The sequence below is a fragment of the Megalopta genalis genome, chromosome 12, assembly GCF_051020955.1.
Source record: "Megalopta genalis isolate 19385.01 chromosome 12, iyMegGena1_principal, whole genome shotgun sequence".
Classification (NCBI taxonomy): domain Eukaryota; kingdom Metazoa; phylum Arthropoda; class Insecta; order Hymenoptera; family Halictidae; genus Megalopta; species Megalopta genalis.
In genome coordinates, this window is record NC_135024.1 from 13,829,365 (window position 1) to 13,968,535 (window position 139,171).

At 35.9% G+C, this 139,171-nt stretch overlaps 2 protein-coding genes and 1 pseudogene across 2 annotated transcripts; all 3 read right to left on the bottom strand.

The window, feature by feature from the left end:
* Window positions 1-39,096: 39,096 nt before the first annotated feature.
* On the bottom strand, window positions 39,097-41,826 carry LOC143260423 (uncharacterized). Its single transcript, XM_076525689.1, has 2 exons — window positions 39,693-41,826; window positions 39,097-39,614 (listed from the first exon to the last, which is right to left on the bottom strand). Exons 1-2 carry the CDS (start codon window positions 41,824-41,826, stop codon window positions 39,097-39,099), a joined length of 2,652 nt encoding a protein of 883 aa, XP_076381804.1.
* Window positions 41,827-41,865: 39 nt separating this feature from the next.
* On the bottom strand, window positions 41,866-119,407 carry LOC117222907 (dynein axonemal intermediate chain 2). The gene is made up of 12 exons (XM_076525690.1): window positions 119,225-119,407; window positions 110,649-110,810; window positions 107,368-107,468; window positions 105,236-105,393; window positions 103,607-103,784; window positions 101,074-101,510; window positions 94,595-94,866; window positions 92,696-93,004; window positions 88,552-89,198; window positions 87,675-87,936; window positions 46,214-46,293; window positions 41,866-42,136 (listed from the first exon to the last, which is right to left on the bottom strand). Exons 1-12 carry the CDS (start codon window positions 119,405-119,407, stop codon window positions 41,866-41,868), a joined length of 3,060 nt encoding a protein of 1,019 aa, XP_076381805.1.
* On the bottom strand, window positions 111,600-116,074 carry LOC143260417 (NADH-ubiquinone oxidoreductase chain 1-like; annotated as a pseudogene).
* Window positions 119,408-139,171: the final 19,764 nt, after the last annotated feature.

The following is a 139,171-nucleotide window of genomic DNA, read 5'->3' on the forward strand; positions in this document are numbered from 1 at the left end:
GAAACGGGCGAAAATTGTCGCCTTTGTTTCACCGTTGTGCTGTTTGTGAAAAGTTTCGAGCTTTTTCTGTTTTGTTCTTTTGTCGGCCTGGTGACTTTTACGAGGAAAATAAAGCTTTCGAGGGATATTGTGTTGAGTTAGACGGTTCGATGAGGACTGGCGATCGTCCTTTGTCGAGTAGGTGAATGGTGGACAAGTTTTCAAGTTCAAATAATGATTGGCCATGTGGACGGAACCGTGCATTCCTATTGTATTCGATAATATTAATATCCTGGATTTGAATCGAATGTAGTTAAAATTTTTTTGTACAAAAGCAGATGAAAATTAGTGGCACCACATACTCTCAACATAGTCGCTTTTAAAAAATGTCGTCTCAAAAACGTGGAAGTTCCTTAATTAGTATGAATATAGTCGATTACTATGAATCGTAGTATGAGTCGGTAATTAAAAAAGTGGCGACACTTAGAAATTCGATTATCAACTTTTGCATGTTTTGTTAAACTTCGGAGAAAACAAAAATAGAAAAATAGAAAAAAAATGTTGATAAAATAGGTTTTCAGGTATCATAGACGCCGTTTCGAAAAAACATAGTTTCGAGAAGAATGCTTTTAAAGGACAATTTGGGAAGAGGAGATACGATTATTCGAGCCTTGCGTCTTGTTTTTATAGTTCTTGAACTCGGTAAATATTAAAATGAGCTAAAACGCTGGAATAATCGTATCTCTTTTTCCCAAATTGCCATTTTTGTGCAGAATTTGAGTCCAAATTAAAGAGAATTTACTGTATATCCTTCAGGAATATGGAAAAATAAAAATTGATTTTTTCAAAAGTTCACACTAGAATACCTTCTTAAGCTATTTCACAGTCGACGCATATAACAAATTTTTGTTTTGTTTTTATTATTATAAACATACCTGTAGATACACTGTAGACACGCTGTAGCGATTTCAGTGTACAGTAGCACATGTTAATAAGGCAACAAGAAAGTAATATAGTATTCTCGCCGAATTATCGAGTACAGCAGAAATGGCAACAAAGCGTAACTGGGTTAGTTTGCATACGTGCATCTCTCACAATTAAACTAATTGTTTATTTGCGATGAAAATCTCGCTAATGACGATAGCCATCAGGCTTGGCATGATACCAAACATCGGGCTCCAACAGGTTAAAGTGACACCTAAGAGATCTGGAGCAATTATTACGCTCGTAACTCTCGTAATTGTGTCTGACTCGTGGCGCACTTATACTACTTATTGGATATGACGTTCCTAATGGATGCACCGATCACTTTGCATGATTGCTACATTCGCCTGATGGCTTCTTTGCGTCTTTATTACCATTTGTTTGCATAGTATACGTGTCTTATTAACTTAATTGGTTCACGCTCGTAACTTATTTGTTTCAAGTTCCCAAAAAAAAATCAAGGGAAATGACAAGGACGTGATCAGTGAGAGACAAGTAATTTGCCAAACATTGTGACTTATCCTGTCTAAATAAAGCATAGTGGAGACTCTTTTATCCGAACATTTATTATTACAATATTTTAGTATCCCCCCAAACGTTCTAAAATATTTAAGTATTGTATTATTTAGATATATTATCACCTAATACAGACTTAGAATGATATCTGTTTATAATGGAATGCTTTGGTATCAGGATATTACGAAAATAAATGTTCGGATAAGAAATGCTCTGCTGTACTAATATCTAATTTATTTATTAGGTCTACCGGAAAGTTCTGTCCGATAGTGTCACTTCAAGTTTCAATTCATATGCACATGTTGATTTGAGACATATATGACTATCTCTCTTTATCATTGCATTTACACACATGTACTCTCCTAAATAAACTGAAACAAAGATGTCTCATGTCGTTATTAAGCGAGACGCGATCGTGAAAACATGGCTACCGATGATAATGCCAGACCACATGCTGCTTTGGCGACTCGTCAGAAAATCGCAGAGCTAGGCTGGGAAATTCTGTCACATCTACCATACTCCCCAGACCTAGCACCCTCCGATTATCACTTGTTTCTCTCTTTGCAAAACTTTTTACAGGAAAAAAATTCCAAACTGAAGCTGATGTCAACCAAGCACCAGTTGAGTTCTTCGCCTCTAAAAATAAATCATTTTTTAAAAATGGCATTTACAAGTTGCCATCACGCTGGCAAGAAGTCATAAGTAACGATGGAAAGTATATTCTACAATAATTATTATTAAATGTATGAAAATTGTGTTATATTTCAATTCAAAAACGGACAGAACTTTCCGGTAGACCTAATATATTACTTCTGTTATAAAAGAAAGCAGGGTATTTATTATGACGTACATATTTTGATACATTCATAGTAAGAATGTATGTCAGTAGATGTAATTATTCATACTATGGAGTATTGTGTAGACATTTTGATTACATTTGGCTATGTTTTTATACGAACAATTTAGTGATCCTTTAAGGCTTTGTACTTGTGGAATTTTCTCTGATCACCTAGCAAAATCTCGAACGTATTTATTAGCGAAGTAGCGAATTAACGCTTTAAAAAATATAAAGTAATAGAACGCTGAATCTGTTTCAATAAAACATAAAAGATTGCATTGATACACATATTATCGTTCATATCGAAATTGCCATAAGTATCAGCAATTTTATTGTCTACTCAGGAGGGATATCCAACTGCAAAAGATTAGTTCGATCTTCTTGTTTTATAAAAACAACAAGGATCTCCGAGTAAATAAATTCTTTACAATCTCAATAAATGCATCAAGATACGCATCTTTACGATTTTGGTAAGAAACGCGTCATTGCAATTTGCAGCGAAGAATGCATCGTTACAACCGCATTTAGAAACGCAGCTATACAATTGCATCAAGAAATGCATTATTACAAGTGCATCAAGAAAAGTATCCCACAAATTGCATCAATAAATGCATCCTTACGATCTAAGGAATTACGATTTTCCGCAATTCTATCGTTAATAAGCGAGAAACGAATCCGCTTAGTTTTTGGTTCGCCGAACCGTTCCCGAATTCGCAAATTCGCATAAACATCGGTGCTCATCGCGAGCATGCAAGCACGCAACAGTCGTCAACTTCGTTCCCGGTTTCAGGATGCATAATTACGTCCAACGCATGACGTACCCGTGCTACTTACCGTGAAAGTTTTCGCAAACATCGAACCGCTTAGAAGCCTCCCCCGCTCTGCCTCCCCGCACTTTGATGTCAACTCGCGTATTACGAAGGAAGCCTCGAATAACTATCCTAAATTCTCAGCGACGAAATCCGCATAAATTTCGGGGGAAACGGCGGCGGGCCCGACAGTTGAACGGATCGCGCTGGTTCGACGGAATCTTTGCCACGCGATGGCTATGAACTTTTGCTTTATTTGTCGGCCGAGCTAATAAAGCTTTCAAACGGCTATAGAAATGCCCAGGTAGCCCGAGTGCACTTGCGAATTGCCGGAACGGCGCCATTAGTTTTGCCTTTCCAATCAGGAAAATGGGAATTTTCGAAATATCCTGCGCCCCTCCGCTGAAACCGATACTTGCGACGCACGGGTAATTTCATTTTATTTCATCGAATTGAAAGCCGCTGCGACGTCGTTATTCTCTGATTCGGATTCCCGGATCCGGCGATGTTTATTGTGCTGTGATTTCGCGTTACAATGGTCGGCACTTGTCACCTGGGAGTGAACACCTGGAACCATAAACGCGTCTATGAGACGGTAAATCGACTAGCGAGTGCACGATTATTTAACAACTGAACATACGAATCTTCTGTTGCTTTCTAAGGTGACTGCGGATTATTGTGCAAAATAAAGTACGCTCGTTCTTTGATTTACGCGACACTTGTTTCACACGGGAATTATAACACTATTTACACGGTATCTTTTATAAACGATATTGAATCAGCTAACAAGTTGGAAACATTCGAAGAGCCTCCAAATTTCAAATGTTGCAGCGCGTATCGGTAAATTTATAAAATCTTAGTGGGAGGAGATGTTGAGAAAAATTCACGCGAAAGAATTTACATCAACGATGAAAACGAAGTCGAACTTTTAAATATTTTAAGCGATCAAGATTATACGAGTTTATGTGGCAATTAAAAGGAGAATGTTGATTACGATAGCGACGCCGAAATTAAATCTACTTTTGTTTTCTGAAACGTCGGAATTATTTTTTGTTAAGCTGTGTGAAATTAATATCTCGTAACATGACGACCTTAAATAACTCATAAAATATTTGTTGTACGAAAAAGTGCTTCAGATAGAAGTTGCATGATTTCTAGGGGGGACATGTAGTATTTCAATCAGTTTTATGTTATTTTGTTTTTTTTTATCAAGATGCGAAAGCCACCTTCTATTTCATAAATTGAATAGTTAAAATTTCTTCCCAAATTCATATAAAGCGTGTTGGATTCTGTATAAAAAAGTATTACTCCAAATGGAGTCTAAAATATATATATATAGTTAATGAGATATTAGCATAAAATAAGTTTTATTTTCAGCGATGTTCGAACTGCCATTCGTTGCAATCAATACAATTACGTAATCTTATTATTAGAGAACGACAAACATTTTTCAGAGTTTCTGTTGCTATTGCAGAACATGCCCGACTAATACGTTGTTCCCTACGTTGTTTCCTCACATATGTAGTATCTAGGACTGTGTTTACCAATACTAATCGGTTGCTCGTAAGCAAAGTTCTCTGACTACGTTGTGTTAACAGTCACGTTTCGCTATTATCTCGGTAATTATGTACAGTGACTCGCATTAATATTCGGACACCATATTGTTAGAAGAATTATTGCTCCTTTTTATTGTCTAAGATAGTATTATTGAATCAATTGTTTTCTCGTATAATAAAGCACTTCTTAAAGTAGAAACATAAAGTTTGTTTATTTATTCCACATGGTTTTTTGTATAATAAACGATAAACAAGATTGTGACAAAATTCGACGTCGCAAAAATATTCGGAGAGTGAATGAATTACATTAATTTTATATAAAATGAAAATCTTTTTAAGCATGTTATCATAGTATTAATATTTTTATCGGTTAACCCTTTTGTTTTACTACTTTATGTAATCGCTTGGGCATGTTACAGATGACTTTATTTAAATAATCCGGCGAAATCCGTTTCCATTCGTCTAACAAACGTTGTTTTGTCTTTGTTGTTGTCTTTGTAGGTGTTGTACGAATTTTGCGGTCCAATTGATGCCATAAATTTTCAGTTGGATTTAAATCAGGCGATTGAGAAGGACAATTGTTTAATAAATATTCCTGTACAATTCTGGTCTTGTGTTTAGGATCACTGCCCTGATAAAACTTAAAACTGTACGTATACCCATATTTATAGCACTTGTAATTACATTTTTTTTTAGAAATATCCAAATACTTCATTTTGTCCATAATACCATCAATAAAAACTAGTTCACCTACACCTACAGACGAGATCCCACTATAACTATAACCCCACACTATTACACTCCTACCACCGCGTTTCACTGTCGGTCTTAAATTTGAAATGTTTAATTCTGTATTTACTTTACGCCACACCATTTTTTAACTGTTGGATCTGTAAAGATTAAATTTGTTTTCATCCGAAAATATTACATCTTTCCGCTATCAGTTGTCTTTGTAAAAATATTCTTCTTCAAATTTGCAAAACAAAAAAGGCTCTTCAGGCAAAACAAAAAAAAAGTATCTTAGATCCCGTTTGGTGTAATACTTTCTTATGTAGAATTCAATGCTTTATCCGAATTCAAAAAATTGAATAACCTTCAATCTTCTTTTATCTGAAACATTTTTTTGTACAACAAATGTTTAATATTATAATTATTATATTATAAAAAATATATTGTATATTTCTAAAACTTAATCTAGCTTTTATTTCTAATATTTTTTCGTTTCTACTTACAGACTCTATTTACGCGATTTTCATTCACGTAAAACAAATCCGTGTGGAACGAATACTTCGCATACATTGATGGATTGGTGTACCTTTATCTAATAATAATTTCAATAAATTAGAAAAAAATAACAAAATTCTTGAACTTCTCGCATGACTTTTATATTCTCTGTTTCATTTATCCATTTTTGCTACAAATGCATAAAATTCGCAGTCTATTTACAAGAACGTCGAGATTAAATTTATTCAGATCTCTCCTAATCTCAACAGTCTTAAAATGAAAAATGTGAAATCATACTCGAGAGTGGTAACAAATTAATATAATATTTAATACAGTATTTTTATTTTAAATGCTTAATTTGTCATAAAGCATTAACGAATATTTAAGTCGAATTTGTTCCAATTCGAATTCGCGTTTCAAATGTGTTGAGAAATATATCGTTCGTTAACTGTTCGAACAGCGTTGTGAAGTTTGATTTTTATCATTGGCATAATTGGCAAAAATTTATAATGTAAATTATAATCATAATTATAGAACGGAAACGAAAAAAATTGAACGAAAAATTTATTTATACGTTTGCCGTAAAACGTAAAAGGAAAAGTTGGATCGAAAATATGGTCGACAGAATGTATTACATCGTTCGGTGTGCATATGCTATTATTGCATATTGACTGCATCGCATTTTAACCGATTCACAACTCGTTAACGCGACTCTTTCATCTTTCCAGTTTCTTTCCTACGAGACTAATTGCTCGTAATGTTTCATTTGTTTTCATTTCGACGAAGCAACAATTACGAAACAAATTGTAAAATATATTTGAATTTTTGGCAGCAATTTTCGGGCTATAAAATACGCGACATATATTCATTTTGATTTGACGACCGGTCATAGCGCTTAATACACCATTTCGCGGGTCGCATGTTATCGGCTTTGAAAATTTATTCGACCATTTACGAATCGCGGAGGCGTTTAAAAAATTGTTCATCCGGGGACCTTAATAGGGCCGATACGAGGAATTGAAATCAGCGTGCCGGCATAAATTGAAGCACCGATTACGCTGTTCGATAAATTTAAATTATCGATAGTACTCGTCGCGGTGTTTTACGGGTCCGTAGATATTCGCATTTTTATGAGCCGGCACCGTTCACCGGCGTTACATTACCGTCGCTAATTTCACGGCATCGATTTTAATTCTGCAAATACAACGCCGTGTAACGCGCGCACATCAAAGCAAACCAGCGGAATTACGTTACACCGGAATCGCATCGTGCTTTTCCAATTAATAACCGGAAAAACTCGACGAGACCGATTTCCTCCGAAAATCTGGGGACTAACAGTTACGATTCGGGGATCGGCTTTTTTTTGCATTTCCGATACAAGTTTCCCATTTGAGATTTCACACTTCGACTATCGCGTCGCTCGTATATGGGTTCCGGAATTGTTTACCGAAATTTGTAAATTGTTGGAATATGTTGGATATAAAATATTGTAATTGTTGGATATAAATGTATTGTAATCATAGTGGCGTAAGTCGCATTTCCGTAATTGTGAGAAACAAGAAGCTTGTTAAAGCTAAGTTAATTTATAGTAGCATTATAATTCATTTCGCTTGTCTTTTTAACATTTTGGCATGTATACATATATTACACTTTAAGAGAAGTCAAAATTTTTGAAAATGTCATTTTATATTCTGCAATTTCACGGTATAAACGATACCTGCGTTATCCCTTTCGTATCATACAACGGGCGACGCCCAGCCGTCACGTTATTTATGAGTTGTTTATGACAATTTTTTCTCGTACTAATTTTCATCTGCGCGTAATGAACAGTCTTTGTTATTTATATGTTTTCTCCAAAAATATTGGGAATGGTATTTGGAAGAATTGTGTAGCATACTTACTCATAATGGGGCTTACAGCCAAAAAATGGGAGCATTTTCTTGATCGCATCTAATCACCCTGAAAAAGACGTTCTTCAAGAATATATTATGCGGGTCATAAATTCGAATTTATATTGGCTAATTTTTAATAAGTAATAAATATAAGTAATAAATATAATAAAAAAGTAATAATAATAAATAAGTAATTAAAATCAATGTCCAGGCTGATTACGAAAGGATAAGCTTCCATGTATTTGCTTTACGCGCTGTTTTTAGAATTTATTGAAATAGATCAAACCAGTCAAACATTTTTCTTTTTATAAATTTATTATAAATTTAGTCGTGAAGAAGCAATGACGACAAAAAAATCTACGTGTATACCGACCTTTCCAAACGATGTATTGACAAATTATTTTATATTACATTTCAGAACTCTAATTTCCATTCGTTCGTAATTATTTTGTCTCTGTACTGCAGTATTGACTGTGGATATACATATATACGAACCAAAAACAATTCCATTGTTTAAAAGAAATTAAATATGTTTTAATAAAAACATATTCGGCGGTGAAATTCAACAAAAGTACGTTCCTTTATAATTGATGCAGATATGAATATACGTTTGTTTGAAAATTATTGAATAAAATCACTTGCTCCTTTATATATTACAGTAAAAATTTCTCAATGTTTTAAAAAATGTAATTAATCAACGAAAAAACGTTACATAAATATTACAAAACCAGCTCTGTACTTATATTTTCGAGTAGCTACATAAAGTGGCCACTTTCTAAAATTACGTTGCTTTATAATTATTAAAAATATGCAATAACCTTCGATGAAAATGATTAAATAAAATGATTTATTCCTCCATAGGTTGGGATGAAAACTTCACAAGATTGTAGAAAATGGAATTAAACAATGAAAAGTCGTAAAAATGTCCACACGCTTATTAAAACAATATAACTTTTCTAAAACTGGTCTAAATGAATTGAATTTATTTGGAAATGTTAGAGGGATTCACTGTACAATGCCTAAAATACTTTTTTTTTTAAATTTTGCTATTGGAGTAAAAAAGATGTAGAAAAACTCTCGTTTTTTCACTTTTTTATCTGAGCCTATAATGAATATTTATAAAATGCGTTTTATAATCGGTTGATGCATAGACAATCTACAGTCACTGGAAGTTGTAAAAATTACCTGTCTCTGACTGGAATGCATGAAAAATTGCGATTTTCGCGATCTTTAATTGTTTACAGCACATGTTAAGGTCAACCGGTTACAATGAAATTTTCAGCGTGCATATAAGTTACCGAGATCTAAAAGAATGCTTTCTTCACATTTTCATTATAGGCTCAGATAAAAAAGGTAAAAAAGGTGAGTCCTTTGCATTTTATTTTATCCCAAGTAATAGCAAAGTTAGAGAAAAGTTATTGCACGGTGAACTAGTCGCGCTAACATTTACAGAAAAATACAAGTCGTTCAAACCAGTTTTGAAAAAGTTATACCGTTTTAAAAGGTACATATGTGGACACTTACCGTAACTAATAACCCTTATCACTCCAAGAATTTTACAATTTGTAGCCAATTCCAGACAAATTAAAAATAATAAAATTAAATTTAATAAATTTGAAAATGACAGCAGATATTTCCACAGGTATGCTGGCTTACAGTGATCTAAACGCAATAATCATAAAATTGCGAAATTCTGGCAGTGACACTGCCGGTTTGGAGTAGAACGCTGGCTAAAGCTTGGCAGTACAGTAATTTCTCCCTAATTCGCGCTCAGATTGCGCACAAAAATGGACAATTTGGAAACAGGAGATACGATTATTCGAGCCTTGCGGCTCGTTTTTATAATTATCGATTGTCAACAACTGTAAAAACTAGATGCAAAGCCTCGAATAATCGTATCTCCTCTTCCCAAATTGTCCATTTTTGTGCACAATTTGAGCACGAATTAGGGAGAAATTACTGTATTACTGCCATTTGGAGCGATAAGGGTTAAAAAGTAACTTTCTATTTATATTTTATATTAATCGTTTAAATTAGTCGGTTTTATAAACGTAAGCTTGCGAAATACAAGCAGCAGAAAACTCCGAGGGCAAAAACGAAATTCCACGGTCTTATTCGCCGGCTGATCGAACCTATTACTATTCTTCGGAGGGGGTGCACACTCTCGCTGTCGAGAACAGCGGTCTAATTTCATGGCAAACGTAATACCTTCCGCTAGGTTAACCGTATATTTCGCAGGTCCCCTTCTCTCGTACGATACCCCCGTGACGGGGGAACGACGGCAGGGGGAAACCGTAAAAACCCAGAGCAGGGTAACAACCCCGAAAACGTGACCCTTGATACTTAATCGGGGGTGAATTTCGGCGATGTTACTCTCCCGAAAAGGAACATCTGAACGTCCGCGACAGCTGAGCGCAAAAACTGCTGAGGAATACGTGGAATTCTTGATCGCCTCGCGAACAAAAAGTATGATCTCGGTTCTGAGGGTGTCGGAAAACGTGGTAGCAAGAAACAAGCCGCTAACGAGCATCGTTCCGCATTTATATGGTAGAAAATGTAAAGAATTTGTTGTCGTCAAATTAGTTTTACAAGAGCAAAGAAGGAAAAACGGATGCTCGGTAATCATCTTGGACGCAGAACTTAAATTTAAACTGCGAAACATTTAGACAATTTTCTCAAATGAAATAATTGCTATTAACCCTCTTAGGCACGGCCGGCTGTTACCCTGTTCGGCAGAGTTTGACGCGAATTGCCCGTAAACAATGCAGCACTGCAATGTGTGACGGGTAATGCTGTTCACTGCGCGAACACATTAGAATGAAGTTTTTGATAACCAAATTATCATTTTCCTTCAAGATATAATGCATACGCTTTAGCTGTAAGAATTCACTTTAATAATTCATAATGCAATTATATACTATAATACATAGTAATAGATATATTTTAATAGATCACATTCAATTGTATTATATTAAAATATATCTATTGAATATATCTATTATGAAGTTTTTGATAACAAAATTGTAACTTTTCTTAAAAATATAATGCATACGCTAAAACTTTAATAGTTTACTTATAAATTTTTTATTAGTTTACTAATACAATTAAGTATGCTAGTAATTAGTAATTAATAAGTAAATTATTAAAGTTATAGCGTATGCATTATATTTTTAAGAAAAATTACAATTTTGTTATCAAGAACTTCGTAATAGATATAGTCAATAGATATATTTTAATATAATACAATTAAGTGTGATATATTAAAATATATCTATTATTATGTATTATAATATTAATAATTATTTACTAATTACTAATACAATTAAATATGCTAGTAATTAGTAATTAATAAGTAAATTATTGAAGTTATAGCGTATGCATTATATTTTTAAGAAAAATTATAATTTTGTTATCAAAAACTTCATTCCAATATGCTCGCGTGGAGAAAAGCAACGAAAAGCAACAATTAATACCTGACACTGGCGTATCAAAAACAAAGACTGTCTGACTGAAATTCTGTCTGTATATTGCTAACACTGTTATAAAACGTTGCGAGGGCAAAAAAGTATGAAGCAAGACAAATAAAAAAGATCATTTAGTTCGAACGGTGAGCGAAGGAGTCAGTAGAGTGAGCCACTATAATGAGGAGCAAAAGTGACCAGACACCTTTTAAAACGGTTTAACTTTTTTTAAACTGGTCTAAAAGACTTGACTTTTTTTGTAACTGTTAGAGGACCTAGTTCACTATACAATAATTAAAATAACTTTTTTCTAATTTTGCTATTATGTGGAACAAAAAAATGTAAATAATTTTCGTTTTTTCACTTTTTTATTTCAGCCTATGATGAAAAGTTAAAAAATGCGTTTGATATTTCTCTGTAACTTATGTATATGTTGAAAATTTCATTGAAATCTGTCGTCGCGTAGTCGAGCTACAGCCTCTGAAACGTGCAACATTTACCTGAAATCCATGAAAGACTGAGATTTTCGTGATATTTAATTATTCACAGCTTATGTTTCGATTAACGGATTGCAATGAAATTTTTGGCACGAATATAAGTTACTGAGACGTGCAGTAAATTTTCATTTTTTAAATTTTCATTATAGGTTCAGATAAAAATGTGAAAAAACGAGAATTTTTCTTACACTGTTTTTAATTCGAAATAATAGCAAAATTAGAGAAAAAGGTATTGTAGTCATTATAGAGTTAACTAGTTCCCCTATCACTTACAAAAGAAGTCAAGTCATTTAGATCAGTTTTGAAAAAGTTACAGTTTTAAAAGGTGTGTGGTCACTTCTGCTTCTCACTGTATAGTGGCGCGTCGTAATATTAGATGACATCCGTAAAAGCCACTATAGTGGCACTTCGTACCTAAGAGGTTAAAAGAGCCCTAGAACCTATCAACAGCTCAACTCACAAATAATTTGCCATTTTCTCGGATTCAGAAAGTGCTTTAGTTGGATACCATCACGGAATTCCAAAAAGGAAAGACAAAAGGCTGAACGAATTGCCAAACAAGCAGTACATACAAATACACAAAACCTCTTAGAAATACAGTAAATTCTCTAGAATTATTCCTCAGCTTGTAAACAAAAATGGACAATTTGGGAAGAGGCGACACGATTATTCCAGGTTTTTTTTTATAGTCGTTGGCAATCGACGACTATAAAAACGAGTCGCGAGGCTCGAATAATCGTATCTCCTCTTCCCAAATCGTCCATTTTTGTTTCCAAGCTGAGGATCAATTACAGAGAATTTACTATAATTTTCCGTATCAAGACCGCAACAGTGAAATTAAGGAAAACTTAACACATATTCGTCCGCATGACGAAAATTCGTCATTTCGCAAACAATCACCAATAGCCAAATGACGAAAATTCGTCATTTGTATATTACAGGAAATAATTGATTCTTGTTCTTTTAATTCTAAATAAATTAAATTCTAATTTTTACCAAACAGAGATAATTCCAATACAGAACTGATTTCAGCTTCAGTTGCATCGCATAACGCTGAAGAAATATTAATTATTTATAAAATTAAATATTCGAAAATAATTTACTTCGTCTAATAAAAAAGAGGGTAATAACTTACTGTATCCAGTAATTCGTTTCAACTCTTTTGTGGATTTAATTTTTTTTTAACTTCAGAAAGCAAAAAAAAGTTACAAAATTAATATATAAAGACAAATTTGTTTTATATCATTTTCCAAAGATTTCACTGAAAGATATATGATTTTTAACAAGTTACGTTGTTTTTATATAGACCATATCATTTCTACAGATAGTGTTAGAAAATGCCGGCATTTTGTGAATGACGGTGCAAAAACATACCAGACGAATATGTGTTAAGAAACAATTGGAACCATAAACTGGCTTCAGTAATGCCCACAATATACAAATCAGATTTAACCGAATTCAGCATATACGACCAAGTGAAAATTTCCCGCATATTAATATTGGGTTGGCAACTAAGTAATTGCCGATTTGTTCAATGAAATAAAAAATTTGTTTAACTAGGAATGAAGTTTAATCTGTAATGTATTTTCCATTTTGTTCGATGACCTTTTGCCATCTCTCTGACAACTTGAAAATTCCACGCTCGTAGAAAGTCTGATCCTTTTCGGCCAAAAACTGAGTTAAGTGAGATTTTACAGCGTCATCATCATTAAAAGTTTGACCACGAAGGGAGTTATCCAGCGATCGAAACAAGTGGTAATCCGATGGCGCGAGATCAGGGCTATATGGTGGGTGTAACATCAATTCCCAAACAAATATCCATCAATTTTTGCCGAGTGGACAAAGACGTGTGCGGCCTAGCATTGTCCTGGTGGAAAATGACACCTTTACGATTGACCAATTCTGGTCGCTTTTCCTTGACCGCTGCATTCAATTTGTCCAGTTGCTAACATTCACGGATAATAAAAAATAACATAATAATAATACTAATAATTTTATAATATAACATTTACGGATATCATAAAAATGGGAGTGAGAGATATCTATAACTGAAATCGGCAATTACTTAGTTGCCAACCCAATAGATTATAGTAAAGAAACCCATTCATACCTAATAGCTGGAAACAATACACTAAAACTGCAATGAAAACCTCAGTATAAAACAAATTATTTTGGATTGTAATGACTTGCAACATAGCACGGATATATACAAAGTTAAGAATAATATCAATTACATAATGAACTCAAATGATGACATAAAGAATCTAATCTTATTTTTGAAAGACATTAATATAGAACTTAAAATTAAAAAAAAAAAAGAGGAAAACCGATCGATAGTCGTTCATAACCCGAGGTGTTAATGCGACTTTAAGCACGAAAAGAAAAGTTTTACTTCCCTTCTTGTAGAACATTGATTGCTGTCCGCCACAGGTGGCAAGTACTGGGGCGTCGTTAATTCATAATGTAAAAGTATTATTTAGTATAGCAAATTATTCAAAATGTAGCGTACGGGTTTCTAAAATTTTTATTAATTGTAGAAATAGCCGCAGATTGAAAAAAATAATCGTTTTTATCCAGAAAAATCAACTTCAAATGTGTATAAAAGATTAAATAATTGACATAATATTCTATTCAGAAGATCTCCATGATATTCAAAGTAAATCTGATGCATAGGTTCGGAGATTTCGTGGCGGCCAGGTTGAAAAATGTAGTTTCGAGAAAAACGTCGAAGAAGTTTCAAGATAACTTTTCTTTCCGGCGAAGGAAGATATTTTTAACTTTAGCTTCGGTCGCTAACTATTTCAAACTACATATTGCTTTGATATAACGTTAACACACTTGAAACTTTAAGAAAATAAGGAAAAGGTAATCGATTTTTTTTAATCGTTAGGGTGATGTCCCTCCTTAAATAATAACGATCAGAATTTGAAGTCTTTAAAAAAAAGTTACTTTGTTGTATCGATAAAATCATTTCGAAAAATTTGAAACGACAGCTGGGTTATTGGAGCTGGTTACTGTGGAATGACCAATTGCTGTGTCTTTGGTTTGTTCTCTAACATAATTAATTTTACTGAATTATTAAATTTTTTTTATGTCAAAATTATATTTAATTTTTGTTATATGTATATTAAATTTTAAATTAATATTTTCTATTAAGATAATATATATCATTAAATATTTTATAAAATATATTTCAATACATATATTTAATATATATAAATATATATTTTGTTAATATTTTATAAATAGAATTATATTAAATTTTTCTATTAAAAGATAAACAAACTGAAACAATTTAATAATTGACTTTATATTTATCGAATAAGACGTGTTAAATCTTTTTTATTCCTTCTTGTTGTTTATTCGTGAATGAAAAAAATCTAATACGTCTCATTCGATAAATATAAGAATTAATTATGTTCGAAAACAAACTAAAGGCACAGAATTTAGTTAGGCCACAGTAACCGGCTCCACTACCTTTCGATAAACTCGGAAAATATAAAGACGAGGCGAGGACGCAGCAATCTTTTCGGGTTCAACCGCGCGCTGTTAAAAGGGCGGAAATCGATTAACCGAGGCCATTAGGCAGCTAATTAAAAAAGCCTGCGCGCATTTAATAAAGAATAGATAAAGAGGCAATTTCCGGATCCCGGCGGTGCTGTTGATATTTCGAAGCGGCGGATGCACCTCGTGGGAGTATTGGAAGTACTATATTACCGAAACGCATCGCGCTGCCAATAATCCGCGTCGCTAATCAAAGCGATCTCCCGGAATAACCACGTGAAACGTCAGTCGACGGATGGGGAGAAATGGGCTTGCGCACCTGTTCGTACAGAGAAAACCGGCGCAACGCGGGGGTGGAAATTTCAGTGAGCCGAGATTCGAGACGCTTTTAAGGGGTCGGATCGGGCAATTTTCGGAGAAGGGAGAGAATTCGCGGGCGTCGACGCGCCAAGTAGAAACGTAATAGAAAGTTCCGCAATTAGAGGTTATAATTAAAGAGACTGGGGCGGAAGGGAGCGGTTTTCATCCGGCGAAGGAATCGGTGCGGGAAAAAATGGCCGGCGCGAAATTTTCTCGGGCTTTTTCATTGTACAGGAGCCGCGTTGTTTGGCTTTTATTAGCGCGGTCGTGGTTTAACTTCGTTTTAATCCGCCGCCTTTCCTGTCCGGGGCTCGTCATCCACCCTGGGAACACACTATCCAGATCCTCAACGATTGTTTCTCCAAATTAATCGGCTCAATTCGCCGCGGTCGATAACCGCGGCCTTGTAATCCGATGTAATTTTGCCGGGTATTATGCTGAACACTGTTGAAAATTGAGGGCTCGCGGTAATTAATGCTGATCCGAAAATTAACTCCTTCGCCGCGCTGTTTAATACAGTGACTCTCAAAACTGTTGCGCTGAATGGCATTATGAACGAGAGGGCAATTGAAATTACATGAACACTGTTGCGGAGAAATGAACATTACTGCAAATTAAAGTAATATTATCGAGCTTTTAAAATCACAAAAACAAAAAAAATAAATATATAATCTTGTGTACTCAAAACTAAGTATTGTATTTTAAATATTGTATTTAAATATTGTATTTTAACACTGGATTTCAACATTTTTTCACATCAACGAAAATTGATGTTCTTAGGTTCTTGCATAACTACCTCCGAATTTCTGTACGTGCGTGAATGGAAAGTTCGGTAACTTTGAACCTCAGCATCCGTCATTTTGGGTGTGAGTACTTAAAATGTTACTTGATAGTGGTGATTTTTGAAATGAATATACAGGATGTTCCAAAATTATAGTACTTCCAGAAAATGAAGGGTTCCTGAGGACATTTGAAATAACTTTTTCCTTAGCGAAAATGCAAACCGCGGCTTTGTTTGCGAGTTATTAACGAGTAATAGTCACCAATGAGAGGCGAGTTCGGCTGGCGCGAGGCGATCTAGCCAATGAGGAGCGGAACTGAGCTCCGTCCACTCGTTGGCTCGGCCGCCCCGCGCCACCCGGGCTCGCCTCTTATTGGTCAGTGTTTTTCTTTAATAACTCGTAAACAAAGCCGCGGCTTGTATTTTCGCTAAGGAAAAAGTTACCTGAAATGATCTCAAGAACCCCCCATTTCCAGATTACGAGACATTTTTGGGACACCCTGAATACAGATTGATGGTTGTGCAAAGCTCGCTTGTCTGCCGTGCCATCTCGAAGACTTGCTTAAAACTCGGGTTGATTTTGACGGTGGAGGTGATAAGTAAAGTAGAAGGAGAAAATATGGGTAGATAGAGTGAATGGTATTTGGGACTTTAGAGATAATTGTGGAAGAGCGGAAACATTAAAACAGTTAGAAAAATTCTGGGCCTTCAAGGATGCGTGAGGGAGGATCTCGGGCCTGCTTTCTCTTGGGTTGGTCGAGGACCTGAGTTCGATACCATAATATACTTAAAATACGTTTAAACACTTTTATAAATAATCGTATGGAATCACTATTCTCTAAATTGATCAAAAATCCTCAGGGATATCATTCTGCATACGTTGAACCTGCTGAAAAATTTCATAAACACAATTTGGCGTATTTAGATAATTAACCTGGTTGCTATATTTTATTAAATATTAACCCTTTGCACTCGAATGGTGACTCAGAGGCACCACTAAAATTTGTTACACCACGTTTTAAGATAATTTTTATATTAACAAAGTTTAGATTTAAAGAATTGTTAAGAGTGTAACTGTTGTGTGAGTCCCAAAAATCAATTTCATATGCATAAAATGCATTTTATCATATAAAATAAAAAATACTATAAGTGAGAAAAATGATTTTATATTTACAGTTAAAATAGCTTCGAGTGCAAAGGGTTAATATTGGGCGACCGAGAAGGCCAATCTACTAGCAACAAACCATGAATGGTGAACCATTTCATCTTTTTTTAGCTTTGTGCTTAGGATAGTTGTCTTGCTGGAAAACGATCTCTTGAGTACGAGCATAAAAAATCCTTACCCCTTGCGCTACGATTCCTTTCACAGTTACGTATATTAGCGCTTTTTCCTTCTTAATCATTTCGCTAATAGAACGAGACAATTTTTGTTTCTTGTATGTCTTCGTTTACTTTCATTTCTAGACTTCGATAACATAAGAATCGAATTTCGTTTCGACGTTGAAGAAGCGAATAATATTCATATTCTGTAAATTACGTATGAAATCTTCCATTTGGCTCGTTGTTAGAGTGCAAGGGGTTAAAGTGGGCAAAAGCGATGTTTCCAAAATGCGAATACAGCCTTTAGCATACATTCTTCCTACAGCGTTGCCTTTGATACAACTCTGAACCATAATATTACCGTCGCCAAACTTTACGGTTGGTGCAACATGGCCGTTGGTTAGTTCAGATGTTGGCATTTTCCATATCCACCGGCGACCATCTGGTTCAAACCTGTTAATTTTACTTTCATCGAACCATACAACCCTTTCCCAGTCGTCAACAGTCCAGCTTATGTACTTCTCAGCGAACTGTAATCTCAGTTTTCGATGTCTTGCGGTAAGAAGTGGTTTATTCGCTTTTACACGTGCTTCGTAAGTTCTCTGATTTGAAGCTCTATGAACGGTATATGCACTCGCATTCACTCCAAAACTGTTACGAAGAGATGTCCGAACTTGTATCACATTATCAGCTTTTCCAATTCTTATTAATCTAACTAAACTTCTACGGTTGCCTTCATTTAATTCTCGAGGGCGACCATCATTTAATACAACTTGTATTACTAGAATTTTATCGTTGGAAATCGGCCTCGTGATTTTCATAGGAAACTTGTTTTGTACGAAAATATTTTCAATTTGATCAGCTACCTATGCACGCGCGCGCGTATAATTCAGTATAATTCAAAATTAATTTACTCAATGGAAATTTTCAAAATATGTCAAGGAGAATTATGGAGTGCAACACTATTACGATTGCCGGATAAACGCTGTCTGAAATAATTTTGCCTGAAATCGGTCTTACAATTGGTACGCATTTGGATCAGTTAGTAAAAATTGAAACCTTCTTTTTAACACTTTGCACTCGAGTGGCGACTCTAAGGCGTCATTAAAAATTGTTATATCACGTTTCAAAATAATTTTAACATTGTCAAATTCGTTTATATTTAAAAAGCTTTTAAAAGTATAACTGTTACATGAGTCGCAAATTTCAATTTGATATGTATAAAACACGCTAAGTTATATAAAATAAATAAACTGTAGGTCAGAAAAACTATTTTGCATTTCGAGTTCAAATGACCCCGACTGCAAAGGGTTAATAAGATAACAGCAGTTGCTGTTATCTTAATGCAAACCATTGCAACAGTTTTAAGAGTCACTGTATGCTAATAAAAAATTCGATTTTTGCGGTTTTAATATTGCGCAAGAGGAAACCTGTTTCACGAACTTTTGCAGGGAAGTCGGTGTGAACGCTTCGAGTTTGTCATTGGTCTTGAAATTTATGGATAAAGAATTTTAGAAAATCTTTTGTTTTTGTAAAACCAAACGAATACTGTATTTTGCAGAATTCAACGTATCGCTTCGGCAGAAGTAGCTGAAATTTTAATCCCACTGAAATGTTACAGTAATTATTAATCTTAATGCGTTCCACACTCGTTTCGCAGAGCCGATAAGAATTAAATTTTTCGCAGCGCAAGAATTTGTATAGTTTTTAACAGTGTAAGAGATGAAACAAATATTTTGGGAAAGTAACGTCAAATTACTAGACACTGCGACCATCGCCAGTGTCGATGCTAGTAATTTTAAAGCGTGCAGGATTTTCAAACGCTCCCGCGCTTGTTGCGCACAGCCGAATAGGGATCAAATTTTGCGGAACAAAATGGAAGTTGATTGAAACGGAAGCGGTAGAATTTTTCGTACGGCAAATCCTTTTTAAATCCTTCCGCTTTGCGATCCAAGCGACGCGGAGTTTTTGTTCGAAACAGTGACGTTCATTACCGGGCATGTTTGCGGTGTGCATTTCGTAATTGAAACGCGTATTAGTTGAACTTGTTACGACTTCGCATTCATTTCGCCGGCGATTTTCTGGAAAATTTTTCTATAGATTGCTGACAGTTTTTGCGTCCATTGGCCTATTATAAGGCTCATTCAAAACTAGTTGCAACGTGAGCCTTAATTGAGCATTTATTGGTTTTTTGGCACCGTATAACCATTCTTCGATTTACACAAAAGTTATTCATAGAATTTTCGGGGCAGGCAGGGTGTTGGTTTATACACGGCGACGATCTATTTTCACATATTAGATTTATATTATACAAAGCCTTCCTAAAATTTCCTTTTAAATCTACCAATATATTAGGTTGGCAACTAAGTAATTGCCGATTTCAGTTATAGATGTCTTTCACTCCCATTTTTATGATATCCGTAAATGTTATATTATAAAATTATTATTATTATTATTATGTTATTTTTTATTATCCGTGAATGTTAGCAACTGGACAAATTGAATGCAGCGGTCAAGGAAAAGCGACCAGAATTGGTCAATCGTAAAGGTGTCATTTTCCACCAGGACAATGCTAGGCCGCACACGTCTTTGTCCACTCGGCAAAAATTGATGGATATTGATTGGGAATTGATGTTACACCCACCATATAGCCCTGATCTCGCGCCATCGGATTACCACTTATTTCGATCGCTGGACAACTCCCTTCGTGGTCAAACTTTTAATGACGGTGACGCTGTAAAATCTCACTTAACTCAGTTTTTGGCCGAAAAGGATCAGATTTTCTACGAGCGTGGAATTTTCAAGTTGTCAGAGAGATGGCAAAAGGTCATCGAACATAATGGAAAATACATTACAGATTAAACTTCGTTCCAAGTAAAAAAAAAATTTTTATTTCATTGAACAAATCGGCAATTACTTAGTTGCCAACCCAATAAAAGTGTGGAGAACGTATATAAATTGTAAAAATTATATTGCAAATTCGAAATTTGATTTGTAAATATTGCAATAAGTAGGCGATCGGAAAATATTATAATAATTTTGAGATAGCCAGAAGATTTTCTTATTTTCTAAAGAAACTTAGAGAAAGCTTCGCTTTATGAACATCATTAAATTGTGTATTTCACATTTGACTCGGCGCGTTCCGATGTATTTGTTCAAGATATTTATTTCGCGAACACGTTAACGATATTAACGTGTAAAACGTGATAATAACAGAGCAGAATATTCTCGTCTAATTTCGACTGGAACAACAAGGAATTTCATACGCGTATTATCATTGTAGGATACCGTAATACTCTTGTGTTTACGGTGACGCAAATGGCCGGGTATTTTGTAAGCAGCAGCTTTTTTAATTAGTAAAGTTAACAATGCGCAGTCGACGGGAATATTAAAGCATCGATCTCAGCTGCCTCCGGCAAAGCATAAAACAGAATATGAAGTGAAATATGAATACAATCGATGACAACACAACAGTTAACCCGTAACAAATGGTTCCGCGGTGTCGTAACACGCGTGCGAGCATTAATGACCCTTCGTTGCATCCGGCGTCATTCTATAAACACATTTGCCGTCTGACCGAGTCACACTCGCACAGAAAGCAAACAGAACGTGCAATTTGCCACCGGCGAGAATCATTTATGCCTAAAGAAGTCTCGTTTTAAGCTGTTCTTTCGCTCGAATCGGTGAAATTTGCTAACATCGATCGGTATTCCTTGTAGCTTCTATAAAATCTTCGCTGCAAAAAGCTTGGACACACACAGAAAAATGTGTGCTTGCACGTGTCGATGCTTATTTGCAAAAATATTTTTTCGGGAAACAATTTCGATCTTTTATTTTTCAACTATTTCGTTTCAAGTTTTGAGTAATTTGATCTTTTTTACAAAACACAGTATATTTGTTGTATGTATGTTGTTTTTATTAAATACATTGATATGTTTGTTGTATTTATGTCATTTACTAAATACGTTAGTACATTTATTGTATTTATGTTCTTTATTAAATACATTATACAGGGTGTCTTGTTTAAAGCAGGGTATCTGGACACGTAGGATACAAAATTATTCCATTAGTAAGTGAAAATTACAATCGATAATTCGTGGCATCAGCAATAATCCTCAATCCTTTTTTATAGTATCATAACTGCAGTAACTTGATAAAAAAGCAAATGACGCTGCTTACCAGTGGATGCTGGATGTTGGTCGTCGACCAATGGAGAACGTAAACATAAGCTAACGATTTATCTTCATCGAACTCAGAATAATATCGTATAGCACTTCTTTGGATTTCTCTCAGTGCCTGCTGTTACTTTCTGAAGAAAAAAATATAGCCTTTCATTTAAGAAAATTAAATAACTAATATTACATAACGTAGCCTGTCCTACCAAACAACTTTTATAGAAACATTTTTTTTTAATAACTATTACTCCTTCCAAGATATTCTCCTGAACTCACTCAAACAAGACACCCTGTATAATGTATTGTATTTATATAATATTTTTACTAAATACATTAATATATTCATTATATTTATATTTCTACTATATACATTAGCATACTTGTTGTGTTTATATTTTACCTCATTATGTACCTTATTATATACTTTTTAATACGTTACACAATATTTAAATAACACGTGCTAATACACGTCATGTATTATACATAGATCGTAATTGAAATTTGTATCCAGTTTGAGCATCGAAAAATATTCAGCCCTAAAATTCGTTTTATAGCTGTCCGTTTTCAGGCTTATGGGGGGTGAAAATATCCCCCAATGTTAGGGATGGAGAAGGGCGGTGTAGTCGATAAATCTTTGTAAAGGGATTGCGAGGTATAAAAAGTACTATGAGTCGAAATTGGCTGCTTCACCTCGGAACTATTAATTACAGCGAGAGAACAACATTTTTCAAACTTTATCCCTATGACTAATGTATCTTTCTGTCAAAAAATCGCGATCTAACTTCGCGATCTTAATTCGCTACGAAGAGTATAATTTTTATCGATGTCGTATATATGCTTTTACGAAATGCGCTGTTCGAAATTCTAACATGGAATACTAAATATACACGAACATTAAAAGTGTGTATATTATCTAGTGCCGTGTCTAAAAAATGTTCTATTATCTGAACGTTCATATTTTTATGACTTTTGATGCTAGTAATTTTAAAGCGTGCAGGATTTTCGAAATCGTCTGCATCAATTGTACAGAGCAAGTACAAAACGAAGATATATTTCATCTTTTCATAGTTTCGGTAAATATTATAGAAAATAGTATTGTTAAGGCGACTTGTCCAAATCAAGTCGCTGTAATGTGAAACTGCCCTGTTGCGAACAACTGTTTAAAGAATAATAGAAGATAGGGGTTGCCATGGAAGTGTGTTACCAACGGACAATCGAAGAGTCGAGATCGGACCGTCGAACGAGCAATATTTCAAATTGAAAGATCTAAGATATAATTGTATCGAGTTGTGTTATCGTTAATATTCTTTATTGTAAATAAAATGCCGTGACGCGAGGGAAACGGAATAATTCGCAACCGTATCATGAGATTCTTAAGAATTTAAGAATTAAGAATTAAGAATTTAAGAATTTAAGAATTTAAGAATTTCCGATGTCTTCGTTCATCTCTACTTCACTTACCTAGTTTTGCCATAAATGCATGAAATTCATAATCTAATTAGAACTATCTATTTTTGTTATCTTACTTTCGATTTATTAAGCATCCTGCCAATGTGCATAAAAAAATCATTTAAACGAATTGTTGTAAAAGACTAGTGTAAACGAGTTCATGTGTTTGTACTGTTAGCTCATTAGCGAGGTTTTTATTATCTTCGTTTGTAACTAATAAGCTGCAACAGTGAGCTACAAAAAGGATTGAAATTTAAGCACCTAAGCGTTTTTTATTTAATCAGCTCTCAAGCGAACGTAGGCACGCAATAAAAACAAATTGCCTCAAAAAAATTATTACAATCGAAAAAGTTTAAATCATTGCAACTGCGGAGATAATAGTGTGGCAAGATTTTCGCTCCAGATTATCAAGATAAGCAAGAAAAAAAGTTTGTCTTTCGCACGGAGATTTGCAGTCTACAATCAACGGTCTCAATAATGACGCGATAAATATCAATTCATTTCTATAACGAAATGTTTAAAAAAAATAATTTTAATAAAGACATCTTTAATTTAACTCTTAACATTCGGAAGGTTTTTCTGATACATGTACGAGCAACTCGGAGCAAATTTGGCAAAAATTGTGATTTTGTTATGGAAAGTTGAATCGAAACAAAAATCATTACACCGTTGTAGAAATTTATAAAAATTAATAAACAGAAGATTTTCTTTTGGACAAAAAAAGTCATCTAGCAGTCGGTTAACAATAAATTGTGTTAATGAAAATTTGCATAAAAGGTTTTATTCAATAAATAATTTTTGTATGCAAATCGATGCATCTTTCTATTTTCTTTGACAAATTATTGAGGCATTTTGGCCGAAAATTGATTAGCTTAGAAGTTATAATTTTTGTTCTGGACGCTCATATAAACGCGGCACAGTGCGACGGATTAATAACACCTGGTTAGTGCAGGTGAAAAAGAAGCAACGAGCGGCGCGACAATTTGTAAAACTTTCTTCGAACATTGAAAAAGTGATAACAAATGAGAGGTGCTTTCATGAGTCGTTCGAAACGAAATAAAATAAAATAAACTTTCAACGCATGACACTGGTTTCAGAGCGGTCTAAAAACAACGAGATGGTACATACATTTTTGCTCGTATATTTTACTATCTTGAGAAACAACGATTTTTTTTGGATTACGCAAAATTTTTGAAATTCGAGTTTGACCGTCTTCTCGTACCATGTCGCACAGTGGGCTAAACGGCCGATCTAAATGGACAAAAATGAAAAAAACAATTATCTAAAACTGCAGTAAAACGGTTGCTAATCGTTTATAGGGGTAAAATTTTACCCACAAATTTCTCCATTAGGTTAGTATTCATGCTGATAAGATGTATATTAGGCAAATCCAGACGCTCCTGTGTTCTTACGTAGTGACTCTTCGTTAACCAGTGTGAACAATTCTTTCTGATTAAATCTTACAAATTTTACTTCGCCCAATCATAGACATATCTGTGCAAGGTATATTTACTATTATTCAGCTACATTTTTTAAAATACAAATACGTAATAAGAGCAACAAACTTATCTGTTACAATTCTTTCACTCGATATCCTTTAAGTTTTTCTTATTTTCTTCATCTTTGCCCACCATGTGCCTTACGAGAATAGTTAGATATATCTATTAGCTACTTGGAAATCTAATACAGTAGAGACTCCCGTATCTGCACCCCCAATATCCGAATACCCTAATTACGGACGTTCTATTATCCGCACAACATTTCACAGCGATGTTTACATCGCATTGCTGCACTTCTTCGTGCGAATGCTACCGGATGTCATCAACTTCCAGTTCTGATCATTGGAAAAAGTAAACATCCACGTTGTTTGAAACATGTCAATGTGAGTGCAATGTCAGTTGTTTATAAAAATCAGACAAATGCTTGGATGGAGAGTGACATTTTTGTTGAATGATTTGAAAATATTTTTAAACCAATGGTTAAAGAACGCCAATTGAAAAATGGTCATAGAAAGAAAACTCTTTTGCTGATAGACAATGCTAGATCGCACTCTACATGTGACATTCTTAATGTCAGAGGGACGAATTTACAAAGATTATGTTTTTGCCTCCTAATGTAACTTCACTCATACAGACACTAGGTCAAGGGGTAATTGAGAGCTTTAAACGACTATACAGAAAAAATTTGCTTAAAAAACTTCTGTTTTAATTGAGTGAAAAGAGTGTGATACAACAATATAAGAAAATTAATCCAAAAGAGACTGCTTTTACATGATAGCAAATGCGTGGACTAGCATTAAAAATGCAACGTTGAAAAGAGCATGGAGAAAACTTTTATTGCATGGAATCGAAGAAATTAGCAAACAATAAAAAATTTGTGTGACTTCGCGGCTAAAAAGATATGGGACCCTTAAATATTAAAACAAAATATAAATTTTGTTAATTTCTACTTGAATAAATGACGTTTAATGCAAAAGAAGATGATTGTTCTATTATCCGAAACTTCTAGTATCTGGCCACTTTTGTCTCCCTATTAGTTCAAATACGGAAGTCTCTACTGTAGTAATATCCATAAATTTCCACATAAAACCGTGTAATTAAATTTTCAGTGAGACCTTACCGCATCAGCCGGAGCGTATTATTTGATATTTGGCGTCAACGGAGCAGTAAAGAAAATAAGATGTCTGCTTTAATTGATTACATTACTCAAAATTGAAGTACTCAAAGTACCGAATGTATTATTTGCTCCGAATAAAGGAGAAAAAAGATAAACGAAAAAAATCAGGAAAATAAATGTTTACAACGTGAAAAGGTCTTCTCGCGTATAATCATCGGCATTACGATCTTCTCGGATAATAAAACATTTTTGTCTACCTAGATCGGCCGTTTCGCCCACTGTCCGTCGCTTCGAACCGTGAAACGTTCGAGCCCGGAAAGCTTTTCAGGGTGTCACGGCGACGTGTCCCAAGAATAAAAGCGGTGAATAAAAATTTGAAACGCGGTCATGCTAAATCATCGCCGCGCACGAAACAAGGAAAGGTAGAAAGAAAGAAAGACAGGCAGAAATAAAGAAAGTAGAAGCGGAAGAAGAAGGGAAAGCCGTGCGCGGATCGTTCGTTGCCCGGGCGAGAGAGACCGGTGCCAATGGCCCCGGCAACACTTGGGAACTACATAGTCATCCCCCGGTCGCTTCTTTCGGCCGTTCGCGTCGCGAGATTCCATTTCGAGGAACTAATGGCAGACGGTGAAAAGGGAGAGGCTGCGGGCGCGGGGGCGCGGAGGGCACGGAATGCGCCCGAGGGGGGCCGCGGACCACCCTCCTCGCAGTTTTATTGCGTCCACGGACCCGCATTAACGCACCCCGGTTATCATTACGCGTTTCAGATCTCCGCACCCCTGGCTACATTCGTTTCACGACGGCTCCACGCGAAACATAAAGGTTACAGTAAAGCCGACTGTTAAGGAAAGCCCATTCGCGGCGGTCTTATTGGCACCGGGACATTTTCGTTTCTCCCTGCCTCCACCCCCGCGCGCCCTTCTAACAATATGCTGTAACATTGCCGTAGAAAATTGGTCCGGACCTCGCCCCCTTTTATTTCTTTCTCCGCGACAGTTTTCCTACGACGACGTTTTTCTGTTGATTGCCTCGAATCTTTGCTATTATCGTCCCGAATCTTTGCTCTTATCGTCTCGAATCTGTGCTCATAACCTGTTAGCCGGGTATGACGAAATATTTCGTCGTACCAAGGAGACAACTCCAATTGGCAAGAGTTTTTTCGTCGTGGAAAATGTTGAACGTAATACATACAGGATGTTACATTTAAGTTGAGATTGTAAACAATCTCGTTGACACGTGATTTAAAGAAAAACAATACACTGACACGTGACCTTTAATATTTCGAGTGCCGAGTCAAACGGCTGTGTGTGTGTGTGTGTGTGTGTGTGTGTGTGTGTGTGTGTGTGTACTAGTTTTTTAATGCGTAGACGTTTTGAAGGATATTTCAAGGTCGTTTTGCTTTTGTTATCATAAACCTGTACTTTTTGTTTCGAACTCAAGGACACGTGAAGGTCATGCTATTACATGTCGACCTTAGCTATCATAATATAATGATAGAAATATGTAATCCCATTTAAAAAGAAAACATCGATGACCTTGAAATCTCGAAAAATGTAGCATATGTCCTTTCGAACCATACAATCTGTTCCTTTAGAATTTTTGAGTGTCGCTAACGATGATGGAGATATTACTAACCTTCTCTTGAAAGCACCAAAAACCCACACAGTACCTTCAATATCACATACATTCCCTACTAGAGTATTATAAAAATTTCGAAAATCAATATGAATTCCCAAAATCGAAGCAATCATCTTTACTCGTAAAGGAAAAAAACCCACTAAACTCCCAGAAATCATCAAGCAAGAGAAAGCAAAACCAAGCAAGATATCTTGGTGTTATACTAGAGAAGGGATTAACCTGGGACCCAGCGATAAAGCAGAGTTAGAACAGCATAGTCACTGAAACGACTATACTCGCTCATCGTCCCTATCAGCAAACTAAACACAAGTTTAAAAATAAATCTCTACAAAATTTGCGTAGGAAAAACAAACGTTAAAGTAGCCTTACGACACTCCCACCAAAGAACTACACAGGATAGCAAAACCATAAAGAGAGACATATGTAAAATACTCGATTCAAAAAGCATTTAATTATGATCACAGTAATCCACTCATTAACAGTAAAGGACAGTATGACATCAAAGATATAGCTCTCAAAATAATTACGGTTTAATTAATTAAGGTTTCTTGAAGTCTTTTCTATAATCCCACATACATGAGACGTCCAAATGTCACTCCACAAGACGGTAATACATTTTTATGCTACGTAGGATATCCAGCTAAACGAGGAAAAGACCAACCCTAGGTACTGGAAAATATTACTCATGGGGAACCCCGAAAGAAAAAGAGAAACCGACACTTAATTAGTGCCAGATAATTGAAAAAAAATTTGTTTGCTCATTAAAGCTACGCGAATAAAATATCGTATAAATGAAAGCAATTTGCATGGCCGTGTATCATGAAAAAGGCCATATATTTCGAAAGACGATGCTGCGAAGCGTTTAAGATTTGCTCAGGAATATTATAAAAAGCCAATTTCATTCTGGGAAACAGTTATTTCGAGCGATAAATCGAAATTTGAGATGAAGTCAAATAAAAGAAGAAAATATGCGTGAAGGAACGTGAATGCGTTTATGCATGTATGCGTTTAAACCAACTTTTGTAATTCCAACCGTGAAACGTAGAGATTGCTTCATTACGATATGGGGCTGTTTTAATAACGATCGAATTAGCAATAATTTAGCAATAATTAAAGGGAAACTGACCGGCTCCAAATATGTTGAATTATTGCAAGAGAATTTGTTTTCTTCGATTCATAAATTTGAAAGAAATAGGTCGTTCGTCTTTCGGCAAAACAACGACTCAGAGCACACCTCAAAGATTGCAAAAGAATTTTTTGAAACGAACAATATAAATTTGCTTCCATGGCCATCTTAGAGCCCCGATCTGAACCCGATCGAGCATTTGTGGAAGGAATTAGATCGTCGAATAACTGTGATTAAATGGTGCACAAAACCAAAATTTATAGAAGCATTGAAGAAAAAATGGAATGAACTTAAGATCCACTGCGCTGAAAAAATTGGTTAAAAGTATACCAAGTCGCCTTTTAGAAGTAATAAGAGTCAAAGGATATCCAACTTCATACTAAGAAAATTACAATAATGTAAGATCTGCATTTAATTATAATGTCAACATACTTTCTGTCTTCAGTTATATTAAACATTTTGCTTTTTTACATAATTTTATATCTGTACAGGATTACATGGTTTGCATTTCATGTACTTTCATCTGTTTGTTGAACTTGCATAAACACATCTACACAATAAATAAGCTCTTACACTTATATGGTTAAAGTAATTTTCGATCATTCATAATAAAACCTTTTACGTATCAACATAAATGCCGACGCGAGTGTGAGTCGCGCCTAGTGAAGTAATTCTACGAAGTACGGTACAATTAGCCTACTCTACGGATAGACTAATTGTCCTTACGGTTGCTTTCCACGGGATAGTATTTAGTTTAGACAATGCGACTATACTATAGTTTCTCTCTGCTACTATGGTCAGGGCGAGTCAGTTGGACAGTACTACATTTAACTTGTTCGGCTCGCAGTCCCGTGACACCCGAGTGCAGACAGTCGCTCACTTTATACAGCCCACTTCAACCATCAATGAGTTTGCAAGTTAAATAAACTTATTCGTAACACACAAACCAGTGCTACAATTTCGTTCGCAACCGCGATCCAGAAATCGGCGGTACGCACGTCCGGCGGACTTTGACGCAATAGCACGTATGTAAACATTGTCAGCGAAACTCGGTACCAATGAAAACATTTGTCGGCGGATGAAATGATTTGATCGTGGATGAAATAACGGTCGGTGATCTCAAATTGTTAGCGAGTTAATATAATGTCGGCGAAGTTAATCATTTAGGCACGACGCGCCACTATAGTGGCTTCCGCGGATATCATCTTTTAGAACGACGCGCCACTATAGTGGCTTGCTCTAGTAGTTCACTCGCTCATCGTTTGAACCAAATAATCGTCTTCATATGCATTGTTTCACACTTCTTTGGTCTTCACATCGATTTACAACAGTCTACAGGATGTCCCAAAAATGTCTCGCAATCCGGAAATGGCGGATTCCTCGGATCATTTGAAGCAACTTTTTCCTTTACAAAAATTTTCTCCGAAGCACCGTTAACGAGTTATTAACGAAAAACAGTGACCAATAAGAATCGAGTACGGCTGACACAAGGCGGCCCAGCCAACCAGCGCACGAAGCCCAGTTCCGCTCATTGGTTCGATCGCCTCGCGCCATCTGAGCTCGCCTCTCATTGGTCACTGTTTTTCGTTAATAACTCGTTAACGGTGCCTCGGAGAAAATTTTTGTAAAGGAAAAAGTTGCTTCAAATGGCCTGAGGAACCCGCCACTTTCAGATTGCGAGACATTTTTGGGACATCCTGTATATACAGTATCAGACTCTGCCGTCCAGACAAATAACCTCGCACAGAATTCAGCCGTACCTAAAAGGTTAAGTGTCGATGAAAACGTCGGTGACGCGATTATCGATGAAATAATTTGTCGATGAGTCAAGGGTAACTGAAGGAAAAGAGGAGCAAATCAGTCCGCGAACCAGCCCGTACATTCCATTCAATTACGTCGCAAACATTCGCTTTTGTGAGCCGATGGTTCCACAATCATTAGGTCGCCGGCAATTCCGGGCTGAATGAGAATGAACGTTAAAGCAGGTGGCGGGTCGCTGTCGCTCGTTTGATAGCAGCCGGAAGAAGAACCGGCATAAAAGAAACTAATCTAAATCACATGGCCGGCGTGGATCGCCACTGCCGCCGCTGGGATTGCCATAGACGGCTAAACCCGTGCACCCATGTCTCTCTTGCTCTCTCTCTCTCTCTCTCTCTCTCTCGCTCTCTCTCTCCCCTCCTCGTCTATTATTTCGACTATCGTAAAAGAACCCGTACGGCCGTCGCGCGGCCATGTTTACGGCGAGCGGGGGATCCGAAAGACGTAAAAGGGCACCGGACTGAAATTACATGGGACGGCCCGCGAAATGATACCGCGCTGGGACACGTTAATTTCGCCCGACGAAATTTCACGAGAGCTCGGACTCCGAACTAACTTTGACGGGGGACGGCCATTTCGTTGACTCCGCGATTGCAGCGGCGCGCAGTGTGGTGAGGTGACGAAGTTGTGGTAGAATCAAAGAACTTTTGATAAAAATATGATTATGCGATGCTATTTGTTTTACGTTTAAGTTGAAATGTTGGTAGAATACAGGAGAAATAGACAGATTGTAATATAAACGGTTTTTAACCTTGATGAGATTGATGTTAAACTTGATTATGTTAAAAGCAAAAAAATATTATGTTAATAGTAAACTAATTTACGTTTAAAGTATTCCAACAAAATTGCGATTTAATTGGTTCCATCATGTACAGTTGGATTTTTTAAGGGCGCGTTATACATCATTTCCCGTAAATTTTGACACGCTGATTTCAAATCCGATGGCAAAATTTATCTAACATTTCAGGATTCTGGAAAAAGAACGATTCGAATGAAAAAACAAACGAAATCATGATTTTCTCGTTGATATGATTTGATAAACCGCTGATTTGTTTCTTCAAAATCCTGAAACGAAGATAAATTTTGTGACGGAATTTGAAATCAGCGTGTCAATATTTTCGGGAAATGGTGTATACCATGTCATTGAAAAAAGTCCAACTTTACGTGGTATCGGATAAATCACAATCTTGTTGAACTATTTCAAGTTTAACATAAACTTTCAAGGTTAAAAAATGTACGCGCTACATACTGTTTATTTTCCCCTTATTCTATTGGATTGACAACTAAGTAATTGTCGATTTCAGATATAGATGTCTCCCACTCCCATTTTTATGATATCCGTACATGTTATATCATGAAATTATTATTATTATTATTTTTATTATTATTATTATGTTATTTTTTATTATCCGTGACTGTTAGCAACTGGACAAATTGAATGCAGCGGTCAAGGAAAAGCGACCAGAATTGGTCAATCGTAAGGGTGTCATTTTCCAGCAGGACAATGCTAGGCCGCACACGTCTTTGTCCACTCGGCAAAAAGTGATGGATATTGGTTGGAAATTGATGTTACACCCACCATATAGCCCTGATCTCGTGCCATCGGATTACCACTTATTTCGATCCCTGGACAACTCCATCCGTGGTAAAACTTTTAATGACGATGACGCTGTAAAATCTCACTTAACTCAGTTTTTGGCCGAAAAGGATCAGACTTTTTATGAGCGTGGAATTTTCAAGTTGTCAGAGGGATGGCAAAAGGTCATCAAACAAAATGGGAAATACATTACAGATTAAACTTCATTCCAAGTAAAAAAAATTTTTTATTTCATTGAACAAATCGGCAATTACTTAGTTGCCAACCCAATATAATATTTAAACTTAATTGTACAACGAATAAGCATCCTTTAATCTCATTTCTATCAAAAGTTCTTTGTTTTTGACACAACGTTGTCATTTCATCCCATTGTGCGGCACAGTCGGATTCTCGTATGCGTTCCGCTGACAAACTTCCGCCTGAATATTCGGATACTACACGAACGCCTCTATTCGAGACCGACGGTTTTCCAAGCGAGCGCTGCATTTCGGGAATTGCGCGGCAATTCGGGAAAGTGCGCGGCTAATGATTCGTTTCTTCGAAATGTCCGAGATTGCTCATAGCTGAGGTTTTCGACGTTTCTGCGGAATTTTTGTGAGGCATCTACTTTTTCTTCATGGAGTTCTAGTAGAACGCAATTGTACGAAGTATGTAGAGTGAATTCTCTCAAATTGTCCCACAGCTCGTAAACTTAAATGAACAATTTCGGAAGAGCAGATACGATTATTCGAACCTCGTGACTCGTTTCTATAGTTGTCGTCGATTACCCACAACTATAAAAACGATCCGCATGGCTCGAATAATACTATCTCCTCTTTCCAAATTGTCCATTTTTGTTTACATGACATTTCACAAATTGCTATGTTTTTTATCATTTTCATACAGTCTATACTATTTAGAGACACGCGCAATCCTGATTTTCCCGCAAATTTCGCGAAATCGGTTCATAAAATGCCCAGGGGAAATCGGGGCTTGGAAGTACACACCTGGGGTAAGTTGTCCCGATGGTAATATATTTCAAATAACAAAGAATCGCATTATGCTTTCAATTGTTTTGAAAGCGTGGATCACGCCACGCCGTCACCGGTTTAGTAGCGGCCGTGACAGCGAATTGTATAGTTTTAGACAAAATAATAGTCACATACTAGGTAAATATTTCGCATATTTAATGTCAATATCGTCTATTGGTCTGTTCTTATAAATCAAATAACATTTAAGAACATATTGTAATAACATTTATTAGAATATTTTAACCCTTTGCAGTCGAAGCTATTTTAATTGGAAATCCAAAACATGTTTTCTTATCTACAGTATTTCCATTTTATACGATTTAGTACGATTTATTTATATGAAATTTAGCCTGTTGACAAGTAGAATACTTGCAATTTTAACAGTTTTTTAAAATATAAACGAATTTGATACCGTTACATTTATTTAGAAAAATAGTACAGCAATTTTTAGTGACGCCTGAGTCGCCACTCGAGTACGAAGAGTTAATACAGGGTGTTCCAAAAAATGCCTCGCAATCCGGAAGTGGCGGGTTCCTCAGATCATTTGAAACAACTTCTTCCTTTACAAAAATGTTCTCCGAGGCACCGTTAACGAGTTATTAACGAAAAACAGTGACCAATAAGAATCGAGTACGGCTGACGCGAGGCGGCCTATCCAACCAGCGCACGAAGCCCAGTTCCGCTCATTGGCTCAGTCGCCTCGCGCCAGCTGAGCTCGTCTCTCATTGTTCTCATTTGAAGTTGCTTCAAATGACCCGAGAAATCCGCCACTTTCGAATTGTGATACATTTCTGGGACAACCTGTATATAAAGAAAATATTTTTATGCATTTCCACACATGTCAATTAGGGCTAGTTGTTTCCGTGACTCAGGGAAGAATGGATTTAGTATATCTGATGCAAGAACTGGGCTCATACTAAATGTATAAAGAAAGTAAATGCTGTATCATAATATTTGTCCAAACTGTGATTCTAACGAGTCGTGTGTCGATATTCAATTTTTTTAGTTTAGAAGATTATTTCTATTAGGTTTTTAAGTAAAGTTGTTCCTAAATTCTCATGACATTAGATCATTATTTTTATTTTCCTACATTAATGTTTGTGCTAAAGATAGTATCTTTCTTTCTTTCAAAAATATATATGTATTTCTGTTAATAATAAATAAACTTCATTAATAAAATTGTGTTTTATTTCATCAGAGAATGAAATATCTCATTAAAAAGTATCATTTATTTGTTAATAACAACTTACTTCAGAACGTTAACAACTTGCCCCAGAATATTAAATTCGAGTTGACAATCTTAAAGCAGAATAAATTTAATAATAAATTAATCAGAAACGATAAAAATAATTGCATTATTTCTTAATCAATTTTTATGTTTTCTCAAAATTGGAACTTCTAGCCCCGGTATCGAGTACCTGCTTTTTTCATAAATTTGTTTGTTATGCCGATGTAAAAGAGGTGGTCGATTCGAGTAGTAAGTGAGTTTTTTTATTCATAAGAATAACAAAATTATTTGTAAATACATAGATTTTTTTCAACATGGCACGAGGTTACTTTCACATTTTGTATGCGTGACACGCACTAGCACATTTTAATATATCGTTGGATAAAATTTGAATCTTATTATTATGCATTATCATATGCATTATCATTAACAGATGCAGGACAGTATTTTAAAAAACAATGCCTCCTCATGAATGTCATGATAAGGGCACGATAATAAAATAACATGATAAAGGAAATGAGAAGTGTCGTGTAGGTGTGTTCAAGAATTAAGGTATTCGTTTGTAACGAAGGACTTGTATTTGTTAACAATGAATATGCATGATGAGGTCGGACTTGCCTTCGAAATCGCTTCAATTGTTTTGCAATGCCTTTGTAATCCTATCCTTCCATTATTCTGTTCCGAAACGCATCAACAAGAATAACAATTCATATTTTCATTGAAACATTAAGGTTTAGAACAATCTTTTCGTCGAAAAATACGTAGTATAAGTACATACATATATAAACACTTATGTTTGTTGTATCTGTGGTTGCGAAAGAAAACGCCGTATGTGACAATTTCAAAAAATTTCAATTTATACATCGATTCAGCTATGGGATTTACGTATTTATCAGAAAACGAGTCGTGGAAACAAATTCAATAGACTCCAAAAGAAAACTAACTCTGCACTCGAAATCTTGGCACCAATCAAATTTATCATACTGTAATTTCATACAATTGTTGCACTACTAAATTTATTTCTGCTTAATAAACTGCTAATTGTTGACAATGCGGCATAATTAAATGCTCAATTTTACGTGCAGAAATGGAGAGAATCTTGTAGCTCGGAAGATATGTTTAGAGTTCTGGAATTCAATTCTTATCAATTAGCAATTAAAAATACATCTTCTGCAATTCCTCTTTCTAAGTTGTCCATTTTTGTTCGCAAGTTGAGGGACAATTGGGGAGAACTTACTGTAATCGTATCTCCTCTTCCTAAATTGTCCATTTTTGTTTATAAGCTGAAGAACAATCGAGGAGGATTTATAGGATTCTATACAAAATAGATGATTTGGGAAAAAGAGATATGATTATTCCAGCCTTGCGGCTCGTTTTTATAATTGTTGACAATTCGAAACTATAAAAGCAAATCGCAGAATTTGGGAAGGGGAGATATGATTATTCCAGCCTTGCGGTTCGTTTTTATAATTGTTGACAATTCGAAACTATAAAAGCAAATCGCAGAATTTGGGAAGGGGAGATATGATTATTCCAGCCTTGCGGTTCGTTTTTATAATTGTTGACAATTCGAAACTATAAAAGCAAATCGCAGAATTTAGGAAGGGGAGATATGATTATTCCAGCCTTGCGGCTCGTTTTTATAATTGTTGACAATTCGAAACTATAAAAGCAAATCGCAGAATTTGGGAAGAGGAGATACGATTATTTGAGCCTTGCGGCTCGTTTTTATAATTACCGATCGTCAACAACGATAAAAACGAGCCGCAAGGCTCGAATAATCGTATCTCCTCTTTCCAAATTGTCGATTTTTGCGTATAGCCTGAGGATCAATTAGGAAGAATTTACTGTATTCCACAGCACGCGCTTTAGAAATGACGTAAGGGACACAAACACGACACCGCGAACCGCAAGTCGATCGAGGTATCGATCGACCGTTATTCAGACGGTAACATCGATCATCTCTAATTAGCGGCATAGTCAAATTAGATCGCAGCGTCGCGTCGCGACGTGCGTTACGATCGTAATTAGTTCAAGCTCATTTTCATGATTACGGAAGATGGGAGAACGTCGTCGGGAACTGTCCTTTCAGCGAGGATTATCGTCGAATCAATATACACGCACGTTTCGCAACGACGTACACCGAGTCAGCCACGTCTTCGCCGGAAGTTCGCCTAGTTGCTTCTCCGAAATATTTGCCGCGAATAACGCGGGCTTAACGTAGGCGAATTAATTAAACTGCGAGTTCGCGTGTAAAAACAGGCGATGCTCGGCCCCTGCTGGTTTTAATTAAGGTGGTCGCCTCTCGCGGCAAACATAAATTCGAAAAATAACACGGAGGACGTAAATTCAATTTCCGCGCCCCGCGGAAATGCACACCTTCGCCGCGAAGCAACATGTCGTTCTCAGCTGAAACTGGTCTAAACTAGCTTTCGGGTCATGCGGGAACGTTTAGACTATTTCGAATTGGTTGAATTTCCTTTCCGCAGATGCAAAGATACTTCTTCTGAAAATTTTTTCTTGACAGTGACAGAGATTTTAGCCGTTTATTTAAAAAGTGGCCTAAGTCCATTTATACTTAAATTGAGATATTTAAGGGTTTGTGTTTCAATGCGATTAAAAATATACGTACAGGATACTAATGAGTCATACTTCTTAAGTGTATCTAAAGGAGTTAAATTTATAGTTCCTATTAAAATATATAGTTATATATATATATTAAATATATATGTAAATATAATATATAATAATAATATAATATAAATATATATATTAAAATATATAGTAGTTCCTATTAAGTAAATAATATGCGTTTTCTTACCAAGAATGGAGTTAGGCCACTTTCGAAATTAATAACCAGATTCGTTATAAAAATTGAAGGAGCCCAAATCCATTCAACATAATTTAAGATGCTTCAAATTGAAAAATACAATACTCAATTTATTTTATATATCTTTACAACACTTCAAAAACATAATTTATGCGATTCAAAACATTTTTTAATTACATAAATCACAAAAAATTTTACTGCTCATCTACATTTTGTTTTGAGAAACTTTTGAAGGTACAATATTTCCGGTTTGAATACAATATCTTTTTCCTGAATTCCGTTTAATCTGTCGCACTTTTTGGGTGTATGTATCATCAATCTTTAATATTGTTCTATAATTCTCTTTCTTTTTCGATTTTCCTTGAAATCATTAGTTACTAATTCTTCTTCACTATCTGAACTAAAAGGTCTTGTCGTTTTGCTCTTCCCCATGGGTGAAATAATTCCTAAAATTTAATATTAAATTTTAAGTTTTATATTTAACAGTAAGTATCCATATTGCGTACATTTTTTTTAATTGCATTAATTAAACGTATTGATTATTCAACTAAATTCAATTGTCCAAAAACTGAGGTTAACTTGTTAAATACTAATTAATTAAAATTACCTTCATCACTGCCTTAGGACATTGTCAATAATAAATATCTCAATTTAAGTATAAATGGACTTAGGCCACTTTCAAAATAAACGGGTCATTTATTTGTTTACGTATGTATGGATTTTAGACTATACGGTGTGCCAAAAGTATTGAAAATTATGCAACGATTATAGAAAAATTATACATTGTACGAAAATTATACAGAAGCATTGTAGGATCATAATTGTTTCTAAAGCATTACATTTATATTCTGAAAGTGTACAAGAAATGTTGAGCGATTCGCGTAACTTATTTACTGCAATGAAAATTTTATTCAAGCGATTGAACTCTCCATAATTAATTCTACGTACTTGTTGCCTCAACAAAGAATGGCTTAAGGTAACCTAAGGAAAGTATTCAAGCTGAATTAGAATAAGATGTCTGTACGTTCACTGTATCTGTTGAGGACTCATCAGATGGATGACGGAGATCCTCTGAATATTGCACTTGGTGCCGACTACCTCGAAGGACCACCCACTGTAGTGGGACTATTTGTAACGCGCAACCTAACCGTTACGCGATCTCACTATGTCTGTACTTTCTAAGAATGTTCTGTCTATACTTCTGAGGCTGTTCTGTCTATCTGCTGAGAATGTTCTGTCTGTCTGTACTCTCTGTCTGTTCTGTCTATCGCTCTAAGACTGTTCTGTCTGTCTGTACTCTCTGTATGTTCTGAAGTTGTTCTGTCTATCGCTCTAAGACTGTTCTGTTCTTCTTTTGAGAATGATCTGTGCTCTAGAGGACCGGAGTCATGTCTCATATCACCTCGGTCCTCCCTACTTCTCTTAACCTAGGGTGGGCGGCAAGGAATTACGGTCCAATCACTGCAATCCCAAATCCAGCGAGACTGCCCCAAAACGGTGGGCCGGGAGTTAGGAGGGAGAGTGACAAAATCTGCTCCTGCGAGACATCCCGCGCTGATGGGCCTACGTGCCCGAACAATGCCAGACCCAACCGTCATTGACTGGACCGTAATCAAGGACCAGGAGACGTTATGACGGTGCCACATGTGCCCGGGAACGGCCCGGGACAGACCCATACCGTCCGGGTACCCAAGCACATGGCCCCTGCCATAAATCCTGGCCACTTGGCCCTAACATACCGCCCACCTTGAACATGCATCGCATGTTCAACTATGTCTATATTTGATAACCATATAAGTGTAAGCTTATGATATGATTACAATCTACGTATTCTGTGCGAATATTACAATATTTACAATGATCGAGATTTACACTATACATAGTTGCGCTACACCTCGTGTGACATTTCTAAGTGATCTAACGGTATTATACACAATTTTGTCACGGGTCGTTTAATTGTTCCGGTTGACGTTCTGACTGTTGCGACACGAATCACTCCATCTGTACCAGGGTGTACCTGAACGATTCTTCCCATGCTCCACTGTAACGGGGGTAGATTGTCCTCCTTGATGATGACCAAGGAATCCACGGCTAATTTCGACGTGGTGGAATGCTGCCATTTGTGTCGTTGCTGCAACTGTTGAATACATTCCCGCTGCCACCTTTGCCAGAAATGCTGGACCATTTGCTGGATTAGCTGGTATCTGTTAAGTCGAGTGACCTTGATATCTCGTAGGTCATGAGATGGCAGTGTTGTAAGGGCAGTACCAATTAAAAAATGCCCAGGAGTCAAAGGGTTTAGGTCTGTGGGATCTGAGGATAATGGTGAAAGTGGACGTGAATTTAAACAGGATTCTATTTGCGTCAGTAACGTATATAGCTCTTCGAACGTGAGCCTCTGATCTCCTATAACGCGTGTGAGGTGGTATTTAGTAGGCGGATTGCTCGTGTGTACCTTCTACAATGCGCGACATATGCCCTAACGTCTCATATTCTGACATGAATTCTGTATACTGCTGTCTTTTGGTCGTAGTCTATGGGTGCGTTGGATAGTCTTCCGCCCACCCTGAGTAGTCCGCCATTGTCCAGAAATACATTTAGGGACCGTAGCGCACTGGAATTTGGAAGTGCTTGTTGCGTTTGTACTAATCTGATCTCTGTCGAAAATGCCTCCTTTTGCGCAAGTAATTCCAAACGTGTTCTCGCTGCATTGATTTCTATTGTTTGGGGTTAGTTCCTCTATGTCCCAAAACCTCTCTAATTGAGATTGCAGGTCATTGAGTGTGGCTAAACAACACATATTGTTTTGTGGTAATTTCTTATCTGCCCAGGTAGGAGTGCCTCCCAAAACCCAACCGAGTTGGGTCCTTTGCAAGAGCAGGTTGGGAGTTGATTTGTGTTGACCGACACATAGCAATGTCCAAAATAGACCTGCTCCAATGAGCATATCTATTGGCCGTTGTAAATGGAATTCTGGATCGGCTAGCTCTATGTGACTTGGAATTTCTATTTTTTCTCTATGTATCTGAAAATTGGGCATGTCTGACGTGATGGTTTCTATTGATAGGCATTGTACCGTGTGTTGAGATTTATTATATCGCGAATGAATTGTTAATGTTGCTCTACCTTCTATGGAATTTACTGCCCTTCCTAATCCTGTCACTGTTGAACTTATTGCAGTCGGTTTGATGCCGAGTCGTTGGCAAAATGCCGTGGTTATAAAATTTGCTTGAGATCCCGAATCTAATAGTACCCTGCATTTATGTGACTGACCACCCTTGTCCTTGACATAAACTATTGCTGTCGATAATACGGCATGCCCTATTGTATTTGCTACGTTAGCTGTGAGTACTGGGGGTTCTCGCGAATCTGATTCTCCTGTATCCGCGTAGCCTTCTTCTGCGCGTTTGACTTCGGGATTATGTAATAAGGAATGATGCTTCCTTCCACACTGTTTGCAATGACTCCGTGTACACGCCCGTACCCGATGTCCCGATGACAAACAATTGAAGCACAGCCGGGCTTCTTGCACTATCTTTGTTTTTGTATTTAAATCGCTGTTCTTAAATTTGTCACAGTTATATATCGCGTGATTGGCCTTACATGCGGGGCACCCGGCTGAGTTAACTACATGCGAAGCTATGTAGTTGTAACGAGGGGTATTGTTTGTTCCTCGAGGTCGCTGGTCGACCCTGGGTGCAGCTACCTGAACACTGACCGCGATATTTGCTAAATATTTGGAACGTTCTTCTATAAACGCAGAGAATTGACCAAATGTAGGCATTTCCGACTGAGATATTATTCTCCTTTCCCATTCTCTCATGGACACTTGACCTAACTTTCTGGACAATAATGGAACTAACATGGTATCCCAAGTTTCAACCGATTCACCCAAAGACATTAACGCTATTCTATGATTTGTAGCTTCGTCCAGAAATTCCCGCAATGTGATGTCTGATTCCCTTTGAATGGATTTTAAATCAAGTAATGAATTTACATGGTGCCGCTTGAGACTTGTGGAATCTTCATATCGCGACTTGAGTAATTCCCATGCATGTCTGTAATTTGTTCCGGACACGCCTAACGCTTGAATCACACGAGCCGCTACCCCCTTGAGTGAGGTGTTTAAATAATGGAACCGTTGTATGTCTGTTAATGAATTATTCTCGTGAATCACTGATGTAAATGTGTCTTTAAATTTCACCCAATCACTGTAATTGCCATCAAAGGAAGGCAGTTGCAGTGTCGGTAATCTAATGTTTATTGCGGTATCTGCAGTCTGCGCGGATATCGGGCTGTTCGTGGTTATCCTACTCTGTTCCGGAGTGGCACGGGCAATGACTATTTCAACTTGATCTATCAGATCAAAATACGCCGTCTCGAATTCTTCGCGCTCGATCGCGTGCGCTGCTTCGGCGTCCGTTCCAGCTACGAGTATTTCGATTCTAGTTTGAACTCTATTAAAATTGTCAAGGAGACATACATTTGCATCTAACCGTTTCTTAAGAGAACCCACCGAAGTCGTGGTCGCGAATTTGCAAATAAATGTCTTAAACCGCGTGAGTGCAGCCTTGACCGTTCCGCGCTCGATCATCAACGGTTTGAGATCTTCCGCCATAGTGATTTACTGACGCAAATGGGACTATAAAGGTACTTATCACTTGGGCTGGGATACTTGGTACTGCTGTCGATGCCTGTTGGCTGCACTGGGATGCTGCGTTGTTCTGCAATGATGTTGAGCTGCTGCGTGATTGTCCTGCTGTGGTGCTGGACTTCTGTGGTGTTGCACTGCTCTGAAGCTATATGCACTGCCTTCTCTGGATGCTGTAGCCTCCGGAAGAAACTTCTCGTCACTGAGCTCCTGAGATTCCTGATTGAAGCCCGGTGTTGGTGTTCTCGTGATACACTGTGCTGCGTGGCTGTAGCCTCTGATGATCTTTCACTTCGTCTGTGCGTTCTTATATCCGGCTCGAAGGACCAAATGTTGCGTGGCTGTAGCCTCCGATGATCTGTCACTTCGTCTGTGCGTTCTTGAATCCGGCTCGAAGGACCAAATGCTGCGTGGCTGTAGCCTCCGATGATCTGTCAATCTTCGTTTGTGCGTTCTTATATCCGGCTCGAAGGACCAAATGTTGCGTGGCTGTAGCCTCCGATGATCTGTCACTTCGTCTGTGCGTTCTTGAATCCGGCTCGAAGGACCAAATGCTGCGTGGCTGTAGCCTCCGATGATCTGTCACTTCGTCTGTGCGTTCTTAGATCCGGCTCGAAGGACCAAATGTTGAGGACTCATCAGATGGATGACGGAGATCCTCTGAATATTGCACTTGGTGCCGACTACCTCGAAGGACCACCCACTGTAGTGGGACTATTTGTAACGCGCAACCTAACCGTTACGCGATCTCACTATGTCTGTACTTTCTAAGAATGTTCTGTCTATACTTCTGAGGCTGTTCTGTCTATCTGCTGAGAATGTTCTGTCTGTCTGTACTCTCTGTCTGTTCTGTCTATCGCTCTAAGACTGTTCTGTCTGTCTGTACTCTCTGTATGTTCTGAAGTTGTTCTGTCTATCGCTCTAAGACTGTTCTGTTCTTCTTTTGAGAATGATCTGTGCTCTAGAGGACCGGAGTCATGTCTCATATCACCTCGGTCCTCCCTACTTCTCTTAACCTAGGGTGGGCGGCAAGGAATTACGGTCCAATCACTGCAATCCCAAATCCAGCGAGACTGCCCCAAAACGGTGGGCCGGGAGTTAGGAGGGAGAGTGACAAAATCTGCTCCTGCGAGACATCCCGCGCTGATGGGCCTACGTGCCCGAACAATGCCAGACCCAACCGTCATTGACTGGACCGTAATCAAGGACCAGGAGACGTTATGACGGTGCCACATGTGCCCGGGAACGGCCCGGGACAGACCCATACCGTCCGGGTACCCAAGCACATGGCCCCTGCCATAAATCCTGGCCACTTGGCCCTAACAGTATCTTCTAGTAGGTTGCAAAACAATACATATCTTATCGTCATTACGTGAGTCAAATTTTATTGACTGACTCAGTCGAGATTAATGATTCTGTCTAGAATTGTGTCTCATATCAGGAAACTTGCCGCGAAATGACAACATTGTATGCGTGGATTTTCTATAATCAGGTTTTTTAAACATAATGGGATGGAAATAATACTACAATATTCGTCGAAATTATTCATCGTCCGAAGCAGAGACAAAAACTTCAGACGTTCCTTTTCTCGCAGTAACAGAGATAAATTAAAATATTTTGCATCTAATACGATACTTGAGCACAGAGAGTTTTACCAAACGTAGAATTAAAGACCTTGTAACCTTATAACCTTGACATAATCGAACTTAGGGCCGATCTTGTCGCTTTTTCTGAAAATGTAGAACTCGCATGGCGATCTATTGATTAAAATTATTTCATTTATCTTCTCGTATTTAGTTACTTTAGTTTATTTTATTTACTCTTCTCGTAGTATTTTATTTATCTCGATTTAAAGTATCTCATTTCAATCTTGCGAGATTGTTTTATTGTAAATATAGTTTGAATGTTAACCCTTTGCAGCCGATGCCGCCACAGTGGCGGCATTCGCAAGTCGTCGTAAAAATCGGTGCCGCCAGTCTGGCGACAAGATGTATGTAATTAAAAAGGACTCTATATATCATGAAATTTGTATTCAAAATTTAGATTTATTTTCATCAGTGCACACTTAATGCATAAAATACCAAGCCAACAGAAGAACGAAAAGCCACTAACACACTTAAATTTTGTGAAATGTTTAGTCGATGAGTTAGTAGGAAATTTCCGGCACCAAACATCATCTACAGCGCAACCTTCAACATCATTCGTAGACATTAAATAGAATAATTAGCTTCATGTAATTCGTTCAGGAACCAAAAAAGACTGTGCAGTATGTTCCGACAGGAAAACTCCAGGTAAAAGACGAGAAACGTACTGTGATACCTGTACTCGGAAGCCAGGACATCATATCGGTGATTGTTTTGCCAAATACCACACTTTGGAAAATTACAGAAATTCAGAATTTATGTTTTTATGTATTATAAGTACTATTATAAAGGCAACAAATCAGTTTCAAAGAATTCTGCGTTTTTTAATACCCGTATATTTGCTTTAAATCACTAAGGGAAAAATAACGCCGAAAAGCTAAATTTGCTCCGACTAGCTGGTACAATAATGTCTCTCTTACTGACGCTCAGATTGTCCACTAAAATGGATAATTTGGGAAGAGGAGATACGATTATGCGAGCCTTGCGGCTCATTTTTATAATTGTGGACAATTTATAACTATAAAAATAAACTGCAAGGCTCGAATAATCGTATCTCCCCAAATCATATCTTCCCAAATTGTCCATTTTTGTGGTCAATCTGGGCGTCAATTAGAGAGACATTACTGTATTACTCCTATCAGAGAAATTTGCCGATCGCAAAGGGTTAATCAGAGAATGTGAAAGAATGTATGAAAAGAAAGAACGATCCAGTATTATGTCAATATAATGCTAGTCGACTTAAGACTAAATTAAATTGGAACGGTACGGATTAAAATAGCAAATTTTTTGGCTCTACTATACATCGTCGACAGCGTTCCAGTCTGAATGTTTTTGCGCATCGACACGCCTATGAACGACCCCACGATCCATTTTCACCTCACCTTGTACAGATTACAGGAGAACACCGAGGGATTTCTCGGGGAAAAATATTTCGCAGCCGAGGCGACGCGTTGCACAACAGGGGACGCTTGTTCCCGTCACGATCACCCGTGAAAAATTCCGCGGATCACCGGCTGACGGAATTTTTTTACAAGCTACCCGATAATGGAAAATCAATAGAGCATCGATACGAACACGAGTCGGCCGCCGCTAATGCGAAATCGACGGCAAATCGATCGGCAGCCAGCGCCGTTCGCGACGCTCGCTCACCGAAATCCGTCGTGTCGACGAGAATCACGTCGAAGAACAACTACCGGGGGCACGCCGGTCATTGTAGATCATCGGGAACAATGCTCTCGGTTCTGTTAAAACATTTTTTGCCCCCGTCTGATTTAGCACCACGCCGAATTTACGGTATTCGAAGGGCGGAAGGGCACCCGGGCGTCATTTATTGTCCAACGAAAATGTTATCTTATGAATTGGAAAAGAATAATTCTTTCAGAACTACGCGAAAGTATGCCATGGGGTCGTATTTTTTTTTACATGGATGCGAACTTTCCGTTTGTTGCACGCGATATTTTCATGCGACGTATTGTTTGCATTTCATTGCAACTTGTTTTAATTGTTCAGCGATGCTATCGATGTTCTGTGTCAGGAATTTTGCTGCAAGATATAAAGTCAATGACGAATATTAATGGCAATTGTAACAAAAAGATACAGTGGCCCACAAAAGTTTTCGTACCACTTTTAGAACGCAATAACTTTTTTAAGACTGGACCAAGTGACTCGAATTTGTTTAGACGATGGCAGGACTCGTCTACCAGACGATGACCAAAATGCTTTTCTTTAAATTTTGCTATTACTTGGAATGACGACAAAAATAAAATCTCTCATTTTTTAACTTTTTTATCTGAGCTTATAACGGAAATTTCAAAAATGAATTTCTTTTTCAAATTTTGCTATTACTTGGAATGACGACAAAAATAAAATCTCTCATTTTTTAACATTTTTATTTGAGCTTTTAATGGAAACTTCAAAAATACCTATCGATGATCTCGGTAACTTATATGCACGCTGAAAATTGTATCGAAATCAGTTGACGTTGTTCTGAGTTATAACAAATTAGAGATGGTAAAAGTCACAGTTTTATCACGATTTTGACCAAAAACTGGATGAAATCTGCAGTTCTTTGAATCTTTCAACGCTTGTAGCTCGACTCTGGATTAACCGATTTCGATCAAATTTTCAGCACGCATACGAGTTACCGAGATTTACGAGAGGCATTTTTGACACTTTTGTTATAGGCTCGGATAAAAAAGCTAATTAATTACCTTTTTTTGTCATCCCATGTAATAGCAAAATGAAAAGAAGGCATTTTAGTGATCATCCAGTAGACTAGTCCCTCTATCACCTAAAAAAAATTCAAGCCATTTAGTTGAGTTTTAAAAAAGTTATTACGTTTCAGAAGATATACGAACACTTCGGCGACCCACTGTATTTATAATATGCGATCATTTATAACGCACATCGATGTACGGTGTAACAAATTTTACATAATATGTTCGTTAAAGGAACCTGCTGTAATAAAATAATGAATTTGCAATATCGCAGTGAAATAAAGTAAAACATATCGATCGGTCGTGGACGTTACACGTTCGTCGCAAGAAAGGGCGACCGAAAGCGTTAAACTAATTAAAACGTCTATGAATATGAACGTAACTGATTGAAACGACTACAAGCAAAACGAAAATTAAGTCCTCTGCGTTACACAGACAATCTCTTTTGCACGAGGATCTACGGTCCAATTATAAATACAAATATGGTTAGCACGTGCAAATAGAATTCTGTTTACCGGCAGAAGCTCGCAGCCGAGCTCTTTAGAGTCAATGAATTCTCTCGGAGGATTTGCTCGACAATTTTCCTAAATAAAATCGGCGTCTCCTTTCCGTGTCCATTAACCGGCGGGGCTTGCTTAATATTCCCGGCGCATTGTTCCGCGGGAAAAGCATCGTGAAGCTGTTGCTAACATTCTTCGGCCGAAGTTGTTGATAATAAGACCCGACTCCCGACCGAAATGCTTGACTGGTTGGTTGCTCGATTTTAATCCGGGTTTTGTGCCCGTCGAACAGTCGCGTAGCCGACAATGAGCGGAAGCTGAAGATTTCTCGGGGAACAGGAAGTTTCGGCCGCGAGGAACGGGGCACAATAAACCATGAAAGACTGCGCGGGTCTATGTAACCTGCTTTTACGGGGCTCCGCGGGCAAATGAACCGGCGCGACGGTGACGTCGTTTGGGAATGTGTCTGGTAAACGTGATATTATGTCGAATATTATAGGAATGCGGGAGAACGTTACGGGCGAAACACGTGCGCATATAGGACACGTGTACACGGAAACTGCATGTACAGAGCTACACATTATCATGAGCATAGTTATCATGCGCGGGCATTAGACTCGAGGGTTCCCAGAGCGATAGGCTTTCACCGCTAACACAATATGTCTAAGCAGTGTGATCTTCTGATTGGACGGCACTGTGAGACTCGAATTATTGCCCTAACGCGGTTAGCGAACCGTGATCTTATGCGAATTTTATCAAATTAACATTGAAATCAAATGTTTTGCCCCACTTTAAACTGTATCGATGAATATTTTGAGATGGTATATCGTCGTTCTTTTACGTTGATCGCACGTTTAAGAACGCTTTTCAAGACATCAAAGGTTGCTCCATGTCGCATGTACACAACCGACGAAGTATAAACAAATTAGGATTTTCGAATCTTCTAATAATTGTCTCTCGAGCAAATTGTTATTTCGAAAGACATTTTAAGACTGTTATTTTTATTATATGAATTCTGTTATTGATTAATGTCACATTTGAACGCGTATACGGATAATTAATAAGATAAACGAATAGAATTATGAAAATAGATAATATAAATTGAAATTTTGACTTTGTTTGATTACATTCGACAAAGTTACGATCTGACTGTTCCTACTTGCGACATGTAGACTGACACAGTTGGTAGAAATGTGTGAACTAAAATTGCTCTATAAGTTTACAAATTCCGTAATTTTCTAATTTAAAAATTTGCTATTCTTTTTACAATTCACTGTCATAAATATTTTCGAATATTTCGATATCATATGGACGCTTGTTTTTTAGTCACTCTGTTAGATAACATATGATGCAGCAGAGTATAGTATGTTTCTTAAATATAAGCTTGTACACTATGAAAAAATCAATAGATAGTCACCTGATTATCTATAAATAGTTTTAATTAATCAGTTCAAATTAACTGTCATTATTAACTATCTCTATTAAGTTTGACAAGGAGATTAACATTTAACGATTATTATACATTAAATGATTTGTCTCCCCAAATAATCCAACACTGCAAATCATAAACAAACCTAATGAAGCAATCATAATTAAAACGCTAATCCTTATACAATTAACACCTCACAAAAATGTCCTAACAACGTTAAAACATAAAGTTCTTATTTGTTAGTGATCTACACAGGCAATACCATTGAAAATATGAATCAGTATGATTCTGCATTTCCAAAACTTCTCCAGATGATCACTAAATTGGGGCTATTTATGTATTTGGCATAGATTTATAAACTACAAGAAAATATAGAAATGAACAATTTCTAATAGCACTTTTATTTTATTTTTACAATGAGTAATCCTCTAATTGACTAAAGAAACTTTTCTCTAATTCTAAATTCTATAAAATGACGTACAGCAGCGGTTATTGATTTAAGACAATGAATTTTAATTTCGTCGTCGTTCTGGAGAAGTTTTGCAACCACAGAACATTTTACCAATTTCTGCCTTCCTTTTCGTCTTGATCTTTTGTTCGTTACCGTTCTTCAGAAAGTGAATTTTCAGAGAGATTCGCAATCTATTAGGTTAGTGGTGTCAGTTACCGTGGGGTAGCCAATTACTGTGCCTTACTTTACTTCCCAGCATAATTGATTTGATATTTATCGAATAAGACACATTAAACTTTTTTATTTAAAATTAATTAATCATTTATTTGTTAAAATTGAACGTATAAAAGACTGAAGTTCTTAAAATACCAGAAAGATTATCCCAATTTTTCGCGAAATTTTCTGTAAATCTTATAAAAAAGCTTAAGAGAAAATAGTGAACGAATGATATTCATTAAAATAATTCGTTCTATACTGTGTTCAACGAAACATGGCATAAAATATAAACAGCCGCACGCGAGAGATGCGTGATCGGGTCAGGGCCGAATCAGAATTTTCGGGCCCTTCTACATGAAGCTACTCTGCATGCAAGGGCCCTCGATGAGGGTCCTCTAAAATTCGTCCCTGAGCATCGACGTCTAACAACCACTCGGTTGCAACCGCAGCACCGATCGCGTGAACGTTCTGTTTACATTTTGTGCCAATTCTCATCGAATAAAGCGTGTACAGGTAAGATATCACAATGTTAATTGTATTTAGCAAAACAGTGATTATTTATTTGGATTTTTGTTCCTTTAATTCTTTTAATTTTAGTAGTGCATTTACTGTGCACGGTAATTGAATCAGTTTCTCGCTCGATGCGTTGCGTGTTGTTCTGTTATGCACTATGTCGCTTACCACAGCATAGGCCTACATAACCTCAAATCATCTCTGCTATATTTTTAACGAGAAGAAATGTAAATATGAATTTTTATTAAGGTAGTCACCTCCGATGTAAATTTTTAAATGATTTATTACGATGTTATATTTGTTCTCATAAAAATTAAAATTCATTAAAGTACATATGTTAAATATTATACAATAGCTCGTGTAAACTATCTTAAATTTGTACAAGTTATACGTACAATTCACCTAACATACAAATTATCTACATTTATATAAACAGTAAGAGAAAAAGAAAACGCGCAAGATTTTAATTTCATTATAAAATCGATTTGATTAAAAATATTTTGTAAATCTTTTTTTACGAACATAGTATAATCATGTTTTCTAGAAACAAAGTATAAGAGTATTGTAAAAACGTAGGATTAAATTATATTCTGGCAAAGATTTCAATTTCATTATAAAATCGATTTCATTAAAAATATTTGGCAAATCTTTTTTTACGAACATAGCATAATCATGTTTTCCAGAAATAAAATATAAGAGTATTGTAAAAGCTTCGATGTACAATTGAAGTAATATGTACATGCGTAAATGTAAAGTAGCTCTGTTTCGAGTACTATAACGAGAAATATTCTTTAGAATATTTTAGAGCATTTTGATAAATGTATATTTGTATATATTTATATACATTTATCAAAATACTAAACAAAACTCGGAGATAAATAACTGCAATCAATGAAAGAGCATAATATAGTAATCAAGATTTCGAATTTGTTTCGATCTCAATACCTAACAAAAACAAAGTAATTTTTCAATCTATATTCTTCGTAGCAATAAAGTAGATATGTACTAAGCTGGATATATCTATGCAGTCGTATCTCTGCCATATACCTACTGTGTTCTTATGGCAACCAGATTTTCTTTAGCATGTATAAATCTGTCACGTGTTCCAAAGCTTAAAAATGCTGCCCATAAAATGTATATAACATTTACTTCGTCTCGTTAACATACATTTTTCTTGTGCACAGTTATTAAGGCTGAGCATTCGGAGAGGGAGCACAGTAACTGGCTCCAGAACATTTTTTTCTAATATTCAAAGATTTGATATTTGTCTCATGGATCGATTGCTGATGTTTATGCAAACGCATATGTTTATAGGAAAGGGATAAATTTATAGGTCTTGGACGGAAATTTGTTTTATCATTAGAGGATCCCAAAAATATAAGCACATTCTACATTAATTTTGCAGATATTTCACATGTTTTTACATATGAATTTTGCATAAACATCATTCGCAGTCTACTCATGGAAAAAATGATATCGACGAAAGAAATTTGGAAATTTACCGATGAGTTCTTAAGAAGTATCAATGAAATTGCTAACGTTGTTTTTAGTAGCGAAAACTCCTGAAGCCCGCCAGCAGTACCCATTAATTGGCTCCTTTGCCCTAATCACAACGCTCGCCGTTAATCGCGGGCGGTTCGACGTGGATTCGGTTTCAGAACGACGAAAATTGGAAGATTCGATCGCGAGCTGTAGACACCGTCGACTGTTAATTTGTCAGGGACGCGGTGTATAATTGACTTGCGCTGTTGACGGGCCCACAGGGTCAATTAAGTCGCACAGGTAACGGCCTGGCTTTGAAGGTGCACGCACATCATCCGAAGACACGTTGGAAATTCGCTGACGCCCGCGAATGTTCTCCGGCCGTGTACCTGCTCGCACAGAAGACACATGCTGACACGTCTGGGGATACGTTTATGTACGCAGACAAAATTTATGGACGGTGTGCACTGGCTGGCGAATATTATGCCCCCTAATGGCTTCTGTAACGGTGCCACGTCTACGCTTAAGGGAAACGGGAAAGCGATCTGCCTAAATTCGCTTACTCGGCCGGCCGGCTCTGGATGCAACCAAATGAAACTTGCAAGAATTCCCTCCGTCCCGCATATTTCGTATCTTTCATTTTATTGCCCCCCTTCCCCCTCCACCGAAACCGCCTCGGCATGCAAAATCTATAAGGTGACCCTGCAGGAACGTTTTCACATTTTTTTCTGCAGCGAGTGCGATGGATTTGCACAGCAATGAGCGGATGATACGCGAAACGGTGAAAACAGAAGAGTTTATTTGCAGAACGCTGTTATTATCAATTTATTAATGCGTCACGATCCGCGATATTGCGATGAATTTGTTTTTAACGCAATAGCAGAATTCTATAATTATAGCGTACTGAGTTTGTTTTCTATTTTAACGATCAAGATGTTAACCAAGCTGTATTTTTTAATCTGACAACGATCAAGATCGTGGAAACGAAAATTCGTGAGTCGAGCATAGTTCAGTATTTATCTGTTGGATTTTGTTACAAGAATTGTTGGTTTATAGTAACCAGAACGATTCGATAACTTAATTCGTAATTTGGACGGTATTAATTTAAACGGTAATTGATTTAAACGTAATTTAAACGGTATTATTAGTTGTGTGGAGTTCAAAGGCTGTTTATACAGTTCTCTGGAGTATGCATCAATTGCGTAGCACAATATTATTCAACGCCTGTATGTCCTTTATCATATGAATATATTGGTGTATTTGTACGTGTATTTATTTTTGTGAGATTTATTGTATATATAGTATATATATAAATTTATTTTTATTATGTAAAAACTATATACATATATAAATTATTATATAAATGTACTATACTAAATTTACTATATAATATAGTAAATTTACTGTATAGTATAGTAAATTTACTATTTAGTATAGTAAATTTATCTACAGTATGTATCTTTTATGCATTATTGTGTAAAAGTATTGATCAAAAATATAAAGACTTAACATCTAAAAAATGTGTGTCACTTATTTGATAATCACGTATTCAGTGAAATTTACATATCACTTTTCAATTTCAGTTCAATTTTCATTTGATTGCGTGGAATATATCTGAAAAATGTCAGAAACGCAGCTGTCATATTTAACTGCAGAAACGTGGTATAATAACTAGATAAGGGATTGCAGTGTGATCTGTATACGGAACGGTTACAGAGGAACTTGCAGTTCCTTTTTTGCGTTTGGAAACATAGTGTAATGCTTGTATAAAAATTAGGCTCGATTACGAAATCGATGTATTACTTATCTGTTTAAATTGTTCGTCCAGTTATTAAATAATTCTTTTCTCGTTTGTTACAGGTGAGTTGATATGCTTTCCAGAACACTAATGAAACGAAATTGCGACTGGCTGAACTTCAGTGACCATCAGTAAGTTAAACGAATGAAACTAGACCAAATATAGTTCGAATTATGTTCCCTACTTTCATAACTGCCACGAGAATAGCCGCGAGGCTCCATTAAATTGAAAGTTAATTTTAAAAGCATCAAGCAAATATTTAATTTTTTACCTGGTACACCGTGGAAGATGATTTTTCAACAAAATCCAGCTCGAAATTGGAGTTCGCTTGACGAATATTCGACTGGGCGCGACTTAATTTTATGCCACAAAATAATGAAAACTGAAGGAGATGAAACGCGGAGGTAGAATGATGGTTAATAGGGGAAAGATAATAGGTTCCTTCGCTTAATTAGGCCTTCCATTAAAACTGCATCTCCTATACTTGGAAAATTGCTGTATCAGACGAGGGAAATTGCGAGTAGCGATAAAACCTGTTGTGTCGCGAAGCCTTTGACACAATCACTCCGGTGGCAACGATGTACGATGTGTTTAGTATAAGGTGAGCCATCTGTTGGTTTCTTTCTAAAATTGCTACAAAAAAAGCGTTAAATATTTCTCAAAGTTTTGTGCTTTAATAAAAAGAGTAAATTTATCGATTAATTATGAAAAATAATTTCATTATTTGGTCGGCTGCCGCGACCAGAGACCTGGTCATGTTTTATTTGAAGTAAATATGATATCGATTATTCAAAATAATAATGAACGAAAAGGTTTTATATTATGAAATATTCACAGCAATTCGTTTAAAGCAGTTCTCTTTTAACAAATAAATAATGCACGAAATAATAATCAACGAAAAGATTTTATTTTATATATAAAAAAGGTGTAAACCAGACCCAAGCATTAAATTTAACTCAACAATTATTTCAAATCGTATAAGAAAATATCTTAGTTGAAATAATATTTCAAATAATGTTATTTTAAAAGGAGTAAGAAGTAATAATATTTTAAAGGGATATATAAGATAACTCGTTATATTTTTATATATATTCAAAAAGAAACCAATAGATGAACCATCGTCAAACGAGTTGACAAAATGATCAAACCTAGCAAGCAATCTTCCCATTCCAGAAATTATTTTCTCCTCGTTGGTATAATCATAATACATGCATACAATTTTATGCACTTATGACAGAAATGAATATTGAAAAAAGCAAATTTTAACTCTGCTCTGCTGCTTCTCCCAGCGAATACAGACAATTTTTATTTTGCATAAAGATTCTAGAAGATTCTATATTGTTATAAAATAAAAATCTTCGCATTTTTTTTGGTAATGACTTCTGCAATGTCTCATTCATCAAGGTTAAATTAGTCGATTTATATAAAGTGGTAAACTGTATGTAGATTTTTGGAAATGAATCACGTATAGTAAATTATGGGCATCGGAAACATTCCGGCTGATACAGCAAGTGTATGGCGATGCTTGTTTAAATCAATCAAATGTTTTCGTGTGGCATAAACGATTTCTGGATGGTAGAGAATCGCTGGAAGATGACCAACATACGGAAAGGCCAATCTCAACTCGAAAACCTGAAACGATCGAAAAATGCGTGATTTTATTGCAAATGACCGCAATGCTTCACTGAGAATAATGGAAGCGGCTATGAACATCAACCAAGAGACGATTCGGACCATTCTTCGCGTCGTATCCGTCCCGACTATCCCCAGACGGTTCGACACCGTTGCACGATAACGCGTCATCACACAAATCTCTCATTGTTCGTCAAATTTTGGCCAGAAATCAAGTCTCTGTGCTCAATCATCCGCAATATTCACCTGATTCGGCTCCGTGTGACTTCTCTTTTAACCTTTTAGGCACGACGCGCCACTATAGTGGTTTGCTCTAGTAGCTCACTCGCTCATCGTTTGAATCAAATAATCGTCTTCATATGCATTGTTTCACACTTCTTTTGTCTTCACATCGATTTATAACAGCCTACAGGGTGTCCCAAAAATGTCTCGCAATCCGGAAATGGCGGGTTCCTCGGATCATTTGAAGCAACTTCTTCCTTTACAAAAATTTTCCCCGAGGCACCGTTAACGAGTTATTAAAGAAAAACAGTGACCAATAAGAATCGAGTACGGCTGACGCGAGGCGGCCCAACCAACCAGCGCACGAAGCCCAGTTCTGCTCATTGGCTCGGTCACCTCGCGCCAGCTGAGCTCGCATCTCATTGGTCACTGTTTTTCGTTAATAACTCGTTAACGGTGCCTCGGAGAAAATTTTTCTAAAGGAAAAAGTTGCTTCAAATGGTCTAAGCAACCCGCCACTTTCGGATTGTGAGACATTTTTGGGACACCCTGTATATACAGTATCAGACTCTGTACAGTACACATCAGACTCTGCCGTCCAGAGAAATAGCCTCGCGCAGAATTCAGCCGTACCTAAAAGGTTAAATTGAAATTGACGTTAAAAAGATGCTTTTACGAAGATATTTCGATCAACCAAACAGCTTCAACACGGGATGATCTAGAAGCAATACCACAAAATCAACTGAATCATGGCATTTGTATCCCTTTCGAATCGCTGTCACAATTGTATCGAAGCAAGAGAAGGTTATTTTAATGAAAACAACATGAGATTTTGTGTATTTTGTTCCTATCGTGTTTGATTGGTCCAGTCTTTAAAATTAATTGTCGCACTGTGTATTTCCGGACGATCGCATATGAATGCTTATTGTTAATCAAATAACGTCGATCAAATGGCCCCATTCGATCCCCATTCACCGGTCGTCCACATTTCCCACAGGAACGTACGCCTAAAGCACGGCATGCGTAAATTTCGAGATGCTACTTTGAATAACTGCCGAGAATGAGGTGCTCGAAGCTGTGAGCCAGTTTTATCGGGGAAGGGTCGGCCACCCTATCCCTTAATTAGCCTGCTTGAAATTACCTCGAGCAGAAGCGGCGGGAGAAAGAGGGTATCTGTTCAAAGAGGGTCGTAACGCAACGCGCGCCGTTGCTAAACGTCTCGAAGGGGTTGATTCGCGAGAGACGCTGCGCTGACGCCGTTGCCAGTCGGTCCGAGATTGTTTCTGACCGTGCATCAATGCGCGATACCAGTCGCCTAATCGTCGACGAAACGCCGCTGAAAGGAACCTTTGCGCGGGTAGCGGCGATTATTATTACGTCCATTTAGCCACTCGCTTCTTCATTCGAACGATAACGGCCCTCTTTGCGCCTGCTGTCGGAAGATAAATAGCGCCGCTTCTTCTTTAATCAGTCCGCTTATCCGCGGTCCGTGTGTGCCTGCGCTATCGATCGCGTGCTTGCGTCGCGACGGTGCTTCAAGAAAGTAAGGGATTTATGTTTCACGATCTTGAAGCGGGGTATAATGAACGGTGATCAATTTTATATCGGACGCGCTCGACAGAGAATCTATCAAGCGCTACGAGCGAATATTTGTTCCCTTGAACAGAAGAGTAGAATTGGATTCGTTTAGATTTTGTGTGATTTTTATGCGTAAGCAATTGTATAGATATTGTAATTAATTCGACTTTTGTCGAAGGAAACATTTTTATAATTTCAATAATTATGAGGTAACGTATCAGGCATTTGACTGTGACAATTTTTCAACTATTCTTTAATGTCTCAAGGTTAACGCTGATACTGCAGAGGATAACATTTTGTACACACTAATATCTTTGCTCTCAATATCGCATGTTTCTGACAATTGCAAGTTGATGTCTTGTGTAGGGGAAATCAAATTAATCTTTTATACGTACAGTGGGCTACAAAAGTATTCGCTCACCTTTCAAAACGCAATAACTTGTTGAGAACTGAACTAAATGACTTGCATTTTTTTTAGATGACGGAGGGACTACTCTATTAGACGATGGCTAAGAAGCTTTTTTTAAATTTTGCCATTACTTTTTAATTTTGAAAAGAAAAAATTAAAAACCCTCGTTTTTTAACTTTTTTATCTGAGCCTATAAAGATAAAAATTTGCTGAAAATTTGATCGAAATCGGTTAAACCAGAGCCGAGATACAGGCGTTGAAGGATTTTAAAAGCTGCAGATTTCTTAGAGTTTTGGGTCAAAATCGCAGATATTTCCGATCTTTAATTTGTTGTAACTCGTAACAGCGTGAACCGATTTTGATAAAATTTTCAAAATGCGTATAAAAGTTACCGAGATCTACGGAAGACATTTTTTAAATTTTCGTTATAGGCTCAGATAAAAAAGTTAAAAAACGAAAGATTTTTTTGCTATTACAATGACTTCCATTTTTTTGCATAGAATACTTTTGTGGCCCACTGTATGTCGTTATTCGGAATTATTTAGAACTAACTGTATAGTAACAATGTTTATGTTTATATCTCATGTTGTCAATACGTTGTTCTTAGCAAAACAGGCACAGCAGATAGCGAACGCGTTAAATTGTTTTTACTCTTGTTTCAAAAATACGCTGCTCGATAATGGGACGGAAGAAAACATCTCCTTTACGCTGTCTACAGTTTTGATTTCCTTGACGAGGGAATTTTTAATGTTCGTTATTCACTTTACAACATCTTCTGCTTCTCTTGCATTTGCCTGTTTCTCAGCATGAAAATATCTAGCCAGCGACGCTGCGTTCAGGTACCATAATTAATTTCAAAACATGTCCAGCTGCGAATGAAACAGACTACGCCACGTCACGCCACCAAGACGTGTATCCCGTAAATTCATTAAAAATTTCTAATATCGTTAGCGAACAGCAAAATTATTAGAGCTTCCCGCTTTCTTAGATATTTATTATGAACCGATCTCGGCGCGGAGTCAAAATCCAACCAGTCCACTGTAAATTGAGCCGCAGACAGTTTTGAATATCGCCACGGGTGTAAAATACCTTCATCTTAACGGAAATGGGCAGAAAACTAATTGTTATATCGGCGAGATCGTTGCGAGGACGTCCCGCGCCGCTGAAGTGCGACGAACATTTCCCGAAGTGCACAATATCTGTTACTCAATATGGCGCGCGGGCGTTTGTTTCCCAAGTGGGACCGAAACTTGGCCTCTTTCTTGCTGAGAACGGTATAGTAATAGGGCACGGTGGAGGAGCGTGGAGCTCGAAGTAGCCGAAAACTTTGGAGAGAAGTGAAAGTTTCGATTAACAGCGTCGAAATAACGGCAGAAGCGATGGCAAGACGCGGTCTCGCCGGCACGCCGGCCGAGAAAGCTAATGCAACCGGTGCATCCGGCGCATCCGAGCGCCGCGTCGCGCGTCGCGTCGCGTCGCGCCGCGTCGCAACGGGCTCCCCGTGGAACAGCTGAATCGTGTTCGGCTTGTTTCTTCGCTTTTATGCAAATGCGACCCGGTTCGGGGGCGGATTGAAGCACCGCGATGCCGCGCCGGCACGTCGCCGAACGTTCAACGGAACTTGGACACGATTGCTTTCAGCCTGGCTCACTTCATGGCGCAGACATCGCTTCAGAAAGTGACGAACGCTGTTACAGGGCCTTGACGCTTCGCTTTTTCTTCGACGAAGATTAATCTTACCGGCACGTGACGTTTACTAGGCTTGCTAGCCGGCATTTTCCCGCTTACTTTTGCTATTTTCTTTCGATGCGAGGCCTTTGATACCATAGCTGGCTGCCTTACCTCGTCCAATGTGTGTGATATTAATTTTTCTTCAATTTAATATACAATATCAATTAAAATTAAATAGGATATGTCAAGGTATTAAATAGGAATTAAATAGGTAATTTACAATATCAACACCGATAAGGAATATTCAACATAAAAATTGAATTGATAAGGTGCAACGTGAAAATCAATAGTTAATGTACTGTATTAACCCTTTGCACTCCGCTGTCCCCTTTAGTGGGACATCGTAATTCTAGCATATCACTCGAATGTCCCCTCTCGTGGGACATTAAAGTTTATTAGCGATTACGGGGAATTGAGTTATTTCAGCGCAACTTTTTGAGACATGCATGTTTCCCTGAAGTTTTCTCTTGAAATGGCACAAGAAATCAAATCAAAATATAGTAAAATTACTAAGATATATACAAGAAATGTCAGCGGGTTTTGACGAGAACGTGAGGGGCGTGCCCACGACGGTCCGAGCACTTCAAAGGCGCCACTTGAAAAGAGTGATAAGGCAAGTTTGTAGAAGAAAGATCGGTATGCGAACATAGCACGCACTATATAGTGAGATTTATCATCATAAAATCTGGAGGAAAAGATTTTCAAAGCTGAACTCAGTCTGGTTTGAAGCGTCGAGCGGTATAGATAGATCTAACGAGTGAGAAAATCGGAAAAGTGATACTTCTCTTGGTAAATAAATTGTTTGGTAAAAGTTTTTTTGATAAATATCATCTTGTGAGTTAGTAATAACAATTAGAAATTTTCAACCTATGTATTTATTCATATTTTTTATTAGAACAATGGCAAAACATTCAAACACGAATGAGTCTCATGACACAAGTAGTAGTGAAGATGAGCTCCAGATAGACGTTTATACAGATATGTTAAAAAGACTAACTGTAGAAGGTTTTCTTCTACAGTTAGTCTATCGGTTTGATAGCAGTGATAGTGATATCGTCCAAGCAACAAGGCGACGAGAGAATGAGTTCGCATAGATAGCGATTACAACAAGAAAACAAAATTATAAAAAATAAAATATTGATTTTTTTGGAAATTTCTCGATTTCAGCCAATTCATATAAGTCCAATATCATTATAATATGTTAGTTAGTTCCAAAACCATTCTAAATAATACGAGGGTCTGTAAATGCCCGTTTCTGCCGAAAAGTGGCGCTGAGTAGCTGGTAGCCAACGTCCAGAATGGTTCGGAGTGCTAAGAGTTAAAATCGTTAAGCAATGCGCGTAATCGAAAGGTACAACGTCAGAATCAATAAGTAATATACAACGTGAAAAGTCGAACAAGGCGCAACGTCGAGATCAATAAGTAACGTATGAATTATGAATTGTTTACGGATAGAGGATAGTATAAAACGTGATTTGAAGGATAGAAAATAGCGGGGGGGGGGCGAGGGCTGTAACAGTTTACGATTCACATGTCGATTACGTGTGTGTCAACAAGCTCCAGCCGACAGACTTTTCCTCCCTTATTTGGCTCGCGTGCTTGTTAACCCCTTTACAAGCTACCGCTGTTTCGCGTTGATCGCGTCCCGGAAACCTGCGGGTTCCGTATCGGGAAATGGGAGCGCGGCAGCCGCTTCGGAGGGAAGTCGCTTCGAAACTGATGGAATTCGATTTACGGCTTGCAGAATCAGGCGGTTTGCGAGATTGCCTCTTTTGACCGAAGCTCCGGCTGAATTAAAAGAAACTGACGAGCCCGGGCCGAGGGCAGGAAGTCTTTGCCGGCGGAGAAGGTTCAAACGGGTGGAAAGGAATTAGCGGGGTTCTGTATTAGGGCTGCTGCCGGGTCCAAAGGATCCGCCCGGTCAATTATATTTAATAGCCGGGCTTCCACTCGCCATTCGAAATTATTTTAAATCGTCGACGTATCGACAGTCTTTCATTTCACTCGCTAATCTTCGTTGCACCTTGTTATATATAGCATTCGTTAATCTTTCGATAACATCATTTTGTCCCTTCAGTTCTGAACGTATTTCGAATGACATTATTTGAAATATTATTTCGAAATTTTATCTTATTTCATAATTATTTCCATGTCTGTGATCGCTTTTGAAATTGCATTATTTGAAATATTATTTATATTACTTATCAATTTTGAGGTTACACCTTGTTTAATCTATTTTAACGTTATGCATTACTTATTGATTTTGACGTTGCACCTTACTTATTCAATTTTTAAATTAAACTTATTGATTTTGATGTTTCACATTTCTTTTTGATTTTTATGTTGTACATTTCTTCTTAATATTTGAACCTAGACAGACATTTCTAAAAGATGAACTTTTTGAAAAGTTGCGTTAGAAGCAAATTGCTGTAAACATTTCTTAAAATCAAATCCTTTTGTTATTATATTATATTTTTACAAAGAGAAAGTTTTATTTAACGCAGATTGATGCAAAGATTTCTTAGGATAAAATCATTTTATTTTATATTGATAAGAGAATTATTTATTTTCTCATATTTGAGATAAAAAATAACGATTAATTTATTATATGAAATTACGATTATTTCCAATGGCTCGATATTATTTTTATTTTCAAATAATAGCATTGAAAATGGCGATTCGAAATGGATTACATCAAACAGTTATTTCTTATTTTCATTTAAAGTAAATGATTTTATCGGCTATCTTTTGTTACTTTGTTGAAACTAGAGAACTGCTTTAATTTCGAACAATTTTTTGTTACATTGACTCGAATAAAAGTTGAAAATAAATTAATAAACATTTTATGTTAAAGAAGGAATATTGCACTTATCCTTCAAGAATGTCCAGCTATCGTCCATATTAGAAACAAATACAAAATTGCAAAGGAATTAAAAAATGCACTCAATGATAAAGTCTCTAATTTGTAACTATTTCGTTTATTAACCGTTTGAGTCGCAGGGGACATTGAAAAAATAGGGTGGAATTAATTAAATAGTAAAAGAGTTCGGATGATTTGTAACTACGTAATTGTAAATTGAAAATTCACATATTTGTGACTCCGGTAATTTTTAATTGAAAATTCACATAGTTGTGACTTGGGTACTTTTAAATTGAAAATTCACATCTTTAGGATGTCAATAATTGTAAAATAGAAAATTTTTTATTGTTTTGATCCGCCTCTGTGTTAAAAGTTCGAAAACTAGCTTTCGAACGTAGTAGAACCACGATTACCCATACAATATTTACGTACAAATACCTCAATAAATATCGACGCATATATTCTCCCTATTTTTTGGCTGGTTCTCAAATCTATACGTAATAAATAAATAAATTTCAGCTTTCTAGTTTCAGTTTCATTAATGAAATTACTTTGCTGTATAGACGAATTTTAGGGATTAATTATCGGCACCCGGTGTGTTAATTTAGATAATCGGGACTCCGCGTGAAGAATTTCTCAAATAACGAAGCAGGAATGATTTCAGAAATAGAATTGGTATACGCCGGTACGTTACTTCTCCCAATTTATTCGGTCAATTTAATTGAATTCGATAAAGATACGCGCTCGTAAAAAGATTTAGCACGTTCAGCTAGCTAACACCTGCGGCCTCAGCAGGATTAGCGGAAAAAGCGTCGATTGGAATTCAGAGTGCGCGCAACCGGGGCAAAAGGTATCTAAATTATTCCAATAAAAAGGCTTTTCCCGCGCTGAGAAACAAAGCGTATTTATCCGCTTGTTTTCGGCTAAAACCGTGTAAAACCATTGTCGGAATAATTACCGGCGCTGCGCTGCAGAGCGTTAACAAGTAAGATACGAGAGCCGATCCGAACGGAAGGATCCCCATCGCTCTTGTTGAAAGCGTTGCCCGATCGCATCACTGTTTCCAGCTCGGCCGACGAATCCCCATCGGCGGGGCCGCATTTTCATTGAAAACGAAACAATCTGCGCGGGACAGGGAACGCGATCGAGGCGGGATTGCGGAGAGCAAATCGAATCCGCTGTGTGCGAAGTAAGCGCTTTAGGAAGTGGCCGCCGGTGTACTACGCCGCGCCGCGCCTCGCCGTGCTGGGGCCGGACATGCACTCGATGTCGGTGCATCTATTGCAGCCCCTGTTCGAGCACCGCCAACGTACGAACGCGCTCGTGTCAAAACGACGCCCCTTGCCCTCTTCGGCCGGCCGAGTATGTGCTTACAACGGATCACGAGGAAATTATCGATAATTACTGCTGGTAATGCCGGTGACGAGACGTCGATCCCAGATACCGGCTCCTAATCATCTACTTGCACGGCGAAAGTATTCCACGGGCTAATTATCATTGAGAATGTTAAGATTTTCCTTAATCCTTGTACTGTGTATTAGCCTTATATAGGGTGTTTCGTATTGCGTGATTGCGGTAGACTAAAGGATACCAAAGAAACTGAACCATGGATAACAAGAATATACAGTAAATTCTCCCTAATTGACCCTCAGCTTCGAAACAAAAATGGACAATTTGGGTAGAGTTAAAGAGAGGGGGTTGAGTTTTTTTATAGTTGTTGATAATCGGTAACTATAAAAACGAGCAGCAAGGCTCGAATAATCGTATCTCCTCTCCTCAAATTGTCCATTTTTGTGTACATGCTGAGGGTCAATCAGGGAGAATTTACTGTACATTTTTCATACATGTTTCTATAATGTGTTCTACAGGTAAAAATGAGACTAAAATATTATACGTAACTATTTATAATAACTATTATACGTATCATAATTAAAATATTATGTATAACAAAAAGTCCATGAATGCTTTAAGAAGTTTATGACAAAAATGGGAAATGTGAAAGATATGATAACGCTAACGTACAAGAGAGGAATCAATTACAACAATTAACGTCGTCTGTCAAGTGATCAGACGAAATCGTAATCAACTGAAATCGACAATAAATTCAATAACTCGTCGATGTCAAATTTGTGTCAACAAAGGCGGGCATCAATTTGAAATGGAGAGGTAGCTACAGTGACTCGCATTAATATTCGAACATCTTTTAAAGCAGAATAACTTTTTTAAAAGGGGACGAAGTGATTTGTATTTTTTTGAGATGTTAGAGAGACTATTTTATAAATATCTATAATATATTTTTTAATCGCAGTTAGGCGGAATTAAAAAAAGAATAAGTAACTCTTGTTTTTAACTTTTTTATCTGAGATGATAGCGAAAGTTTAAAAAATGCGTTTTGTAGATCTCGATAATTTATACGCATACTGAAAATTTGATCGAAATCACTTAACGCTGAGTCAAGCTACAGGCGATAAAACATGTAAAAATCTTTAGATTTCTGACATGATTTTGTCAAAAGATCGTGGGGAATTACAATTTTCGCTATCTTTAATTGTTTGTAACTCGTAACAACGTCAACCGATTTCAATAAAATTTTCAGTATGCATATAAGTTACCGAGTTCTACAAAACTCATTTTTTTTTATTTTCGTTGTAGGCTCAGATAAAAAAGTATTGGAATATGATTGAAGAGTACAGTAAACGTAAGCTAATAAAATAATCAGTGAATTTTTCATTGAATTTAGTTCATTATCTTCAGTCAGAATATTGTTCAAAATATACATCGACTAATATTTAAATTTAATTTTCTTGAAAGCAAAGCCTGCCATGCAATTTTGTTATCATTTGCATCATGAATTATGAAACATCCTTTTTTTATCTCTGGCGACCAACAATTCGTGGTTTGCATAATGACTGAAGTCGTAACTGCGTTCCTTTGTACAAGGTATTTTTGAAAGAGCAATTTGATTATATACATTAGTGGTTTAAACTCGTTAGAAATTATTCGTATTTTTATAAAATTATAATAGTTATACTCGGTTTTGCCATAAATGCATACAATGTGTAACCTACTATACATACTTGTGTAACTTTCAATTTTTAGCAACTTTGTTTCATATTTGTACAATTCAAATTTTCTTTTAATTGTATGTGTAATAGTTGAAAATAGTACAATAATATTTTTGAACTTTTTAAATGATTTTGTCGGTTTGCATTTTGATCTACATATTTTTGTCGTAACTATATAACATCCGCAATCTACTGATGAATTCCATTTGTAGTCATGCTAATTTGTATTTTTAACCATTTCATTTCATTTCATATTGCATACATGTATGATCTCAATTTGTTCAAAATAATGCAAGAAGGCGTGCACATCTGTTGAAACGTCAATTAGGTTTTTGTCTTCAGAGACTACAGACAATGTATAAGTATAGACCTCAAGTGACAAAAAGGCATCTTTGGTTCACATTTCCCCTCTTACTAGCTACGACAATGCAGCAGCTAGTAAGAGAGGACATATAAACACAAAGGTGCCTTCTTGTCGCGTGAGAAATATACTTGCAATATTGTAACTGCATTGTGGATCTTCGTGAACCTGCAAAGCTTTGTAAAATTTAGAAGTCAAATATCATTCAATTTCATTCAAGTTTTGCTAAACCATACAAAACACGAATTTGCATAAACTTTCATGCAAGCTCCGTACACAAAATGTAATTCTACATTTTGGACTTATTTTTTCATGTAGATTCACCCTCTTTTCGCTTGTACCACCAGCTCGGTAATTCCCTGTATATAAATTATCAGATCAAAATACATTTCTATATAGCTCATGTCTTGAAATCAACGTAAACAATTTTTATTTTGCATAAAAATCCGTAGTCTTTTCGTAAGAATATATGTATAAAGTTTTATAGTCGTAGTAAATTTATATGAAGTTTTTTATAATTACTCATTTAGATTAATATTGATAAGTTATATTCTATATAAAACAAATTTTACTTCTTTGACGAAGCGTCATAAATAAATGGTTACACCTAATTATATAAATCTTCGAGTTTAAAAATATTCCAAAAATTACCAGAAATCTGCAAGTGTTCTAAATGAATTATATTGTGAACACAAATTCGCTATCACTGTATTGTTAGAATACGGAAGAACACAATTTGTAACACTTATAATATTTCAACAGTCGTTAAAAAGAATCGTTAAAAATTAGAAGAAATCGTAAAAATCTAATTTTTCCGGGCGATTAAAGAATCTCTAAATGATCAGTTCGCACCAAAATAACCAAAGTCCATAATGCAATACCGGCTTTAAATAACCAAGTTTCCATCACCTTTCGTCCCGTGCGTTTGATTATAGTCTTCCACCGGATGGGTTTGCTATTTTTTTTCGGAAAAAGGATCGACTACGCGATTCAATAGCCGTTGCGACACGTGAGAAATACATCTGCTTGAAAATCCGCGTAACGAGGTGTCCATTAAAAGCGAACACCAAATCGCCGAAGCATCCAGCGAAAATTTTAATGCCTCTCGACGATCCCAGGAATGCGAAACACGCGCCTTTCAAAATATTTTAAACGCATATGCATATTTGGTTTACTTGCCCGTCTGTTCGTTTCAATAGACCGGCCATCTGGCAGCCATCGCGCATTATTAAAGCTGCGATCACTATGCGTCGTGCCCGTCAACTCTGCCGTGCCTGGCGAAATTTTCAATGAAGTTTACTAATTGCGTTAAACAACCGCGCCGCGATTCGCGTTTACCGATATGGTACGCGCCCGATGTCGCATGTCGACTGCGGATTTTCGAGCGGTTATGACATCTGTTGGTACGCGAAACACGAGAAATTACACGATTTTACTGCAACCCGTGACAAAAAGTATTCGATCGTCTTTTAAAACGCAATAACTTTTGTCAAACTGGTTTAATTGACATGAATCTTTTTTTATGTGTTAAAGGAACTAGTTTACGGTACACAACGACCAGCATACTTCTTGTTAATTTTGCTGTTACATAAAAAGACAACAGAAGAAAGAAATCACTCGTTTTTTAACTTTTTTAACTGAACCTGGAACGAGAATTTAAAAAATGTGTTTGGTACATGTCGATAACTTACATGCAAACTGAAAATTTCATTGAAATCGATTGCCGCACAGTCAAGCCACAGCCACTCAAAGATGGAAAAATTACATATTTTTGATTGAAATTCGTAAAAAACTGTGATTTTCACGATCTTCGATTGCTTGTAGCTCATAAGAACGTCAACCAATTTCGATGGAATTTTCAGTATGCATATAATTTACTTAAGTCTACGAAATGTTAAAGGTACTAGTTTGGTATATAATAACTAACTAATTTTGCTATTACTTGGAATGAGACAAAAAATAAGGAACACTTGTTCTTGAACCTTTTTATTTGAACCTCGAACGAAAATTTGAAAAATGCAAATGTTTCTTTTTTTTTATCTCATTCCAAGTAATAGCAAAATTATCAAGAAGCATTTTAGTCATGGCACAGCAAACTAGTACCTTTAAGATTTAAAAGAAATTCAAGTCATTTAGTGGAGATTTAAAGAAGTTATTGCATTTTAAAAGGTGGACGAATACTTTTTGCCAGGTATTGTAAACGCTTTTATTCCCACAATTGATCGATTACACAAAGACTTACCCTACATTTTTGTAAACTATTTTGGAGAAACTGTTTTATAAAAAAATTATTTTTTATAAAATTTATTGAGACTTTCTTAATTGCTATTCCCATAGTAAAATCTTTCTTGCGTAAAGCACTGTATTTATTTTGACACACATTTAGACGTATTTATATTTTTGTCCTGTAACAAGAGAGACTCATAAACAAATGAAAAAAATTTAGGACTCGTTTGAAAGAACAGAAGTGAGACTATAAATTGGTATAAAACGTTCCATTAAAGATGACCACTAAAAATAATAAAACAACATTAAAGAGCCAATACAGAATAATAGTATTTTGATCAACAGTTTCATTTAGTATTATTATTAGTTTCATGCAGTATCAACGGTTTTATTCTTTTACATAAGAATTGATTAAGCTAACGCTACCCTGAAATTAACAACAAAATAAATGCTATCTAAAGAACACGTCGTGCACCGTTCATCCTGTTAATAATTCGAACGCATAAAATGGAGATCAGGTGCAAGCTTCTCCGTTGATTAATGCGCAATAAAGATTTCAAGTTTATTTTTCCGTGTCACTGATACACCAATAACTTTTCAATAATTTATAGTTGGTGGCAACGCAAGCCTCGAAGCACATAGTCATAAATAACTCTCCGACCCTATCATTTAATGACTTAATTCACGGCTTCGCAAGGGTCCAGGATCTAAAGCATTTGCGAGATTATTCCTTCAAGATCCTGTCCGATCGTTTTGCTTCTCTATACTCTCACGACACCCAGAGGATTGCCACAGGTGCCGCTGGTCGACCTTAAATCGTCGTCATTCGTCATTCCCCATTTTAATGGCGTGTCCTACACTCCGGAAATTTGCATAATACCTGGTACGGTGCTTTTCTTTATTTTTTCATTTTTTATTTCGCTGCGGTAGCTAGCGAAAAATGCGATTCTGCTTAATGGATCAGACTGCTCGCGGACGAAGAAAAATGCATAATACGAACGAGGAATTACGGTACACTAATCATCGTTATACGCGATTTTTTAGTCATGTTTGAATAGCGTTTCATAAAGTATTTAAAAGATTTGTTGCAGGAAGTCCCAACGATTTCTACGATTAATAGTTTTTAACACGTCGAGTGCTGAAAATCTACAAAATTGAAGAATTTTGATTGATCAAACTGGAGCTAGAAAATTAGAATTCATCGCAGTGGATGGTGTTTTAATTCTTCTGCATAGGCACGAGCTCAGAAAAGTGTCAAGGAAGGTGAAATTCAAGAATGAAAGTAGAAGTTTGTAAATAATAATGTTGTAAATGAATAATAAATCTGCAACCATGTGACATTGATTGAAGGTCGACAGTCAGAATTTATTTATCTAATTTAATTTATCGAGTTTTTTTACATACGAGATGGCAGATTTTTAACATGTGTACTTTTTGTCCAAGTTTAATCAGACGTCAGGTATAATCGCCACATTTTGTCAACGAATTACAACTGTTTCGGTTTCATTGTTAATATATAAAGTTGCTGTCACCACGATATAAAAGTCATTTAATGAACGAAACAGGAACTAGATAATTAAAATTGATCGTTCACACTAGTTAGTTACAGGTGTCATTGGTCAAGAGTGAATTACTAAAATTCTCTGAACAGTATAAATGAGCTGTCTTGGAAACCTGTCGATTCAGTTTTACAACTTCTGTTGTAAGATAAAATAAAATCATCTGTAGCGATACGGTTATAATAATTACAATTATATATATATATGTATAATAATTACAGTTGTGTCCGCGAATTAAATACTTGGAATGGAAAGGGAAGAGTCCACAGAATACGAAGATATTTTCTTAAATTTTTAGAAACATGACCGCGGATGAAATTTGTAAAACAAAAGTATTTTTATATTTTATAAAAAATAAAACTGTGGAAACAGTTTTTACAAAAATCGTGAAAGCAGTTTTCGTGAAAATTAGTAAAAACTGGAAACGTTGAAGGCTTGTGTCTCTTAAGAAATTTCGAAATTGGAAGAATTATGAGTTAACTCCCCTTCCCCCCCTTCCCCCCTTCCCAATTGCATACAACATATTTTAATATTATCAAAATCCCTGACATCAAGGTAGAAAAGTGAACCGCTTGGCATGAAATGGCCCATACGTAAGTAATGGGCCATTAATTGTATATAAATATATAGAAGATGAGCCATTTAACCCTTTCACTTTAATTTTTCTTGCAAATTACATGTTGTGTAAGAAAATTCTAACTAAATTTCAAACGAAATTTTTTTGTTCTATTTTCCATTTTTATCAAGATATGAGAGTCACCTGTTCAGGAATTAATGTTTATCGAGATATTCTTTAGCTGATTTTTAATAAATAATTTATTTTATTTTATTATTAATTATTAAATAATTTTTATTCTGTATTTAATAAACTTTCGAATAGCATCGTTAAATGTTTTGCACGTTACAGTTAAAAAAATTCAAGATGACTGATAAAGGAGAAAAGTAGCAAAAAATTGATTGTTGCCGTGTATTCTCGTCTTTAAACCAAAAAACTCCCGCTGGAAACGTTTTTATACAACACGCAGTTCACAAGATGACTTAAAACAGGAAGAGTGAAACAGTTAAATGACTCACCCTGTATACAGGGTGTATTTATAAGTACGTTGGTACATAAAAAACAACATATACAAATACAGAAGTACATACAAAATATAAATATGTAATAAAGTATGTAAGTATTTATATACAAGACGACATACAGGCTGTCCCAGGTTTTAATGTTCAAACTTTGTCAGTATATTCTATGGCACAAAGTAAGAAAAAAATGTTATGTAAACATAGGTCATATGGAGCTTTATTAAGAAGTTATAACAAAAATTCGTTCAATGAAATAACAGAGAATAGAAACGAAATTCGCACGGTCATAAATTCGATCTTCCATCGATGTCAATCATGTATTGTCAACGACGGTAGACATTTCGAAGTGTATTAATAAACACAGCTTACATAAACACACGGCATGTGCTGATCTATTCAAGCCAATGCTCGCAGTAACAGCAAGTTGATTACTATTCCTATTCTGAATTTTTGTTATAACATCTTAATAAAGCTCTGTATGACCTATGTTTACATAACATTTTTTTCTTACTTTATGCCATAGAATACACTGACAAAGTTTGAACATTAAAACCTGGGACACCCTGTATATGTATAAAACTTGTAAACGAAAACAGCTACAATGAAATAATCATTAATGAAACATGTAAACGTAAACATGAATAAAAATACCAATTAAAATCAATTTTATTTGAAAAACATCGAAGATCTTATTCCTTAGAAATAAATTCCACCTATTTTATGAAACCGATCTACGCGTGCGACGCAATAATAATAATAGCAAATCTCGCGAATTCTCCCAAGGAGCAGAATGTTTAAAACAATGCGGCCTCGTCCCGAACCGCGAGCACTTTAAATCAGCCGTCGCCGACTTCACTTTTTCGTCGTGAATGCCGCTAATTTCGTTCCCAGTTTTTCTATCAAACTGCCTCGATAACTTAGACAAACTTTGGTCGGACCGAATGGGAAGAGAAATCTCCGCTGATGTAGTCTCGTCTCATTAAGAATTTAAACCAACTTCCTCGACGCCCCGCTACCGAAAATTAGTCCGGCTTCTCCGGCTTAAAACCGCCGGCGAAATTCTATGAAACGCGGATAATCGGATTGTCGCCGAAAGAGCTTACACAATTTTTTGATATCTCCGGTGCTCGGCCGGGATTCCGCGCGGAAATCGCGAGAATCCCACGATCGAAATAAGGCTGACCCGATCCGGGACCGCAGTTTCCTTGTGAAAAATCGAGCAGACGATTCAGAGCCGCAGGGAATCCCTGATTTCTCCGCTTCTTGGGGGAACAATTCGCTTCTACCACGGGATAACACGTGGATCATAAGTCTTCCAGTAATGTTGATCTTCTCGATCGGCCGCGAGCGTTCCCCGATCGTGCTTGAACCGATCAAATCGATCTCTTCGCAGACTCTTCTTGCGCGCTCGACTTCGGTATTGTTTACATTGTTTACATTGTTCGAAATTTAAAGTTGGAATAACAAATTTGCACTCCTTATGCGCAATTTTTATATAACCGAATGGAAAAAATTACGTATTACCTTGTATTATTATGGAAATTTAAATTTTGAATAAACGTATTTAATGCATCTGTGATTTCACTTTGTCGCGAATAATCTGTGGATTTTTATGCAGAATAAAAATTGTTCAAGGAAATTGTATGAAACGTAAAACAGATGAAAATGTCTGTCCAGTTTTAATTATTTTAATAAGCTGTAAGCGGGTTGTCTAAAAAAAAATATTCTCAAATTCTTATGAAGTTTTTTACGTTCTTGTTTCTAACTTAGTAATTTTAGTAAAATAACATAAAATCCGCAGCCCGGTTATAAATCATATGCACGATGGTTGATAATAATGGTCGAGTATTTCTGGATTTTTTGAATGCATCGAATCTGCGGTATGTCGGCTCTTAAACTCTCGTAAATTTACATCTTCCGAGATTTATTCGAAAAGGTGTATGTATCTTTAAGAATTTTGTTCCAGATTTGCACTCTGAATGTGCAACTTTTATACTATTGGATGGAAAACGCTATTCAGTGGTTTTCAAACATTCACAGTGTATAAAAATATTTGAAAACGAAGCTTTCAGAAGCTATGGAAATTTAACAATTTCATTTTATTTTTTTCTTCCATGGATTGGTGAACCAACACGAAGTTTTACAATTTAGTAATTCTATGAAAAAGTAATATCAAAATTGTTTCTTTAAAGAAAAGTCGAAAATGAAAATGTCGAAATATTATTACAGAATTTTCATTTTATTTCTAATGCTAATAATCAAGTAATTAAATTTTGGATTATACTTAATAATCAACAGCTTGCGGATTTTGTCTGCGGTAATTACATGGTAGGGGAGCTACCTAGATGTTTAATTTGTTTTTCAATTATTTTAATAAATTCAAAATAGCGTAACAGTATTTTCAAATGTGTTTATTGTTTTGCATTTTATCAACTCATCGTTGTCATAAGTGCATAAAACTCGCAATCTAGTGATCAATTTCGACCACGAAGATCTTGTATGTAACGATCTTTTTGTGTAGACACTACAAACGATTTAGATTGTTTCACATCTTGCAATTCAAGCAGATTGCTTACTAATTTAATAAATTAGAACTTGTGTTTACACAAAATTATTGTTACATTGAAGATCTTCGTGATTAGACCGTGGATCTTCTGCAAAATAAAAATTGCAAGAAATATAAGTTAGATGAAAATGTTCCTCTTTTAATAATTGTAATAAGTTGTATCTGATGTAACAATAACCTTAAGTTATTCTCGTGTTTTTATAGTTTTGTATTTGTACCTTTCATTCTTGTCATAAATGCATAAAATCCGCGGTTCACTAATTACACATTGCAAATAAAATTCACATCGATCAGGAATTATCCGGACACTGTATAATAGTTGAGATAATCTATTAAAAAAAAAAATCTTCAAATACTTGCAATGTTAATTTCTGTCTGCAACATTATGCAACATTTTTGGAGTACTAGCGCAAAGGTAATGTCAGACATCCTCGTCAAAATATTCCTTTCCACCTTAGATTGTGAGTTTTAAAATCCTACCGCGATTCCCTGAATAATCGTGCTAACGATTCCGATCGATCATTTTCTGCCAGGATTATCGCGTCAACCACGCGCTCTGATTTCCACTTCATTCCTTACGGAAGAAATAGTGCCTGCCAGCGAGACGTCAGCATTGCACGTTGGTAACATCGAGTGAAAAGCAGTCGGCGAAGAGGACAAAAGGACGACAGGCGGCTGACCCGGTGACTAGTCGCGAGTTAACGCATTATCCCTGGTTATAATGAATTTCTCTGGACAGCATTCGACTTTGCTCGGCCTTTGATCCAAACTGGCTGGCTTCCATTAGTAAGGAGATTAGACCGAAGGAGTGACAGTAACGTATCAAAGCGTATCGCCACGGGGTATCGCATAATCCTGGAAGTAAAGCGAGTCAGTTCTTTGCAGACCGTTTTTCTGCCTATAATTCCTCTCTCTCTTTCTTTCTCTATCCACCTATCTGCCTCTTTTCTCGAGTCGCGAACGATAACGAAAGTCGGCCGATTCACATTCGCATTTGATCCGAGAGAGCAGCCGCTTTTTTCATCTGCGCGGATTCTTTTGTGCGCGTTGAATTTCCGGGTCGATTTCGCGGTTTAAGCATCGCGGCAGCCTTTGGACTCGGATATAACGTTCCCGGAAAATGCACACTCGAAGAGGACTGTCGCGTTGACGAACAGCGTTTCAAAGACCGGCGAACTTTCAAACTTGTTTCGCTGGCTGTCGGCTTCGCGGGCTTCTTTCTGGCAAGCGAAAAATCTTGCGCTCGTGCCGCAGGATTTTAGCCATTTTTGGAGGCAAGTTGACATTGGGAGGCTTAGAGGACGTTGCGGAGGCAAACAAGTTTCACTTTATATGCAAATCCCTGTCTTGAAGGAGGTCACGCTCGCAATTGAGGCTGCTAATCGGGTCTGTACTTGGGGAAGATGATTTCATGGCGAAAAGTTTTCGCAGCGTTGTACTTGAACCGTGATGCTTTAGAATGGAGTTCTCTAATTGTTGTGTACACATTGATGACGTTGCGTTGCTTTTTAATTGATTTGTTTAATCCTTATGCTAATAATCCGGCACCCGACTATCCTTTTGCATATTCTCGTCAAGCTATTTGTTGTTTCTGGTAAAATATTTCAATATCCGGATAGATCTTAGATGTTTGACACATTATTACCATCGATATCTGCTTCGAGTTACGTTTTCGAGTATCTTGTTATCAAAAAACGATAAAGTTTGATATGCGTTTGTTCAATAACCAAGGTACGCAGGTTCTTTTATAAGAAAAAAGAGAGTGTAGGAGGAAGTAGAATAAAAATAATATTTTCTTATGGTAGTAAATATAAAATTAATAAAAATAAATGTTTACATAATAATATAAAAATTATATAAAACACTAACGTAATGTAGGAGTCCATCACAAGGATACCCGGATACCCCGGTTGTAAAACAATGTCGACAATCTTGGTTATTGACGTAAGGTTTGAAGACAGCCATGGACGGAATTGAGACTATTTATTATACCTAAAGAGACGCTTTCCTGTTGAATTAATTTTTCTTCGTTTTGCACTATTTCTATTTTTCGGTTTACTTGTACTTCTTTTATTCTACTTTTAATTCTTCCACCTTCCTTTTAAAACAATTCTAGTTCTTCGATTCTTCGACATACATTGTTGATCATATATGGCTTTTTAGCTGATACATTTAAAGACAAACGTGTGTAGAATTAACACTGTTGGTTAGTTGTAGATTTAGTTCACTTTCCCGTCGGATCAGTTTTAGTTCAGTCAGTTCTTCTTTCTGTTCATATACATCAACTGTTTTGTTCTATTCGTTCTACTTTCACTTCTTCGACCTTCGTTTCGAGTCAATTCAAGTTCAATCGGTTCTACTTCTCTGATCGTTGAATACGCATCGTTGTGTTATTTGTTTATTTATTTAAAGTCATACGTATGCACAGTTGAGACCGCAAGCTAATCCTAGGGGTACAATGACCCGTCGAATCGGTTCTTTTTCTTCTTTCTGTTCTATTTTTATTTAATTCTGTTGTCCCACTTTTACTACCTTTTGCAAAGAAACATTATAAATATATAGCTTAAACGAACAGAAGAAAAATGATCATTATTAATTGCAAGATGTATGAATCACGTAGATGATTCACCATTCTTCACCGTTCTAACGAGTTGACAGGAATACAATAATACTTTAAAATTGTTTAAGTATTTCCGCTAGTTTGCATTTGATGTACCCACTTTTATCATAAATGCACAAAATTTGCGGCCCACTCATAAATCTCCATTTTAATATAACATGTGACTTTAATCAAAACAAATCAATCGCTACCGGCCATCTAATGGAAAAAGAAATTACTTAAATTACGTCAAAATAAAAAGAGATAATACAAACAATGGCTGATTTGCTATTAAATTATCATTAGAAAGACTATTGTATTACTTAACCAACTATATTATTACAGTTAGTTTATTATAGTTAGTTTATCATAGTTGGCCATAATCTAGCCCATTCCATATTGCAATTTAATGTCGTATCGACTAGTTGCATATGATTTCGGTCTCCATGGCCGACGACAAGAGAATTTTCTGTGGCCGAAACGCAGGCAGTGTTTAGAGTGATATACTACGTGTGATTCAGTCGGTCCCAGTGCTAAAGACAAGGGCCGAGTTTGTAGATGTCCGAAACGCTCGATCTCACTTCAAATCACGACTCCGCTAATCGTGAAACACCACCGCGACATTAATACAATCGGTGTCAGCTGCACCGGCCGTCTATTGTACCAGATAGTCGTGGATTACAATGGCCAATTTACCATTTAATCCTAGAAGTTGATAGAACGTGGCCCGGCCACGTATTCGTTCACCCCCGCTTCGGATACTCTCATTATTTATTAGACGCCATTGAATTACCCTGGACAGCCGTAAATTGATTCGGAATCAGGGAACGATCTAGAACCCATGGTTTATGTGATCCTATACTGAATGATCATTCAAGAAAATTACTCCTACCGTGCAGCTTCTCTGTTGCATTTCTGCGTCACTGCAGGAACGTTTCGGACGGTACTTGAATTTAACTGCAACGTAACTGCAAACTTTTATAATTATAAGTTGTTTAGTAAACTTTAAATGTCGGAATTATTTGTTTTTCTGTTTTAGGTCAACTTTTACATTAACGCTTTAATTCTGTTATAAAAGTTAAATTTTCACAGTTATTTTCCATTTGACAGATAAAAATTTTCCAACAAAATATTAAAGATTATGCTATTTTGCAATTGACTTCGCATCATTCGAGGAACTGGAGACAGGATAAATATAGATGGGTGAGCAGGTCGCGATTTTTATGTAGGCACTTATTTGATCGTACCCTTCAATAGAAAGGAAAATTGGGCAATTTCAGCTCTCTTTGTAAGAACTGCCTTTAATACTGAACGCTACATTTGCGTGAAAGTACTTTAACTTTTTCGAAGCAGAATAACTGTTACCGTCCAGCTAGAAGTTCTTCCCAATTCCGAAGTTACGCAAAGTAAACATTTTCTGTTTATGGATAAATATATGCAACAAAAGTTTCAGTGGATTTATAACTGTGTTTTGTTAAAACAGAAAAAGAAGTTAAAAATAAGAGAATAACTGTTGCATCAGAACCAATTGAAAATTTGAACGGTATCGTTCAAGCCCTGATTTCGAAAAACATACAATAATGTTGTCTAAAATCGTACAACAATTTTTGAGAAAACTTCTTAAATATCGGTAACTAGAACCACAAAATTTAAGACGTTGATTATCTTTATTTTTAAAATTCCCTCAAAATTACGAAAGCTAATTCGATTTGTTGCGTTAAAGATGTACCGCTATCCTCAAATAATGTTTTAAAAAAATCTATCCTGTAAATTAAATATTATTGCATCTCGGAAAGTCTGCAGAATCATTCTATGTTACATTCGTTACTTTCTTAAAAATTGTATGACTATAAAAAAAAACTTCATGATACATTAATGTGTCAAATAGAGACTGTCTGATCGTATTAGAAATGTTCGGTTGCGGTTTGGATGAATCTCGAATATATTTTTGATCACTGTTAATAACAATATAGTATACACGGTGTCCCAAAAGTTACTCAAAATCAGGAAATTTGTGGTTTCTCAGATCATTTGAAGTAACTATTTCCTAAGCGCTTCCATCAGCGGCTTTGTTTACGAACTATTAACTATTAACTATTAACCAATGAGACGCGAGATCAGTTGGAACCAATTAGCGGAACTGAGCTTCATCCGCTCGTTGGCTCAGCCGCCTTGCACCGGCCGAGCTCGTCTCTCATTGGTCAGTGTTTTTCGTTTATAACTCGTAAACAAAGACGCGGATTATATTTGCGCTAAGGAAAAACTTACTTCAAATGATCTCGGGAACCTCTCATTTCCCGAATTTGAATAACTTTCGGGACACCCTGTATTTCACGATATACAATACTTCTTCGCTAATGCGCAGACGGACGATTACTTTTAGGCGTACAAGACACAAATGCCGGAATGGCACGCGACACGGCGTAGTTTACACTCATACACATCCACTGCAATATGCTTATTAATAAACACTCTAATTGTATCAGCAATATCGCAATTATCATCGATAATTATCATCGACACACAGTGTCGACAAGTCAGACCCATCAACACGTTAATGTAAAAGGTGTCGAAATTAAGATCATTATGTTAAATTTCATATTCCAATTATACATATAGCGTGAGTTATATGTATTACTCTTTCACCTTAATATTTCTTATTGTATAAGAAAATGTTTCGAACGAAAATAGTTTCGTTCACTTAATTCAACAGCCAATATGCTGTTATTTTCCTGTTTTATCAAAGAATGAAGGTCATTTGATAAAATATGAAATAATTATACATCTATCACTAGTATTGATTGAGTATATACACGCTTAAAACATTTCTCACCTTAAAAATCAACTAATAAACATCTCGATAAACATTAATTTCTGAACATTTGCACCTTAATAATTATTTTATTCCCTATTTAATACTAGACTTTCGAACGGCGCGATTAAATGTTGCACATTGTAGTTAAAAAGCCAGATGTCACCTTCGTATTTTAACAAACAAGGAAAATAGCAAAAAATTTATTTGTTTTCATATACGCTGCTCTTTATATTAAACAATTTTCGTTCGAAACATCTTTTCCTACAACATATATTGGGTTGGCAACTAAGTAATTGACGATTTCAGTTATATTTTAGATGTCTCTCACTCCCATTTTTATGATATCCGTAAATGTTATATTATAAAATTATTATTATTATTATTATTATGTTATTTTTTATTATCCGTGAATGTTAGCAACTGGGCAAATTGAATGCAGCGGTCAAGGAAAAGCGACCAGAATTGGTCAATCGTAAAGGTGTCATTTTCCACCAGGACAATGCTAGACCGCACACGTCTTTGTCCACTCGGCAAAAATTGATGGATATTGGTTTGGGAATTGATGTTACACCCACCATATAGCCCTAATCTCGCGCCATCGGATTACCACTTATTTCGACCCCTGGACAACTCCCTTCGTGGTAAAACTTTTAACGATGACGACGCTGTAAAATCTCACTTAACTCAGTTTTTGGCCGGAAAGGATCAGACTTTCTACGAGCGTGGAATTTTCAAGTTGTCAGAGAGATGGCAAAAGGTCATCGAACGAAATGGAAAATACATTACAGATTAAACTTCATTCCAAGTAAAAAAAAATTTTTTATTTCATTGAACAAATCGGCAATTACTTAGTTGCCAACCTAATAGTTTACACAAAAATTTAAGATGAAAAAGTTAAATGTCTCACCCTGTATAGTTAAAGCAAAATGTCGGGAAATGATTGATTTTCACAAAAGTTAAGTTAAAAACAACGCTTATGTTAGTGCCGTTTGATTGTCCATATTCAGTGCTACATTTTTTCCAAAAATATAAGATTCTTATACGAAATCGTTACAAGGTTATGAATTTCGGTGGTCTTTCGGGAAAAGGACCATCCGTGCGGCGCAACTACAAGCGTGCACGGGTCTTTTCGGATGGAGTTGGTACGTTCGCGGAATTTTCGAGCGCGATTTATCGAGTCCCCGATGCAGCAGCGTCGAAAGAATCGCGCGATCGGATCCGGTGTCCCGGGGAATCGGCGATTACGATGACACGGAACACCGTCGCGTCGGAACGTGCACGAATCCGTCGCGGAATTTGGATTTCCGCCAGACGGTACGCGAGAGTCTCGTATTTTATACGACTTTCTTCCGTGTGCTTGGTCGCGTTTCTTCTCGTGGCCCGGCGCGGCGCGACTCGGCGCCGTTGACTCCTCGGCTCCCTCTTCGCGTTCCCTCGCTCGTAATTTCGAAAATTTTCCTCGTGCCTACGCGACGACGCTCGCGACTCCTCTTCCTCTTTCCTTTCGGCTCGGCTCGACTCGGCTCGGCTCGGCTCGAGAGAAACTGTCTCGCCGGGCAATTCCCTTTGAATTTAATCGCGCACGAGTTCGCACAACGAAACTACAGCTGAAGAGCTCGAGGACCGCTTTCCCGGGAAAGCAGTTTGTTCAAGCTCGAAGGGAAACCGAGCTTGTTCCGAGCAGTCCACTGATGAGCTTAGCGGATCCCGGGCTCCTTCTTCCGATAGAATAACGTGGACCAAAGTGGATTTGTCGTCCCGTATAGGGTCGAGGCTTCTTCCCATTCTGCGCCGTTTTCTGCTGTAACCGCGACGAAAATATTTGTTTCGCGGACTCGCCTCAATTCCGAATCTTTCGATACATGTTCCCGCTAAATCGAGAGAACCATGCTTGTCCGACAGCGATCTAAAGGGATTTTGGTGTAGTGTAACGGATAGGTAACTAATTTGACAGTTTTCTCACCTTTCAGCTGTGGTTCATTATTGTTTGCCATATCATTTTCTTATTTTCTTTCGAAGTTACGACGATTCGATATTTTCTGGTCGTATAATCTTCTCTTAGAAGATAAAGAAAATTTATAATTATTGTCAGTTTAAATTTACTTGAATGCTTAACACTCGAGGGCTATTCGGATTTCTCAGTTCGCAGATGATACAGCCATCTACTGTCCAGTCTCAGTTCCTAGCATAGGTAAGAGAACCTTTGAGAAACCCGTTGTCACCGTAAGTGCTAATATCAGTCATCTCGGGTTATCCTTAGCACCCGAAAAAAACTGTACTCATCTACTCTACCAAAAAAAAACACTCGACCAAGTACCTGCTACGTTAAAATAAAATATTATTCTACCAAATCTAGCGATCATGTTCAATTCCTAGGAATCTTTTTTGATCATCAGCTTATGTTCAACGTACACATCGATTACATTCCTAATAAATGCTCCAAAAGACTAAACATCCTTCAATTTATTAATGATATCAAGCGGGGTGCTAAGCTTTCCAGAAAGCTTTACATTATACAAGTTTCATCCGCTCTCACATTGATTATAGCTTTTTTATTTTTACTCCTAAAACTAAAAATCTTATGCTAAGCCTTGAGAGAATACAGTTTATAGCTTTGCGATTCGCTCTAGGATACCGAAACAACAATCCCACTGACATTATGTTGGAAGAATTCAGAATATGCATGCTATGACACAGCATGCTATAACACAGAGCCAATTATTATATCTATGTAACAGATTTCGAATGAATAACCTCTCTAACAAAGGAACAACTCTGTACTATATTGGGTTGATAGACTCCACGACTTTTCTGTATGCCGCAATTTAGTGCTTGGATCACGCACCATACTTCCTGGTCAAATCGGCGCTCTTCTTCAATATAAATGAGTACTCAGAACAGAAAAAAACTGCCCCCTCCCCCAGTCTAATTGAAAATAGTTTACTTCATTTTACAATATCGATCAACACGGAACTGTGTTTTCTCCTTAATGTCTCTCTAATTGACGCTCAAATTGTCCACAGAAATGGACGATTTGGAAAGAGGAGATACGATTATTCGAGCCTTGCGACTTGTTTTTATAATTAGGAATTGTCAACAATTATAAAAACGAGTCGCAAGGCTCGATTAATCGTATCTCCTCTTCCCAAATTGTCCATTTTTGTGTACAATCTGAGCGTCAGTTAGGGAGACATTACTGTACTGCGAATCCTAATTCAGTCTTCCTTGATCACCTATGTCAGATCTGAGCGAGTCGCGGCTCGTGAGTCAAATGTGGCTCCTTTTTCCCTCTTACGTGCTCCGTGGCTTGTCCCTACTATGCACCTTCAATATAATAGTGTTTACGGAACCTAAATAGTGGGGAAAGCTTGTGGCTAGTTGTCGAAATGACTCGCTCAGACCTGATCTAGAATATACAATTGACGACTAACAACTCAACAGTGGTAGCCTAAAGTTCTAGTTATAAATACAAATACATGTACCGTATTGTATTAGGTCTACCGGAAAGTTCTGTCCGTTTAAGAAATGAAAGGAAATAATAGATTTTTCATAAATTTAGTAATATTTATATTGTATAATATAATTTCCGTCGTTACTTATGACCTCTTGCCAGCGTGATGGCAATTTGTGAGTAACATTTTTCAAAAATATATGTCTCAAATGAACATGTGCATACCTATCGAAATTTGCAATGACATTATCGGTCAGAACTTTCCGGTAGACCTAATATATTATTGTATACCATATACACAGTAATGTCTCTCTAATTGACGCTCAGATTGTGCACAAAAATGTACAATTTGGAAAGAGGAGATACGATTATTCGAGCCTTGCAGCTCGTTTTTATAATTGTTGACAATTGGTAACTATAAAAACGAGTTGCAAGGCTCGAATAATGGTATCTCCTTTTTCCAAATTGTACATTTTTGTGCACAATCTGAGCGTCAATCAGGAAGACATTACTATAATTGCATGATCCATGTAATGTGCACCGCGTCGGTCAAATATTGGTGACACTAATTTTCGACCAATTTTAAAAATTCATTTTCGTTGTAATATATTCGAACAAACTGAATTTGACTGGGATGTTTCGGATGCGAAAAAGTTCTAACGTCAAACACTATAATAAAATTTAACTTTCTAGTTTCGGTTTGGTTAATTAAATTGCATTGACTTGATGGTAATTTTAGTGGTCGATTGCCGGCGCTAAATGTGTTAAGACAGGACTATGGCAATTTATTTTTCTGCATTGTTAGTATGCACAGCAATGTGCATGCTGTTAATAAGTCAGTGGCGGGTTTTATAGTGTAATAACAATATAAAAAAAACACTTAAGGATTAACGCAAGTGGTTTCGTGGGGCAAATTCCTACCCCATTCCATTCGAAAACTACAAATATCTGTGCAGGCTTTAGAAAAAATTGTTTTAGGGAAAATGAAAGACTGATATATTTTCAAACACGATAAAATATAATATAATATTTATCATATACACCCAATTACGTATGCTATTTATTTACCCGAATGACAAAGTCGAAACGATCGATTTCACATTATTTATTTGTCTATTTCATCGAAAACGTTAGAATAGATTTCTTAATTCGAGCATAAATTATAATAAGAAATGACGAAAAATCTAAATAAATTCAATTTTTTAATCCTGATGGAGCCAATTAATTACTGACTTTTAATGGTCACTAGATTCAGTGTTAAATATTGATGACAAAATAACAGAATTTGATTTCAACTTAAAAGGAAGGTATAACATTCGTGCTTAACACGTTATTACTAGAAATCAAAGTCAAAATACGGCGGGGGGTCAAAATTGAACAATGCTGCTAAAAATGACCAGTCTCACGTTATTCATTTTCGAATTGTTGAAATTACGGAGACTCTAAATAAATTCAGTCTTCTCATTCTGATAAAGCAGCACACGATGGTCCTTTTCAAAGCTCGGTAGTTAATGTTAATTAAACTTTTTGTGAAACGTGTTCGTCATCTGCAGACATTCTGGAGTGATTTTAGAAGAGTTTGTTCAAAGAAACTGCACGGCAGAATTTAGTTCTCCGAGTAACTTTTTATTAAAATTCATGAATTCACTGTAGTAACGTAAAGTTTAAACCATCGTTTTGTTGGTTTCGAATGGCTGTAATTTTATGTAATTTTGTCCATTTTCAAGAAATACTGTGTCTATGAATATTTAGTCGGAAATTGTAGAACTTCTTTAATTTCTCCTTTGTCTCAACTGTAGAACAGAGGACCCGGATTGAATGTTCAACCAGAATTCTGTTTGCATAGTAATAGGAAATTATTGTGGTCTCATTTTCGCGGTTGATCTTTTGATTACATCAGCACTGTAGCACGTCTGCTACAGTTTTCCCGCAAGTATCTTAGATTATGTAACTTTAGTTTGTTAGACGGCGTTGCTGGTCTTCTTTCAAGAGACGCAACTTTATGGATCCGGGCTTCTCTCTATGAGGAAATTTCATTCTGAACAATACGCAGGAAGATTTTGAAAGATTTCGGAAATTCGTACAGGTAAGATAATTGCTAACAAAAATGTATATCTACGTGCAGCATTTATTACCGTTTATCACAATAATTGTGTAAAAATTTCGCACCGAGAAAGGAATTCGAGCTAAGCGAAATTATCAGTTTCCATTTCCGGTCTCAAAAACGAATAAATTTCGGCGTCCGCAGAACAAATTATCTTTCTACGCGAATATCTCTGCTCTTCGGTTGAATGTTAGCCTAGACTACCGGAAGTCAGTCTGGACGTTGTCGGCAAACGACTTTAGGAAATGTCTTCTTGCACCGCTGCCCGGAACCAACCCCTGATCGTCAGCCTTTCCTACTCTGATTTATCATACTGTGGTTCTGGGAACGTTTTGCAGCTTTATCAGAATCTCCCTTTTCAATGAAGACTCGCAGAATAAAATTCAAGCTTAATTCTAAATGATTTAATTTCCTTTTAATGTATTTTTAGTTAACATTTTCAGAAGATTAGAGTACTTTACTCGACTAAATTCAAATAGCAAAGCGAACTCATATGGCATCGATTACTTCTCCAACGTTCGTACCTCTTGGAAATCTTAATAAAATTAAAAAATTATGATGTTGATTAGCGTGAGAATTAATTTTTAGAATTTGTATTTTACACAATACTGTCACCCGTATTTGGCTGACGCGGCAGTCAAAGTGTTAACAGAGTTTAATTAAAGCCGTGTTTTCTAAAGCAAGAAAAAGTATTCATTGAATTGCAAAAAACTCCGGGTCAAGAACGATCGATAAGAACAAAAAAAAAGAATGAGGGCCACGCGTTGCTAAGGTAAAAGTGGAAGATTTCCCCAATAGGTCATCATGCGATTTGATTTAAAACGGGGAGATTTCCCCATTTGGTTGGTTAAATATCAACAGATTTGCTGATTTTGTTTCTCTGAATATTCTTTTTAAATCCAGACTATGTTCTCGAATTTTACATTTTTCTGCAACTCATTTTATGCACTACAACTAAAACCTGACTTCAAAATTCGTGTGACTGGGAACGAGGTTTAATTTTACAAAATTCTTCTTCCATTGCATTTTACTTCGTAAACATTAAAAATTCACGGTCTAACAGCATACACATGACGGAGTCTTGTAAAAAAGCCTTATAACTTTACTCAATGTAAAACTTACAGAAAACTGAAACTCTTGTTACACCTTACACGTTTAAACTTAACATACTGTATATAGAACATTACAATAACAACGGTCCTAACGAAGCTTCGCAAAGCATCGATCCATCCATCCAACGTTGATGTAATGGAACTTGCGTACCAAAAGGAACGTCTTCACAAAGCTCGGCCGTGTCTCTTTCGGTACGTGGTTCCATCTGCAGCCATCTCGTTTCGCAACCATAAATATTCCACCTCGTGCATCAATGCTTTGAAAAGAACTTCCAAGGGAACGCAACAATTCGTACAAGCAAAACATCACCCATTCTTCCGGAGCCGAAAACGTTGCATTAATCCACGGAAGCTTCCCAATACTCCCGAAAGCCACCCCCGAAACCGCAATTCCGAGATACTCGAATGCAAGAAACAGCAACCGTGTTCTATCCAGGATCCTGGTCGCTCGTAACAACGGAAGAGAGAATCGCGACGGGAAAAATTTAATTTGGATCTCCGGGACGGGGGGGGGAGAGGTGGGGAGACCGGTGCGCAACCGTGTTGCACGGTTTAACGAGAAAATGCCGGCGCAACTTGGCGTCTTTCCACCTTGTCCCGCGAACCGGACTCAAGAAACGTAATCCCGACTGCATCGTTTATTAACTAAACCGTGATCCACGTAACCGGACTAACTGCCCAACAATTGGTCCAAATTGCGCGCTCTTAAAACTGCGACTCGGAATTGAATTGAATCGGAAGTCCGAGCGTCGACGGTGCTCGACGAAATTACAAGTAGTCGACGGATTTTACGTGTCTGACAGAAACGAATAGACGAAGTTTCGAAAGATCAAAGGAGCCGAGAAACGTCGATGTTTCGACTTGTTATAATTATCGAAGGAAGAAGAAAACTCTGTCTCTTGCTGTTTGAAGATATTTGATCGGAATCGAAGCTTAACGAACGGCGTCTTTTACAACTGTCGCAAATTTGTAGTATGTAGTTGTGTAATGTAGTGTCGCAAATTAAATGACTGACACATGAAATGTTCATCAGTCTGTAACATAAATAAATATGTAATAAAACAAAATAAAATGTACTGTAATATCGTGTCAGTGTGTATCGTTACGAAGTTTTCGAACATAATCCATTAAATCTCGATGTTATGTACTTCTGTTAGATCGAAATCAAATTCGACTCTCCAATGATTAATGTACAGGGTGAACCACGCAACATGATCAGCTTAATTTATTCTTTGATTCGATTGGAAATTTTTTCAGCTAAAATAACATGGTTTAAGGAGGGCTTTAAGATGATTGCACCAAATTTTTTGTCAACATTTTTTTCCAGAGTTATTAAGGTTTTTTTATAGATAAACCTATAATTTTGTTTAAATTCTGAAAAGACTATATGTTACGATGCTTGCCGAATTCGTCTCTGCATCCCATAAGAAGTGGGTACACAAAAATTGTAGGTTTTGAAGATGATCTTGATAACTCCAGGATAAAAAGGTTGACCAAAAAGTTGGCACGATCATCTGAAAGCTCTCCTTAAACAATGTTATTTTAGATCAAAAAATTTCCAATCGAACCACCGCCAGCAGAACAAATTAAGCTGATCACGTTTCATGGTTCACTCTGTATAGTGTGCGTCACCTAACGATTGCACTTTAAATATCTTTACTGTTTTTAAAGGCACGTCAAATATTTTCAGGGAAAAGATGGATGGTTCAATGGTGCTCGCACGATGTCATTAAAATATTTGTGTTCACATTATTTTCTTAGTCTCTAATTTATATAATCTTAATTTATATCTCTGGAAAAGCTAACATGAAAAGAAATAAAATCATACAATTTTAAAAACAACGAAATTATTTGAGGTGCAAACGTTAGGTGACTCGCCCCCTATAAACATTAAAGTAAACGTTAGCATGCAATAAGTGTAGATTTTCTATCTCGGATGAGAATATGGAGGATGTGGCACGTAACAGCCACGATTATTCAGGTATAGTCCTCACGTGACAAGAAGGCACTTTTGCGTTTACCCCCACTACCGCAGCTAGTAAGAGGGGGAATGTAAATGTAGGTGCCTTCTTGTCGCGTGAAGACTGTACGTTCAACAATCTCACAAAGGAATGTCTCCAACGAAAGTTAATTAATATTTATTCGGCTACACATTGAAATATAAACAATTCTAGACACTATTTTTTTTTGTAAGAAATCAAGATCACCTTGACTTTTTTTAACACTAGATCACTGAAGCGAGCCAATTTGACTTATTTACGATAAAATAGGTCGTAATATGGCATACGTAAATGAGTCAAATTGACTCGCTCCGGCAATCTAGTGTTAAATTGCACCATGAATTCAGCGACTTACTTTACTATCACCTTCGTTTTGACTTTAAATTCAGAAATTCTGATTTGATAAACAGAGATTGGTTCTCTGAATCAATGGGGACTATCTCTAGACCAAAAGTTACAGTTTTAACGATTAATTACGCTATTGACAAGTTATATTGATACTTTTTCGTATACGTTTTCTTGTGTGCGCCTGGAGGAACAACATTCATTGTACTAATTTATGACGGCCGTTCATTCTACTAAGTCCGTTCTGATATTCAATCTTAGCTTGTCATTACAAAATTAAACAAGTATTCCAACAGTGAAAAGTTTGACATGCTTGATATTGATGCTTATACTCGGTAAATGTGATTGAAATGCACGTAGAGCTTGTGTACGCTGCCAAATATCTAGAGAAGCACCACCTTTGTCCGAATCTGTTTTACGCTTTCGTTAATCAAGTTTAAATTTCTGAAGTCAAGTTCATCCAAAGATCATAGTATAATAGATCGTTGAATTCGTTTTTTACATTAGCATCGATCCTACCAAGTCCAAAATACAGAGTGCCATTTAAAGAAATCAAGCTGACTTTGATATTTAATCGGAAAAGAATAAGTTTTGGAATTCTTTCGTTGGAAACTTCTTTTTTGTCAGACTGTCGGAAGTAACTGAATAACCTCGGCGACTGTTACGTGTCACACCCTGTATTAGCAACATCGAACTACTAATCAACGTAAGTGTGAAAGAAATCATAGTGCAAGAGAGGAATCATAATTCGGCAAAACGTCAAGAATAACTGTGTCCCATGATCTGGAATAGTGAATCTGGTTACTGTGGGGTGACCAATCACAGTGCCCTTGGTTTGTTTTCGGGCATTGTTAACTGTATATTTATCGAAGAAGACATATTGAATTTTGTATCCAAAACAAAAAATAGAATAAATTTCGAATAGTAAACAAAACGAAGAAATAAACTTCGAAAAAGACAAAACAAAAGAATAAGAAAATATAATATGTTGCAGAAGTTAATGATGCCCGAAAAAAAACCAAAGGCGCAGCAATTGATCGGTCCACGATCCATCTATCCGGCTCCGCTACCCTATTCAGCTCCAATTCCGAAAAATTTTCCGACCGCCCGATAATTCTCTCCACGAGCGTACATCCGGAGGCATTGCCAACAGGAATTGTGCTCATTATCGAAATCGAGGTACCGTGGAAAACGTGCGGACCCGGCGATCGGTTGTCCGGTCCCGATCGGACGAGTCGTGACAGGAACTTCGTGGAATGGTGTCGTCAGACCGTCACATCTTCACGTGAAACTCCGAAATTCGTGGATAAGTTCTGTCTTTTTTCGATTCCATCTCCTTTACGAGATCCTTTACCTCAACGATCGCCCGCTCGACCGAATGCGGCATCGGGGCATTTAACATCGCCGCGAACTGCTTCGAGATGCTCGGATATTTTGGAAGGTCGCATGGATCCCGCTTGACTCTTGTCCTCCGCTCTTCTCCAGCCGACGAATCTTCCTCTGCGGGCTTCTCTGCATCCTCCGAAATCTCCTTCTTCTCGTCGTCGGCGTCATTCTCCTGATGCGTCTCCGATTCGATCGTTTTACGCGATCGCACGCTCTCGCTGATTTTTATCCTGTTTTCAACGAAAAATGGAGACAATGTGGGTTATGTTATGACTAGACTGCGCAAGGCGGCCGAGCAAATAGGCGGACAAAACCCAGTTTCGGCCATTGGCTTGACCGTCTCGTGCCAGCTGATCTCGCGTCACATTGGTCACTCTTTTCGTTAATAACTCGTAAACAAAACCGCGAATTGCATTTGCGCTAAGGAAAAAATTACTTCAAATGACCTCAGGAACCGCTCATTTCCCGATTGCGGCTTTTGGGACATCCTATATGTAAGGAATACATGTAAAAGTGGGATTTTCTGCACGCGTCTAACAACGATGATCGCGTCTGTGCGACGCAATGCGTCCCGATGCGCCAATAAAAAGACATATTCGATACCCATCGACGCAACATCGCTTATGGAAAACCAGAACAATAATTTCCATTATTTTAGTGCTAATGCGTCAGAAGCGCAACCGCTCGCGTCTGACGCGTGCAAGAAATTCTACCTGAACAGAGAATTATGGATCATTATTAACAGCGTTCAGAATTTTGCACTCCAAGATCGGTAATTTCCGATTGATTAATCTCTAATATATTAATAATTAATCTCTAGTAAGTAACTTTTTTCACATTCTCACCGGCTTTCCTCTTTCGCGATCTCGTCCCTAGGCGTACTCCTGGAGACTTTTCTGAAAGGTGACTCTCTGAGCTCCCTCCTGGCTCTCTTCGCCTCCTGGACCAGCTCCGTAGGCAAGTTCGTCATTTTCCAGCGAATTAATGCTTGCATGGCCTTCTTCTTGCGAGTAGACTTCATCGACGTTGATATCGAGGCTTCGTCCAACTTTGCGGAGGTCGAGTCTGAAAGCCTCGCCTTCGGCTTCGTCTGCTGCTCCTTCTTCTTCCTCGGCCCTCTTTTATCTCTGAAGCAACAGACTTGTGGTTTGCATACTTCTTTCTTGCAGGGTACCGGCAGCCGGAATTTGACCATTTGTTTCTTCGTTTTCTTTTCTCGACGGTCTATCTTCGCGGAGACCAGGGAGTCTACTTGTTCCACCTTCTGCAGAGAGGGCGCTGGTATGCTTGAACTTCTTTTTCGTGCTGATGATTTTGTACGAGTTGATCGTTTCCGTTTGTGGATCGGTCCAACGGATGCCCTTGCCGCGCCCTTCTTCGCGCTATGGTCTTCGTGCTGTGGCTTCGGTTTGCGATCCGGTTTCTTCCCTATTAATGTCGGGCCCGTTGGACGCAGTTCCGGTTCACTCACGTTCGCGTACCGCAGCAGTTCCTTTGATAATCGTAAATCGTTTAATACTATTTCTACCGGTCTTTTGTATACGCCTATTTTTACCGGTTATTTTTATAATGTTTATAGGAGAAGTTGGACAATCGATTAAACTAAAATCTGGCTGAACTTAGGAAACAATTAAAAAATAAAATTTCATAAGATCTTTTGATCTCTTCGGTAAAAATAATGTCAAATTAAAACCTTTAAAGGGGTCCTTCGACCCCTTCGGTTAAAATATTGTTAAAATTATTATGATGGCAGCGCTGATAACGTAGATGTGTCACTTACGGTGAACCTACTGAATTATTTTTAAACTTTATTTTAATTATATTTAATAATATATATTAATATATTAATAATATATTTAGTAATATATTTAGTAATGCTTTAAAAAATTGAAACTTAATAGTTTTTTTCAACAAAATACATTTTTTGGGTTATGTATTATGACTAACATAATTTATTTACAGTCATAAAATGTGAGAAGCAGCGTTTGAAAATAGTATTCGGTATAGTCTACAGTGTTATATAGGCTGTCACTTGCAATCGGGACATGAGGGGTTCCGCTCATTGGCTCGGCCGCCTCGCGTCAGCTGATCTCGCCTTTCATTGATCACTATGTTTCGTTAATAACTCGTAAATAAAGCCACGGATTGCATTTGCGATAACGATTGCATTTTCCTCTGGACCTCCTCATTTCCCGATTACGAGTGACTTTTGGGACACCCTATAGACTCTACACTAACTTATAACTAACTAACTTATACACTTATATTTCATGGGGTGTATTAATATTTCAAATTAATTTCAATATTTTAATTTAATAAAAATGTTAAATAACTAGGAGAACGACCTAAAAGCATAAAGAAATGTAAAAGAAGTTAAAGTGATTGCTTTAATTAACAAAACTTGCAAAAGGTTAGTTTAAGGGCACAATAATCGGACACTTCAAGGATAGTGGAGCCGGTTACTGTGGGGCGACCAATTGCTGTGCCTTCGGTTTGTTTTCGGGCACGATTAACTTTCTATTTGTCGAATAAGGTATATTAAACTGTTTTATATTTTTATCCTGTTTATTTTTTAATAAAACAATATAATATGACTTATTCGATAATTATAAAGTTAATTATGCCGAAAACAAACCGAAGGTACAGCAATTGATCGCACCATAGTAACGAGCTCCACTATCTTACCCTAGACTGTTTTATGCAAACTTTAACTTTTGTACCGAATTTTTTGGAATTTTAAACATTCTTATAATTCGTTTAACTTTAACAATGTAAAAAAAATTATTATTTATACTTATTTTTTTTAATGAACTGGTATACTTTTTATACCAGAATCTGACTCTACGTAAAAAAAGGAGCAACATTTGTCTAAAGCACATTTTTATAGGAGTATTAGTTTGTAAGATATCGAGGGATGCAGATATAAAATCGTCGATGTTTGATAATGTTTTTGGTTTTCTTTGTTCTTTTGGCTCTGTTAATGAAGATGTTCAAGTTTTAATCTGTATCTGGGTTAGGTATATATTTTACCAGTATATATTTTACTATATTTACTATATTTTACTATATTACTATATTTTACTGCAGTTATAAGAAAATGCAATTTATAAGAAGATCAGGTCATATAAAGTATAGATGATTATTTAGTTGATTAATTGATGTCTATTGAAAAATTCTAAGGGAAGTGGGCATAGAGCGGAAAGAATAATAATTTATTGAAAAGAACCGGTATAACCTGTTGCCTGGAGAATTAACACGTCCAGATTAAAATATAAGTTTTGATGTAATTAGTATTTATGAGATACGGGACGCGTTAAAAAGAGTAATCGCTGTGATAAATTCTACCCTTTCGGGTTGAGTTTCATTAAATAAATTGCTCCAATTATGTGGCATATTCTGATTCGACAAAGGACGTGTAAAATACCATTTATCAATTAGCATTCCACCTTTTCGTTTGGACACTGTTGCACAAAATTGTTGAAATTCAGCGAATGATTTTATCACGATTCCGCTGATATTTCCATTTCTGCTATATATAATTCCTTTATTTCATTATTCGATATAATAATTAAGAAACTAAAATACGTGAGATTTCAACCATTGTGAATCACGAAAAGAAGATTCTAATATTAGAATGATATTCTAGCTAAAGTAAAAATCTAGAACATTTGAGCTCATCTTTAAAAACACAGAGAAAGTATAAAATCTGTATCGGTCGAACAATTTCGAAAATACTAGATTTTTATGAGACTGTCCATTTTCTCAAGTTGTTTTAAAAATCTAAATTAGTAGAAAAATTAATTTCGCCGACAGGGAATGTAGAATGTATGGTGAAAGTAAAGTACAAATACTATTCATTTTAATAATTTTGAATAAACTGAGGACTCTTATGCAACTGTGCAAGTACTTGGATTATTTTATATAAATCAAAACTAGTAGAACAATTATATTTTGCCTATAAAGAAATTGATCGTGATAAAAATAAAATATAAAGAAATATAAAATATAAGTTCAATAACTCTGAATGAACTGTACAATTACCCGGAATATTTTATAAAAATAAAAGATAGTAACACACTTATATTTTGTCTGATATTGTGGCAGAATGACAATATAGATGTTACTATTAATACTGACTAAAATAGATTCATAAGTATCTTACTAATATCCATGTGAAACAAACATATGGAACAATGTAACCTGATTCTATTCTATTATGTCGTCCTATATACTGGGTGTCCGATTTTAATATACAAATGAAAATAACACGGTAATTACACACTACACAAAAGATGATTCTCACAGAAATTAAGTAGTTTCGCGGGGGACAGATGACATAATCCACTTTTCTGTAAGTGGACGCGTACAGGCCAAATAAAGGTTAACTTTGTTCTTTTTTTTAAACACAATCATATCATTTTGAATATACTAATCGATTCAGTTCGTCATTTTAAACAAGAAAATATTAAAGCACACATGGAACAAAATTATTAGATTAAGAGATATTTAAGTGCAAATATTGCAAGGCCGTATCAACATCCTTATCTACATCTTACAAATTGGCAAATGACTTGAAGCGTTAAGTAGCAATCGATCAAAGTACGACTACCACTTTGCAATACTTGCACACAAATATCTCGTAAAATAATAATTTCTTGCCATGCTTCTATAAGTCGATAAGTGTATACAAAATTATATGATTCCGTTTAAACAAAAACAAAGTTGACCTTCGTTTGCCCTGTACGCGTCCACTTAATGAAAAATAAATTATATCCTCTCGTAGCCCCCTCGTAATCCTTTAATTTCTGTGAGAAACATAGTGTACAATTAACGAGTTATTTTTTGTATAGATTAAGGTCGGACACCGTGTGTAATGCGGTGGTGTTTCTTTTCTACCGTCGAGGAAAAAGCACGTTACTTCTGGGACGATCTAATACATTGAATCCCCATGAATTTTAATCGTGATACAAGATTGAATCGTATCTGTACCTGTCCTACGAGTTCGAAGTATTTATTTTCCGCCTCCGTGAGCTGCGCCGTGATCATGAAGTTTTTAAGTTTTCTCTTCAATTCTTTGCCCTGTTTCGAGTCCCTGTCTTTCTCCCTATCTTTCTTCGATTCTGCGTGATGTTCTTTATCATCCTTCTTCGATTTCTTCTTCTCCTTGACCTTGAGAGCAGAGGCAGCAGTATGCAAGGCCACTTCCTCTTCCTCCTCGGCCGTAAGTTTCTGCATTAATTTGATCTCCCTCAGCCGCACGTCCACGGCTTTCGTTAATTTCGTGCATCTTTCTAGGTACTGCAACAAGAACCGAGACAATATTTTCGGAGAATTTGCTGCTTACCGAGAAAACAACTAGTGTTTGTCGGATTTCGGACGTTCACGCGAACTCGCAATTCGATCGATGTTTCGTTTCAACGAAGATCGTTTGACTAATTTTCAGTCAATGAAAAAGAACGCGGAATTTCTGTGTGCCACAGAGTCGACTGAATGCAGAGTGTCACATTTAAGTTGAGATTGTAGAAAAATCTCGCAGATACGTGATGTAAAAAGAACGAACTAACACATGTGCTTTAGTATTTTGAGTGAGACATCAAATGACACTACTGGTTTTTTAATGCGTGGACATTAATCAAGATTATTTCAAGGTCATCTTCTTTTCTTTTATGATAAACCTATACTTTTTACTTCGGAATCGTGTTCTACTTAAAAAAATGCACAATTTTTGTTTGAAACATTTTTGGTAAGTTCAATATTTTTTAAGATATTTAGCTGATTTTTCACGTTTATGTCAAGGAAAATTTTGTTTTTCTGTTAAAGTAACAACAGTACTTTCTTTTGGAATTCATTTAAAATCATCATATTACAAAAAAATGTTTCAAACAAAAGTTGTGCATTTTTAGTACATAGAATATGATTCTAAAATATTAGATATAGATTTATGATAAAAAAAGAAAGGTAACCTTGAAATAACCTTGAAAACACCCGCGCATTAAAAAGCTAGTAGTGCAGTTTGATTTTTCACTCGGAAATAGTATAGGACATGTGTCAGTTCGTTTTTTTTTTAAATCACGTGTCTACGAGATTTTTTACAATCTCATCTTAAATGGGACATCTTGTATAGTTCCCTAATTATCCGGACGAAGGATTAATCGTATTTTGAGGGATTTATTCAGGAATTTTTTAAGGATTAATCGTTTTTAATTTCGTTTGAATTTTATTGCGCCGAAAGTAATTAATTCGTTAACTGGAATGAGTACTACAGCGTCTCTTCCAATTTAGTTTCTTAAGTAGAATCTAACAATCGTTTAGAATGAAAAAAATCATTTGTAAAATATTATTGCAGTATTCGGATGAATATTTCAACTTGACAACACTTGAAATTGTTTTACACTTATAATCGCAGTTTTGCTACGAATTTGTGGGTAAGAAATTGAAATAGAATTTAATCCTTGACAATACGTTTCACAATTTTTAATTCCTGAACCGTATACTCGTGAATGACCAGTTCCGTTTTATTTCTAATTTATGAAAAGCATTACCCAGGTTCCATTTAATTCCAATTTCTGTAACGATAAATTCTCGTGCATTTCTAGGGCGCAGTAATAAAAGGTAAATGTTTATTGTTAAATTTCCCGTGGAATCACTGATTCACCGTAGCGGTCCTGATTAAACGACGCCACGGCCGATTAAACCTTCGCAGTCCGGCAATCATTAACGGGTTTTAAACACGCGGTGAATTATTTATTTCGGTGGACTGCAGTTGCACGGTTCCAGGGAAACTTTTTGTTTTCCACGGTCGCAAGAAAAACTGCTGGTAGAGAGCCGGGCTGCGTCAAAATTTACGGGTGAAAACAGGGGCGGGACGTTAATTTTACGGTCATCTACCTCCGACAGCGCTGCCCTGTCCTTTCGGCAGAAGCGTTGAAGAAATTTCGTCGATTCGACGAGGAACGAGGTCCCGTTGTAGTTGCCGAGGGCGATGAACGTCCCTTCCTCGTACGGCGCTATTGCCGTGATCCTCGAATCGCACAATTGCAACCTAAAAATTGGCTTCCCGAGTTTCTGAAGAAGGTCCAAGGCGATCAGAGTTCCGGCGTCCGTCGCCACGTAAAAAACCGAGTTTCTTATCTTGTCCCAGCATCCGGTTGTTGGATTATCTTTCAAGTACCTGGTCGAACCAGTTTTCAAGAAACTATCGTGTTATCAATTATTTCCTTACAGCTATTCAACAGTTCGAAAAAGATGTAGATACTGCGACGGATTAAAGTATTCGTACACCTTTTAAAACGTAATAACTTTTTTAAGTCTGGACTGAATGAGTTGATTTGTTTTTTAAATGTTAGTGCGACTTGGTTACTGTACCGTAAGGATTTTAGGAAATTCTATGAGGCTTCGTGGTAAAATGAAACAACATACATAACTTAAATAGCAGTAACAATAACAGTTTATTAACAAAAATATCAACCAGTTTATATGAAGCAACAACTTTGTATGAATAAGAACAACGACGACAACAATAACAACAACGACTTGGTCGACGTACGACTTTACTCGCTCACAGCTCTGCTCTCAATGCCTCAATTTTTCTATTTGACTCTTTCATTCTTATCAATATTTCCTTCGTTACTTCCTTCTCTTTCCTTCATTATCTTACCATTTTCTCTCTCCCTCTCTCTCTCTCTCTCTCTCTCTCCCTCTCTCTTGCATACACTCTGTCTCATATTTACTCATTTTCTCTGTCTGTCTGTCTCTCTCTCTCTCTCTCTTGCATACACTCAGTCTCACATTTACTCATTCTCTCTCTCTCTCTCTCTCTCTCTCTCTCTCTCTCACTCACTCACTCACTCACTCACTCATGCTCTCTTTCGGCTACGCAGGACTTCGAGGGCCCTAAGCAATAAACTCAGATCACTCGAAGCTGCCCAAACACTCTGCAACCATCAGTCCCATTCAATCAGTATTTTACGATACTCACTCTTGATCGTTCTGCCTTTTATACCCGCAAAAACCCTACAGTACAATAACTGAAACATTTTTTTTAAATTCTGCTATTACTTGAAATGACAAAAAAAATAAAATACTCCAGTTTTTAAACTCTTTCATCGGAACCTGTATAACGAAAATTTAAAACATACGTTTCGTATTTAGGTTGACGGGTTTGTGTGGAATAACGTGTAGTCGGATTGTCGCGGTAACGAATATTTTGTTATAAAATAAATAACAAAAATAAACGTAACAAAAAACAATCAACACGGTAACAAAATATATAACAAGAACGGAAAAATAACGGAAAAATAACGGAAAACAGCCATGTAGCACGGACCAACTCGAACGGTTCGTAAAGACAAAAGGACATTACTGTACGGATGTACATAAACCTACGGTAAAACACTTTCTGGCGCTTGTTTTTTTTCGACAGCGTCTGCGTCCTAAACAGAAGACGCGCAAACTCAGTGCTGTTGCTACTGGAGACCCTAGGATCCTTCACACGTGGATCTCGGTAACTTAAATGCAAAAATGAACATTTTATCAAAACGCATTTTTTCAATTTTCGTTCCAGGTTCACATGAAAAAGTTAAAAAACGATTTTTTTTTCATTTCTTTTTGCCATTCCAGGTAATTTAAAAATTAAAAAAAGAACAAGTATTGCAGTCATTGTACAGTAAACTAATTACTAAAAAATTCAAGTTATTTGGATCAATTTGATAAAACTTCTTGTGTTTTTTAAAAGATGTACGAATACAGATTGGAAGATACCTAACAATCTGAAAAGAGATTTTTAGACATTTTTTTGGATGCTGTTAGTGAATCATTTTTTGAAATGAGTAGCTCGTTTGAAAGTGCATAAATTTTTGAGCTTGTAGTAATTTTCTGTAGTAGAATGTTAACAAATGCCTGAGTGACAGGCAAGGACAGTAACAAAAGATTTACTGTTTTTGAAGTTACCAATTCACTCGATTCAGTTTGTTAATACATAGTAGCAGAAGTAAGTGAGAAATTAAAAGTATAACTATGTTTACTTAAATTTCATTAGAAATTTTGCAAATTGCATTGCAAAGTACTAATTATGCAGTAAATATTAACATTGCAGCTAATAGTTGTATTGTAACTTTGAAACTTTCTTAAAACTGGTCTAAACGACTTGAATTTTTTGGAAATATTGGAGACACCAATTCACTCTACAATGACTAAAATACTTTTTTTTAAGTTCGCTATTAGTTGAAATTAAACAAAAATGTAAAAATCTCTCATTTTTTCACTTTTTTATCTGGGCCTATAATGAAAATTTAAAAAATGCATTTGGTACTTCTCAGTAACTTATATGTGTGTGTGAATATTTCATCGAAATCGGTTGACCTTGACGTGTGCTGCAAATGATTAAAGATCACGAAAATCGCAGTCTTTCATGAATTTCAACCATAATCTAGTAATTTTTACGTGTTTCAATGACTATAGCTTGACTATGCGTCAACCGATTTCAATGAAATTTTCAGCATGTACATAAGTTACCGAAATCTACAAAACCTAGTTCTTAGATTTTCATTACAGGCTCAGATAAAAAAATGAAAAAGAGAGTTTTTTTACATTTTCTTTTTATTCCAAGTAATAGCAAAATTTAAAAAACAAGTATTTTAGTCACTGTAGAGTGAATTAGTCCCTCTAACACTGACAAAATAATTCAAGTCATTTAGACCAGTTTTAAGAAAGTTACACCTCCTCACTGTACATTATGTACTCGTACAAAAATAGTACTTGACAAAATAGCAAGATTATCTTCGAAAGTATGATCCGAAATATTTCACGACAGATTGTCTCAAAAGAAGCGATCCAAATTAAATAAAATTTGGTGTTAGATCGAGCAGACAGTCAATTTAACTATATAATCCGAGCGAATCAGGTCCAGGAGGTCCAACACCGAAATCCGAAATTGATTCGAAAGATTACAATCCGGCATTCGTGTGATTCGCCGAAGATCAACAGCAGGTAAAAGATAGAGTACACAGGGATTTAGATTGCCGATTGCCGATTGACGAGGCCAACCAAATATGACCCTTTCAAACAACAGTATGGTTTGTTCGCAGCCTATCACTCCAGCCGATGATGCGCCAGACTTTCTCTAAATATTTGCATCAGACACTCGATTGCTAATAACCAATATTGTGATTCGAAAGAACAATGTGGGTCAGTTTCAGCCTCAACCTATCGGTTAGGGATGCCCGACCAGATTTCCTCTAAATATTTAGCTCTACTAGGCAACCGCTGACAACCAATATGACAGTTTGGAAAGAATATAGGTCACCGGACCCACCCTATCAGCCGAGAGTCGCCGAAAATTCCCTCTGGATATATGGGTCATTTTCGTTTGAGTTCATTCAACTTTTCATTTTGGCCAGCTTTATCTTTGCCTGCAAAGCGGCGCACCATCGGGCAATCGCACGTCAAACACGGTAAAACGTCATTTTATAAAAAGATGCCTATAGTAAAGGAAATTTGCATAAATAGTTACATATGGTCGATATTGTATTATGTCTATTCTTCATATTTGTCTGTTTTCAACAGGACTACATGACTTTGAAGTACCAATCTCAAAATCACCTAAAATTAAAATTATCGATTATAAGCACTTTGTTGATAGAAATACGATTACCTAGTGTATACACTCTCTTCCAAAAGTATTAGGGCATTCATAGAAAATTAAATAAATTTGAGAAACCGATGGGAAATTATTATAATTTCTTCGATTTAATTCAAAGTTGATTGTATTAAACTGTAACAAGTATATATACATATATCTATTTATATTATATCTATATTATATCTATTATTATATTATTATATCTATATATTATTTATATTATATCTTTATATTATTTATAAAAAAAATAAATTTTCTTCTCGACGATATATCGACCGCGTTTTATAATTACTTTTTGGACTAACTTCGGCATCCCTTTTATCAGTTCGTTTATTATTTCTAATCCTCTATAGTTCCACCCATGTTGGTAGTATGTTCCACATATTTCGGAAACATATCGTACGAAATGAATTCAGCATATACATATGTTGTTAATGAACAAAATGCAATAAACGAGTAAACTAATTGCATCAGTAACAGACACTTCTAACTTAATATGTATTTTCGACAATACAATGCCATAAAATGTAATATTAGACATAAAACATTACGCAAACTGAATAAAAAATTACTAAATCAGCAGATGTCCTAATAGCTTTGCAGGGAGGTGTACTTAAATTATACCAAATTACGAAATTAAAAGCATGATTCTACGAATTTATTAATTATTTTTTACTGACTACAAACAGTACCTAATTTTTGGTTAAATTTTAAATATCTTAATGGATTATAAGGGTATTTGAGAAATGAAATGTAAGATTTGATATTTAAAAATAGACTAAAAGTAAAATAATAACATATAAAAATAATAATTGCATAAGTGGTACAGCATCAGGAAAGACTGAAAGATAAATCAGATATATATTTGAATCGTATAAAATAAAGAAATAAGTTAGACACACACGACTTCGAACATAAAATATTTTTTGCCGCGTTTGGCATGCGTTTTCCCCACGGTGCGGTGTTTTTATACCGTGGTCAAGTTTCAACGCTGAATTCTATCCTTTCTGCAAGTTCCTTCACATTTCAGCAAACTTTTAATATTTTAATATAATTAATTCAGTTTTGAAATATTGCTTCTACGCGATTCGGTTAAAGAATTTTCGAAAGAATTGAAAAGTAGGATAGTTTTAAGTACTTAATGTTATTATTTAGGAGTTGAAAATGTTAGTAAGAAGTTAGAAAAAGGTTGTAGTATCAAATCATTTGGTAGTAGTCCAAATCGTTTAATTCGTCTCGTCAATTTCTCGAATTTCTGCTCTGAACATCCTCTAGAATGCGTAACGTACGCAGTTTTTCCACCCTAACATTTTTTAGCCTTTTTGTGGGAGTCATGTTCGTTCTATGGAGAGTTTCCCAGAGCCGCGTGTTTAGGACCAAGTAAGGGCCACTTGACGGTCCCCTGGATCGCGTAAACAGGGGTTCCAAGGAACTAGAATCCGGGTCACGTACGCATATCCCCCACCATCAGTTTTAATCGAATTTATACGATTTTGTGGTATGAAAAGGCCACAAATTCGACAATCATCGGAGGCAGCATCTTAGAGTCAATATCCGCGCGTATATTGTGTCATAATTGTAAAATCGTAATATTTTTGGTTCATTTTGACGCTCAGATTGTCCACAAAAACGGACAATTTGGGAAGAGGAGATACGATTATTCGAGCCTTGCGGTTCGTTCTTATAGTTTCGAATTGTCAACAAGTATAAAAACGAGCTACAGGGTTCGAATAATCGTATCTCCTCTTCCCAAATTGTCCATTTTTGGGCACAATCTGAGTGTCAGTTAAGGAGACATTACTGTATACTACTGTAAGCATCCAGGTCACCTCAAGAACAACGTGCACGGAGATTGGGAAATTAGGCGAGTTCCGTAGATGTGTGACCTAGTCGATCGGTTACAAAACGGAGGACCTGCGCTCGATTGCTCGATCGGTCCCTTGTTTTTCCCCCAAGATCCTACAATATACTGTAGTTAATACTACAGATATACCAAACGATATACTAATATATGTATATCGAGTCTAATTAATTTATCCAGTCACCTCCTCTTCGATTCCAGTAGCTAGCACAACCCATAGAGATACATCTTTACCACTCGAGATATATCTTCATTTCTCGTCTTAAAAAGTTACGAGGCAACCAAACTTTAATCCCTATCCTTCTACTACTAGTGACGCCTCAATGATGAAACAGGCATCGGCCAGTGCACGAATCTCTTACTTCATTTAACCTTTGACAAAATAGTCATCGTCCTAGCGACGTTCCTTTGACGAAACCGACATTGGCTAATCCACGAACCTCCTATCCTACATAACGGCGCTCCTTCGACGAAACAGCCGTCGGCTAGTCCACGACTTTCTCCTAGTGATGCCCCGATGACGAAACAGACTAGCTCACGAATTATTGAAGTTATAGTGGCGCCCCTTTGGCGAACCATGCATTGGCTAGTCCACGATGCCCTAACTTAGTAACTTACCTAAACATCGGCTAGTTCGCGAAAACCTATCTTACAACCTAGTTGCGCCCCTTTGAAGAAACAAATCTGCTAGTTCACGTATTATCCTACCTAGTGGCGTCCCTTTGACGAAACAGGCATTGGTGCTAGTCCACGCATTTCCTTACCAAACCATCGGCTCGTAACAAATTTGTTCAAAACATCGATAGAGGCGATACAAAGAAAATACATAAGACGATTACGTGTATTAAAATTACAACCTAGGTAAACTAACATACAGAGTGGAGATTAAGTTCCCTTCTCTAGTGCTTTCATCCCACACCTTCACCGTCCAGTCGCCAATAGATAAGAACACAGAGGGGTTGAACACGTTTCGATCAACAGCAACCACCGGTCCAGTATGGGCTTGGAACTTCGTAGCCAGTTTCTCGACGTTCGTTTTCGCCTTTCTTGAGCCAGTCACTACGATACCATTGTTCATGCCGAACATAAACTTCGTTCCTACCATTGCTCCGAAGTTCAGACTGGAGACACCAATTGCTTTGTGCATGCTGGGCTCGTTCGGTTTCTCCAGGTCGAATATCAGAGTTTCGGTTGGTCGTCGAAGCCGTCGCGTGTCCCACCACATTGCGCAACCGTCCAATGAGGTGGAGAAGAACTCTGCGTTGCTCTTCGATGGCACCCACGTCACTCCGTTCGCGTAAGCCCTTCGACAAGAATCGTTTCGTTAGTTTCAGGTATTTCGATTAGCTAGGTTTTGCTTTCAATTATTTATTTCCATTATTTCTCGGTTCATTTTGAAATTGCATTTCTGGAACAGAAAGGTGTAAATCATAGCGTTAATTAGAATTGGTCCTTTTCTCCGCCTCCGCTTTTCAGAAGTATCTTCATCTGTTCTATCGGGCTGAAGGTCTATGTACAAAATAAATATTTCAAAGCCTGCCTTTTCATGGACAGTTTTACATGTTGAACTAGATTTAAGATCTTCGCGTAAAATAAACATTTTCGAGTGTCCATTATCACAAACATTTTTACGTGTTATTTCAGACTGATGACCTTGAAGCAACATCAAAATTCTCCGCTATCATAGACATTTTTATGTGTTACAATAGATTGAATATCTTTGAAAATATCATGCGATGCATTTTCAATTTTTTCTTTTTATAAACATTCTTATCTGTTGCATCGAGATGAAGATGTTTATGCAAGATAAAAATTTTCGAGACTCCATTATCGCAGACATTTTTATGCGTTATATTAGACTGAAGATATGTGTGCAAAATAATAATATTAAGTCTCCCTTTTCATTTGTTATGTTAGATTGAAGTTCTTACAGCAACATGAAAGTGTCAAGTTTTCATTTTCATTGATATTTTCTTCTGTCAATTTAGGCTGAAGATCTTCGTGCGAAATAAAAGTTTTCAAGTATTCTTTTTTATAGACATTTGAGCCGTTTATTTTGAAAGTGGCATAAGTCACTTTGTTTTTAAGTCGATATATTTAAGGGTTTGCGTTTTAACACGTTTAAAAATATGGATGCTAACTTTCGAGAAGATTTACTTGTATTTGTTATCTCAGGATACTGATATTTTTCTCAGTATAAATAATTTCGTATAAGCATTAAAAAATCACCGCTTTTCATTACGGTAAAGTGACTTAAGCCACTTTCAAAATAAATAGTTTAGAAAAATGACTGACATATATTAATTTTGTCCGACGTATTTTACTGAAGTGATGTTTTGAAAGGACAGTGATTTACTAAAATTGTTGAATAAATTACATATATAATAATAATTTATACCATGAACATATTTAATATAAAGATTTGATTTAAGTATTTTTTATTTTAATATATAATAAATAATTAGGTATATAAGTAATTAAGTATAAGTAAGTTATATGAAAATACATCAGTTCAATTTAATTTTCGTCATCAATAGGAGTGATTAAGTCCTCGGAAATCGTGTTTTGTTTCAAATTTATTAAATAACTGTGGTATATTGGGGGTATATAATTAAGCAAGTCCATCATGTCTTTGTATTTTGCTGAAGAAACAGGACGAGATCCAGCGTATAACGGATCCATTTCTATTTGCGAATAACGCCTAGGTCTTCCTCTTTTTGGTGACAAATCCAAAATTAGAAATTCATCTTTTTCATCTAAAGTTAGTTTATAAAACATTTTATAGCCATCTGCTGGCGGGTCTGGAGGTAGCCGCCACATCACTATAATATAATTTACAAAACTGTACTATTCTTTCGCACTTATAAAACTAAGTCCAGTGATCACAACATTTTTAAAAATACTGAAAATAATTCAAAACAATATTTCACACACACTTATCACACGTTTCTATTTCTTTTACACTAAGCCCCGCAATTAATTTCCTGAGTACAGCGACTTACGCCACTTTCAAAATAAACATGTTTGTTATACCGTTAATTAGCAAAACTTCTCTCGAACAAATCTCAATAGTTCTCAACTTATTGATTGCAAATTTTTTTAAAATGAAAAGATACCGTTCAATTGTAATTAGTGTTACCATTAACTCGATTTTGTTGAAAAAGTGACTTATGCCACTTTCAAAATAAACGGCTCATTTGTACGTTTCATATTAGATTGAATATTTTCGCGCAAGACGAAGATCGGGTCTTCTCTTTCGTGAATATTTTTATAGAAATTACACCTCTCTTAAAAAATGAGAAACAAGATTATAATTGATCCTAGACGTACTGATTGCGAGTGAACGCGCGTACCAGCGCGGCGGGAAAAAGTGAATCAAATACACCTTCGTATCGCTTACCTGTGACTGAATAGCGGATCAGAGTACTGAACAGGTTTCGTGCTCGCTCTGGTATCCCAGTAGCAGACCTGGCCCGTCATAAGAGCGCTGATGAGGATGGCAGGATCCCGGGGATTAAATTCGCATGCCACGCATGGACAGAAAGGCTCCAGCGCCATGTAAGGCTCGTTCGGATTGTCTGCGCGCAAAATAACGACAGTGCCTCTTAATCCGGATTAAAGAGATCACGAGAGCCGTCATCATTTTCATCGTCCCGTTTACATTTGATCATCGCTCTTCGCGTTTCACCGAGCAGGTCGTCGCCAGTCATCGATCAGTTCGATGTGTCGGTTGAAAATCAATTACTCTTTCGAGATTCGCTGTCGCTTCGACTCATGCTGTCTGCGAGCGCCCGGTTGGCTTCGGTTATAGAAAACAAACAGTTTTAGACCATCAACTTCGTGCTCCGTTCCGCGGATTATTAGCAATCGAGCGAGTTTGGCAACTATCGGGTAATTAAATAAGCTTCCGTTCGCGTACTTTAAATTTGTAGTTATGAATCGGGTAAAAGTTGAGTGTTGATTAAAGTGTGTCCAATATACTGACAACGTTACGCTATTTTTAGAAGGTCACATGTTCGAAATGAATTATGAAAGTACATGATAATAGACCTCTGATAAAGTTCTGCGATTTTCAGAAATTATTTGAATAATTGTTACAGCCGAGTTTAAAGCAACTCGTTGGAAAATTATGTGATCGCAAGTAAACAGAAAATTAAATATCAATGTTTATCGTTACAGGATTATTTCGTCTGTATATAAATAATTTACGGAAAATAATATAATCGGAAACAAACGAACATAGGATACAATCACGAATAAAGAGAACGAATGAGTCGAAAATAAATTTCAATCGAACATTTCAAAACGTGTCTAAACCATTTCGGAAATTTCCGAAATAAAATATCAATTTCAAACGTTACAGGATTATTTCGATCAAATGCGAATAATGTACAGAAAGTAGTATCATCGGAATGAAACTAGAAAAGGACGTAATCACGGATAAACGGAACACGATACGATCGCATATGAACGAAGTACAAATTGCAGCAGAATATTTGAAAACGAGTGTAGACCATTTCCCGAATTTCCAAAGTAAAATACAAATTGTGCACGGTTCGCGGCGATTTTACAGCGTAAAACGAAGCGTACCGCTCGTTACGCGAAGCAATAATTTGCCCATCGCTCCGCAGGGGTTAATGAAGGTTGTCAGCCGGATATCAAATTTTCTTCGGTAGCGTATGCGTGGGGAAAGCTTAGCGTGACAACCGCATTGAGTAAGACGTTGCGCAGGATTAATTCAGTCTCCTGCGCGCGGAAAATTAATTTTCATCGTTCGCCCGACGGTATCACGTAAACATGAATATCTTTCCAGCGTGTATAGTGTAGTGAGAAGCGGACAATTTCTCGGCGAAAGGGAAACGCGAAGCCATCCGGAGTTTCAATCTCGGTCATTTCCAATGGGACGTCCTTTTCCCCGGAAGATATGCAAACGGATGCAAAGCGATGCAAATACTTGGGCGAATTTAGGTAATGCGATGAAAATCGGGGCTCGCGGTTAGAAGAACCGGAAGCTTTTTCTGCTACCTACCGACCTGCCAGATGTACACCGTGTTGCTGTAGTCTGCTCGTCTACCGAACTCCAAGAAACTGTAGGAAACCGCTATCCTTCTGCCGTCATCCGGGGACACAGAGATATCGGTCACCGGTCTCTTCAGGTGTTCTGGGTCCGTGAACGACGCCACTGCTCTGAAAGTAAGATTGGGCATTAGGGGAACTGGGGGTTATTCAAGCAAAAATCAACAACCATTTTCCAAATAAAATTTTCAAAATATTCATTTTGAGCAACATATTTTTTCTATGAAAAGAAAATCGGATTGGAAAGTTCGTATCCAATTCTCTCGTAATTCTCTGTAAAAATTTCAGCTCGAAAATTTAGCGATAATTATTCTCGAATAATTAGTGTGTATATAGTGAATATTATTCTCGTATAATTAGTGTGTATATAGTGAATATTATTCTCGAATAATTAGTGTGTATATAGCGAATATTATTCGCGAATAATTAGTGTGTATATAGTGAATATTATTCTCGAATAATTAGTGTGTATATAGCGAATATTATTCGCGAATAATTAGTGTGTATATAGTGAATATTATTCTCGAATAATTAGTGTGTATATAATGAATATTATTCTCGAATTTTTAGTGATAATTATTGGCAGCACGACCGTTCATTATTCGTCGTAAATTATTTTATTTATTTATTCCACTTTATTCGCATAATTCTTTATTCGAATATGTTATCCGAATAAAATCTTATTCGCATATATTTTTATTCGAATATGTTATCCGAATAAAATCTTATTCGCATATATTTTTATTCGAATATGTTACCCGAATAAAATCTTATTCGCATATATTTTTATTCGATTGCATGTTTATTCGATAGCGACGAATAAAATTTTATTCGTTAAATCTTTATTTCTCATCAGTCTACCGAATAAAATTTTGACAAAATCTAATAGGTACATAAACACGACCGTAGTGCCAATAATTATTAGGAAAATTGAAATAATTCGAAGAATAATAAATTTTTTTAATTGAAATTTTTACTGTAGTCTCTGTGTATATGATGTTGAAGAGAACTGGGAACAGATTTTTTAAACTGATCTCTTTTTCTAAAAGAATTTTTTTTTATTATCAAACGAATTGGCAAAATAATTTGTACATAATTCGAATCAGCGAACAAAATGCTATCAAAATGCACATTTTCCAAATATTATTTGGAAAATCTCTGGTTGCTGATTTTTGCTTGAATTCCTTTACTTAATCGATTAAAATTTTCAGTTTAATTGATTGGTCAATGCTTACAATTAAAAAGATTGATCATCATAAAATTGACGACTGATATAATCGATTGATGACGTTAATCGTCTATCGTGGATTTCAAAATAATTAATCGTTGAAAAATCGCCGGTTGGTTTAATCAATTGATCAATCCTTTTGTCAACCGCTGATCCAACAAAATTAATTGTCGAAAAATCGATGTTTGATTTATTCGACTGAAGAAATGAATCGTCTGTCGCTTATTATAGAAAATTAATCGTCTGAAAATCGGCGACTATATAAATTAGATTCATAAAATATACCATTGTAGGCTATAATCTAATTTATATAATTTATACAATTTTTAGACGATTACTTTTCTAGAATGAGTGATCGACGATTCGTTTCTTTAGTCGTCGAAGACGTATTTCGTGTACGATGTTTCGTGATTTTTAAAATTTTCCGGATCTGTAAGTTCTACTGGAAAATTGAGTTGAACGTAATTATAGAAAATTGTAAATTTTAATTAAATAACTAATTAATGTAGTGTGATATACAATTTTTAATATTCCTAGGTTCCTACGAATCGATCGACACAACTACGTTGGACTCTGTATTTTATTGTACTACTGACTTTACCTTTGGTGTTCATAGAAGATTTCGTTTTTGCTTTGATTCATGATGCTTCGATTCACTTAGATCCACCGTTTAATCGAGAATGTTTCGATTCGAGCAGACATTGTTACAAAAGGGAATTGTTACCGCAGTGAAACGAGTATGCAGAATGTTACTCACGAATGGAACCCTAATCCCGTAACGCCGTGGCTTTGAATTACACGCAAGGCTAATGAGGTGACGGAAAATTCAATGAAATTGAAGCTTCGCACTTGCTCACCTGAGACTGACTGGTCGCACCAGCTTCGTCGGCACCATGTCGTCGAAATAGTGCTGGTATATGTCGATCGCGCCATTTTGAAGAACACCTCCTTCCATTACCTGTAACAAAGCTTCACCTAGCGTGTCTAATTCGAATTACTCGATCGCAGGTGAACTGTTCTGTTATTTTACTACTAGTTTAAGCACATGGGGCAGACCGACCTCGGTTGTAATACCGGGACGGTAATTAAAACGTTAAATACAAGATGACATAATTCATTTTTCTATAAGTGGACACGTACAGAACAAACAGAGGTCAACTTTGATTTTTAACGGAATCATATAATTTTGAATACACTTATCGATTCAGTTCATCGTTTCGAACAAAAAAATATTAGACCTTACATGTTAAAAAATGATTAGTTTACAGGATATTTGAGTACAAACAGTGCAAAGTCGTGTAGAAAATTATTCGTTAAAGTTAGTGTCACATTAAAGGAATCGATATCTTAGTCGATACTAATAATTTTTTGACATGTGGGATCTAATATGGTATTTTTTTCTTCGGAACGATAAACTGAACGGATAAGTGTATTCAAAATTATATGATTCCACACAACTCTGTAAGGAAGTGTAAGGAAAAAAATATTGGGTTGCCAACTAATTGCCGATTTCAGTTATAGATGTCTCTCACTCCCATTTTTATGATATCCGTAAATGTTATAGTATGAAATTATTATTATTATTATTATATTATTTTTTATTATCCGTGAATGTTAGCAACTGGACAAATTGAATGCAGCGGTCAAAGAAAAGCGACCAGAATTGGTCAATCGTAAAGGTGTCATTTTCCAGCAGGACAATGCTAGGCCGCACACGTCTTTGTCCACTCGGCAAAAATTGATGGATATTGGTTGGGAATTGATGTTACACCCACCATATAGCCCTGATCTCGCGCCATCGGATTACCACTTATTTCGATCCCTGGACAACTCCCTTCGTGATAAAACTTTTAATGACGATGACGCTGTAAAATCTCACTTAACTCAGTTTTTGGCCGAAAAGGATCAGACTTTCTACGAGCCTGGAATTTTCAAGTTGTCAGAGAGATGGCAAAAGGTCATCGAACAAAATGGAAAATACATTACAGATTAAACTTCATTCCAAGTAAAAAAAAATTTTTTATTTCATTGAACAAATCGGCAATTACTTAGTTGCCAACCCAATAATATTGTCGTAGCTGAAAGTTAAGTTTTTTGCAGCTTTAAAATTGTGATATAACTGCTTCTTTAGTAAGCATATCTTTCCTTTTTGTTTTAAATCTCTAATTGGAACTTTCTTCAAGAAATATTGGTTGTTAGAATTGTAACAACAGCAGAGGAAAAATAATAAAAAATGTGCAAAGATCGTGAGGAAAAGGGAGAGAAAGTAAAGAATATTATTGTCTTGTATGCCAGGGACCTTACAGCAGAAGCGAACTAAAGGAGAAATGAATCCAATGCTATCACTACAAAGACTGTACATATGTGGTGTGCACCGATCAAAATAATTATTATGTTTACCACAATTGCGACACTGAATAATGAAGAAGAGACGTTGTAATTTTTCATACTGTATTTCTAATTTTGCCTTTTTCTACGTGTTATTATAATTTAATAATCGTCTCGATTTCTTAAATATTGTTAATAAAGTTACTGTCGGCCCCAAGCTGTGTTACATTTTTTCCGCTTCCGATTTTTTATTTCTAACTTAGACGTTCCGAGATATATAACAAAAAAGCTGTATTTCTTAATAAGTACTTATCTTTGATAAGTAAGCAACATGTTCATACTAGAATCGTCGTCGAAAATGCAATAGCTTTCGTGTAATCGTTATATTATTACACGAAAATATTACAACCCCAATCGGTCTCCCTTACCTATATTTTTTTTTAGCGCCTACATTAACTCGATTCCTGAATTTATTTTCCAGTATTGTAGTTCATTTGAAAGTTAGAGGAAAAATTCTAGTGCTGGATAAATTGTTTTAATACGAGTAGAACTTTCTCAGCCTTTTTTGGATACAACTCACCACTGTAGCAAAATTCTATTTCGATCATTTTGCACGGTAGATTACATACGAAATATTAGTCATGCAAATCCAATCAATAGTTATCTATTTCATGTGAAATTCTTCATGCGCAAATGCAAATCTCACGCACGATAAAATCTTCTATCTACCAGCCTGCTTCCCTTTTTCAATCATTTTTGGACTTTCCAGTTGAAAATCTGTCTTTTGAATTTAAGTTTTGAATCCTTTGATATCAAAGGTTGCGCGGCTTTTTTCTATCAATTCAATAGCAAACGCTTCCAGATAGCAAACGATAATCCTGTTTTGACGTTTTATCAATGTTCTGATCTTTCATAAATGCTTTTCTAGTTCAGTGAGGCAGCTTAGTAATCGTTAAATAAATTCTACAATGAAACAAGTTTTTATGAACGTAAACTAATTTTCAGTCGATAAGCTATACATATGTATATGTATGTGTGCTCAGCAGAGTTTGGCTAAAACTTAATCAACGACTAACGATTGAATTGCTTCTGTTAATCGTTAGTCGCAATTAACGATCGAAGTATTACTTTTAATCGTTAATCGCAATTAATAAATCTTAATTTAGTGGGAATGTAAAAAATATAATAAAGTAATAAGCATGGTGAAGAATATTCGTTACAGAATTCCAGTCGAAAATCAACAATTATTAATTGTCTCTTTCAATAGACGATTAAAGATTAATTTCATCAATCGATCAATGCGATCGTTGATTTTTCGACGATTAATGCCTTTAATCAACGACTGGTGATTACATTCATAAATCGATTAATTCAATCGTTTTCATCGATCATTTAATCAAATAAAAAATTGCAATCATTTGATGCCCACACTAATGCACCGTACGATAGTAAAACGTAGACAATGTAAAGTTTCTTGGTTGCATTGTTCGTTAAAAAGTTGCTTGATATATGACAAACATCTTCACTAGGCAGAAAGGAGGCATTGTGATCGATAGACTGTAGATTTTATGCGTACATCGGAAGAATGAGTAGCCAAAATATAAAATCGTGAAAGGATAAGATGAATTTAATAATATTGTCAAACTAGTTTCTATCGATAGAAACGATTAATTTTCATTTAATTTCGGTTCCTTACAATTGTCTTGGAAAGCTGTTTTGCGTAAAGAAAGAGATCGGGATCGGAAACGCCCAAGGAAGAATTATTTAGAAAATTTCCCAGTCATCAAGTTCCAATCAAGCAACAACTTACACCGAACAATTTATTTAATCTCGGTGCCCACATGTCTTCTTTCTCTACCCTTCTGCGGAACCTCGATGTGCTCTCTTCATCCAACGGATTGATGTCCTTGGGCCATCCGCCTTCGAAGTGAAACATTCCGGTGTCTTGTGTTGGTATTGTGGTCGTTTGAGCCTGAAATTCCAAGGAACTGTTGTATCGGTTATAAAACTAAGGTTCGCCTGCTATCTCCAGACAGACCATATGGAATCTCGACCAGCTGTCTTTGGGAGATCCCTGAAACCTTCGGTTCTTCTATTTTCTCGCGCGATATGCCTACGTAGGTACTATAATCACAGAAACTGTTTAATTACTTTGAAAAATTTTATGCTTGTAAGACCTTCTTAAAAATCTTTGACAACAGTCTACTTTTGTGTATACTTTAACCTACTTCCTTGAGATCAATGGTGATCTTCTCATTGGGGGCTGCTACAAGATTCAGCGAGATCAGTTATTATGCGAGAAGTTATTATTTGAACTCATTTTACAGATTTATGCTCCTACTTTAATAATCGACCGTTCACTAGAGACTGTTACATATTAAAACGTCTTTAAAAACATAATAAATAACAAATAAATAATACATAGCTTTAATTAATTATAACTATGTGTACATAATATTATAAATTCATGACGCTTTTATATGTAACATCTTTTTAGAGGAAACATGTCTACAGATGTTCGCTCGTTAAATCTAGGAAGTCGTCAAAATAAATAATATATAATATATATTAAATTAAATGAATAAAATGACCTCCTTTATATCTACAAAAAATAAATTTAATAATAAATTCAAAAGTAAACTTTTTATTCTACATATTCAATATAAATATATTAATTCATCGCAACGTATTCACGGTATAATCACACTATTTACCTAACAAAAAATATATGATAAGTTATAAATTTAATAAATTTTATTCTTTATAACACAAATCCTAAAATTATTAATGTCACTAAGAATCTTACAAAAACAATTCTTAAATATTCCGATATAAAAATTAATGCAAATGATCTTCTAAAATATTCTGTATTAAATTCAGAAACCAATGCAGATTCTCCTTCTAATAAATCAAATGGTGTACGATTTAATTCATTTAATACACTAAGTAAAAATATTAAATAAGTAAGAAAAAGGATAACAATAAACCTAATTATTTTTTGAAATTTAGTAAACAAACCACACACACAATAGAAATAACATTTATGTAAAAAAGATATACAAGTCCTATTATTAAAGACAGAACGAACATTAATGTTGGTATAAATATGCAATAATTTTAATTAATTTCTTAGAGTAATAAAATTCCTTACTTAATAACTTAATAACATCATTCAAATGTTGCGAAATTTCTAAAATAGCTAGTTTATTGGGACCCTTACGATTTTGAATATACCCTCAAGTTTTACATTGAAATAACGTTAAAAGAGCCTATTTTATTAATTGTAAATAAGAAAAATTGTTACTGTTAATAAATCTACTATAAATTTACGATTGAAGATTTTGAATGCGATGCTACAATTGGGGTTGATCTTTTAATAAGAATCTTGGTATTGCATTAATTTAAATTAATAGACTGAGATTGTTCTGTTATATGTATATATATACACATATATTTCAAATATAAAACGCTATACCATCTAGAAAACATGGTGTCATTTAAGAAAGTCAAGGTGATCTTCGTTTTTCATCGAATAAAAGATTTCTCGAAATTTTTGTTATTGCAGTTTATTTTCCTCAAAGAACACATTAACTTTTATTCCAAACATTTCTTTTATCACATTAGCGTAAATGCCTCAAAAATCGATGCGACCATTAAGTTGAACACCCTGTATACTTTTATAGGGAATATGTAATAAACAATGAATCACAAATACGCCATTTCCAAAATTCACATGTTGCGAAAGTGTATTATTCGTTTTAAAACTAACTCTAGATAGTTTCATTACCAAAAACTACCGCTCGGAACAAAGGATGGAACAATCAATATCGCTAGAAATGTATGTTGACCATTTTCACGGGAGCTTTACCAACCACAGCAATCACTCTCACATGCGACAATTCGGTGGAATTAGATTTCAGGTGACCAAGAACGATGTGCAGAAAGGAACTCGAGTTTAACATTTAACGGAAGTCTGTTAAAAAGCTTTTTCATGTCGGTGTTAAGTAATCTGGCGCGAAGCGTATATAAAAAAGAAGAGTGGAATACATACAATTTTCCGTACCTCATAGTACCTCGTAGTTTCGCGACAGTCGCGTATGAAATATGTCGAATGCGCGTGTTTCTAGCATTAAAATAATAGTAATTAAATACGGTCGGTCGTAGGTATAATGTTTATCGATTAAAGATTAGCGACGGTATCGCCGCCTTTAATCTAGTGACCGTGTTAATCACGGGATAAAAATGTTTTCACGTAGATTACGGAACCAAGTATCGCATATTCATGCCCTGATACCCTAATTGGGATTCTACCCGCGTTAGAGGATTGTGTACTTGATAACAGGTTAATTATTTGTCAAGCATTTGCATAGCAGACTAATCGGTTTGCATAATTCGATTTTCGACACGCGGAACGATTAGCACGTACGGCGGACCATAAACATACTCGCGTTCGCGAATTCGATTAGCGTCTCTTTCAAGGCGACATTAATCTTCGAACTGGTTTATGCAATTTTCTGGTTTGTCAAACCTGGCCACATTCGGAATGATATTATTTGAAATATTATTTCAAATAACATATTTTGTTATTTCATAATTATTTCCATGCCTGTGATCACTTTTAAAATAACATTATTCGAGTTATTATTTCAAAGAACATGTTATTTTGTTTCGCAATTTTCTGAAATAATTATTTGAGATAATTGCCGAGTTCTTCTTGGAAATTACACGGTGATTTAATTATTAGCTACAACACTCCCCTTCCTTCTTTCGCACCAGTAGAAAAATTATCTTCTTTCGTGGCAATATTAGATCGATCTAGACAAAAATCTCGTAGCACTAATAATGAACGGTCTCGCATTTATTACTTTCAAATTGTTGAAATTGTGAAGACTCTTTCTTAAGAAACGATCGAATAAACTTCTTCGATCGAGTTCACGTTATAATAAAAATGATGAAATGTCTAAATGAATTTAGTCTTTTTCTATTTTTATAAAGCATTTTACTGTGATGATTTCTTAAAACAAGATCATTTTGTTGAATGTTATTTTAAGAATCATTTCTTTCGTCTCATTTGAAATAAAAAAATAACGAAATATTAAAAATTGCTATTATTTCAAGTGGAACGATGTTACTTTTATTTTAAAATAACGACATTCAAAATAACGGTTCAAAATGATTTCTACGATTTCTTATTTTCATTTCAAATAAAATTTGCTCGGAACTGCTTAAAATGAGCCGACACACATAATTCCGATGTGACATCGCAAACAAATGGAGAATTAATTTCCCTTAACCCTTAATCAAGAATGTCAGATCAATCTTTTTTATGAATTTTACTTTCTTGAGTGCATGAATTACGCTTTATATGACAAGGAAAAAATGATATTTCCGAAGGAAGACAGTTCTGGGATTTTTGTTCGAAGTTTGAACGATGCTATAAATATTGACTTCAGGATTATAATTCTTAATGTAACCCTGGCAGAGGTGAAAGATTGCACATTTATAATCTGCGGCACGACAAATGCGAAACAAGACCGATATCGTCGATGAGGATATATTAGGTCTACCGGAAAGTTCTGTCCGTTTTTTAATTGAAATATAACACAATTTTCATACATTTAATAATATTTATTGTAGAATATACTTTCCATCGCTACTTATGACTTCTTGCTAGCGTGATGGCAACTTGTAAATGCCATTTAAAAAAAATGATTTATTTTTAGAGGCGAAGAACTCAACTAGTGCTTGGTTGACATCAGCTTCAGTTTTGAATCTTTTTTCCTGTAAAAAGTTTTGCAAAGAGAGAAACAAGTGATGATCGGAGGGTGCTAGGTCTGGGGAGTATGGTGGATGTGACAGAATTTCCCAGCCTAGCTCTGCGATTTTCTGACGAGTCGCCAAAGCAGCACGTGGTCTGGCATTATCATCGGTAGCCATGTTTTTATGATCGCGTCTCGCTTAATAATGACATGAGACATCTTTGTTTCAGTTTATTTAGGAGAGTACATGTGTGTAAATGCAATGATAAAGAGATATAGTCACACATGTCTCAAATCAACATGTGCATATGGATTGAAACTTGAAGTGACACTATCGGACAGAACTTTCCGGTAGACCTAATATTTCCATGAGATTTGTTACTTATTAATAGAACAGACGAAGCACGCTGAGTGGATCCCACGGCCGGAAGACCCGGCTGGTAAACGCGGTTGCTGCAGAAATCTGTACAAAATACCGAGGAATCTGTAGCCGCGCGGAAAGTTGCATGTCCGATGCATCAAGTAAGAAAGTTTTCGGTGAGCCTGTTGTGTTTCCGTTCGTGCCCGTCTAACCGAAAGCTTTCAACAAGTTGATACTGCTTCCGTTATTGTAGCGTTGCCCGAACAAGACCGCCGAGTAAATAAACTTTTCTGTTGCCTTCAGCGCAATCAGTCGCCCCTCGAAATTTTCGCCTGTCGACATTTCGGTGCTCATTAATCCCATTATAACGTCAACGTTTTGCATCGTCTTCCGACTGCAACGTCTTCGTTATTACAAAATTTCATCGGACGCTGCTTCATCGTTTTAGGAAAAACGCGAGTTCGAGGAATTATAGGGAACGGAATAGGATATAGCCGAGATTTGTTGGATTTTATTAATTTGATTTATGCTTGTTGAATTTTCTAAATGGCTGTACAAAATTTATATAATACTGTAGGAATTATTTTAGGAAATTTTACGAGGTGGGAAAATGAAACAAAACACACAATTTGAATAACAATAACAATAACAGATTATTAACAAAAATAATAACCAGTCTGTACAAAACGTAACAACTTCTCACGAATATCAACGACGATAATAATAATAATAACGGCTTGACTGTGACTATGACTTCGACAAAGACAACAACGACTACAACTTCGACACGTACGACATTTGCAATCTGCTCTTCCACCGAAACCAATCTTTTCCGTCGTTACTTCCTTCTCTTTCCTTCATTATCTTACCATTCTCTCTCTCTCTCTCTCACTCTCTCTCTCTCTTTCTCTCTCTTGCGCACACTCTGTCACACTCTGTCTCACTCGCTGTGTCTTCCCCATTCTCTCCCTTTCTCACTCTCTCACACTCTACCTTTCGGCTACGTAGGACTTCGAGGAACCTCAGATCACTCGAAGTTGCCCAAACACTCTGCAAACATCCGTCCCATTCATTCAATATCTTACGACACTCTTGATTATTCTGCCATTCTGCCATTTCTGCCTTTCATAGCCGGGAAAACCCTACAATGCCGAACAAGCAAATATCGATCTCGAGATGTAAATTAATAACGAAAAATTCAGTTTACTTTTACACATGCGTTGGTATTTATGTTGACACGTAAGGTTCTATTATGAATGATCAAAAATAAAGTTAATCACATAAATGTAAGAGCTTATTTATTCCGTAAATGTGTTTATTAAAGTTTAACAAATAGAAGAAAATACATGAAATGCAAACTAATTCTTATACAGGGTGTCCCAGGTTTTAATGTTCAAACTTTGTCAGTATATTCTATGGCACAAAATAAGAAAAAAATGTTATGTAAACATAGGTCATATGGAGCTTTATTAAGAAGTTATAATAAAAATTCGTTGAATGAAATGAAAGAGAATAGAAACTCGCACGGTCATAAATTCGATCTTCGATCGATGTCAATCATGTATTGTCAACAACGGTAGACATTTCGAAATGTATTAATAAACACAGCTTACATAAACACACGGCATGTGCTGATCTATTCAAGCCAATGCTCGCAGTAACAGCAAGTCGATTACTATTCCTATTCTGAATTTTTGTTATAACTTCTTAATAAAGCTCTGTATGACCTATGTTTACATAACATTTTTTTCTTACTTTGTGCCATAGAATACACTGACAAAGTTTGAACATTAAAACCTGGGACACCCTGTATATATACAAGATTATGCAAAGAAGCAAGATGTTTAATGTAACTGAAGACTGAAAGTATGTTGACATTGTAATTTAATGCACATTTTACATTATTGTAAACTTTTTAGTATGAAGTTTAATATCCTTTGGCTCTTATCACTTCTAAATGGTAACTTGGCATACTTCTTATTCATTTTGTCTTCAATGCTTCTATAAATTCTGATTTTGTGTATCTTTCAGTGACAGTTATATATACATATATTCGACGATCTAATTTCTTCCACAAATACTCGAAGCAAATTTATATTATTGGTTTTAAAAAATTCTTTTGCAACCCTTGAGGTCTGCTTTGGGTCGTTGTCTTACCGAAAGACGAACGATTTCTTCCACATTTATGCATCGAAGAAAATAAATTCTCTTGCAATAATTCAACATACTTGTTATTATTGACAAATTTTTTAATGTTTGCTAAATTTCAATTATTGCTAAATTTCCAATTCGAGCAAATTAAAACAAACTCGTATCATAATGGAGCAATGTCCATGTTTCACGGTTGGCGTCATAAGAGTTGGTTTAAACGTATCTCCTACTTTTCTCCATACATATTGTCTTCTTTTACTTGACTTCGTTTCAAATTTCGATTCATCACTCCACATAACTGTTTCCCAGAACAAAATTGACTGAGCAAATCTTAAACGCATTCGGAGCATCGACTTTCGAAATATATGGCCTTTTTCGTGAAGTATGGCCATGAAAATTGCCTTCATTTATACGAAACTTTATTTGCGTAATTCTAATGGGCACACATAAATCTTCTTTCAATTCATTGGCACTAAGAAATCGCTTTTTGTTTTTAACTTCTCGAACTATTTGTCTCTCTTGACAGATGGTTGTTTTTCTCTTTCTTGCAGTTCTAGTTAAATTGTTATAATCTAGTTAAATCTTCCAGTAATATTTATTTTTTGAAATATTTTTCTTACTCCTTCTCTTGAAATGCTGAAGTCCCTAGCAATTCTTTTTTAAAGATTCGCCATTTGCTCGACGATTATAAAGTACTCGTTCTGTTGCACTCAATTCTGCAACTTTTTACATTTTGTGAAAAATTGTCTATTGTAATATAAAATATATTATTTAATAATATAAATATATAATATATTATTTAATGTTTTCTAGATACAAAGACATACAAATAACTAACTACAAATCTAACATTCTAATAAAAAAATAAAGTTTAATACATATCATCTTACTTTCCGACGGTAGAACAATTCAAGAATTATACTTTTAATTGAAAAATCTAGAGTAATATTAATATCTCGGCTTTTTACTCCTTCGATACTGATGCATTATCGATGCGAGGGAAACAATAAATGACACATTTCAAACAAAAGAGAGATACACGACAGAGATATGTAAGAATACTTAAAAATTGAAGGTGTCAACATAAATATCGACGCGAGTATGTATATGTGAAGTGAAAGTTCCGTAGTGCCAGTGCGGTTGTTTGGACCAAGATCTAAATCACGTCATACAATAGATGCTTTTTAAATTTCTCTTTATAAATAAACTATGACTTTTTGTGCAAAACAAAAGTTTTTGCATTAGTTACAAGATACCGAATCTGCTGATTCTCGAATTCCATAACGTTGCAGTTATATTGAATCCGAAATGCTCATTTTTGCTACAAGTGCATCAAATTCGAAGCATAAAACTTGTAAAATGTTCTTGTTGAGAACCGGTAAAATGTCAAGAATAAATAATTAATAAATAAATAATTCATAAGTAATTATCAAGATTTTAATTTTCATTATGAACTCAGATAAAAAGGTTAAAAAACATAAGTTTTTTATTTCTTTTTTGTGATTCCAAGTAATAGCAAAATTGAAAAAACCATTATAGTCATTGTCTAGTAGATTAGACCCACTATCATTTAAACAAAATTCGAGTCGTTTGGCCCAAGTTTTAAAGAAGATGCTGCGTTTTAAAGAGCGTCCGAATAAATTTGTCCGCTACTGTATATTTGAAGCATAAAAGTCTGGCTCGAACCAATAAAGTGCAATGTTACCGAATTTCGCAGAAAATTTTGAGCAGTCCGACAAGGATTAATTACCTACGGAGTATAATGCATGAAGCCTATAGTCTGCGCCTGAAAAGAGGGAGCCAAGGACAGCAGAGCCTAACTATCGGCACGTTCGCGAGATGGACCGAGCGGTGCGGTCTGAAGAAAAGTTTTCAGTCGAAGGGGTTAATTAAACCCATTCAGGGACACATCGTTAACGGCTGGCAGCCTAACCGATGTCTACTGGATGGCTCGGCTATTGTGTCCCGGTTTGACAGAGAAAAGAACTCTCCTATCAAGATCAGGAACAATGGCGTACTTTCCATGCCGTGTTGATTCGGATCAACGCTGATGCACTGAATGAACCGGTCGAGCCCGCTCCCCCTTTAATCTCCTTAAATCACATTCAGGCTAACCTCGTGCTCTGCCAATTGCGTCGACATCTGCACAGTGGCGTTATAGCGATACTTCTTCACGTAATCGCGCATGTCGGCCGGATTCGGTGGCAAATCCACGTCCAGGCTCGGCTCCGTCACTGAAAAGACGCATTGCTTGCCGAACTCTGTCCGCCTCTTCACGTAAACCTTCTTAGTCTCCATCCTTTTCCTGATCTTGATCCGGAAAACTCTGGATCAAACCATCAATTTTTGTGAATTTCCTTTCCTCAACCGCCCTACGGTGTTTGCAGAAACTAACGCTACTGAGATACCGCAGTGTCCTCTCCATAACTGTCGCAATACCGGATCTGTCGAGTTATGATAGAGGCACTACAGTGTTCTCTGGCAATTATGCATGAAAGGTAACATCCCTTCAATTTTCAAATATCTTTAACATCTTGGAAAACTTAACATTTCAAACAACTTTTACTTACAGGTAGTAGCGTCGTTTGGGTTTATTTTAGGAGATACAAACTATTGAATTCTCCATAATAGTCTCGTAGCTTGGAATTGAAAATGGACAATTTAGGTAAACCGGACACGATTCTTCGAGCCTCGCGGCTTGCCTTTGTAGTTGCCGAGATTTTTTGTGAGAGAGAAAAAGAGAGAGAGAGAGAGAGAGAGAGAGAGAACAAAAATTGGGGCAGTCAGCAAACTTAAAAATCAGTCATATTGGTAAGATTCTTCTAATTAAAATGAGATCAAACACAACATGCTTTAGACTATATTTATTCAATTACATACATGAGCCGTTTATTTTGAAAGTGGCATAAGTCACTTTTTCAAAAAAATCGAGTTAATGGTAACATTAATTACAATTGAACGGTATCTTTTCATTTTAAAAAAATTTGCAATCAATAAGTTGAGAACTATTGAGATTTGTTCGAGAGAAGTTTTGCTAATTAACGGTATAACAAACATGTTTATTTTAAGAGTGGCGTAAGTCGCTGTACTCAGGAAATTAATTGCGGGCTTAGTGTAAAAGAAATAGAAACGTGTGATAAGTGTGTGTGAAGTATTGTTTTGAATTATTTTCAGTATTTTTAAAAATGTTGTGATCACTGGACTTATTTTTATAAGTGCGAAAGAGAATGTGCAGTTTTGTAAATTATATTATAGTGATGTGGCGGCTACCTCCAGACCCGCCAGCAGATGGCTATAAAATGTTTTATAAACTAACTTTGGATGAAAAAGATGAATCTCTAAGTTCGGATTTGTCACCAAAAAGAGGAAGACCTAGGCGTTATTCACAAATAGAAATGGATCCGTTATACGCTGGATCTCGTCCTGTTTCTTCAGCAAAATACAAAGACATGATGGACTTGCTTAATTATATACCCCCAATATACCACAGTTATTTAAATAATTTAAAACAAAACACGATTTCCGAGGACTTAATCACTCCTATTGATGACGAAAATTAAATTGAACTGATGTATTTTCATATAAATTACTTATACTTATGTTTCAAAATGTACTAATTATTTTTCTATTTTATGAATATTAAAATAAAAAATACTTAAATCAAACCTTTATATTAAATATGTTCATGGTATAAATTATTATTATATATGTAATTTATTCAACAATTTTAGTAAATCACTGTCCTTTCAAAACATCACTTCGGTAAAATACGCCGGACAAAATTAATATATGTCAGTCATTTTTCTAAACTATTTATTTTGAAAGTGGCTTAAGTCACTTTACCGTAATGAAAAGTGATGATTTTTTAATGTTTATACGAAATTATTTATACTGAGAAAAATATCAGTATCCTGAGAAAACAAATACAAGTAAATCTTCTCGAAAGTTAGCATCCATATTATTAAACGTGTTAAAACGCAAACCCTTAAATATATCGACTTAAAAACAAAGTGACTTATGCCACTTTCAAAATAAACGGCTCACATCGTAATTGATTTTATTTTATATAATCAGAAATATTTATCCAAACTATATCATGTTTGGTCTTATTTGAATCAGGAAACTATCAGCAATATGTTATAAGGAAATTCAGTTTAAAAATGTTAAAATTAAAAAAATTATGTTATTGTATTACGAGTTGTCATTCAGGGAATTTTAGTCAAAGGAGCCGTATCGCGTGCCGCATTATACGCTTGACCGACTCCATCGAACCTTAGCATAGGCGTGGAATAATGCACATAGGCGTTTGGAATAGCAAAGGGACAATGTAAGCAGGCTTATTACAGGGACAATTGGGGAGAATTTACTGTATATTGAAACGTCAGAAGTGTTGAAATAAATATTGAAGAAGTAATCCAAACCTGACACGTTAGCGACATCTATTTCAACGAGCGTTAAGTGTAAGTTAAGTCTGGGTTATGTCTGATTTAAGTCTTCAATATTTGTTTCAGAAAGCTCGCACATTATACAGAGTGTCCCATAATTACGCTAACACCTGGAATGGGGTGATTCTTGAATCTCGTCTCTCATTGGTCATTGTTTTCCATTAGTAACTCTTAAACAAAGCCGCGGATTGCATTTTCGCTAAGGAAAAAGTTACTTCAAATGACCTCAAGAATCACTCCTTTTCGGGTATTAACATAATTATGGAACACCATGTATACATACGTATATATAAATTACTTAACCAGACGTAATCCAGACTCATCGAGAATTAATATAAAAATACGAAAGAGAGGAAAAATTTATTTGCATGATTCAATAAATTATATTTCAATAAGATCGTAATTATAAAAGCTATATAAGCCTAATACACAGTTTGGAGCCTATGAAAACATCGTAGAAAGGTTAAATCGAAATCGGAAACCTATTATTATCCTGTTTGATTTTAAGGAAATTAATTAATTAGTCTGTTTACCTTTAAAAATTATTTGCTCTTTAATTGGAAAAGTTCTAGACTCTGCTACATAAGATAGTATACATTTTTATTACGTTAAAATTGTGTGTATATGTTTAACATACTAGCCTAAATGACTGGTTCCTGATTTGTTCCATCATAGTTACTGAAAAGGTAAAAATGATTCTATGAGAAATTTTAAGATGAAGTGAATAAATGCAATTTCTCTATGAAGCAATATAACATTAGTCGCATTTAGAGTTTGGTAGTTCTACTGTTAATTTTGAATACGTTGACTACGGTATCATCCATATGTCCAATAATTTATCTTAATTCTTCAAGAATTAATTATATCTTTGTTGAATTGACTGCTCAAAACCTCGGCGATCGTTAACTTTTTTGCACGTAAATTGGAGTACTTAGTTTGCTAACAACTTTTTAGAAAATTTGATCCAACTTGGAAGATGAAACTTTTTAAGTTGAGTTCTCTGAGTTCTCTGAATATCGTGAATCTTCAAATTTCCATGTTTATCGTCTACATTTCACAACTGCCTTTTTTAATCAAATTTCACAAGGGAGTCGGTTTTAATCTACTGTTGCATAATTTAACGAGCAAGTTGGAAAGCTGCGAGGCATACGGAGAATCGTCTCGGTAGCCGGGGGATAAAGAAATTTTCGTGATCCTTTTCCCCCTTTATCAAAGATTGATAATCCCCGTGTTTACGAGGTTCGCACCGATTTACGGAGTGCAAAAGGGGAGAAAGCGAGCGCTGGAACATTCATGAATTCATCGAGGAGCGAATAAAGTTTCTTGTAATGTAAAGTTACCTTGTAAATTTACCTTGTTTCGGCAAACACCCGGCAAGTCTGTTAAAGATTCACGGCAAATTCGCTTTGACGTTTCTCCTTTCTTATGGAGTTTCTCTCTTTACGCATGATTCGGTCGCGAATTCGACTGGGATGCTCCATGATCGTCAGAACAGTCGCTAAAAATCATTTCCTATGATTATTTGTCAATTTAAAATGAGAACCGAAGTTACAGAATTTTTTCATACATACACATACCGACAACAATTAAGAAACTGCTGAGTAAAATTTGATATTTTAGCAAATGTAAGTCTTATTAAATTAATAGTACACATCATAGTGAAGCATATAACACATTGCTCGTATTGCAATATTGTTTTACTAACTGTAAACGACAAATAAAAAGCGTGAAGTGAAAATAAAACAAAAAGAAAGTACAAAATACAAAAAGAAAAGAAAAATTAAAAATTAAAAAATTATATAAAGTAAAATATTAAAAAGTTAGATAAAACAATACAAATTTGTTATCCTTTGTTAAGTAGGTTTACTGTACTCAAGAATATGTATGTGTATGTGACGTGTTATTTAATTTATCTGTTGTCGGCCATCAGATTAAAATTAAAACAAGATTTTACACAAACATTCTTCTTTTTCCATCCATTAAATTTTATAGCTTGCACGTAGACTGTATCTATGTGCTCATAAGTATATTTATTCCAGATGAAAATAAAGGAATATATTTCTTTACATAAGAAGATGCTTTATTATATGGCAACGAGATGAGAGAGAGAGAAGATCTTTATTCAATTTGGTCAAACATTTTATTGCACTTGATTTAAGAAAATTAAATAACGATATGAATGAATGATGCCTTCTGTTTAATCGTATGTATTTTGAAAATGACTGCAATTTAAAGCATTTTCTATGATCAAATATTATAATAATATTATATATATTATATTAACAGTATAATAAATTATTCTGTTAATTCTATATTCAATTGATCCCTGTTTTATATGATGAATATTTTATAATTTATTATAAATTAGTAACATATAATGTACTAATAAATATCATATGAGAATCTAATATTAAAAAGAAGAAAATGTGTTAATGAATTAAAAAAAGATTTTAAACAATTTGAATGCATAAAATCTCCAATGTCGATGATTGTCTCTCTAATGTCAATGATTGTATAATTCATTGTACGGTTTGTTAGAAAGAGATTGAAGATGACAGTAACTTTGCTCTACTTTTAATACTTCTTAGTGTATTAACCACAGGTTTTATCATAACAAAATATCTCTTAACGCTTCGTGAAGAAAATGCAAATATTCTTTTATCATTTTTTGAAAAATTGCAAGTCTGGAAACTCATGTATACACAACATTCTTTGAAAGTAAAATCTAAAAAAACATGTCAGCTGATAACAAACCTTGGCGACTTCCTGTCACATGACGAACTTTATCTGTAACAGTTCCTTGGTAAACTATTTTTAAGCAAACTAATATTTAACAATCGTAGGATTATGTCGGGAAAAGACTGTTTCTGGCCCTCCAGCGAATCCTACTTCCTCTGGATCGGATGCAGCACCGATGCAGTCGCTTTGAACTGCGCTTTGTTTGAATATAGCCACGGTTTCCCGTACTGTCGCATGTCGATCACTCGACGAGTGGTATTTCGGCGATTCGAGATTGAACCGCCGCGCTGCATCGACCATCGCGGTCGTAGCTCGTAGCTCGTTGCCCTAAGTTTGTTGCTTGTGCAAAATCTCATATCAGCGGGAGATCGGCTCGGACGGATGTCTTCTTGACGAACCACTAATCGAAATCTTCGTCGCGAATCTTCGTTCCGAATTACGTTGTTGAATATGGAACGAACTCTATGGAATCGGATTTGCATAAATGTTTCTGGTAAATTTGTTACTCGTTTGGGCGACGCACACTGTGGCCGTCGATAGACAAAATTCACAAAAGTCATTGCTTCATTTCTATTCGGAACTATGTGCATGATGTGTTAAAATGTTTAAATAATCATATTTAACAACATAATGTTCAACAAATTGAGCCAGAGATTAATTTCAAGCTAGTTTTCCAAACGAATATTAAGAAGATCGAATAGTACGGCAGTTCACAACGCAGCTTGTTTACAATGTTTTATGAAAAAAACTTGTCTAAAACATGTCTAAAAACTTTTTTTGAGAGAAGTTGCGATCTTCAGTGTTATTTAGCAAAATAAGTAACCATAACTGGCCTCGAACCTAACATTAAATTGTGTTAATGAAAATCTGCACAAAAGATTTTATTCAACAGGAAATAAAGGTGACAAGAATTTTTTTATATCATATAAACTTTTTATGCATATCAATGCATCGTTCTATTGTCTTTGACAAATTATTAAGGCATTTGGTCGAAAATTGATTAGCTTAGAAGTTATGATTTTTGTCACGGACGCTTATATAAACGTGGCGGCGTGCCAAATGGCCTTCCACCTTGCTACAAGAGTTCAACATGACGATAGATAGTGATAATAATAAAGTAATAATACACACAAATGAAAATAGAAACAATAGATTACTATATACTAACGAATAAAAAGTGATCATTCTAGCTTCTGGTAATAATATAGAATTGATATTTAAGTTGATTAAAATCATCGATAAAAAGGTCCATATTGGTAATATACACATGTTACTCAAAGTGAGAATTCTATTCAAAGGATGAGCACAGAGAAATCGAGATACTTCATGATGAGGCATAGAAACTCGTTGGGTTCCTGTGAGAGATCGCGGATTAATTAAAATTAATTAATTTGGTTGCTGAATTATCAATTCGATTTTAATGAAAACTAGAACTATGTTAGATTGTATTGTACCTTTTGTTCAATTTTCTTTAAAAAAGCAAACTGGGAACATTGAAATAGAAGGTCTCAAAATTCAGTACGTGGTGAAACTGGTTGGAAAAGTTTCTTAATGATCAATTTTTATGCAAGAGTTACAAGAGGACGTTATTAACAAAGTTTTAATAACGTGTGCATTTAATTTGTAGCCTGTGAATCTATTGTTACAGAAAACTGAAAAATATATTAATTATTTTACGATAGTCATTAATTTTATGACATATTCTATTTGGACAATTGTGTTTCTAATATGAAACACAGATTTTTAATAAATAAATGTTTCGCAATGTACAGTTTTCAATGAATATTCTTCGGTACATAATTCTCAATAAATAAATATTTCTCTGTTCTTAAATAATTATTAGATTATGGATCTTTATGAAAATACTAATTTTTGTAAGTAAGGAAGACGGTGAAATAAAAATCTCAACATTATTTATCAACATTAATGTCTTCTGGTATTTTTCGAAGATTTAGATGCCACAAATACATAATGATTCGCAATCATTAGCCTCTAGACATCTGTGTAACCAGATTATTGATCAAAATCTTTGAATGAACGATGAATGCTCGTGAACCGCGAACACAAATGAACCTGCAGCTCGGTAATCACAAGGAAAACTGAACAGACATAGAAAGCAGAGTTCGATTCGTTTGTTTCTTATCAATAAGTTCTCTCCCCATTGAGCCGACAGGCTCCGAAACATTGCGCTCAGCAATCTGTAAAACTGACCCGGCCGACAGGAAAAGCGGAGACGACCGCGCGGCAGAAGATTGCAATCAGGGCTCCTCGATTCTTTGCTAATACTTGGTTCATCAAGAACCGCTGATGCAATCATTCTGTCTTAACGAATCGATCGTTTCCCGTTATCGAGCCTCGTTGCTTGCCGTCCGTCGAGAGTTGCATTCGCGTCACGCCGCGCCGCGCCACACCGCGCCGCCGCGCCTCGCTCGCCGAAAGACTTCCCTTTGCAATTTCATAGCGCCCCGAACAAATTGTAACGAAAAAACGTCGAAACGCTAATCCTTTTAACCGTCATATTTCCGACGGCCGCTAATCAAATTCCGTAATAAAAAAAATTTGTTCCGCGTTTACCTCCGGCAACGAATTTCCCCCGGCGAAACCTTTTTACGCGCCTCGCGGACCGCCCGCGGAAATTAAAATGCTGTAATTCAATACCTTTGATCGATGGATTTTCGCGTCGCCCGATCAAATTCATTCCGCATTCGCAAATACGCGAATGCGAAATATTTTTTTAACAGAAAAAAACCGTCAAACGGTTTTTTTTCGGTGTTCAATTCCTAGTCGAATATATTTTAACACTTTACATGTCGCACGGTTTCATGAACGACGTTTTTTTCCTGGATTAAACTGCTATTTTACAAATAAACGAAATTATAATTAAATTACAGTTTGCAAATCGGCAATCAATTGTCGGCTGAACCTCACAAATACTTAAATTTAAATGCTGAAAGTATTTAGGAAAAGTCGCTAGGCACGGAGTGGGACAGCGACGCATGCAGGGGAGCCAGGCACAGCGGCGCGGCGCGTCTACCGGGTGAACATTATAATTCTGAACTACGATGGCGACGCGACGTAAAGCTGCCGATACAATAGAATTCAATAGGACTTCATTTTGTGGACTTTTTTTTGTGGACTTCAGAATAGGAATTCATTTTGTGGACGCGTCACACCGCTGTGCGGAACTCCCGCGCATGCGTCGCCTGCCCCCACTCCTTGCATAGCGACTTTTCCTGAAGACACTGCGCATGATACACATATTGTACCTGCGACCGTTAACGTTAGTTTGTGCCATGGCACAACTGTTGTACCAGCGACTGATGAAGTGTTAAAGAGGCAGCTTGTCGTTGACACATTGCTGGAGATCAACTTTGTATTGTAGATCCTTGTGCTAGATTACTATTTTCCAGGGCAATTTTCAGAAACTAGTAGACTTAGGATTTGTATACAAAATAGAAATCGTCTGTATCAATTGCAAGATATATAAACCAAATAACAAGTTCGTTCTTTTTTAATCTGTTTACTACTTTAAATTGCACCTACTCAATTTTGCCATAAATGCACAAAACCTGCAGTCTACCGATGAGTCTTTCAATAACTTTGATCAAAGGTTAAGATAATTTAACAATGTGCTTAACATCAGAACTATCGGATTGATGAAAATCGGTTAAAATATTTTATTTCGGAATTATTGGAATTATACATATATATTTTGTGGGAAAATATGTTTATTGATTCTGTTATTTACACAATTTAAATGAATCTTATTAGTTTTATAAAGCGATACAAATCAATCATTTTTAGTGATGAATTTTATTAGCTAGTGTCTCTATGACGTTTTGTATTTCAATTATTCGTTTTTATCATGAATGCATAAAATGAATAATTTATTAAAAATTCTGTTGAAAAAACTTTGCATTTGTCTGCAGCAATTGTAGGCTCGTCTCAGATCTCTTCTCTCGAAAAATTGGTTACAATAATTTTATGACTAGTAAAGTGTTGGAAATATTTATTGGATAATTGTTTCCATTTAATTCATAGTTACATATCGGGGTATGACATATGCATACAAATTTTCATATGCATCGATTCAAATGTGGTATATGAATGAATAACTAACTTCCTGTTTCATATGCATCAAGTGCGTCATTACAAGCTGTCTATCACTTTTTGATTGAATTACAGTGATATAGAATTAATTCATAACCATAGCCAAATAGATTAGTCATGACGACGGAAAATAAATAAATGCTCCCAGCTTCATATGCATAAGAAATTTAAGCGTAGCATTAATAAATACTCTCAGTTTCGCATGCATCAAAAATTGAAAGTGTCGCATTAATAAATATTGTGAGCTTCATATGCATTAAATAAAAGAATCATACAAAATCAAGGCAATGCTAGCCTAGCTTGCACTACAATTTATTTCTCTTTGTCCTTAACATTTGACTTACCAAGCAATAATATGACTGAAGTACTTAAGATGATAAATGATGTTAAAGTTTCTTTACTTAGATGTAAAATTGTAAAATAAGAGAAATCGGTCATTCTGATCGTGATGGATTTAGTGTTCATAGCTTCCTTGATAACGCGTGAATATTTTTGTTTTTTCTATGTCTTCGTTTACTTTCATTCCCAGATTTTGATAATAGAAGAATCAAGTTCTATTCCAATGTAGAAAAAACGAATACCGTTCATATTTCGTAGTCCATGCATGAAATCTCCATCACGAGCCTGACTCGTTATTATAATGTAAGGGGTTGATTTCCATGATGGAAGGAGACAATTTCTGTTTCTCGTATGGCTTTATTTAGTTTAAGAAATAAATTTTGTTTCGATTTCAAAGAAATTGATAATGAAGCCGCTGATAATTTGAAGCTGCTACCAATTAATACGTAACTATATCAGAGAATATTAATTTTTTGTATTCTTAAAAGTAATACAGTAAATTATCCCTAATTCGCGCTCAGATTGTGGCTCTTTTTTATAGTTACCGATTGCCAACAACTATAAAAACGAGATGCAAAGCTCGAATAATCGTATCTCTTCTTCCCCAATTGTCCATTTTTGTGCGCAATCTGAGCGCGAATTAGGGAGAAATTACTGTATTTCTCCTTTTCTCTCGTACTGTCACATTTGATCGAGTTTTTATTTATTATATTTATTCAGGTGTTTCTTCAAGAATGTTAACATGTAGCACTGGGTAGTCTTTCTTTGTTATAGTAATTAAACAAATCAAATATTGACTGTTGTTACCACGTTTATGAATGGAATACACCGAATATTATAGCTCTGTAGTGAATGGGTAAATGAAACATGCGACACAAAAGATGCCCCAAACATTTATCGCTTATTGTGTCATTAATCTTTAAAATAGGAAATTAGGAAATTAAGAAATTTTTGTTAAATTTTGCAGTTTATTTCTATTAAACTGATTATTTTTTGTTCGAAAATACTAAAATGTGATATCAACTCAAAGATGTAAAGAAGATTTATGTAGTTTCAGATTAGTATATAATATTACATGTACTTACAATGAATAAAAAAGACAGTATCAATACCAATATTACTCTGTTTTGTTACGGATATGCCTGTGCCATTCAATGCAACCAATTGTGATGGATGGGATAAAATTCCCTTGTTAAAAAAATTAAAAACAAAGCAAGTAAACGTAGAAAAAATTCATTGACACTATGGATATCGATAATAAATGTTTTCGAATGTTTCAATCGTTTAGCTTTTTTGTTACCTTGTCCTAAACGAAAGTATCCCATTCATAGCAGTGCTCCCCTATGAAATGACCACGAGTCTGACTCGTTATAATGCGAAGAGGTTACATAATTTCCTCGATGTAACGAGACAATTTTTATTTCTTATATCTTGTATCTTCATTCATTTTTATTCCTAGACTCTCATAACAGAAGCATACAATTTTGTTTCAATTTAACAGAACGTAATAACATTCATATTTAGTAGATTCTCTGTATGAAATCTTTGTCACGAGTTTGACTCGTTGTTACTTTGTTGTTACTCGTTGTTACTTACTCATTGTTACGTTGTAAATTCAAACGGTGTCCGAAAGATAATGTATGGTTGCGTGAACACTTAATAAACGACGCACTCTAATTAAAACGTCGATCAGAATAACGACATCGCGAACGCATTCGGAAATATTAAAAATCGAAAGGGAGGAGCCGCGATTGGGTAGACATGTGGCACAGGAAAGATTAACGCGTTGCAAGTCTCCGGTGTCGAAAAATGGTGTTTTCTAACCGCGTTAATAGCCACCGCCTAAATAATTCGCGGGTTCCCGAGGAGACGGGCTGCAAATAGCGATGTTACGTTCTGCCTGGGACAGCGGGCCGTTAATGTTGCAGAAATTGCCCCGGCTGCGAAGCGGCCCGCAATGAATATAAAATAACCAGCTCGGCCTGAGGATTCCGCGCGCGCGCTATAACCGGAAAATAATTTCTGTTTATTGACCGACCGTTACACAATGGCTCTCCTTCGCGAATCACGCGTAACAACACCCCGCCCCGGCACCCGGCCGTTTTTCGGCTTTAATTTCGCGCGGCACGGAAAAATTGCCGGGTTTCAGCTGCCACGGAGGCTAACCGCCGCAAAGGGCGGCCTCTAATTGCCCCCGGACCCGAAAGTCGGGCGACTTTGATGCTGCGTGCACGCCGAATTTGTTACGGGGAACGACGCCGCTGCAAACGAGCCTGCTTCGTTGCAGCTGATTGTTTTAATGAAAGGTTCGCCGGCACACGGTGGAACGAAACACCTATTTTCTTGAATATCATCGGTCAAAATGTATTGTCGAAATTTTGTACTGTAGTTTCATGAAATCTTTAACAAACTGATCGTAGCATAAAAAACATAAAGAAATGAACTTTACATTCGCAATAGGTTCAATCCAAATGCGTGTGAATCTAACTGTTACGAAAATTCTGGTTTTGTGTTTTCCAGTTGTCTCACTTTAAACAATTATTATCTAAATCCTATTAATTTATACCTTCTTAATGTTTCACATGTTATTGGGTATCTTATTAATAATGATTTTCTACAAAAGATCGTTCTCACTTAATTTAAATTACATCGTTTAACATCTGTAGTATACTGTTTTTCGCGGATTACATTTTCGCTAAGGTAAAAGTTACTTCAAATGACTCCAAGAACGTCTCATTTTCCGGAAGTATCATAATTTTGGGACACTCTGTATATATTATACACTTCATTTGATTTATTTTATTAATCGCAACAGTTAGCAGTTAATTTGTCTACTTCTTAAAACCTTACTAGTAAAGGAATAGATATGTTTGACCTTGGGCGTTTTTGAACAAAACTTTAAATCATTGGTTGAATTATGATAGTACTGAGTGTAATGGATTTACAGATACAATTGTTAAATGATGTAATTTAAATTAAGAGAGAATTTTTGTTGTAAAGAAGCATTGTTGATAAGAGATCCAATAATATGTAAAACACTGAAAACGTATAAACTAATAGGATTTAGGCAAGAATTATTTAAAGTGGATCAACTGGAAAGCAAAAAAAGCCGGAATTTTTGTTACAGTCGGATTCACATGCATTTGGATTGACTCTATTGTGAACGTGAAGTTCATTTCTTTGTGTTTTCTTATGCTACGATTACATCTTAAAGATTTAATGAAGCTACAGTACAAAATATGAAAAATAAATTTTGGCCGATGATGTCCAAGAAAATAGATGTTTCGGTCTATCGTGCGGCGTTATTTAGGGAAAAAATAACGACCACGGTTATGGAACTGTTCCGCTTATCGCTTACGGAGCCAACCGCCGAAACGATGGTCGTTTACGCGCACCCCAGAAAATCCGAACTCTGAAATTTCGAGTTTTAGTGCGAGTTCGAACCGGGCGAATCCCGGAAGCGGGACCTTTTTATCCGGGTATATGGTTGCGGCTTCTTTTGAACGGCCAAAGGAACGCTTGGCTGAGACGAACATTGCTATCGACTGAAAATAATTAGCAGTGGAGATGACTCCCTGTGCGGCGTTTAATGACCGAGCGTTTACCGAGCGTTGGGAACAAAAATCGTAACTTCAAATCTCATAAATTTTTGACCAAAATGCCTTAATAATTTGTTAATAAAAATATCAGTGTGCATCGACTTGCATAAAAAAATTATATGATCTCGTAAAAACATTCTTGTTATCTGTATCTTTTGTCCAATAAAATCTTTTATGCAGATTTTCATTAACACAATTTATTGATAGCCGAACACCGAGTAATTTTTCTCCGAAAGATTTTTTCATTATGTTTGTGTTAGTGCCTGAAAATTCGTAGCGATCGTTTCGCATATATGAGTGCATATTTTGTTAAATAACTCGGAAAAGTTTTTATAATATTAAAGTTTTTGTAATATTATATTACTATTCTACGAATAGATCGGAATAAGAATTCCAGGATATTTTGAGCCGTTTTTTTTAAAACCTTAACGAAAGCGTAGGAAAATAAATCGAACTTTATTATTTCATTTCAAGTATTACAAAATTTCTATAGATTAATTGCAATCGTACAACGCCTGGCCATCGTATTGTATAAAGATTACTTCATAAAGTGGCTTCTTGTTCATGTAACAATGCAAACAAGACAATGCAAATGCATCACACACATAGTTTTAAGTAGACAGGAAGCAATGACTGTTTTGAATTTTGTCCATTGAGGGCCTCATTGTGGCGACTATTAGATTGCTTTGCAAACAGAACCAGTAATGTCTCTGTTTACAGAGAACGTATAGTCATTGGTGTAGGTAATTTTTATTTTGTGCTCGTTAAAAATGTGAATGTGTGTGAGCAGCTCTTATTATCATTATCTTGTTCCGCTTAACAGAAACTTCTTATTGTCATTATTTATAAGTTTATTTATCTTAGCGTGGTCGCATTAACTGCGAGGCCATTATCGATCACGTGTCTTACAATTAACTATATCATAATTAATATGCGACCTATATTTTAGGCATGGGTAAATTATAACAGAAAACTACAACGAGTCGATTAATGGTCTTAACATTTAAAGAAGAGGAAGACGTCCCGATCTTGTTTTCGTTTAAGTTTGACTTGAGGTCTCCCTTAATTTAACAGAAACTATCGTAAACTCTCTGAAAACCATGACTACCTTGAGCAACTATAAAAATGCCACTGAATCAAAGTAATTCATTTGAAGGGGCTAAAATTGAGTAAAATTGAAAGTAGAGACTAAATAATTTTTATCTTCTTCTATCTCGCGGACTCTAACAATGTATTACTACAATATTTCGATTTAGCTTGAAGTTGAACTAACTACGAACAAATAATTAGTTTCATAAGTTTCTACTTTGGAAATAAACGCATAAGGTAAAATGACGTCCTATTATATTTGTGTCGAAAACGCTATACACGTAACGTATACAGGTAAACTATGCTATTTGTAAGTTTTATACTATCTATTCATATACAGATCATGTTATTTTTCGATTTTATACTGTGTACTTACGTGTAGTTTGCTATCCGTAAATTTTGTACAGTGTGTCCCAAAGTCAGTATATTTTTGTAGATAAGAAATATGCATATTTGCATAGAATAAACATATCTAATTTTACGCGGAACGAAAATATGAATACATTCGCGTAGAATAAAAATATGCACACTTGCGCAGTGTAATATGTACATTGACGTAGAATGAAAATATGCGAACGCAGATAAAATAAAAATGTATTCCATGGAATTTGATGAATAAATTTTAACTTATTACGTTTTCTTTTTAAATTAAATCAATCTTGCAGTACGCTAGTTCAAGGTTATTTGAAGGCGTCGATAGGAAGAGAAATATCTTTCGCACCTTCCGCCTACGTTTCCACAGCACGGAAACGCTCGCCGAATACGGAAACCAATATGAATAGTCCCCTCGAGAATAATAATATTGTCCTTTGGCGGTACCGTTGTGGTCATGCAAGTATTCAATTTTCACTAGGGAAAAGGAGTGTTACGAACTTACCATTTCGAGGATTTTGAACAGAGAAACATCTCGACGTGGCTTTCGACACATTAACGTGTAATTATTTCCATACGTTTAACGTCTGTGCTAATTCCACGCGTTTTCGTTAATTTTCGATAAACAGTACATTTAGTAGATATGTATTAGGTCTACCGGAAAGTTCTGTCCGATAATGTCACTTCAAGTTTCAATCCATATGCACATGTTGATTTGAGACATGTGTGACTATATCTCTTTATCATTGCATTTACACACATGTACTCTCCTAAATAAACTGAAACAAAGATGTCTCATGTCATTATTAAGTGAGACGCGATCGTGAAAACATGGCTACCGATGATAATGCCAGACCACATGCTGCTTTGGCGACTCGTCAGAAAATCGCAGAGCTAGGCTGGGAAATTCTGTCACATCCGCCATACTCCCCAGACCTAGCACCCTCCGATTATCACTTGTTTTTCTCTTTGCCAAACTTTTTACAGGAAAAAAAATTCCAAACTGAAGCTGATGTCAACCAAGCACTAGTTGAGTTCTTCATCTCTAAAAATAAATCATTTTTTAAAAATCGCATTTACAAGTTGCCATCACGCTGGCAAGAAGTCATAAGTAACGATGGAAAGTATATTCTACAATAAATATTATTAAATGTATGAAAATTGTGTTATATTTCAATTCAAAAACGGACAGAACTTTCCGGTAGACCTAATACATGCGTAGAATAAAATCTACAAATAGCATATTCTACATGTAATCGGTACAGATAAAAATGTTAAAAAATGACAGTTTTTTATTTTCTTTTGTCATTCTAAGCAGTAGCAGAATCTAAAAGAAGCATTCCAGTTATGATCTAGTAGACCATCGTCTAACATTCCTCCATCGTCTAACAAAAAATTCAAGTCGTTTAGTCCAGTTCTAAAAAAGTTATTGCGTTTCAAAAGGTGTCCAATATATTAATCAGAGTTACTTATGTTTTCATTCGTCCCTGAACATCCATATGGCATCACAGTTTTCATTTTCCATTAACTTGGAGATTGGAAAATTCCCCAGGATCTTCTTATTCCAGGTGTGAGAATCGACTCCACGGATGTTCCAGCGAAATGCACACGAGTGCCTTGGGGTGCGCTGGGGTCGATTAATTAATCCTCTTAATACCAGTTTTTGCGAGCCATTTAATATCTAATCGTTCCGAAATTTCCATCGGGAAATCTAGGGAGCTGCCAAATCCGGATCGTCGGGCGATCCGATGCTAATAGGTCTGAATAATATTTTATAGGTTTGCTGTTCCATTACACAGTCGTTAGCGAGTCATTGTGCCTACTAATGAATCTAGCTACTGCTGTACGAAATTATTCATCCCAAAGCACATTCTTTGCACTCACCAAGTACACTCGAAATTTCCAATGCAGGAATTAAACTTTTTCGTAGTCAATTGATTCCGTCAACATTAACTTTTTATCGACCAACTATCATATTTTGTTTTTTGATTTTCCGATTGACATTTTCGGTGAATTTGCATTTATGTATTATAAGTGAACTGCGGATTGGGACTAGTAATTTCAATTGTACCTATGAGATACCCAGGTATTTCATAAGATATATGAGGTACATGAGTACACGAGGAAATAAAATTGCGTTCGACTGCAATTAATATTCTAATTTGTGATGGTACAAAAATTAAACAATGGAAATAACTTGAAAAAATTATTTTCGTATTAACACACACTTTATTTTTTTATAACTCTTGCTTAAATATTTAAATAAATCAAATTCTGCATTGTGATTATTTTCCATTTTCCATTTTGATTTTAAAGTAAAAATATTAATAGGGATCAACATTTTCTGGCAGTGAATTATTGCGTCTTTCTGTCATCACTATATTTCCAGCTGTAGAAGATAAACGTTCTGAACTGACAGATGTAGCTGGATTGCTTAAATATACCTTTGCCAAATTTGATAATTTTTTATATTTTTTAAAGTTATGCTTCTACCGCTCCGTCAGATTTAAATTATACTTTATCCGTGGTTTTAACAGATACGTTTCGAGTTCTGCATGTATTTATTTCTTGAAGTATAAAACTTAATGCACTTGAAGGTGTATTAGTTACATTTTCATTTTCATCGGTTGTCTACGATATTTCGTTTATCATATTTTTAATCTAAGTTGCAATTTTATTTCCTACTTTAACGTTATCGAAAGTTATATTTTTAGTTCCAGGATCATTTTACGCGAGAGTAAATAATTCGGACACTGAAAAAGAGGAAGAATTTAAAACCACTTTACAAATGTCTTTCATTGGTAGATTTAATATAAACTTAAATTATAAAAACGAATATATATAGAATAGCTTTTTTCCTTGGTCCTTTATAACCTTTGTTAACATTTAAATAAAAAAATAAAACTTCATCTTATTTTAGAAATATGACGAACCAAATATCACTGTCAACCGATGAAAATGAAAAGGTAACTAATATATTTTAAAGTGCATTAGATTTTACACTTGAAGAAATAAAAAATCTAAAGTAGAAATAATTTTCTCATATTATTTTATCATATTATTTCTACCGTTGAATTTATACACTATCAGATTAGAATTTTAGTTTAGACTAGATTTTATTTTCTCATATATATATTATTTTTGTTACCTCTAGTTCCAATTATAAATAACAGCATTCGGAAAATGAATTTGATTCTGGGAGTTATTGATTGATGGGAGTTATTTGATTCTATTTGATTCTGCGAATGATTCTACAGATATTTGTGTAATTGTTAACGTTGAAACCTGTTCGATCAATTATCGAAACGAAAGATATACCTGGTTTGTAAAAACTACACAACGTTTTAATTGTTTCATATACAACATTTGAAATGTTTCGCATAGATCGAAAATCTTCATTTTAGATTGACAAGCAGAGAAAAATTTTAATACATTGACAGCGGCTTGTTGCTGCAGTGCAAATTGGTGAACATGACATATTCATTCGGCGCAGCGACATAAAGCAAGATCTGAAACGTCAGAGTCCCCATACAATCTAGCTTTTATCGCTTGAATCTAGATCGAGCGGCTGCTCAAGATTCGCACATCCAAAAATCCAGGCAGCAGTAACACCGGCCAGCCTCCATTATTCAGATGCTATCCTCATAGCGACTGCTGTTTCTGCTTTCCGTCTGGCGCGAGAGCTTCACCCGGCTGGCGCGGCGGTGTTTGCCTCTCGAGCAGGTCCCGAAGTCAAAAAGCCGGCTAAACCGTTGCTCTTTCATCAGCTAATGCACATAGGTCCGGTTCGTCAGTTTCCTGGCTGTCGGTTATGCGTGCCATCCGACGTGGCAGAGAAAGGGTAGAAAAAACAGAGAGAGAGAGAGGGAGAGGAGCAGAGAGGGAGTAGAGATTCCGATTGTTTCAAGCGACCGGATCCTTTTCGCTCCTCTGGCCGGATAAGCCGGTGCAAATTGGAACCGGAACGGAGGGTCGAGCTTGGACCGAATTTTGGTTTTATACCGAACTCGTGTTACTCTCTCGAGTTATTTGCAACAGGATGCTGGTCTATCGCGTACCGAATACGCCCCCGCGAACCGAGAGCGTTGTACCAAATAACGATTCCCTTTTCACTGACCGATTAACTGATTGAAACTGATCAGTTACAATTAATTTATGGGGAGGCGGACATTGCATAGTTTGCGCGTGATTTCGGGCGCACTCGCGAGACACGAATCACGGTGTTTGTGGATGAACAGTGTTAGAGATTGCGCTAGGCGCGTCGGTGCAATTGAGCGAAACCCTTTTATCTTCTAGCGTGGATTAATCGTGTTTCGATTGTGGATATTTGTACATCGATGACGTTCACTTTCAGTATCACGTTCGCTATCATTTTTTAAATTTATTTCATCCCCGTAATCGTTCAATGTAGAAATGCTGCTTTTATCATAATTTCTGCAGAAATGGTAACAGTAACTTGGCAAGGAGTATTTAACCAGAAACAATATAGTACCGGATTAATTAAAATAAAAAGCGATATTGCTTGCCTTTTGGTAACTTTTAATTGGACATATATAGCGGATGTAGGAAGTATTCGTACACTTTTTATAACGGAATAACATTTTTATAATTCGGTCAAACGGTCTAAATTATTTTTTGGCCGTTAGAGTGATTAGTTTACTAGACAATGGCTGAAACATTATTTTGTAAAATTGTAATTTGTTGACATGATAAAAGAATTAAAAAATGATGTTTTTTTAACTTTTTTATCTGAGCCTATAACGAAAATTAAAAAAATGCATTTTGTAGATCAGCATGTTTATAAGTCAAAGTTAAATTTTCGTTATGGGCTCAGATAAAACAGTTGAGAAAAACATCATTTTTTAATTCTTTTATCATGCCAACCAATTGCAATTTTTGAAAACAGTTTTTCAGCCATTGTCTAATAAATGAATCTCTCAAAATTTAGATCGCTTGGCCTAATTATAAAAAAGTTATTCCGTTTTAAAAGATGCGCGAATATTTTCGTGTCTCGTTGTATCTGTCGCGTATTTGAAGTTTCCACGTCCAATTTGAAGTTTCATCAAGACTTTTATATTTATATTGCAGAATTTTATAGGTTTAACAAATCCCGGTTTTTTAATTAATTCGTTATCACTGCTTTGCACCAAATACTTATTACCGGGGGTTGTAATTGGCTTATGATATTAGCACTAGAACTACCACAAATCAGTTTATATAATTAATAGAAATTTATAATATAATAAAAATCATTATAATTATAATAGAAATCATACGAAGTTTAAGCAAATTAAATACAATTCTCATTGTTATGAAACAATATACATCACTCGTGTTTAGAGTTCGGCAGTTCTCGTGTTAAGCGGTCA

Coding starts and splice junctions, on each gene's coding strand:
- LOC143260423 (XM_076525689.1), bottom strand. CDS start 41,826: ATGGCGGAAGATCTCAAACCGTTGATGATCGAGCGCGGAACGGTCAAG. Junction 39,615..39,692: donor TTCATGTCAGAATATGAGAC/GTTAGGGCATAT, acceptor CACGCGTTATAG/GAGATCAGAGGCTCACGTTC.
- LOC117222907 (XM_076525690.1), bottom strand. CDS start 119,407: ATGGAGACTAAGAAGGTTTACGTGAAGAGGCGGACAGAGTTCGGCAAG. Junction 110,811..119,224: donor CGCAATTGGCAGAGCACGAG/GTTAGCCTGAAT, acceptor TTGGAATTTCAG/GCTCAAACGACCACAATACC. Junction 103,785..105,235: donor GGTGTACATCTGGCAGGTCG/GTAGGTAGCAGA, acceptor TTTTGCGCGCAG/ACAATCCGAACGAGCCTTAC.